Source organism: Eubalaena glacialis, chromosome 1 (assembly GCF_028564815.1).
Source record: "Eubalaena glacialis isolate mEubGla1 chromosome 1, mEubGla1.1.hap2.+ XY, whole genome shotgun sequence".
Taxonomy (NCBI): Eukaryota; Metazoa; Chordata; class Mammalia; order Artiodactyla; family Balaenidae; genus Eubalaena; species Eubalaena glacialis.
In genome coordinates, this window is record NC_083716.1 from 25,393,607 (window position 1) to 25,515,502 (window position 121,896).

The 121,896-nt window shown below is 42.8% G+C and overlaps 2 protein-coding genes across 8 annotated transcripts; one reads left to right on the plus strand and one right to left on the minus strand.

Moving 5' to 3' along the window:
- The first annotated feature begins 12,959 nt into the window (after positions 1-12,959).
- Positions 12,960-64,095, plus strand: COL17A1 (collagen type XVII alpha 1 chain). Of its 6 annotated transcripts, none has more exons than XM_061197632.1 (57): positions 12,960-13,002; positions 20,575-20,637; positions 22,537-22,581; positions 23,606-23,710; positions 24,692-24,826; positions 26,803-26,850; positions 27,772-27,807; positions 28,877-28,924; positions 30,301-30,444; positions 31,674-31,832; positions 32,442-32,513; positions 33,847-33,918; positions 34,744-34,812; positions 35,896-36,057; positions 36,432-36,512; positions 37,655-37,699; positions 38,727-38,939; positions 39,529-39,750; positions 40,106-40,135; positions 40,514-40,540; positions 41,894-41,920; positions 42,023-42,085; positions 42,842-42,946; positions 43,720-43,782; positions 44,442-44,477; positions 45,112-45,165; positions 45,535-45,570; positions 46,103-46,138; positions 46,787-46,849; positions 48,052-48,087; positions 48,369-48,440; positions 49,250-49,276; positions 50,239-50,274; positions 52,117-52,152; positions 52,388-52,468; positions 53,596-53,631; positions 54,262-54,339; positions 55,255-55,308; positions 55,428-55,469; positions 55,632-55,685; positions 56,150-56,209; positions 56,542-56,568; positions 56,893-56,925; positions 57,004-57,078; positions 57,390-57,440; positions 57,913-58,038; positions 58,582-58,719; positions 59,057-59,125; positions 59,434-59,574; positions 60,081-60,170; positions 60,271-60,381; positions 60,867-61,013; positions 61,297-61,611; positions 62,103-62,240; positions 62,484-62,546; positions 62,702-62,782; positions 63,143-64,095. In XM_061197632.1, exons 2-57 carry the CDS (start codon positions 20,586-20,588, stop codon positions 63,193-63,195), a joined length of 4,518 nt encoding a protein of 1,505 aa, XP_061053615.1. In that variant the 5' UTR covers positions 12,960-13,002; positions 20,575-20,585; the 3' UTR covers positions 63,196-64,095. The 6 variants fall into 6 exon arrangements, with proteins under 6 accessions (XP_061053615.1, XP_061053537.1, XP_061053762.1 ...); XM_061197554.1 differs by lacking the exon at positions 12,960-13,002 and adding an exon at positions 13,012-13,420; XM_061197779.1 differs by lacking the exon at positions 12,960-13,002 and adding an exon at positions 13,012-13,420 and having other exon boundaries at positions 24,692-24,742.
- Positions 64,096-65,164: 1,069 nt separating this feature from the next.
- Positions 65,165-120,889, minus strand: SLK (STE20 like kinase). Of its 2 annotated transcripts, XM_061198037.1 has the most exons (19): positions 120,147-120,889; positions 103,432-103,596; positions 101,420-101,468; positions 100,939-101,088; positions 94,378-94,450; positions 94,020-94,214; positions 93,394-93,475; positions 91,291-91,419; positions 89,555-90,925; positions 87,429-87,559; positions 87,078-87,201; positions 85,409-85,588; positions 82,873-82,965; positions 75,567-75,696; positions 74,818-74,942; positions 73,754-73,942; positions 73,074-73,199; positions 72,009-72,122; positions 65,165-68,812 (listed from the first exon to the last, which is right to left on the minus strand). In XM_061198037.1, the coding sequence occupies exons 1-19, from the start codon at positions 120,294-120,296 to the stop codon at positions 68,666-68,668; spliced, it is 3,723 nt and encodes a 1,240-aa protein (XP_061054020.1). In that variant the 5' UTR covers positions 120,297-120,889; the 3' UTR covers positions 65,165-68,665. The 2 variants fall into 2 exon arrangements, with proteins under 2 accessions (XP_061054020.1, XP_061054090.1); XM_061198107.1 differs by lacking the exon at positions 82,873-82,965.
- Positions 120,890-121,896: the final 1,007 nt, after the last annotated feature.

Sequence of the window (121,896 nt, forward strand, 5' to 3'; positions counted from 1 at the left end):
CTTCTGCCTCAGTTATTCTGCTATTGATTCCTTCTAGACAATTGTTAATTTCATTTATTGTGTTGTTCATCATTGTTTGTTTGCTCTTTAGTTCTTTTAGGTCCTGTTAAACGTTTCTTGTATTTTCTCCATTCTATTTCCAAGATTTTGGATCATCTTTACTATCATTACTCTGAATTCTTTTTCAGGTAGACTGCCTATTTCCTCTTCATTTGTTTGGTCTGGTGGGTTTTTACCTTGCTCCTTCATCTGCTGTGTGTTTCTCTGTCTTCTCATTTTGCTTAACTTACTGTGTTTGGGGTCTCCTTTTCTCAGGCTGCTGGTTCATAGTTCCCGTTGTTTTTGGTGTCTGCCCCCAGTGGCTAAGGTTGGTTCAGTGGGTTGTGTAGGCTTCCTGGTGGAGGGGACTAGTGCCTGTGTTCTGGTGGTTGAGGCTGGATCTTGTCTTTCTGGTGGGCAAGACCACATCTGGTGTTGTGTTTTGGGGTGTCTGTGACCTTATTATGATTTTAGGCAGCCTCTCTGCTAATGGGTGGGGTTGTGTTCCTGTCTTGCTAGTTTTTTGGCATAGGGTTTCCAACGCTGGAACTTGCTGGTCGTTGAGAGGAGCTGGGTCTTAGCGTTGAGATGGAGGTCTCTGGGAGAGCTTTTGCCACTTGATATTATGTAAAGCTGGGAGGTCTCTGGTGGACCAATGTCCTGAACTCGGCTCTCCCACCTCGGAGGCATAGGCCTGACACCTGGCCTGAGCACAAAAGACCCTGTCAGCCACGCGGCTCAGAAGAAAAGGGAGAAAAAAAGAAAGAAAGAAAAATAAAATAAAATAAATTAAAGTTATTAAAATAAAAGATAATTATTAAAAATTTTTAGAAAATGGACAGACATAACCCTAGGACAAATGGTAAAAGCAAAGCTATACCGACAAAATCACACAAAGAAGCATACACATACACACTCACAAAAAGAGAAAAAGGAAAAACATATATATATTGTTGCTCCCAAAGTCCACCGCCTCAATTTTGGGATGATTCGTTGTCTATGCAGGTATTCCACAGATGCAGGGTACATCAAGTTGATTGTGGAGATTTAATCCGCTGCTCCTGAGGCTGCTGGGAGAGATTTCCCTTTCTCTTCTTTGTTCACACAGCTCCTGGGGTTCAGCTTGGGATTTGGTCCCACCTCTGCGTGTAGGTCACCTGAGGGTGTCTGTTCCCCGCCTAGACAGGACGGGGTTGAAGGAGCGGCTGATTAGGGGGCTCTGGCTCACTCAGGCCGGGGGTGAGGGAGGGGTATGGAATGCAGGGCGAGTCTGCGGCGGGCAGAGGCCGGCGTGAAGTTGCACCAGCCTGAGGCGCGCCGTGTGTTCTCCCGGGGAAGTTGTCCCTGGATCACGGGACTCTGGCAGTGGCAGGCTGCACAGGCTCCCGGGAGTGGAGGTGTGGATAGTGACCTGTGCTTGCACACAGGCTTCTTGGTGATTCCAGCAGCAGCCTTAGCATTTCATGCCCGTCTCTGGGGTCTGCGCTGATAGCAGCGGCTCGCGCCCATCTCTGGAGCTCGTTTAGGCGGTGCTCTGAATCCCCCCTCCTCGCGCACCCCAAAACAATGGTCTCTTGTCTCTTAGGCAGGTCCAGACTTTTCCTGGACTCCCTCCCGGCTAGCTGTGGCGCACTAGCCGCCTTCAGGCTGTGTTCAAGCAGCCAACCCCAGGCCTCTCCCTGGGATCTGACCTCCGAAGCCCGAGCCTCAGCTCCCAGCCCCCGCCCACCCCGGCGGATGAGCAGACAAGCCTCTCGGGCTGGTGAGTGCTGGTCAGCACCAATCCTCTGTGGGGGAATCTCTCCGCTTTGCCCTCTGCACCCCTGTTGCTGCGCTCTCCTCCGTGGCTCTGAAGCTCCTCCTCTGCCACCACCCCCCCCACCCCACCCCACCCCCGTCTCCTCCAGTGAAGGGGCTTCCTAGTGTGTGGAAACTTTTCCTCCTTCACAGCTCCCTCCCAGTGGTGCAGGTCCCGTCCCTATTCTTTTGTTTTCTGTTTTTTCTTTTTTCTTTTGCCCTACCCAGGTACGTGGGGAGTTTCTTGCCTTTTGGGAAGTCTGAGGTCTTCTGCCAGCGTTCAGTAGGTGTTCTGTAGGAGTTGTTCCACATGTAGATGTATTTTTGATGTATTTGTGGGGAGGAAGGTGATCTCCACGTCTTACTCTTAGGCCATCTTGAAGGTCTCCTCATTCCTTTTTTGATGTTCCAGTCTTAGGGAGATCATTTGCTTGGCGGTTAGTGGCTGGAAACATGTATTTAAAGCTTTTGAGAGGATACAATGCACCAGGGAGATTTTTATAATAACTATAAGCAGATCAATTCCCAATGTTTGGAGTGCACTTGGGAGCCATGGTCCCCAAGACCGAAACCAATCGGAATCAAATAAGTCAAAAAAAGACCCCATCAAAGGAGTCATCTTCTAAAGCCAAGTGGCTTACTCAGTGATCTTATGTATCTGAGTTTCAACTTCCCCAAAAGTCTTAATCCAGGTGCAGCAGGTAGTGTTGGCCACAGCCCAGACACCTCCTTAATCAGCTAAAAGATAATCAAGGAGTATTCTATTAATAAGAACAACCTTGGCCAGAGAGTCCAAAGACTTTTGCTGGGCAGCTAATGGCTTAGCAATAGAATCTGCATTATCATCAAGGGTTAAGGAGAAGTTTCAGGAAGATGGAGGGAGGAGAGAAATAGGTGAGGGAGATTAAGAGGTACAAAATAAATGAATCACAAGTATGAAATGTACAGTGTGGGGAATATAGTCAATAACTATATAATACATTTGTATAGTGACATATTGTAATTAGACTTATCATGGTGATCATTTTGAAATGCATAGAAATATTGAATCACTGTGTTGTGCACTAGGAACTAACATCATGTTGGTCAATCATATTTCAAAGCAAACTCATAAAAAGAGATCAGATTTGTAGTTACCAGAGGCGAGGAGTGGGAGAAGTAGGAAATGAATGAAGGCAGTCAAAAGGTATAAACCTTCAGTTAAAAAATAAATAAGTACTACAGATGTAATGTACAGCAAGATAAATATAATTAACATTGCTGTATGTTACATATGAAAATTGTTAAGAGAGTAAATCCTAGGAGTTCTCATCACAAGGAAAAAATATTTTCTTCTATTTCTTTAATTTTATAGCTATATGAGATGATGGATGTTTACTAAAGTTAGTGTGGTAGTCATTTCATGATGTATGAAGGTCAAGTCATTATGCTATACATTTTTTTTTTATTGGAGTGTAATTGATTTACAATGTTGTGTTAGTTTCTGCTGTGCAGCGAAGTGAATCAGCTACATGTATACATATATCCCCTCCTTCTTGGACCTCCCTGCCCCTCCCCCCATCCCACCCATCTAGGTCTTCACAGAGCACCGAGCTGAGCTCCCTGTGCTATACAGCAGGTTCCCACTAGCTATCTATTTTACACATGGTAGTGTATTTCTGTCAAATCTGTACAGTGCTGTGTGTCAATTATATCTCAATAAGACTAAAGAAAAAAGAGTTAAGGAGAGGTTTCTGATCATAGTCTCCTTCATATCTACTCCTAATCAGGGAACTAGGGCTCTGCTAAAGGCAGTGAACCATGAATCATGAAAAAAAACTCCTGGTCAGTCCTTTCCAGAATAGTTAGGGACATGGTTAGATAACACAGGAAGCATTGTTCACCTGTGCACCAGCCATCTAGGCACTCATAGGTCCAAGGAGAATCATAACCACCACAGAAAAAGATAAATCCTGTTGGGGCACGAACTACTTCCACTAAGGTGGCACTGTTAATGGATTCATTTGTAAGAATTGTTGCATGTGCCCATTCAAGCCAGGGGTCAGTGAAATTTCTCTTAGCCTGAAATAAAAGTTGCTCTAAATTCCAGGGGTTACTCCCCTTATCAACGGCCTGGGAGATACAGATGAGGGGGTATGCCAGAGTAAAGGAAAGGTCAATGCCAGAGTAAAGGAAAGATAAGAAAGGGTTTCATGTTTAGTTAAAGTAGGTCTTGATCCATCATTTTGGGTGGAAGCAGTCTACCTCAATGGCAGCTCCTCCTCTTCCTCGTCAATTAGATTTGAAGGTCTCTAGCATTTGTACAGAACCAGAGTCAGGTGTAGCCCTTTTATCTGTGTGATGTGTATCCGAGGCTCAAGTCCTGACGTTTGGCTGCCATCTGGGTAGTGAGGAGGACCTGGTACAGTCCCTTTCAAGGAGATTGAAGGGCCATCTTTTTTCTTGTGATTTCAAAGCAGAAGGGTGGGAGAAAATGTGAAACATTTCTTGTGGCCATATATTTGAGGAAACTAGAAGAATTCAGGATTCAGTCTAGTTTACATTTATATAACAAAACCTCAAAGATAATTAACAAGACTAGAATCTAATATCTATAAAGGTACATACATAATTCTTCTCTCTACATTTTTTCCCAAACATAATCTCAGTAAAACTAATTTGTTTATATTAAATTTGGCCTGATTGTTTATATAAGTGCCGCAAGGGAAGGCTACAACCCATCCAGAAAACGTACATGCAACAACAAGAACATATTGATAACCCATACTAAATGACAATTGGACAAAGTCCAGGTACAGACAATCAAAGGGCCCAGAGGAGGAGTTCTGAGGCCTCTGGAGACAAAAAAAAAAATTTTCCTATAGTGGGTTAAGAAATTTGCAAACAAAAATAGGGTTTGCCAGAGAGCCGGGAAGAACCAAGCCACCATCTTGTTTTTCCCATAGCCCTGTCTGTTCCTTTTTATTTTTTTTCTTGAATTTTATTTTATTTATTTTTTTATACAGCAGGTTCTTATTAGTTATCCATTTTATACATATTAGTGTATATATGTCAACCCCAGTCTCTCAATTCATCACACCACCGCCCTCCCCAACCACTTTACCCCCTTGGTGTCCATACGTTTGTTGTCTACATCTGTGCCTCTATTTCTGCCCTGCAAACCGGTTCATCTGTACCATTTTTCTAGGTTCCACATATATGCGTTAATATACGATATTTGTTTTTCTCTTTCTGACGTACTTCACTCTGTATGACAGTCTCTAGATCCATCCACATCTCTACAAATGACCCAATTTCGTTCCTTTTTATGGCTGAGTAATATTCCATTGTATATATGTACCACATCTTCTTTATCCATTCGTCTGTCAATGGGCATTTAGGTTGCTTCCATGACCTGGCTATTGTAAATAGTGCTGCAATGAACACGGGGGTGCATGTGTCTTTTTGAATTATGGTTTTCTCAGGGTATATGCCCAGTAGTGGGATTGCTGGGTCATATGGTAATTCTGTTTTTAGTTTTTTAAGGAACCTCCATACTGTTCTCCATATTGGCTGTATCAATTTACATTCCCACCAACAGTGCAAGAGCGTTCCCTTTTCTCCACACCCTCTCCAGCACTTGTTGTTTGTAGATTTTCTGATGATGCCCATTCCAACTGGTGTGAGGTGATACCTCATTGTAGTTTTGATTTGCATTTCTCTAATGATTAGTGATGTTGACCAGCTTTTCATATGCCTCTTGGCCATCTGTATGTCTTCTTTGGAGAAATGTCTATTTAGGTCTTATGCCCATTTTTGGATTGGGTTGTTTGTTTTTTTAATATTGAGCTGCATGAGCTGTTTATATATTTTGGAGATTAATTTACAGCCATTGTTTACCCATCTTAATGTCTCTGATTCAGGAGCAGATTGTTGCCATGTTACAAGGACATCAGAATGTCAAAAGTCGGGCGATGAAGGGTCATTTTTTGCAGAAGCAAAATGGGCTTCATCCACATGTGCCACAATCTTTATAGACCCTATTGCTCCTGCTCTTGCATGAAAGGCAGCCAGGGCATTTCCCTGATACTCATGTTCAGTCCTTTTAGTGTGAGCCTCAATTTTGATAACAGACAACATTTTATAGCAGGACACATCAGACTTCCAGGAATTTTACGTAATTTCTGGAACACGTATAACATCTATCTATGCAGACAGAACATGAAGAAGGCTTAATGTTACTTCCTATTTAGCAATACTTCCCATGTAATTTAATGTATCAAGTAAGCCTAATTAGTTTAACAAATATTTTGGAATGTTCCAGGGGCCCTCTGGAAAAATCCCAGAGTTTTTTCCTGGTCAAAAAGACTTCATTTTTGGAACTTGATTTTGGAAGGTTTTTCGAAGATATCAAAAGGTTTGGACACTTGACTAAATAGGATCACAGATAAGTATGAAAAAATACTTAATTATCTAGTTAGCAGATGAAAGCAAATTAAGTTCTAGTTTTACATAAATACACTATGATGTCAAATCTTAATTTTTAAAACCCTTATAATAACAATGGGATTTTAGTCAGCTTGATTACACAAGGTAAAATTCTTTTTTTTCCTCTTTCTTTCTGTATACATTTAGTCTGTCCTTCATTTTCTTCCCTTCCATTCTGAAATAAGCAGAAATTCTAGTTTAGACAAAATTACTCTCATTTCCCTTAACAAAAATGCATCTTCAGTCTTCATACTTTTCTTAGCCAAAAACGCACAACCTACTTTCTTTGCATATGGAAATGTTTCATTTTTTGTTTTCAGTAGCTTTAATTACATTAGTATTCTAAACCTTTAGAAACTTTAATTTCTAGTGAAAATTTAAGAAGTAAACAATCGTAGACTGTCTCTTATACCAGTGTTCTTTAGTTTGACAAATTCGTGAATACATTTCATTATTTCTAGAAACATGTGCTTCTTCACAGTACAATCTTTCAATGTGACAAAAGACATATTTTCTAAGAGAACCAAATTTATCTTTGGTGTCTCTAAAAAGAAGCCCAAAATAGATAAACCTATGTTCAATAATTAACGTTTCAGTTTTTTTTTAATTTGGACTCTAGCTGTTCAATGAATTCCCATTATTTACCTTAATTTAGCAAAACTCTAAGGTTTCAAATTACCAAAAACATTTTAGTCGCTAGTTTTAAGTACATATACTATAAAATATAATTGTTGTTAAAAAGTTTATCTATAAACTCTTATCCAATTACACCTATCTAAATCATATGCTCCTAAAAGTGGTTTAAATTATCTACAAAAACTTCATCATACCTATTTTTCTTGCTGACAAATTTGTAAATCAAGGTAGAATAAAAGTGTTATATTTAATGCTGGTAACTCTAAAGACATGTCTGTTTTAATTAAACCAACAAACAAACTAGATTTTATTTATGAAAGATTAACCTTAGATCACGTGAACTTAAAAAAAAAATTGGGTTAGTCTCTATATTCTGAGAGTTGTGGAATACCCAACCCTTAATTTATATAAGCACTTGACTTTTAACCCAATTAAATACAGCTCTTTTACAAATTAATTTTAGCAACACCAGCCAGAGGTAAAAAATATCACACATGTACAACATACATATATAGATACACATAGACAGATGCAAATAGAAATCTTATAGCTACTAATATTTGTGGTGAAGACACTTAATTTTTTTTTTTAATCTGTCCAATTTCCAAATATTTCTTCCTCCTTTTTTTCTGATGAGAAACATAGGCATTTCAAAGAATGGCTCTTAGGTCCTAGAGAAAATGAGGGTAGAAAAGGCACAGAGAAGGTATCCAGGTTTTCTCCAAGATGGAGTTTGGGGAGTGTATTTACACGACAATTCTGTTTCTAATATCCCAATATTTACAACTATTTTGAGATGAATAGAGGAGGTTTGGGGATTGACAAAAAAGAACTGATGCACCCATCCACCTATTGTTGGAATGTCTCCTTCCCTCTGGATACATTTAGCTAAGGGGAGAACCCTAAAAAAAAACTCCTAGCAGGCCCTGAATAACAGCTTCCAATTTGGCTACATTTCTGATCATAAAGTTATTAAATCCTTTCAAATATCTTGTCAGGCTTCAGTTGGAACAAACTGAATATTTCTGGCAGTACTGAACAACCCAATAAATTTTAACTTTAGTTTCCCCTTGGCTGTTTAAGGGAATAATGTAGTAGTTTACCAGAAAAGCCCTCAGAATTTTGTCAACTTCATTCATTTCCTACTTCTCCCACTCCTCGCCTCTGGTAACTACAAATCTGATCTCTTTTTATGAGTTTGCTTTGAAATATGATTGACCAACATGATGTTAGTTCCTAGTTCCTATAGGCCCCCGAGGGACCTATATCGGGGCACTTAAGTTGATGTTGAAGAATTTGCGTAGGGCCTTTGAGGAGAATCTTTTTTCCAGTGTTTCTTTCAGTTGATTACAATTGAGGCATCAATTTCTGGGCCAGTGTTTTGATGACCGCCTAGAAGGGTGTAATGGGGGACACCTAGGTGTTGTTTTAAATACCTTTAGTGTCTTTAATTTTTCATTAGCCTTTACAACCAATCTTTTTTTTTTTTTTTTAGTTCATTTAATACATGCGCCATGGCTAAAGTGTGTGTGTGTGTGTGCATGTGCATGTGTGTTTCTCATGGGAGATGAGGCTGTTAGAGACAGTATTAGCACATTACTTTGAACACATTACTTTGTACAAAAATGATCCCATCTGTGGGAGATTCTGACAGAGAAGTGACTTAGAGGGAAAGTAACAACATGGTAGCGGCAAAAAAATGCAAAAGATGGTAGCACAGGGACTTATGTTCCTGATGAGATATTCATTGAAGAATCAAGAAGCATAGTAATGAGGCAGGGTGATGTCATGAGGAGGCAACAGAACATTCTGCAGGCCAAGGCTGGCATCCCAGATCAGACACTTTACAGTTGACTGAAGTCAGAACCAATTGCCAAATGTATCTGAGCCCGTTTCCTTATGTGTAAACTGAAGGTGATATCACGAAAGTAAAGCATTGCTGCAAAAATGACAGAGACTGCACTTTCTACGTACTTAATAAATACTGTTTGATGATGATGATTAGTAATTCTCAGTTTCCTCTGATTGACTGTAAGTTCCATGAATGGAAGAAATGCATTGATTTCCCTGCTGTATTGAGAGCATCTAGCACAGGGCAGGGCGCATATTAAGAATCTCGTAGCTATTTGATATATAATGCATGAGTGAACGAATAATTGGGACTGAAGTAGACAACAGCAAAAACTAATGGGGTTAGGGAAGAGATGCTGTGGCAGCATCTCCAGGTGAATAAGAACATGGGCTTTGGAAAGAGAACTGGGTTTGAATATCAGCAATGCCTCTTAACAGGCTACAGGCTTTCATGAGGATCATAATCCCTCCCTAATGGGTTGTGGTGATGAAATGAAGAGCTATATGTAAAGGGCCCTGCACTGGGCATGCACAGAGTGCACACGCAAGCACTGACTGTACAACCAATCTTTTAATGCAACAATTTTGAAATTTCAAAAACTTTTGGAGGCTTCATCATGCTAATTAAAATAGGTATTCAATTCTGTTTGATTTAGGAGCTCTTGCTTTTTTTTTTTTTTTTTTAATTATTTTATTTATTTATTTTTGGCTACGTTGGGTCTTCATTGCTGCGCGCGGGCTTTCTCTAGTTGTGGGGACTAGTCTTCCTTGCGGTGCGCGGGCTTCTCATTGCGGTGGCTTCTCTTGTTGCGGAGCACGGGCTCTAGGCGCACAGGCTTCAATTGTTGTGGCACGAGGGCTCAGTAGTTGTGGCTCGCGGGCTCTAGAGCGCAGACTCAGTAGTTGTGGTGCACGGGCTTAGTTGCCCTGCGGCATGTGGGATCTTCCTGGACCAGGGATCGAACCCGTGTCCCCTGCATTGGCAGGCGGATTCTTAACCAATGCGCCACCAGGGGAGTCCCAGCTCTTGCTTTTAGGTGCACTTTTTTTTTTTTTTTTAACTTTGGGTTTATTTATTTATTTATGGCTGTGTTGGGTCTTCGTTTCTGTGCGAGGGCTTTCTCTAGTTTCGGCAAGCGGGGGCCACTCTTCATCGCGGTGTGCAGGCCTCTCACTATCGCGGCCTCTCTTGTTGCGGAGCAGAGGCTCCAGACGCGCAGGCTCAGTAATTGTGGCTCACGGGTCTAGTTGCTCCGCGGCATGTGGGATCTTCCCAGACCAGGGCTCGAACCCGTGTCCCCTGCATTGGCAGGCAGAGTCTCAACCACTGCGCCACCAGGGAAGCCCCCAGGACTATAGTTTTTAAACACAAAGTAAGCAAGTATGCCAGAAGTTGACACACACAACTCTTTGGATATAAAGAATCCCATTTCTTTAGCTAGGCCTTTGGGTTTCTTAGAGCCATACTAATAATCTGGGGAGTGGAGAAAGAACTGAACCTGCAGGTCCCAAAAAATGGGGACTGCAGAATGATTCCAAATAAATGGGGAACTAGAGCTGCCACCAACAGTTCCCAACATGGAATCTGGGGATCTGGGGACAAACCCCACAGGGGTTTCTTTTGGTTTTCCAGGTACCCACTTAGCAATAGCCTTTAGCTGCACAAAACAAGACAAACACCTTAATGTATTAGCAGTAAGTAAGAGATGTTACTGTGTCCTGGCCAGAAGATGGCCCTGTGCACACCCCACCAATTCCCATGGAACCTTGGATTGGGGAAAGGATTGGACCAGCAAACCCCAAAGAGTGGGAACTGTAGTCTAATTCCACACCTATGGAGAGCTCCAGCTGCCCGCACAGCTCCCAACATGAAACCTGGGGAAGGATTCCAAACAAACAGAGAACTGCAGACCAAACTATCAGCAGTGTCCAATGTGGAATCCAGGGACAGAGCTAAGGGCTGGGTTTTCCACCTGGGGAATTGTGGTCTGAAAAGTTAGGGGCTGGGCTGTAGGCAGAAGCATCCGCCAGCTCAGTTGGGCTCTGGGTAGAATCATCTACAAGCACAAGCTGACCTGTCTTGTAGAGGAAAGTCAATTAGATTGGGAGCTTGAATGCAAAAAAAGCAGAGCTAAGCACAGAGGAACTCGCCAACCTCCCTCAGAAACAGTGAGAAAGACAATGAACTCAAAATGGTTCACGGGGTACCATGCCTGAATGTACTGAAAGCCATCGGAAGTTCACTTTGGATCCCACTACTGCCACCAATCTGTAAAAAAACAAAATTTGACCAAGTAAATTTGAAGGTCTAATTGGCTTTGTTCAAGGATTCATGAATCAGTCAGTACCCTGTCCAATAAATAGAAGGGCTCTCCAAGGGGTTGTACAAAATGGCAGGTTTTCAGGCAGAAGGAGGGTTGGGCAAGGATGTTATTAGCAAAAGACAAGAAAGAGTTGTTTCAGGCCAGGTCATCATTTTGTGGGGGAAGGGAACAGCAGGGGTCTTATTACGCAGATTACCTCACTACGTGCTGATCAGGAAATTTCGGATTGTCTACTTAAAGGTTCCATTCCTGGGAGAGGTTGGAATTGCAATTAAGTCTTGCTTTGCTCTTGTGGGGGCAAATGACTCCATTTGGACTTGTTATTTCTGGCTTTTAACAAAACCAGTAGTATTTTGTTACAGCAGCCCTAGCAGACTAATACATTTAAGGCCTATCTTCCTCCACTAGACTTTGAACTCCATAAGGACTGAGAATATGTCTATATTTCACCACCAAATTCTCAGTTCAATGTCTGGCTCCAAGCAGGAGGCAATAAGCCAATATATCTTTGTTTAATTCATGAGTTAATGAATAAGTGAATAAATGAGGCAGGGTTATGTTCATTTCATGCTGAAAGCTCTCCCTCTTCCAGATCCTTCAATGCTCTTCTGTGAGATTAACAGCAGACATGTTGAGTAAATACTTATTTAGGGAAGGCAGGAATATCCCAGAAAACAAGAACCCAATAAGTATCACATTCTAGACCATTGAAAGGGGTCTGAAATGAGTGACTTCAATGCAGAAATATTGGGAGCTTAGGAGTGAGAATCCCACAAGGGGTGCTTAGTGGTCTGCTACCCTCCCATGCAGTGTGAGTACCCACAGTAGCACGGTGTAGACATGCATGGGCACTATGCTACAGGAATCCCTCAGCTCCCCTCCAGGATCTTGGAATAATGCCTCAGAACAGGGAATCCAAACCTGGCATTGGGTCCCAAGAAGATGCTATGGTTCCAAAGAACCACCTGCGTGAGTTCTAGGGTCAGACTTCCCATATTCCCAACACCAAGAGTCTCAAATTAGTCTTTTTTTGGTGGGGCTGTGGAGGGATGTGGACCATATTTAAAGTCTTTATTGAATTTGTTACAATATTGCTTCTGTTTTATGTTTTGTTCTTTTGGCCCAGAGGCATGTGGAATCTTAGCTCCCCAACCAGGGATCGAGCCTGCACCCCCTGCATTGGAAGGTGAAGTCTTAACCACTGGACTGCCAGGGAAGTCCCTCAAGTTAGTGTTCAGGGGTCCCAGAAACCCAGATGCTATCCAGGTGCTCATGAGAACTTTCTAGATTGGCGCAAATTGGCCCTCTTAGAAAAGTCTAATGGCCCCATGAAATGTACCTGGAGTTACAGGGCCTCTGGGAGTCCGCACATGTCTTTGCATGTGTAGAGACCATGTGGGTGCTGAATTGAGGGGCAAGAACGTCCTTCACCCTCCCCAACAGTATCTCTCTCCATTACTAGGTGGCTAAATGCCTAAAATCCTGTCACTCACATCACTCCTTAGACTCAGCATTACTATACCTGGTTACTTTTAAAACATGAACCCTATGCCACCAATTGCTCTATATTTTCAGTCATTAACATCTTACTCTGAATTAGTTCGCCCACTGTTTCCTCCAGGTGAGATTGACCTGGGTTGGGTCAGAATGGGGGAAAGAGGGAAAAGCTATATATGGGGGAAAGAGGGAAAAGGTTTATATAGGGGAAACAGGTCTTGAATATAAATCCTGTCAACTTCACAGTTTTTCTAGGGCTCAGGCTCAGACCTTGACCACAGGCCCCTACATGCCTGGCTACACCATGAGTCATGCACATGGGGATTTTGACTATTCCCATGGCAGCGAGCGAGGGGAATACCGGGTTGTGGCAGCTCTCTGGCTGTAGAAGGTAAGGAGGAGCAATAAAATGTCGATTCCTTTATTCGGAACAGTTGCTCCCTTTTCCCCATGGCCCATAAATGACTGATCCACCTAAACTGGAGAAGGTTTCTGCCTCCTGTAAAGTTTGATCCTGGAGGCGGATATTTTTTAATCCGGCAAGTGTCAGATAATTGGAAGGGTGGAGTCACACTGTAAACCCTGACACACCTTTGTCAGGACTTGTTTGGAAGCAAAGAACTGAAAGAAACAAGGGCAAGAGAAGAAGTGAACATTTTTGAAAGATCACTCAGCTCTAACACACCTTGGCTGGGTCTGGATAAAAAAAAGTGGGAACAGCAAACGTCTAGAAGAAAACGTCAGGGGAAGAAGGAGAGAGGGGGCATTTACTCAAAGTTGTTTCTGATTCCTTCAACACCTCAAACTAGGTAAGTAATAGGAATTTGACCGTTTTCTCTTCTTGTGAGATTTTAATTTGAGGTTTGCCACTGAGAACTTCAATGTTTGTCAGAGAATCTGAGATGACATTATTTAGTTTCCAGTGTTCTGGTTGAAGTGATTAATTAATCATAAATGATTACTTTGGCTTATGTGTTCTATTTTTAGGGTAGGTCTTTTAAAGGAACAACAAGAAAGTTTTGTCAGTGGGAAAGAGAAGAAAAAGGCCAGTTAAGATAAAGTGAGCTCCAGTGGCCAGATTTCTTTGGTATTGTTTTCAGTATTGTAAAAAGACTTGTGTTAAATTGTTTTATTTAGAATATGATGAGTTTATAACTCCTTCTCTCTCAATCAGTTTCTCTCTCCCCACCCTCCTCTACTTCCCCTCTCTCCCCTTGACAGCAGAGGGCAGCTCAGAGGTGAAGTTAAAGTGTAGGTGAGTTGGGGCTTCTAGAAGCAGCCCCTGAGAACTAAGAACCAAAGTCCTGCCTGGGTGTCTGTGCTGGCAGGTTCTGATAAAGCTCAAGGGGCTGGGTGGACACTGCTGTATATCACGCTTGACAATTACTGCCCCGAATCTAAAGTAAAGTGGATTATCTGAAATGATATAATTAATCCAGGAACTTCCTGGGGGCAAACTTGGAACAAGAAAAAAAAAAAATCTGTCTTACTTTTATTGGCCAATTTGGGCCAAAAGAAATTCATTTTGGGGTGAGAATTACCAGTTTAGGTATCTCACTGGACCACATTAACTGGTAACTGACAAATTACCACTTTACTTTTTGAAGTGTAGGCAAAGCCTCTGGCACCTCACTTCTTTTGAGAAGCAGTCAATTAGTAGCCTTAAGAGTTGGATTTGTTCTGTTCATAAAATGTAGTGAGTGAGATTTTTTAAAGAAATTTATTTGGAAAGGAGAATTGTTTCTTCTTACACCCACATGCTTTCTCTTAGAGCTAAGGCACAGATCAAAGTCGGAACTAAACTAAAGCACATGTCCAGCCCCCCATGGAGCCCTTCCAAGAATCAGAGGGGGCTTGCTTTACTCTCAGCCCCTTCAAAACACTCACACAAATCTGATCAGAGTTTACATGGGGGCAGTTAAAGCAAGGAGTCCTGCTTCAAGCTTGGATAGAAACCCAGATTGGTGAAACCCATTTGACCTAAGGACTAACCACATTCTTAAATTATGCCTGACCAAAAGAAGTTTGCATCTGTCTGGTTTGTCTTATTTGCCATTGTTAGCGGAGGCAGGATTTAACCAAACATGGCTCGAAACAAGCGGCATGATCACAAAGCCAGGGCCCAAGCCCGCTCACCCCTGGGTTATGAAAATGGAGGATGCCAAATGCAGCAACCTGGAGACCCGTTGCTGGGGAGGCATGGGGGTAGGGTGGCGTGGAGACAGAAGCCTCTGAAACAGTTAACTCTATGGCATGGGTATTCATACCCCCTGCAAACTGCTTGCCCCTCCTCTGTTAACAGAGCAATAGCTAGTGGGTGGTTTCCCCACACTTTGGTTATTTCATTGTTTTGTTTTACAATGTAAAGTATGCAGAGATTGGAAAGTAGAAAAACACTTAGCTTCTCTATTCCCTTCTTTGTGTCAAAGACCAAGTGTTTCATGCGTTGTTATAATAAGAAGGTCAGTGAGATGGTTTTCTGTTGGTATCAGCGGTTTGTGCCTAGGTTACACCCCATCCTCAATGGAATAGTTTTAGGTGGATGTGACATCATTTAAATGAAGGGGAAAGGAAAAAACCTCATAAAAGTAGAAAAATGATTTTGAATTGTGTTTTCTTACATAAGAAAATGACACAGGATCATTTTTACATCTTCAAAAGAACATTAAGTATGAAATAGCCACAAAGCAGCCCCTTAGAACTACGGATGGAAATTAACATAATTTTGGAATTAAGAACTTGAATGACCTGCTTATCCTCGGTTCTAGTTAAGTGGCTCAAACATCCAAGAAGTTTAAAATTATGCTACTTGACTGTGCTTGCATTAAGTAGTGCTTTTGGAGGAAGGTGTACGGATGAGCACTGCTGGGAGAGGCAGGCTCAGACACGTGCCTGGGCATGTAACTTTCCTTTCCCTTAAGTTACACTTTTTAAAACTATCGGCACTTAAAATATTTGAAAAGGAAGTCCTGTGGGAAAACTATAGGCCCCATGGGATGATCCCTGTCCAGATTTGTGCCTCAACCCATCATTTTCCTTTGATAACTCACAGAAAGCTTCCTCCTACCTTTGGTTTAAAGGAATCCACCTCCCAAAACATCTCTGCCATTTCAGACTATCAATCTGGGAAAGAGCTTTGGCAAAGTCAGCAGAGCTCCGTCCTGTGTATTTCAGGCCCAAGAAATCATTGTGTTAAGGCCATGGGATGCAGCCATTTAGGGGCTGCAGGCTGAGAGAGAGGCAAGAACCAATCTACCTGCACCCACCTAGGGGGCCTTCTATCCCAGAGCACCAGTCAGTGAAGAGCCCCCAGGCCCTGGAGGGGGGCATCTGATTTCTTAGCAGGCTGTCTCCTCACGCCTTCTGGAAGTTAGGGAACTCTTGGCTTTTTGCTGCAGATCTTAAGGCTTCATCATTGGGACCTAAGAAAAAGATGGGGGATACCTAGAAATGTCTGTTATATCTCTGGGTACAGAAAGAGCAAGAAAACACTTGCCAGTTTTGCTGCCTAGACGCTGAGACTCTTAACAAATGGAGTGGAGCTATCTGCCTTGATGGCTACAAGTGGAAACAACCCAGCCAAACCCAAATTTATAGCTGCCGGCAGCAACTTTCATTAAAGGATCATAGTAAGCAATAACTTGTGGGAAGTTAGTTTCCATGGATTGTTATAAACAGTTCCTTTCAGGATAATATTGCATATCAATTCAGGTGCCATCCTAGGTGGCTCCCCACCAGCAGCCAGGGGCATTTGAACGTTTGATCTCCAAAATACCTCCTTCTTCACAGCTAATGACCAATTGGGGGGGGGGGGAAGGAGAGGGATTTCAGAGGTACCAAAGGCAATTAATGCTTAAACAAAGGATTTCAGAGAGCATGTCAGGTTGTAGGTAGGTTGGTGTGACATAAGTCATACAGGTAATAGCTGGAATGCAGACACAGGCTAGGTTTGGCCCTCTAATGAGGCTGGACTCCATTGTTAAATTGCTTATGGAGCCCTGCTCTTTGGCTCTGGGAAACATACCTGCAAAGAACTGTGTCTTCTCAGATGCAGCCAGGAGTTTTTCCATGATGCCTCATTCCTTGCTGCATTTAAAAAACTCTGATGAGCAAAAAGTTCGCACATTCAATCAGGCCCTGACGCTAAGTGTGTGGATCTTGGTGAATTTCCCTGGGTAGTTGACCAGTTGGTCTTGTGCGGTCTTGATTTTCAGTGGGAAAGTCACCCAGGGCTGCACTAGGACTTCTGTCGGCCCTAGATAATTTTGCCTTTGTGGATGTCCTGCCTCCAGGAAAAAAACAAGCAACGACAACAACAACAACAAAAAAACAAAAAAACCTGCATTGAAAGAATATAATCCAGGTTGGATTGTGTTCATTTTTCCTTTTGATTATAAAAAGAAGTTCAAACATTTTTGTGGGTCCCTGAAAGTATGACGGGGCTAGGCACTGTGCCCATTGCACCTAATGGATAAGTAGACCCTAAGGTCACCAGGCAGGAGAAAAAGACTAAAAGCGTTCAAGAAAGTGTTGTCCTGGGCAGAAGTAGCTTGCTCCAGAATTCTAGAATCCAATTTGAACTGCATCCAAAAAATAAACTAGGAGGAAGGGAAGGTTGGGGGGCTGGGAGGAGAGAACCACAGGGAAAGCCAGATTTCAAGTCCCTGCAGAGCCTGAGACTGGGAACTACAGCCAAACGCACCCAGTTGGTCAGGGATCCTTGCCATGGTCTCCTGTGTGTTCAAGCCTGAATCACGCTCCTCCCCCACCCCCCAGCCTGGCCCCACCCCTTAAGTCAGCCTTGCCTCATCTCATCCAGGCTTCAGGACACAGCAGACAAGATCTCAGTGATTTTTCTACCCAGAACACAGAGTAAGAGTGAAGGGAGAACATAGATGACATGTACAAATATTTTCCTATGTATTTCAATAGATTTTACACTGATTTTCTTCATGTTTTCACTACTTATGTCTGTAAATAAGCATAGTAGGGCTGGTGTGTTACAAAGAGGAAGTTTCATGTTGTAAGAAGTGTAAAGTTCCACACAAGTATGACCATTATGATTTTTATCCTGATTTGAATCCATCAAACATCATTCTCACATCTGAACTCTAAATAATGAAGCATGAATGTCTTGTATTCGTAGAGCTCCATATAGAACACTGAACATTATGGGATACATCAAAATGAATTAGTTGAAAGCACCATGTACTTTGACAGATATCCTTCAGCTATGTGTTACTTGGGCAAAAAGCGGAAGTTTTATAGTCAGGGCACCAGATCTTCTATGTAAGACCTTTAACATTCAGCAGGGGGCAGCCTGCTCAATTAGACCTTTAAAAAAAAACAGATCCCAATACAAAGGAATAGAATCCAAGGTGGAACTATTAAATTACTCTCTCACTGATACAAGAAGTGGGAATTACTCGTTAAAAAATATACACACGAAAGAATTATGCTTCGAATTCTAGGAATCAAGTTTTGAATTCAAGTTTGAATTCTAGGAATCAAATCACTATTATTCAACATAGTTTTGGAAGTCCTAGCCATGGCAATCAGAGAAGAAAAAGAAATAAAAGGAATCCAAATCGGAAAAGAGGAAGTAAAGCTGTCACTGTTTGCAGATGACATGATACTATACATAGAGAATCCTAAAGATGCCACCAGAAAACTACTAGAGCTAATCAATGAATTTGGTAAAGTTGCAGGGTACAAAATTAATGCACAGAAATCTCTTGCATTCCTATACACTAATGATGAAAAATCGAAAGAGAAATTAAGGAAACACTCCCATTTACCACTGCAACAAAAAAAATAAAATACCTAGGAGTAAACCTACCTAGGGAGACAAAAGACCTGTATGCAGAAAACTATAAGACACTGATGAAAGAAATTAAAGATGACAGAAACAGATGGAGAGATGTACCATGTTCTTGGATTGGAAGAATCAACATTGTGAAAATGACTATACTACCCAAAGCAATCTACAGATTCAATGCAATCCTTATCAAATTACCAATGGCATTTTTTACGGAACTAGACCAAAAAATCTTAAAATTTGTATGGAGACACAAAAGACCCCGAATAGCCAAAGCAGTCTTGAGGGAAAAAAATGGAGTTGGAGGAATCAGACTCCCTGACTTCAGACTATACTACAAAGCTACAATAATCAAGACAATATGGTACTGGCACAAAAACAGAAATATAGATCAATGGAACAGGATAGAAAGCCCAGAGATAAACCCACGCACCTATGGTCAACTAATCGATGACAAAGGAGGCAAGGATATACAATGGAGAAAAGACAGTCTCTTCAATAAGTGGTGCTGGGAAAACTGGACAGCTACATGTAAAAGAATGAAATTAGAACACTCCCTAACACCATACACAAAAATAAACTCAAAATGGATTCGAGACCTAAATGTAAGACTGGGCACTATAGAACTCTTAGAGGAAAACATAGGAAGAACACTCTTTGACATAAATCACAGCAAGATATTTTTTGATCCATCTCCTACAGTAATGGAAATAAAAACAAAAATAAACAAATGGGACCTAATGAAACTTAAAAGCTTTTGCACAGCAAAGGAAACTACAAAGGAGACGAAAAGACAGCCCGCAGAATGGGAGAAAATATTTGCAAACGAAGCAACTGACAAAGGATTAATCTCCAAAATATATAAACAGTTCATGCAGCTCAATATTAAAAAAACAAACAACCCAAACCAAAAATGGGCAGAAGACCTAAATAGACATTTCTCCAAAGAGGATATACAGATGGCCAAGAAGCACATGAAAAGCTGCTCAACATCACTAATTATTAGAGAAATGCAAATCAAAACTACAATGAGGTATCACCTCACACCAGTTAGAATGGGCATCATCAGAAAATCTACAAACAACAAATGCTGGAGAGGGTGTGGAGAAAAGGGAACGCTCTTGCACTGTTGGTGGGAATGTAAATTGATACAGCCACTATGGAGAACAGTATGGAGGTTCCTTAAAAAACTAAAAATAGAATTACCATATGACCCAGCAATCCCACTACTGGGCATATACCCAGAGAAAACCATAATTCAAAAAGACACATGCACCCCAATGTTCATTGCAGCAGTATTTACAATAGCCAGGTCATGGAAGGAACCTAAATGCCCATCAACAGACGAATGGATAAAGAAGATGTGGTACATATATACAATGGAATATTACTCAGCCATAAACAGCAATGAAATTAGGTCATTTGTAGAGACGTGGATGGATCTAGAGACTGTCATACAGAGTGAAGTAAGACAGAAAGAGAAAAACAAATATCGTATATTAATGTGTATATGTGGAACCTAGAAAGTGGTACAGATGAACCAGTTTGCAGAGCAGAAATTGAGACACAGAAGTAGAGAAAAAATGTATGGACACCAAGGGGGGAAAGCGGCAGGGGTGGGGGGTGGTGGTGGGATGAATTGGGCGATTGGGATTGACATGTATACACTGATGTGCATAAAATGGATGACTAATAAGGACCTGCTGTATAAATAAATTATTTAAATTAAAAAAAAACAGGTTATGAATTTTTTATTGTTGTGGCTGGATCATGGGAACAGGGATATTCATTGTCCTATTCTCCCTGTTTGTATATATTTTCCATTATAAAAAGTTAAATAAAGTTGAAAGCAACTTAAATCTTTATCAGTGGGGAATGAGATAAATTATGGTGTCTCCATTCAATTAAAAAAAAAAAAAAAGATCGCAATACAAAGGAGTAGAATCCAAGGTGGAACTATTAAATTACTCTCTCACTGATACAGGAAGTGGGAATGACTCTTGTTAAAAAATATACACATGAAAGAATTATGCTTTGAATTCTAGGAATCAAGTTTTGGTTCTCAGCTTGAATAGTAGGGACCTATACTTATGAAAAGTGATGGTCATAGACATGGTTATTCATGGTTTCTGGCTTTTTCCGTAGGTGGCGATGGTATGGATGTAACCAAGAAGAACAAACGAGATGGCACTGAAGTCACTGAAAGAAGTAAGAGCATGATACGTGTCATTATAAAAGTAAAAAAATTTTTGGAAAGAGTAAATAATTTATTCCTAATTCTACCACAACTACTGTATCTTTTTTTCTATTTCTTATGTTTCTGTTTTTAGTTTTTTTCTTAGCTTTCTCTTTTTGCTTTTTTTTCCCACTGTATCATTTTAAATGTTTTCCTAAATAGACTATTTCTTCCTATAAGAAGCCTTTTGTTGATTTTTTTAACACACTTGTAATCAAAATGTGTTCTGCTTTTTCTTCAAAGATGAAAACCACCATTTCTATGTTACCGTTTTTATGACCAGCATTTTTAATGGTTTCATAATAGCCTGTTGAATGAATTTGCAACAGCTTATTTAACCGTGTTCTTTTTTAGGGATACAGGGCAACAGAAATCCAAAAGAATAATATCCCCATTATTGCAGGGACAAAGTTGGAATCACACTGGTGTCACAGTTGCAGTCTACACTGAAAACTGAAAACAGACACATTTCTTTTGTGAAACTGCCCAACTAATAAACTCAGAGACATTTAAAATATCCCCTTAGCAGCTCTAACTCTTTCATTTATCCTGTGACTTTCATATATTGCCAATAAAAAATTCTGGCTCCACAGACTTGGAACTTTAGCTTAAGAAAGAATTTATTTTTATGTGTGATAGAATCCCAAAGGTCCACACAATGAGAGGTTTAGTGAAAGCTCAAGGACTATTATTCAAATCAAGCTGCCATTTTAGTCTGAAAAACCATTTCCTTTTATGCATGGAATGCTGCTTCCGCTCCATTCATAACCCCATGTTGCTGCTAAGACAACCAAACTAATAGGAACACGCAGGGTGAAGAAGGAAAGGGTGAGGGGTGGGCGCAGTAAGACCAGTGTGGGATGCAGCAGTTGCCAGCAGCACAAAGTGATGCCCCACCATCTTCTTCATCCTTTTCTCCTTTCACCAACCATACGTGCATACACAACACGCATATGAATATGCTTGGGCGTGTGCACGAGAAGGGTGCTTTTAGAAACCAGCGACCTTAGCTAGATAGGTGCTCCTTGATGTCCAACCCAGAGGGCGGTAGTGGTTGGTGATGGTCACAGTTAGAGCACAGAATTGGCCCAGTTATGGTTTCGGAAATCTACTCACCTCCCCATGCTGCTGTAGAGGAGAGAGTGATTCAGGAAGGCAAGAGGTCTTTCTTCTAATTGGTGTTTTTAAAAAACACCAGAAGCTTTTGTGACCTCTGTAGACTCACCATCACTTGGAGTCTTCTCAATTTCGGGAGGCAAAGGGACTGGTTCTTCAGGTCTGTCTTGGATGTTCATCTGTCCAAGCATCAAATGTGACTTACCGACCCCCTTCCTTCCTATACCTCCTCACACTCAGGGGTGGCCCTGAAGATTTTAGAATGAATTATGATGTCCTAGAGACACCCCCAAATTCATAAAGAGGTTCAAGGTAATTATTCGCATAACAGTGTTATCAGCCAGGATGATATGCTGGCCTCAGCTGGACTGGGTGACCGTTTAGAAGGGACAGTGCAGAGAAAGAGAGTGACTTGAGGGCCTGACCCTCCTTCAAAGGCAAATCCAGGCCTGGACTAGATCTAATTGTTATATGAGAGACATTAATGCAAGACAACTCATTGTTCAAATCAGTGGGTAACTACTTTTGGTACCAAAGGGATATAAACCTATTTTCCAGGTACATTAAGCCCTATTGTTATTGCACCTGTTTGCTTTTACAGTGGGTCAGATCAAATACCTTAAAGCACAAGTGTATAAAAGTCTATATTGAACCTAATTTAATGTGCCGAACCTATGAACGATGTGAGACCTTGCCAAAGTACAGAGATTTCAGTACATTACTTAAGATCTCATCTTTTCTTTGTCTTTTTCTAGTTATCACGGAAATGATAACTACAAGACTTACGTCCTTACCACCAAGTAAGTGACCATCTTGAGAGCTTTCTTCTCAGTAAGGCCTGTGTGAAGGGCTCCACATGTAACCTTTTCCATGGGTACTCACTCTCCCGTTGAGCAAGTCCAAAATATCTGAAATCTTTGTTTTTAAACAGATGTATTGAAATTACCTTATATCCCACAAAATCCACCAGTTCAAAGTGTATAGTTCAATGGCTGTTAGTGTATTTACAGAGTCATGCAGCCCCTTTGCAACAATCTAATTTTAGAACATTTCCATCACTCAGAAAAAACCTCCATGGCCATTAGCAGTCACTCCCATTCCCATTCCCTTCTCCCCAGCCCCTGAAAACCACAAATCTACTTTCTGTCTCTATACGTTTGCCTGATCTAGACACTAAAATTTCAGAAATCTTATCCAGCCTGGACCTGGGGTGGGAGGAGGGAACCACAGCCAGGCTTCTGTCTGAATCCACTTTTTTCTCGGGAGGTTGTTAGGGTTAGCGGATTCTATAATGGAGATCTGAGCCCTCAAACTAGCCCTGTACCTCTCGGGAAGCCTGGCTCAGTGTGGGGAGTGGGGAGATCCTTCCATCCACACACGAGGTTGGAGCATGATGGGCTGCCAGGTGAAACACCAGCAACCCAGAGCTCTCACTCATCCCTCCAACACTTCCTGTGGCTGCCATGTCCAGGGTACCGACCAGGCATTCCAAAAAAGCAAGCCCAACCCAGGCCTTGGCCTCAAGGAGTCTTCATCACTTGCTGACTTTTCAAATATTTATATTTTCCTAATCAGCAACCTGCTATGCTCCACCCAGGGAACTTTCTTTGTAAATTGGGTAGAATATTTGCTCTTGACATTTGTATCAAAAACAAACAAACCGAGAGCATGGCAGCATGTATCGTGCAGTGCAGGTGGGAAAGGGGCCCCAAACCAAGAGCCTCGTGGGTGAGAAGCCAGGGAAGGCTTCCGAGGGGCAGGGAACGAGGAAACCCTCTGCCCTGACTCCAGTTGTAAATTGTCACCTGCTCCTCCTTTCTGCAGAAGGGGGCACCAGCAACGGCTATGCTAAAACAGGCTCTCTTGGTGGAGGGAGCCGGCAGGAGAAACAGAGCCTGATGCATGGCAGCAGCGGCTACATAAACTCAAGTAAGTGCCTGCTGGTGTGAGGGCTGGGGGAAGGGCAGATGGACAGGGAGAGAGAGAGTCCTGCATGGAGGGAGACCATTACCACTGTTTGTCACCCATTCCAAATACCCCAAAGAGCTGTGTAAAGGACACACATCCCACCAAAGGTGAGACTTTTGAATTATCCACATTTGAAGCCTACTTAAAATGGAATCAGTTATCATTCTGTCCCCCAGTAAAAATAACAATAATTAATTAAGAAGGCTTCCTGGGGAGTTGACTCCTTTCCCACTGAATTACTCTCTTTAAGCCATCTCTTTTAGAAAAGGGTGTGCATGTCTGAGGGTTTACAATTTGAATTAACAACAACAAAAGAAACTTAACGATTGGGTTACTGTGCTAAGGAAATCTGGTGACATATGAACCCACACTTTGTGCATTTCCACTGGGCAATCATCCAACACAGGCCCAGTTGTTCCCAAAGAAACATTCTTTCATGGTAGCTTTCAAACTGAAACAAAACAAAGCAGGGAAAACACACACACACACACACACACACACACACAACCGCTGAAGCCATTTTTAAAATCTTGGAATGACACTAAAGAAAAGACCCAAGACAGGCAAACAGCTGGGCTGACCAAGTGCAGCGCCTGCCCTTACCTCTCGAGGAATACTTCCACGTGGGGTTGTATTCTGGTCTACCCAGCAGTGCTCTACGATTACAGGCCAGGTCCCCAAGAAACATCCCGCTTCTCCATTTCCATGCACTTTGGCCACAGACATAAAGGACCTCCCTACCTTCCAGTAGCAATAATTCCATCTCCCATTTCTGAGCAGCCGCGGGAATACTGAGGTGGATCCTTTCGGACGTGCTCTCCTGAAGTCCTCTGGCCCCTCCATAGGGCCCTCCTTTATTAGGAGCAGTCTGCGTGCACTTAGTGTAACCGTATGTCAATCTGTGAAGTGCTCTGAGGGTCTGTGCTTTTTCCCCTCTTGTAGGTGGGAGCACACGAGGCAATGCCTCTACCTCCAGTTACAGGAGGGCCCCTGGTGAGTTGGCCTCCACTCTGCCCAACTCACCAGGCTCGACCTTTGAGAGAAAAACTCATGTCACCCGCCATGGAACATACGAAGGTACCGGTCCCACAGACTTTGAGAGAGAACTACTCTCTTCCCTCAGTAACTTCTCTCATCCTTTGAAGACTGAAGCCTCAGCCACCTGTCTTCACCTGGGCCTTCCCACCTTTCTTTCCACTCTTGTTTCGGTTCTTTTATGGACTCAGGTTAGCTGGGGATTTTGTTGATTTATCCACCCCTCATTTATTCATTTATCCATTTATCCATTTAGTCACTTTTTCAACTGGTATTTTATCAGTTATCTACCAGGCGTTTAATGCCGTGCAGAATGCCCTGATGGATGCTTAAATGAATCAGACCTGGATCTTGTCTTCAAAGGGCCTAGAATCTAATAGACAAGTTAAGATGACAGATAAAAAAAACTATAATGTAAAGTAGAAGGGGATTATCATTTCCAGATGGGTCTTCAGGGAAGATGCTACGTGGGAGGTGGCGTCTGAGCTGGGCCTTCATGATGTGTAAGACTTTTACCCGATGGAGAGCTTTTACCTGAGCAGCAGCACAGCGAAGGCAGGAGCCCAGGGCTCAGGTAGCAAGCAGCAGTGGTACTTGTGTGAAGAGAGAGGGAAAGACTCCGATTCGGTGCTAGGCCAAGATGTTTGGGCTTTATTCTGCACACAATGAGGAGCCACAGAGATTTCTGAGCAAAAGCGTCCATCATATCTGTGGTCCCGGACTGGAACTCTGGTTACCATGCTCAGGACGAATAGGGCGGGAAGAGGCTGAACACGGTGACAAGTTAGGAGGTGATCAGCAATCCGGGGAGGGGAACCTTGGCCGGGACTGCGGTGGTAGCAATGGGAGCAGACAGGAGGACCTGGAGTGAAAGGTGTTGCAGAGCTGGAATTGGCAGGTTTGTCAATTATTCAATTTTGGGGGGAAGGGAGAAAAAGGAGTTAGTGATTCCACTGAGATTTCAGACACAGGTGGTTGGGTTCATTGTGGTGCCAACGACTGAAGCAGGGAAGCCAGGTGGAGGCCTCCCGGTGGATGAGTTCAGTTATTTTGTCCGAAAGTAGAGCTGCTGGCACAGCTTTCTGGTGGGGGTACCAAGCAGGCAGTGGGACGCATAGGACTTGAACTAAGGGAAGAAGTCAAGGCAGGACACCCGGTTTGGGGTTATTCACAAAGAGTTGTTAGTAGAGGTTGGAAAACTGAAGGAGTTGGCCAAGGAAAGAGTTTAAAAGCAGAAGGGAGCATAGAAAGATAAAGTTGGGGGAAGATGGAGAAAGAAGAGCCCGATCACAGAAAGGAGGAGGAGTCAATGGCGATGCCATTGAAGTCACAGAGAGAGAGAGAGAGAGAGAGAGGAAGCTCATGACCAAGAAGGAGAAGGCGAGAGGAAGACATCTGGGTCCTGCTCCTAAGGTTACTGGAGTTCCTGGTGATCTGCAGAAGCAGTTTTAGTGGGAAATAGACAAGCCAGGCGGCAAATGGGTCTAAGAGTGAATGGATATGGGTACCAATGATGGAGAAGCAGGATTAAGGATGGGTACCCCAGTAAATGATTTTGACCCACGGCTGCCAGGGGTAGGGAGAGCCCCAAATCTAGGCCAGGTGGATGGGGTCACCACAGTGCTTCCTGCTGCTCTTACGGCACGTGGGCTTGTCTCTTCATTTAACAAGGCCCACATCTGGAACGAGCTGCATGGAGTCAGAGAACCCCTGGTGCTGACAGCACGTTCATTTGATCAGAGCCGGGTCGCTGGCGTCAGCACTGCATAGGGCAAATGCAGTCGAGGACGTGAAAACAAAAAGGAAACGAAAACTTCCTGCTCTCCTTTGCTCAAACCTTGCCCCACCAAAGTAGATCAGTGACCAGAAGGAAGTGCCACAAGCACATCCATGGGGCGAATCATGTTTAAATCTGGCGCTGAACACCCAGGCTGCAGAGGTTCAGAAAGGACCCACTCTCTTGGAAGCTGTTTGGGCTTAAGGGGCCATTTGTACTAAGTGTTTCATCCTCTCTCCAGGGAGCTCCAGCGGCAACTCTTCCCCTGAGTACCCTCGAAAGGAATTCGGTATGTCCTATCCTTATTTTCTGAAGAAATGGTCAAACATGCCTGGCGGGGATGGAGGGGGAACATCATGAGTTAACATCATGAGTTAAGTGGATTCTTCTAGAGGAGTTTGACCTCTGCTGACCTCTTTTCCCTGCTCTTTATCCTGAAACATCTCAAGGGGACTGTCAGCCACACTAGTTTGCTGTCATAAGTCTTTGCTCGTGAAATGGCAAGTTATTCATACAAGGCTCAGGCTTGGACAGATAAGCCCTCAGGCCAGGCAACAGTCATAGGATTTTTCCTTCCACAGGACCCACAGAGACCTCCCTGCACAGGGGAGCGGGGCTTAGAATGAGCGAATGTCAAAATCCCAGCACCTCCTCCAAAGCAGTCTCAAAGGGACACATTTTAACCAAATGAAACCCTAGGCTGTATCTTCACATGACCTTAAATCTGTAGTCCACATTCTTGGGTTCTCACTGTGCATATGAATTTATGATATGATCATTGATTTTACAGTGATTATAATTTCATTTATTTATTTGCATACAGTGGGAAAATGAAGGCAGCCTCTAACAAAAGACCTGGAAAGGGAAAGACCTGGCAGTCTTTTGATACATTTGATCAGTGTGGTCAGCCAGTCCAAATGGATCATGCTCCCAAACAATTTCCTTAGTTAACACTAAGTGTAAGCCAACTTCACATTCATTTGCCAACTTAACACCCTAAATGCACTGAGGCTTACAAAACTTTCTCTGCCCTTTGGCTATGTGGGCGTCGTTTATTAAGCATCCACCATACATTAAGGCTTCTATCTGGATATAAATGCACTATGAAAACAACTTCCTCCTCCCACCCAGATAGGTCTTCCTCCACGTCACAGATATTTAGCATGCCACCTCTTATATATGTCTAATATTACTTTCTTTTGTTTCTCAGCGTCTTCTTCAACCAGAGGACGGAGCCAAACACGAGGTGAGCTCTGTTGCTAGATTCAGTTCAGTTCATTCAACCAGTATTTTCTGAGCTGCTAACGTGTGTCCAGCTGTGAGCCAGGAAATGTGAGGTGTAAAGAATGAACAAGCCATGGCTTCTACCCTCAAGGAGCCTGCAGCATCTGGGCATCTTCCGCTGGCTCCAAGAGGGTGGGAAGGGTAGATTTTGACAGCGACCTAGCAAGTACATGGAGTGGTTTGCATTGCTGTGGATTGTCTGAAGGTGCTGGCGTCACATCTGGTTTCGCACCTAGTCACCTGGGTGACTTTAACAAGATGTGCTGTAATTGCCTTTATGCAGCAAAAAATGAGCACAAGCCCTTCTTTTTCATTGTTCCAGGGGACAAAGGGCTCCATGAGAGTTTTGCACTCTCCACAACTGCCTGTAGATAAGGCCCTAGGAGGGAATGTGTCCTGGAGAAAGCTGCCCTTGATATATCCGGTGAGGGTGGCAAGGAGCGTGTGAGGGCTGTATTGAAGGCAGAATTCTTCACAGGCCCTGGGAGTTCTCAATGACCAGTCTAAACTTCCCAGGGGCCTGGTTGTATCGGTAACTGGAAAGTTAGGCACATACCGACCACCTACAACTTTAGGCTGATAGTCCGATAGATGCCCATACTCCACCTGAAGCTAATAATGTTAAATCACCCACTTTCTGCCCTAAAGAGGCCAGAATGGCTAAGGAAACACTACAGGCTTTAGAATTGTCTTGCTATTGCTTGAGAAACGCTGGAGGCAGGAGAGCGGCTTGGTTCTGGCAATGCGGAGTGGGCCCTGTGAAAGGGGCTGGTCATTGCCGATTGTGATGGAGTCTCGGGGCTCAGCCTGGCGTTTCTGCTCCAGGCGCCTGGGAGGTTAGCTGTGGGCAGGCTGGGGGGTGGGGAGAAGACACCTCTTTCTAAGCACTCTTTCTGGGCACACGTAGCTTTTCTGTTCCCAGGACACAGATTGCAGAGCAGCCCAAAGATAATCTGCCGCTCAGAGCTCAGTGTCAGGCACTGTGAGCCAAGCTCCTTCATTCACAGCTTCTCCATCTGTCCCCTGTACAGAGAGCGAGATCCGAGTTCGACTGCAGAGTGCCTCCCCGTCTACCCGATGTAAGTGCTCAGGTCTTGGGAAGGATCCCAGGAATCCAGGGCTACTGCTGTGTGTGTGCGCACGTGCGCGTGTGTGTGTGCAGTCACTCCATCATAAGTGACATGTCTAAGGCCTTCTGTGACGGGGACTCCAGGCTGGGTGCAGGGGGTGAGGAGCTGAGTCAGTCACGGTCCCTGATGCTTCACAGTTCACAGCCTAAGGGGAGACAATAAACCTACCAACCGTGACAGCTCAGGGAGCTGAGGGAGTGGGGGCCAGAGGAGTCTTCCCAGGTTAGTCAGTCACTTGAAGGGAGACTGAAGGGTGGGTCAGGTAGACTCAGCGAGATGAGAGGGCAGAGACACGGGAGGAAGGTTCGGTGCAGCTGAAGGAGAAGGAGCAGGAGGGGATGCAGTGGAGCTGGTGAAGCTTAGAGAAGGCTCAGAAGTAGAGTGTGAGAGTTTGAACTTGATCTCGAATGTCAAGGATTTCCCAGTCTCTGTCTGTTGACTGTGTTGGACTCCTGTTGTTTGCCATTTTGAAATGAGCCCAAATGGGCAAGAGCCAAGTACGAAGACTAGGAGGAGAAAGATCTGGGTCGAGTGGCTCAGCAGTCAGACACTGGGACTTGCCCAAAGAGCTCAGGGCCTGGGCTTGACTCCAGGCCTGATGCTCTCACCTGAGTCCTTCCAGGCTCGGGGTGCTGAGCACAAAGGATGGAGCTCTCGGGAGAGGGGCTGCCTGGGCAGTCCTCCAGCCATGTTGTCTGAAGATGTCCTGTGCGTTGCCCTTGCACGACGCCTCCCTCCTCTCTGTTTGCCACCTCAGGAGGCACGGGGTGCTCACTCCACTGAATCACCTCGCTACGGATTATATCAGCCAGAGCGTCTTGAAATTAACCCACAGGAAAGCAGTGTAATATTTAAGAGTTACGGGCCACAAATTCCTTTTGACACGACAGAGCATACAAGGTCAGGGGCCCAACACCTGAGGCATCCTGTACCTGGGATGAGACCGCTGTTGAAGCATTTGTTTCAAGGGGTCTAGTGCTCCAGCTGTCCTGGGTGTAAACGTTCCAGGATCACAGTGTCTTCCAGCCACGGAATCTTCCCTGTGGTGTCTGATGATGTCTAATTAGGAAATATGTACTGAGAGCTTTGACCTCCTTGTAGAGGCACTGTATTTATGCGGCCACTAATATTACAAAACGCCAGGTTAATCAGTGCTATAAATTGACAAAAGGCAAAAATTATAAGGCTAACCAAAAATGTCCCGGCGGGTGAAGTGGATGCTTCGTCCTCCCTAGTATTCAGAGTGCCGCGAATGTTCCTCCCACTGCAGTTGGACTCAGGAAGGAATCCTGGGCCTGATGAAAAAGTGGAGGATTCCTTTACAGGGACGGAATTGGATGACGTCAAGCGTTTGCTCAAGGGAAGCCGATCAGCAAGCGTGAGCCCCACACGGAATTCCTCTAACACACTCCCCATCCCCAAGAAAGGCACCGTGGAGACCAAAGTGGTGACAGCGAGCTCCCAGTCAGGTAAGCCCCACAGCCCCGAGTTGCTGTGGAAGGAAGGGAACAAGGTGGCAGATGTGTCCGGGCAGGCCTTTCAGGCTGTGGCAGAGACTTCACAAAACCCTGAGCATTGCTCTTCCTGCAGCGTGAAAATGTGGGCTGCGCCCTTCTCACCCCCGTCTGGTCAACCATTCTATGTGCTGGCTGTAGTCCGGCTCTAGATCCTAGAGACTCTCTCCCAGGAGATTCTTGACATGTCCTGGGAATGTGGTGGCCAGATTCCCTGAATGAAGACTATTGGGGAAAGTTGTAGTGTTTTCTATCATTCACTCATTCATCCAATGAACATTTATTATATGCCAAGCACCGGGCACTGAGGAAAGACGATGAGTAAGATAGACACGGCCTCTGCCCTCATGGATGTGAGGGCCTCTGGGGGAAGTCAAGCAGGATGAGTGTAGTTCAGCATTCATATATCACGTGCCTACCAAGGGCAAGGTCTCTGGGGGGAGATGAGGAAAGAAGCCAGTTCTGCTATGAGGTGAAGCTTTCCTCTCATTCACTACTGGAGAAAAACCATCTTGAGATAGTGATCTTGTGTTTTTCAATATAAAACCAAAACCTCAGGGTACTTTGTGACCTGAGTGGCTAACTCCCTCTCAGATAAGAAATAGGCAGAATTGACTTCAGACTTGAAGAAGCACCCATAGCCCCTCTTGGGGGCAGAGTGCCCCTTGGGTCTGGTTGGCACATGGGAATGTTTAAGGAGGGTTCAACCGGAGAAGGCTGCCACCCGTGCAGCATGGCCTTGGGACTGAGGGCTTCCCTACCTGTGCTGCTGTCTGCCTGGAATTCTACTGTAAGGGAGTCACGGGTCCACGGCATCTTTGAAGGTGGAGTCAGCAACAGAGGGAGAGAGAGACCGTTGGTGGGGACAATGCACCAGGAGGTGGCGAAGGGGGCTTAGCAGGAGAAATGGGTAGACGGCAGAGCAAAATTTACCTACCTCAGATTTCACCAAGAGCCAACGAGAATTTCTAACCCAAGAGATCAGGTTTTCACCAGCTCTGAGATTTCAAACAGAAGTGAGATGACCAACTGCCCCAGTTCACCCCAGACTGAGGGGGTTGCCAGGGCATGGGATCTTCAGGGCTAAAACCAGGAAAGTCCTGGCAAACCAAGCCCACTGGTTCCCCCCAGTACAGAGGGGGTTTGTCTCTCATTGGGGTGTGGTCGGGCATGTCTGTTTCCAGTGTCCGGCACCTATGATACAACCATCCTGGACGCCAACCTTCCCTCCCACATGTGGTCCTCCACACTGCCGGCAGGGTCCTCCATGGGCACCTATCACAACAACGTCACAGCCCAGAGCTCATCCCTCCTCAACACCAACGCCTATTCTGCAGGATCAGGTACGTGGCTTGCAGTGCACATGCCCTCCCAGTCCTAAACCCTCCACACCTTACGATGGAGCTCAATGACCCCTCCAGCATTTGCCATCCCCAAGGCTTCTTAGAGGGGCTTTCTGTGGCCAAGCATCCCAAGATTTTTCCACTGGAACTTCAATTCAATTCAACTTCTGTGGCATTTCCTCCGGTGGGTCCCCTATGGAAAGGACTACATGGTATAGTGTATCCAAAAAAAAAAAAAAAGTAATGGGAAAGAACATGAAAACAAATGTAAGGAACCTAGTTTCACTCCATGTGGATTAACTGTGTGACCTTAAGAGGTCATTTAACTTCTCTGGGCTTAAAGTGCCTTCTCTGTAAAATGGTCACTAACAAGAGGGTCTTGGCTGGAATTGATGTCCACTCAAACCCCACCAACCTGTGACCGCCCATTGGCTGTTATGACCCAAGGCACACCACAGACTAATGGTTGGTTCCGTGCTGCAAAGCAAGAGCCCAGGTTTTTCCTAAAAACAGAAATGTAACACAATGCAATGCTGGCATTTCTTCCGATGCTTCTTTGCCCCTGTTCTGTGTGGACGTCCTCTCACCAGCCTTCCTCTTCCCCCGCAGTCTTTGGAGTTCCAAATAACATGGCCTCCTGCTCCCCAACTCTGCAGCCTGGAACCAGCACCAGCTCCTCAGGTCAGTGCTTGCCAGCTTGAAAAAAATAGGGATGCTCTTGCCTAGTGAGGAAAATGGAGTGGTTTGTAGGGAGGATGTTCTTCCTGACCAAGAGCACGAGGACTTCCTCCACGCCCATGGCAACGTGGAATCAGCAGCCAAGGAGCTGCGTTAGAAGGCACAGAGCCTGCCCTCCATAGGAGACACGGCTCAGTCCCTGAGGGAAAGGGCTAAGGGGGAGGGCGCCGGAGACCACACTTACGTGCTTATTCTGCTCTGGTCCCCTTACTTAATGGGAGAGGTGGAGAGATGGAAATAAAGGGACCAAGTGAGGCAGAGCTCAGGACATTTTCAGGTGGAAAGCATTGTTAATTTAGAAAGAGCTTAACTTCACATCTTTTTATAAATATCGCAGTTCCTTGGGGGCTCAATAATGTTACTGCTTAACGTCCAAGGCAAACATATGATCATTTTAAAGAAGTATGTATTCACTCTAGTTCCACATACTTCGTAATAGCCTATATGTAAATAAGTTATCCGCCCACATCTTCTGTTAAAGCAATCTGCCTCCTCTCTGTGATATCATGACTAATGAATACGGTGATGTGGGCCTTCCTTATTTCCTTGGCTGGTATTCTTGGCTTCTGATTTTAACACCTCCAATTGACTAGAGTCCCACAAGCCCAGAAGACACCAGGTTCATGCTTTGTTCCTCCTGCCTTTGCTATTCAATCACTACTTTGCAAAGTCCTGACTGAGGAGGGCAGGCTGATGTTGGATCCATGATCTTGTGCCCCAAACTCTAGACAGGATGGAATAAGAGAAGCTGTTACCTGGGGAGGAATGAGCTTCTGCACATTGTTAAAAACAAATAACCAGCCTTTGAAATCATAATGGGGACGAGGGGAGTTTTGTGTGTTTGAGCCAAGAAAAGAAAGGAGGAAAACTAAGGTCCTGCTTAGTCAGTGCTTCTTAGCCTCCATTGTGTCTGTATCCAAAGTTCCCACACTGTACACCAAGGCACCCAAGGGTCCTGCAGGGAAGGGAACCCCTGGGATATTTTAAAATTTTGAGGCATACAGCAACAGACCCTATGCGAACTACCGCTATTAAGTTGTGTGGACCTAACTACTCAATAAATGGAGCTTAGTAACTTTTGCCTGGGGTAGGGAGGTGGGGTATTAAAAAATTGCCGTGTCAGTGAGAGTGTGGGAACTGAGAATGTCCGGGATCTCTGTCATATGCAAAGGCATTACTTGTGAAAGTGGTTTGGGGGGCTCCTGGGACTGGCTGCCTTAACCTGGGGGGCCTCATCTATGCACCTGCACTCACCTGTCCTCTATTCCTCTCACAGTGTTTGGCATGCAGAACAATCTGGCCCCCAGTTCACCCGCCCTGTCCCATGGCATGGCCACCACCTCCACAGGTCCGTAACTGGGGTTTGGAGCCTAGGGACTGGGAAATAACGCCTCTTTGCAGCTATAACTCACAATAGCCCTTTTCAACAACGGAATTAGAGGGGCCAAAATGTCCCTAAAAATCAATCGACCTTTCCAACCAAAGAAACAACCCTCCACACCTCGACCCAGAGATGCCAACCTCAATCATGTGCTGGCTCAGACATGAGTGGGAGCCTGTGCTGGGGGTGTCTCCTATATATCCCCATGTCTCACTGCTGTCCTTGACAGCCCACTGTCACTGCAAATCAATCATCTGGCTGACTTTATAGTGCACCCGGGTGGGGGGGGGTGGACAGAAAAGGTGCGAGCCTCAGCCTTTGCACTCAACTTGCTTACTGTTAAGTTGGAGTAGAAAGTCTAATACACATGAAACATCTGGGGGATCCTGTTAGCATGAATCAAGCTGTGCAGAGCAGGTGTTAGCTGAAGGAATTCAGAAGGGAAGGAGATGTGGGAGGGTCTGGGAGGACTTCACGGAGGAGGTGGCCTTTGGAATGGTCCTCCAAGGATGGGGATTATATCATAGAAGTTTTCATCTAAACTCACTGCTGCCCCCAAGGCGGGAGAGAGTTGATTCCATTATTCATTATTATTCTGTTCATTATTATCGGGTTGGCCAAAAGTTCGTCTGGGATGTTACCGAAAACCCAAACGAACTTTTTGGCCAACCCAATGTCTTCCTCTCACCCGGGGAGGCTACCTGTCTGCCAGGGTGGGTCAGGCTGCTTCCACCCAGCGTGGAGCTGCCCTTCTGTGCTGGCTCTGCTCATTCATAGGTTCCTCTCTTGCAGCGTATGGTGTGAAGAAAAACATGCCCCAGAGCCCTGCCGTTGTGAGCACTGGGGTGTCCACCTCCACGGGTGAGTGCTGTCCCCAGCTGCTGGGGGCAGGCTGGCAAACAGGAAGAGTTGTTCCTGAGTGACACATGGCAGGAGGGGACATAGCCCATTGGTGGTCTGAGGTCTGCAAATGGGACTCACCCCAAGGGCCTCTTGGTTGTTTCCAGGAGTGGGCAGGTGGGTATGCCCCTTACCTTACCTCGGCCTTCCTGTCCCAGGGGACCAGGAAGCTCCACACCTGCCCAGGGTCAGGCACTCACACCCCAGCCCCCACCCTTGTTGGAAGCCCCTGGCCTGGTTACTGGTTACCCGTCACAAGGGCCAGGGCGCCCCCCAGAAGCTGCTGCACCCTCCCTACTTCCCGTGGAATCTATCAACTTAGGCTGCCACGAGTCATGTGTCCATCTCTTCCGTTGCTCTGATCCTGGTGCGTTTCCCTCCATTCAACAATTCATTCATTCAAAAACTGTTTACTGAGCACCTGCTTTGTGTGAGACCGTGTTCTGAGTTCCCGGATTACACACATAGAGAAGGAGGCTAGATTCCTGCCCTCACCAGGCTGACAGTTCCAGTGGAGGAGGCAGATAACAAGCAAGTGGAAAAAGTATACAAGATAATTACAGGAAATGACACATAATTGAAGGGCCGACATAATGAGGTGGTAGAGACAGGCGTGTGTGTGCGCTGGACGGAGTGGTCAGGAAAAGTGCCCCCAGGCTGCAAACACTTGAGACCTGCAGTTAGAAATGAACCCACCCAGTTAACTAAAGAAAGGCCTGCCTGACACAGCAACTTTTGACCATTCACTGAAGACCCTGTAATGTTCAGGTGGGGGGCAGCCCCTCAGGCCAGCCCCCAGCACTTCTGACATTGACCCGACCTCCTGATGGCCAGGCTCAGCTAGGCAGGGGAGGGTGTCTCTGGTCCCCAAGATGCTTCTTAGTAACCGCGGCGAGCAAGAGCAGGAGACCCTCCGACACACCCACTAACCCTTTCTTTTCCTCCACCCTCCTTCTCTTCCTCTTCTCCTTCTTCTGGTCATTTCTTCCCTCTTCCTCTCCCTCCACATTTTCCGTCCCCCTCACCCACTTCTTTCCTCTCCAGCCAGCACCACAAGTGTCCAGAACGATGACCTCTTGCACAAGGACTGTAAATTCCTGATCCTGGAGAAAGACAACACACCTGCCAAGAAGGAGATGGAGCTGCTGATCATGACCAAGGACAGCGGGAAGGTCTTCACCGCCTCCCCCGCCAGTGTCACTGCAAGTACGTGGGAGCCCACGAGACTTGGGTTTTGGAAGAAAGACAAACAACGTAGACAAATGTCCTAGCAAGATGGTTTGAGACATTTGAATGATGAAACCACAGTCATCCCATTCAAATGGAAAATGTCTGCCAAATAGGGTGTCTCAGGGTCTGCCTTGAATGCAGACAAGTCAGGGAAATTCCAACAAAGAGCTCCCAGAGGGTCTTTGGGCAATAATAAGTCTCCTAACCACAGGCCCAGAGTGGGGGGATTAACCCCGGGAAAGCAGGCCCTCTTCCTACCAGGCTAACTTCTACCTCCACAAGTGGGAAAGGATGTGGGATGGCAGGAGTGGGGAGAGAATATCCGGGATCATCATGGGTTGTGTGCACAGCTTCTTTTTCAGAGGACACCCTAAAAAAGGAAAAGCAAGCTGCATACACCACTGACACCTACCTAATGTCAGAAGCTAATGGTAAGAGCAAATCTGATTGCTGTCCACGTTGACTTCGGCCAATCCATCTGCCATTGATTTGTCTCCCAAGACCTCAGTACTCTGAGTGTGGTCCTGGACCAGCAGCATCTGTGAGACCTGGGAGCGCATTAGAAATGCAGAGTCCTGGGCCCTAGCCCAGACCTGCTGTGTCGGAGGCTGCATTTTAACAAGCTCCCCTGTTGATTCACGTGTGCTGATTATAGAAGCAAAGTCTTCTCATGGTACATCTAAAGTCCACAGTGGTATTGTTTTCTCACCTTACTTGTCCTCCATAATTTTCAGAACTAATAGAAAAAGGCTTTTCAAAGCACTTGCTGGCTTTATTTTTTTTCTTCCCAAATACCTGGATTCTGTCTTGGATAACCACATTTCTTCACTGCTCTGGTTCCTATGAATCTCTCCAAATCACTGATTTTAAGGAGGTCAGTAAAGGAAGAGAAAAGTTAAGTCACAGAACATTTTTTTTTAAATGCAAATGACATCAGCTATAATCCTCTCAAGGTTGGAAGCCAAGTCTTCTAAGTTAGCAGTTCCTTACATTTTAGGGGTGGAGGTGGGGTTTAGAGCCAAAAGATCCTTTTCAGAATCTGGTGAAAGCTATAAACAGTTTTCCCAGAAAATTCCACACATGCCCACAAACTCAATGGTCAAATAGCATCCAGGACTCATGATCAGCCCTCCTCCAAGCCCATCTTTGCCTTTCTGTTCCCTCCATCCCAGGTTAGGAACCTGTGTGCAGTCTTGTAACCAAGAAATCAAGAGTCATTTCTCACAGGCACATTTATTATTTGAATGCCATGGTCATTCCTAACACGGTCCTCCAAAATATGTCTCGGGCTTTAGAGGTTGAAGGTCACAAAAAGGTTATGACGCTGTGCTTTTTCCCACTGTGACTTGTTTGCCAAGCCATGTGTTCAACCAGGTGATTATTGCAAATATGAGATCTGTGAGGACTTAGGTAATGGATGTTCCTGCACCTGCCTGTGGCTGTTCCACAAGGTCCCTGGGGGCACATCTACGTCAAGCCCTGTCCCAAGTCCACGCACAGGCTGGACTGGACTGTGGGCTCCTGCAGTTGAAAGGCTCAGTCAAAACATGTGTTCTCGGTGTTTGTATTTCAGGAGACGTGAAGACCGTGTCCGCAAAGGGCAAGGCTGCCTCTGCAGGTGAGTAAGACCTGGGTCCTGCAGTGACTGGAGCGGAAAGGGCTGGTTATGATGAATGGAATAGATAACGGCCCCCTAGCCTGGAGCCAGGGCATGCATGAGCCACCCAACTCTACAGATCTTCCCCAAAAGCCTTCAATGGGAGCGGGGTGGAGGGCGGGAGAGGGGCTGGCTGGGGGCTGGAGCAGGGCTGCAGAAGGAGCTTAGCTCAGGAGATGTGCTCACGGGCCACACTGCCCCTGCTGGGTGCCCATGGTCTGCCCTTAGCTGCAGAGTCTGCCAACATGGCAGGAGCAGCACAGCAGGGCTACTGTTGTGTCTTACAAACCACTCCCCTCCCCCCGCCCACACGGGCTGCAAGGTGACCCTAAGACCACTCACTTCTCCAGTCCTTTACACTTTCCTCACTTGCTCCCATAATCTTGTGAGAGAAGCCGATCAAGGGGTATCAGCCCATTTTAGATACTAAAAACTAAAAACACTGTCACCGAAAATAATAAATAAATAAAAATAAAAAGCTTCCTGACCACCCCTTACGAGCTGAGTGTAGTTCTAGGCACTGTGGGGATTACAAAGAAAGAGCCGCATGAACTGAGACATGAAGATGGGAATTATTCAGCTTTGGGCATAATAAAATGCAGGAGGTTGTAGCAGATCCACATTCATAACCAAGAATTTTAAGCCTGGTCGTATCTGCTACATCCTCTGCTAATTACTCTATATGCCTTATCTCATTTCATTCAACATCCATCTCATGAAGAAAGGTCAGCTTTGAACTCTGTTTTATAAAAAGTGAAACAGAGAGGTTAAGTGACTTTCTCTGGGTCACACAGCTCAAGGCCGGGATCGTCAGACCTCCGCTCTTCGCCAGCCACAGCCCTGTGTTTTTTCCAGGAGCCACACAGGAACCTGAAAGCCCCACTCACATTCACTCAGGCCCACAGGAAGGCACCAAAAGTTTGAGAATTTGGAGGGAAGAGGGCAAGAGCTGCCTGCATTCACCTTACCCTTGCCCTCTCTTCCACAGACTTCTACGGCTACAACCGCCACCGTGGGGGCGGCAGTAGCAGCGGCAGGGGCGCTGGCAGCGGGGTCTCCGGTGGAGGCGGCAAGGGCGCGTGGGGGGCGGCGCCAGCCTGGTGCCCCTGCGGCTCCTGCTGCAGCTGGTGGAAGTGGCTGCTGGGGCTGCTCCTCACCTGGCTGCTGCTCCTCGGGCTGCTCTTTGGCCTCATCGCTCTGGGTATGTGGTAACGGCAGCCCCGCTGCCTCTTCCGAAGGGCAAGAATCGGCGAGTGTCCCGAGTGTCAGGGGCCAAGGGTCCCGAGATCATGGGTGCAGACCCCATGTTACTGCAGATGAGAAAACTGGGCCTCCAGGAGGCATCTGGCCAAGGTCCCAGGGCTGCTCCGTGGCTGAGCGGGGACTCTAAGGCAGCTCCTTGGTCCTGGCCCCAGGCCCCAGGCCCCAACCCTGTGGCATCCTGCTCTAAGCATCTGGCTGCCCTTAATAATCAGGCCAGACCTTTCATAGCCTCTTTACTTTCCACGTTCTTTTGGCTCTCACACCAGCTCCCTGGGAGAGAGAGGGCCAGCTCTGTGACCATCTCAGATGATGGCCAGGCGTCTTCAAGGCTTGGTTCCGAATTCGAGTAGCTCATCCTGCTGGTAGCCACGACAGACTGTCTCCCCCAAAATATTCCAGCAAAATGTCCCCATAGCATGAAGAAGCCGCCACGGACTCCAGAGCCCCCTTTTCAGGCTCCCTGGAAGCTTGGAAGGCACTGGCTCGGGGGCCCCTGTGCTGACACTGCCTCCGTGTGTCCGTTTCAGCCGAGGAGGTGAGGAACCTGAAAGCACGTGTAGATGAGCTGGAGAAGGTCAGGGGCAGCGTGCTGCTTTACAACGAGAAGATGGAGAGGAGCAGCCAGGACTCTGTGCCAGGGGTTGCACCGAGGCTGGAGGAAGGTGTCGGGAAATCTGGGCTTGATGGCTACAGTCAAGAAGACCTCTGGCAATTCATGAGGGGCAAGCTGATGGCAGAACAGGAAAACGGTGAGCACATCGCAAGGCAAAGGGCCAGTGGCTCCCAGTCCCGGCTCCTGTATGTGGAGTGGTACCCATTTAGGGCACTCTCAAGCTCCCCTCATTCAGCCCTCTTGACAGCCCTGGGAGGCGGGGAGGACCCGTATTGCTATCCTATTTTACAGCTAGTAAAACTCAGACCTGGGGAGACTTGCCCATGATCAAGATCACACAACCTGCACACTGTAGAATCAGATTGCTAGCCCTAGCCTCTGTGTCTTCCTGCTGTACCACGGGGATCCCCTTCAAATGTGTGTGCGCGTGTGTGTATGTGTGTGTGACACAGAAGATGTGCAGCTAACTCAGGCTTTGCTGTCTCTTGTAGGAAATCTCCGAGGAAGCCCTGGCCCTAAAGGTATCACAGTGGATGGAGCCCTTTCCCTGCTCTCATTTCCTGCACTTGGAGCTGGGTTTTCTGGGAGGACTGGAAAACTTCTCTTTTTTCCAAATTGAAGGATGAGCAGTGGAAAGATCTTACAGAATCTGTTGGGAGGGTTGAGAATTGGCTCTTCAGTCAGAATATCTTAGAATGAGAAGGGAACTAAGGCATCATCTAAGAGAGGCCGAGTGAAGTGCCCAAGAAACGCAGACGGAGACCGCGAGGAAGCTACACCACAGGCCAGCTCACCTTGAAATGCCATTTACATGCTGTCAGCTGGCCTTAAGATACTAGGAGAGAATGGCCCTTGGGTTCTCACCCCATCTCACAGTTTTCATTTCTTTCTGATTTTAGGTGACATGGGAAGTCAAGGCCCTAAAGGTAAACAAAACCTGGAAAACTTTACCTTAAATATTAGTGAGGGTTGACAGTTTGAAGCAATCAGCAAGTGTCAGAAAATGCACCTCCCACTCCCCTGGCCATCTCCCCTTGCGGTAGGACCGTGAATTGCAGAGCAGCCTGCACACCCTCGGGCTTTTGGGACCCGGGGGCTTGATGACAGAGCAAGGCCACATCTCTGGGGCAGCACTGTCGTTGGCCCCTTCTCAGGGATTCCCACGCCAGGGACCCTGAGGAGGCCTGCGTCCAGGGCCTGCATCTCCCCCAGCTGCAAAGGGCAGCCTGAGGGCCTGCTACTGCGCAACCCCCGGGGAGATTTCGAGAAATACAGATTCCTGGGCCCTGCCAGGAATCAGATGCTCTGGGGATGGACCCCCTCCCCCCAGGTTAATTCTGATGAACCAGGTCAGGAATCACCGATCCAGGTGAGCAGCCTGCTCTCAGGGGTTTTAGCCCAGGGAGGCTGGGAATAAAAGCCACCAGTCAGGAATGGAGCTCCTGGGGGTGGGAATACAGTAGGAGCACCACCACCTGCCTCCAGGGGAAGTGGGGCATCTGGCAGGGAGACAGGACATAGTCACAGGAAAAGGTGCCCCTCAGTGTTGGTTAGCTGGGGGACAGTCACCTGCTAACTTGGGTGGCACAGTGTCGCTGTAGGAAACTGATATATGTCCTCAGAAAAGTGGTCTGACAGTCACTGGGACAGGCCTAGGGGTGGGAGGAAGAGCTTTCCAATCCCAGTGACCACAGAAGTGCCCCTTGATCTAGCTGAGTGGGATTCTCAAGATTCGGGGTATGTGGGAATTGCCGGAAGATTCTGGGCCCTACTGCCAGGGCCTCTGATGAGCAGGTGTGGGTGGGGCCGTGAGCCTGTGGCCTGGATCAGCCCGGGTGGTTCTGAGGCCAGGGGTGCACAGACCATTCTGAGAATCACCATTGGGGATGACAGGGTCGCCCCTCTCTCCTTCCCAGGAGATCCCGGTGCAGGAATTGGGGTTCCTCCACTTGGTGGCCCTCAACTTCAGGATTCCCTGCCCCGACACACACACCCTGGGTCACCGCCTCAGCCCCCCTTCCTCAAGGCTCCAGCTTGCAGGTCCCACACCCCTCCTGACCGTAATATAGGATGCCCAGTCAAATGTGAATTACATATAAACACTAAATCTCTTGTCACTATAAGTAAAAGTTTATTCAATGTTTATCTGCAATTCAAACTTAACTGAGAGTCCCATATTTTCACTTGCTAAATTTGGCGATCCTACCTGAATTCCACTGGTGGCTCCTTTAGGTGATCGGCCTGAGTCCTCTGGCTGACTTTTCTCTCTGTTCCCACAGGAGATCGAGGGTTCCCTGGGACTCCAGGTGCGTAGCCTCTGATGGTTCTGCTGGGGTTGCAGGCTGCCCAGTCCCTGCTCCTGGGGTTTGGGAGGAAAACAGGGCTGAGCTATTCTTGTGTGTCCACAGGTATCCCTGGGCCCTTGGGCCACCAAGGTCCAGAGGGACCAAAGGGACAAAAAGGCAGCGTGGGTAAGAACCGCTTTTCTGTTCACTTATTCCCTCATTCCCTCATTCCCTCATTCATTCATTCATTCATTCATTCAGTAAATGTTCGTTAAGTGCCTGCTGTGTGCCAGACCCTGTTTTAGGTGCTGGGGAGATGTGGTGAACAAAACAAAACCCCTGCCTGCTTTTGGGTGGAGATAAACAATAGACATGATAAATAAGTGAAGTACATAGAGGGAGGAGGTGGCTCGTGAAATGGGAACACGGAGCCCAGTGGAGCCTTGGGAGGGCTGAGGGGTAATTGAAAATAGGGCCGGCAGGGAAGGCCTTGCTGAGAAGGTGCCATTTGAGCAAAGATGTGAAGGCGGGGAGAGAGCCAGGCCTGAGGAGATCTGGGGGAAGCTTCTAGGCAGAGGGAGCAGCTACACGCCCTGGGGCCAGCGTGTGCCCATGGGTCTAGGAGCTTGGGGAGGAGCAGGAGGAATGGGGGCGGGCGCTGGAGCCCACTAAGAAGGCAGAGTCGAGAGGGAGGGGCCCTGGAGGCCTTGTGAGGGTTCAGCCTTTACTCCCAGTGAGTAGAGAAGCCATTTGCAGGTTGGGGCAGAAATGGGACACGATCCACTTGCATTTTCAAACTCTCTGGCTTCTGCTTTGAGTCTGGGCTACAGGGGAGAGAGAGAGGTAGGGAGTTGGGTGTGGACGCTCCAGGCAGGTGTCCCGCCAGCGAGGTGCTGCCTGTGGCATCCTTCGCGGCCCTGAGATGGACATTCCTGTCTTTAGGAGAGCCTGGCATGGAGGGACCCATGGGCCAGAGAGGGCGAGAAGGCCCCATGGGACCTCGCGGTGAACCAGGGCCTCCTGGGTTTGGAGAGAAAGGAGACAGAGGTAAGAGGTGATTCCTTCACCAGGAGGGTCAGCTGCGTCCACACTTCCTTCTTACATCGTTCTCCCTCCCTCTGTCTTTTACTAGCATTAGCTGAGCACCTGCCTTGAGCCAGGGGCTGTGCTGGGCCCTGCGGAGACTGTGGTCTAATGAGGGGGCGTGGGCTGGGCTGTGCGTTCAAGCCTGGGGCTAAGACCCCTGCAGTCTGAGTCCACAGAACGTGGTCACAGGGAGAAATGATCTTCCCGAGAGGGAGTGGGGACGAGTCAGGGCTGAGGTGGAGAGCTCAGGGCAGGGCCTGACGGAAGGCAGAGTGGGGTGCCTGCCCTGGAGCCTCTCGTGGCTGGAAGGAGGCGGGGAAAGCTTCAGACACAAGCCCAGCCCTGGAGGGAGCTGGGAAGATGTTGCATTAGATACTTAACCGTGAGCCTGCTTTCATCAGGGGAAATGAAGCACAGACACCAGAAATCCTCTCAAGGCCAAAAGATCGTGAGCAAGAAGCTTTATTTTTAGCTTCACTCTCTCTCAAAAATATTGCTCAGCCAGGCAACAAATATTTATTGAGCACCTACTGAGTGCCAGACTTCATGGAATATAAAGACTCTGGAGGTAGAAACTGAAGGTGTTTTGCTGATTCTTGGCCTCATGGAGGCCCCAGTGGATCAGGGACCACCGGCAGGTTGGGAAGTGTTCCCTCCACCCTGCAAATGACACCACTGGGCTGGGTGGGCAACCAAACTGGGGGTACCCTCTCAAAGTGCTTATTTCTCCCCAGGGGATGCTGGTCAACCGGGCATTCAAGGCCCACCTGGTGTCCCAGGTTCTGTGGGTCCCAAAGGTAAGTCAGGTACCCAGACGGTACCCAAGTTTGCCACATCCAGGATGGATCTCAGAGGTCCAGGCGCTGGGATCCCAGATGGTCCTAACCCACGGTCCCAGGCCTGTGCGGGGTCGACGGGCCCACAGAGGGTCCCCCCACAAAGAAGTCCCTGGGCATCAGGATTGGGGCTGTATTTTTGGCTCTGTGGTGGATTTGGGAGTCACGTTTCCATCTCTCTTTGATGGCCCTGTCATGTGGCCCCTAAGTGGGGGGATGGATCTGGAAATCAGAAGTCAGACAATTTCTTTGCTGGCTAGGGCCCAGATGCAAACATTTGAGAGCAATATGTCTGGACAAGCCAGGCAAATGGGGCCTTCTCACAGTGCGATGCCCATCTGGTCCACTCTCCTCCCTGCCCCTGCCCCTACCCCAGCTCAAATGTTTGACTGGGAAGGAGCAAAGGGTCTCTTGATCCCAGCAGCTACAGCTTCCTCCCTAAGGAGGACTTTGCACTGGGATCACTCCTGAACCCACTGGCTCTGGGGTCCTGGTGCGCACACGCAGCCCTCACCTGGGGGTGCGTGCCCCACCCCTTCCACCTGCCACTCACCATGGGGTCAGTGTCCCTGGCCTGTACCCGACCCATCTGATCATCGTTGTCGTGTTGTCCTCCTCAGGTTCTAGCGGTTTTCCTGGCCCACAGGGTCCCCCAGGTCAGTAGCCTTCTTCTCATAAATAGACGCTATTTCTGGGGCAAAGAGAGGGATATTAAATGGAGAAACAAACATTTTTAAAGCAAAAGAAGCAATTATAAAGAGAGCCTCTAAGAGACACAAAACTCACATCTGCACGTGTGTCCCCTGCGGCTGAGGCTGGTACCGATGGGTCCCATGAGCTCTGTTCTGACCTGACTTGGGGCACGAGGCCCTCCAGCAGCTTCAGCAGCAGGCAGCTCCCAGCCTGCCTTGATGTGAGCAAAGCGCCCGCCTCACCTGATCCCCTGTGGGCCAGAGCGTGTCCTGCTGTCCTGGGAGTCTAGAGCTGCAGCCCACTCTGTGATGCAGGCCAGCGTCTCTGCCAGGGTCCCGTGAGGGGTCCTCATCCCCGGGCCTGGTAATCGCAGGGACAAGGAACCTGGACCAGGACAATGTAGCAGGGACATGGGGAGGAGTCTGTGAACAGCGGCCCTTGACTTTTACTCCAGGGAGTGTGTGTGCCTATGTGTGTGTGTACATTTGTGTGCCAAGTAGGTGTGTGTACGTGTTGTGTGTGTGTGTGCCGTGTGCATGTCCCTCCCTTCCAAAGTTGGGGACCCTCATCCACCCATGTGGTTTCCTCTGTGTGCAGGCTCTGTAGGTCGCCAAGGGCTCCGAGGTGAAGTGGGACTCCCTGGCATCAAAGGTAAGCTGGGGGAAGGGGTTAGAGGGAGGGGACATCACCTTGTAGATGCCACTCACTTAAGAAGGAGGTCTGGGGGACTTCCCTGGTGGTCCAGTGGTTAAGACTCCGTGCTTCCAATGCAGGGGGCACGGGTCAAACCCTGGTCAGGGAACTAAGATCCCACGTGCTGCGTGGTATGGCCAAAAAAAAGGAGGAGGTCTGGGGGGACAGGGTCTGGTGGACATGCCAACAGCCTGTGCAGGCCGACAGGTGCATGAGGGGAAGGGGCAGTCAGGACCGCGGAGGAGCCTGTCTTCAGACACAGACTCTGCCCCTTGTTGGTCGTCCCTACCAAGGCTCTTTACACTAAGGTGTCCATTTCCTTTTCAGGTGACAAAGGACCTATGGGACCACCAGGACCCAAAGGTATGCTTCTCCTGCTGCTGCTCGGACAACACCACAGCCTGCAGACTCCTGGGAACCCAGATGTGACCCCTGCCCCAGTGTCCAAAAACCCATATGACTTGGCTCCTGGACCCTGGGGCTGGGAGGGATCTGAGATTCTAGTCGAACCTCTCAGGGAAACTGAGGCACAAAGAGGAGAAACAGCACCAGTGTCACAATGCTGTGGTTGGGTGGTCCTCGGGGTGGCATGGATGCAGCACTGAGGCTTCTTCCCTGTAGTCTGGTCCCCCTCTTGCCCACAGCACCCACTGGTGTGACAGCAGGGCCTGGGTCAGTTTGTGGGTGGGCCCTGACCCGGAAAAGATCTATCTAGTGTGCCTTTTGGGCTTTGTTAATGCTGAGTTCTTGCCAACATTCAGCTGACAGAAGCTTACAGGTACAGTGGGAACCGTTCTGCAGCCCAGGGTCCCTCTTCCTGGGTGAGATTCTTTTCCTTGCTCCTGACTGATGCTTGCTTCCTCCACCCCCCACCCCTGCCCCATTTTTATTTTAGGTGACCAGGGTGAGAAAGGACCCCGAGGCCTCACAGGTCAGTCCCACATAGGAATCTACTGTGATCCACTAAAGACTTTTTGTAAATCCATTGGGTACTGGAGATGGGGGAAAAAAATACAAAAGTAGGAGACAGAATCTCTGTCTTAAACCTTCAGGGGACTTGCAATCTAGAAAAAAGCAGGACAACATAAAATAAAGCACTGAATGGAGTATAAGCCAACATCAACATGTATGGTCCAGACAGTAAATGGTTGGGGCAGAAAAGGGAGTTTATGATTATCTCTGATTCTTTTGAAGAATTGAGTTGGGAAAATTAAGTTCTTCCCTAAGTGGCAGAAAATTTGCACTACTTGTATCCACTTACCTCCTGCCAACTTGCATGATTAAAAAGGAAATTAACACTACTAGTGCTTTGGCTACAAGGGGCAGCTTTTTGTTGCCAAGGAAATAAGACTCATATACAGGCCCCTTCAGACCAGGCGTGGCCTCTGGGCCAGTCCGTGCCTGCTGCTGGGGGTGGGAGGCCTGACTTTAGAATCAAAGCTGACACTGTGTCCCCAACCTCTGGTTGGCACACCAAGCTCCTCTGGTTGGGGAGGTGGCAGCCTTGGAGGTGGCCGGGAGGGTAGAGTGTTCTACCACTGTCAAGCTCCTCCAAACACCTACTTCATTTCCTTTGCAGGCGAGCCTGGCTTGAAAGGTTTACCTGGTGCTGTGGGCGAGCCCGGGCCTAAAGGAGCAATGGGTGAGTGTCTCACAGCAGCAAACACCATGGATCTGCCCCGCCGCAGTCATCATCATGGCCCTAGAGTTGAGATCCTCCTAGAGCTGCATCTCCCATTCTCTAATCTACCCACCCCTGGTAGAGGCTCCATTTACAGGCTGTTCCTGGATCTGGGCATCCCTCTTGGGGCTCAGAGAGCTGCCGCTTTCTCTAACAGTTTCTTACTGCTCTGGAGGGGCTTGGCAGGACATGGTCCATCTGCCCCGGTTCCTGCCTCTAAGATCCTCAGGCCCTTGGGGAGGACAAACAAGGGCTGAGGTTCTTTGGAACCCGCAGAATTCCAGGCATAGCCCTGATACTCCAGGGTTCAGCCCTTTGGCTGACCCTTACTGAGGGACCTGTCAGCCAGGACAAGGAAGCTGGCTAAAGACCCCCCACGGTGCCAGGCATTTGACACCACGTCCCAGAAGGGTCTAAGCCCCACCAATGGAGATGTGGTGCATTCATGATCTCATTCATTAACAAAGTGTTAGGAAGCACTGATGGTGTGCAGGATGCTGTGCTGGGCGAGTAAGATGCTTTACCTCCCTCGAGGGGAGATAAAGCTTGTGTGAGATGACAAGGGCCATGAAAGGTACAGGGTGCTATGCGGAAACAGTAGAGAGAGAAGTTTCTTCCAACCAGAAGGATGAAGGAGGTGGCTTTTCAGATGGTTCTAAAAAGTAAAGATTTTAATCACATCAATTTAGAAAATGCCACGCAGAGACATGAGTGAGGAAAGACAAAGAGGTGGGAAAAAGCAGGTGGGAAGAGCTGGTCCCAGAAGGACATCACTTTGGACGGAGGTTAGGATAATGCCTACAGCAGAGGAGACAAGATCTTGGAGAATCTTGACCTCCAGGACCTGGACCAAATGAGGTCGACGTGTATTGAGCATCTGGTGTGTGTGAGTCCTGTGCCATCAATGCGGGAGAGGCAGTGGGGGCCATGGAACAGTTCTCGGCAGGAGAAGAGGCATTACTGGTTTAGGAGGAGAGGGCAGGGGGAAAGCTGCACCCTGCAGGTGTGACAACGACAGGGCTTCTTCCACGTCTGATGGCTGCAGGAGGGGATGCAGGGGCGCCCCACCTAGGAGACAGCTTGTGAGGCTGTAAGGCAGTGGAGGGAAGGGAGTCCCAGAGTAGCTCCCAGAGTCACTGATGAGCTTGCATCTGCTTTCCTAGGACAAGCTGGCCCCGACGGACACCAAGGCCCAAGAGGTTGGTCACTGAGCTGCTCTCCTCACTCCCCCGGCCCGCCACTCCCCACCCCACCCCCACCCCTCGCCTACGTCCCAGCGCGCAACCCCCAGCCCCCCGATCACAAGGCCAGAGGGCGTACATCACAGGGAGGTGTGCAAGGTCCCGGTCTCATCCCCCTCCTCCCTTCCACCTGCCAGCAAGTTACTCAGTAAAACCCCAAGAGACCATTGGTTCCGATACATTGGCTGGTCAGCTTGCCTAAAAGGAAAACGTTTCCACGTTGGTCATGCTTTCTCTAGGGGAACAAGGTCTTCCAGGGATGCCCGGAACCCGGGGCTTACCAGGACCTTCTGGAGACCCAGGAAAGCCAGGTAACAGAGTAGGAAGCGGGAGCTGGCCATGCTGTGTGTGTGTGTATTTATGTACCTTCCTTAATCCATTTTCCTCTAGCAGCTCATTAGGAAAATGCCACAACTGCTGGCTTGAGCCGGGCACAGCGGCTGTGAGTCCTGACACCTGAGTCACCAAGTCTGGCAACTTGGAGAAGAGAGATCAACACTGAAAGCAAGGGGTTTTAGAAAGGGGCAAGGAGTCTCTTAAAAATGGCAGTTTATCGCTACCTCAGTGTCTGGGTCCTCTGAGACCTTCCCCTGTGGACCCCCTTGGGCTGTACCTGGACCCTCGCCAATAGCCACCAGTCTGGGGAGATAAGCCGTTGTTAGGGTCTCCACCAAAGGCCCAGCAGGAGCAAGATGCTCAGGGCTGCAGGAGGAACAAATCAAAACAAGCCAAGAAAGCCGGGAGGACAAGGTGGCAATCCTCAGGGGCCGATGAGGAACAGGGGGCCTCCGGGCTCCTTTGGTGGGTGCACAGATGGGGAGAGCACCCAGGAGGGAGCCTGGGGGCAGCCTTAGGGGTCAGTGAGTGTATGAACTTTCTGGGTTTGTAGCTCTCAGACCCCAAAGGGTCTGTGACCCCAAATGGGCTAAGAACCATCCCCTGATGGAGCAGTGAGTCAGAAAACTGCTCTCATCCAGGGCTGTGAGGACCCTGGAGTCCGGCTGCCCCAGACACGGGGTTCGTCCTCCTGCGCCCACCAACCCCTTCCGCCTGCTCCTGCTGCTGAGGGGTCGGCTCCTCCGCCCTTCAACTCTCCTCTCATGTCTTCTACTCTCCATAGGTCTCACAGGACCCCAAGGACCTCAGGGTGAGTCATCGGGTCACTGCCACTTCAAATGCCACCGCCAAGCCTCCCACTCCCAGCATTCGGCAGATGCTTCTCCAGTCACCTTAGTGTCTCCTCTCCTTCCCTCACTCCCCCAGCAAAAATGGGTTCAGGTCATTTTAATGTGGGTCTTGAGAAACACCTTAGGAAGGAAAAATATGCACAGAACCATCTAGAAAGCCATTCTAGGAGAGATGAGGTTAGATCACGTGTGAATTCTGTCTGCCTGAGCCTGGTCCCCTTTGGTGCAGGGACCCCCAAGAGGAGGCTCCAGGCCCAGGAGTCCCATTAGCCCCGCAGAGGCCCACATCCCCTGTGGCACGGTAGGGAGTGGGCGCTCATCTCATGCAGAAGGGCCCAGCCTCCCTGGGACAGCCCCAGTGTCAAAGCCTGTCCGATAGTTGGACAGTGTGCACCCACTTGGATTTGAGAAGCTGTCACCACACCAGCCCCAAGTCCTAAAGGAAATTAGGCAAAGATGTAAAATAAAATCAAACAGCATCTCCCTCCAACAGTTGAGCGCCCAGGGATATCTTTCAAATGCTCCCTGGTGGAGTTGTGGACAAAAGCAAGAGGGGGTGTTGCATCAGATACAGGAAGCCCAGCCCCTACTCCCCCAGGCTGCAGGGCCGGTGGGTTACAATGGCCGCTTTGCAGGCTGCAGGGGGCTCATCACCCAGAGGGACTGGGACCCCCCAAATCTGGGCCTGTGAGCCTCTGCCTCCAGCCCAGCTGTTGCTCCATTTCCTAGAGAGGGAGAAGGGCTCAGAGCAAGAAGCTCCCTCAAGGGGGCTGGGCTAAGGCAGAAGGTTGAGCCAGGTGGGTCTGCAGGTTTCAATCAGCAATTGTGGCCTTGCCAGTGACAGAGCGCTAGGTACTACCACAGGGGGTCTGGAATTGCTGGCCCTTAATCATCCTGACTGACTTGTTTTCAATCACACCAGGACTTCCTGGTACCCCCGGCCGACCAGGGGCTAAAGGTAAGTGATTTTCCAAATTAGACAGTCACTGGTCATTTTTGCAGGAGGGGAGGCATTGGCAGGAGGGAGGTCCCTCTGTGGCCATAGCCTGGATCATTAGTGGCATCTAGTGGCTTCAGTGGAAGGCTGTGAGGCTGGGGAGCCAGGGATTCTTCTGATCAATTAAGCCCTGAATCCTCAAGCCCCACCCTTCCCCCCACAATCCAGAGCCTCGCTTTGGTGCCTGGATGTCTCCAAGCCCTCGATGGAGGAGGATCTGCAAGGGTGCTGTCCCCACCGCTGACTCTGTAATGCCCCCCATGAGTGCTCTGTCCCCTCACCTAGGCGTGGTCCCCCCATGATGTGCCTCTTCCCTGGGACAGGTTTTGTGGTCCACACAGGCCTCAGTGTAACGGGGACACTGCCACCCCCTTTCTGAGAGGGGGCTTTGATGCCGGCAGTGAGGAGCCTCTCATATGTTACTAAGAGGGCAATGTCAGAGTTCTCAGAGGGGCATCCTCAGGACTTTGACCCTTACATGTAGGGCGACACTCGCATCCGGTCTGGGCCATCAGACCCCAACCCTGAGCCAGTCCAGGAAAGGGGCTGCTCAGGGACGGTCCTTCTCCTTCTGTCCCTGTGACCCCACGTTCCTGAACCCTGACGTTCGGTGGAGCTGCCGTCTGTCACTGTCACCTTGGGAGGGACCTGCTTTCCAGAAACTATGGCTAACCACGGGTTGGGCCAAGGAGTTCTTTCAAGTACAGCCCAAGCAGACATGTCTCTGGGTCCACAGATCTGCTCATGGATTGATGGCATCTTTAGTAAGAGATCAGAGGCTTGGGGATTCTCGAGGAGAGACACCCTGCCCTTCTCCAGGGCCTGTGACTTTCTGTCCAGTGTGCACAAGAGGTGGACATTTTACCTGATACTGGATTGTGTTCCAACAAAAATAAACTCAAGTGCTTTCTCTTGGCCTTGACCCCAAGGGGCTGGCAGATTGCAAGCAGAGCCCATCCCTCTACTTCCCCAAAGGGGGAAATCGATATCACCCCTCAGTGTGTGGATGACTGAATTGCCCACAGGCCTTGGGAAATGACAAAAAAGTCCCAGAAGAATCTCCAGTCAAGGGTTTTTCCATCCTCTACTTCACTCACTTGGTTCTTCAGAATGTGGATTTCCAATCAGTGGAGATTCCTCATCGCGACAGCCTTGGGAAAGTGTGAATCTGACATTCCCTTCTTGGAAGTACTCCATGCACATTTGCATTTTCAACCCTCTAAGACACAAGGCACAGAAGAGATCTGTTAACCTTTACGTAACTCGGAGTTTCCCAGACCACAGAAGCCCCTGTGGACTCTGTGCAGACCCTACTACTGTCCCAGGGAATTAGCCCCTGAGGAGCCCTGGGAACCGGGCTCTGCCCCGCAGGCTCACCGCCTCTGCTCTTTGACCTCTCAGTGCTTTTCCCACCTAAAGCGATTCCTTAGTAAGAGCCTGCAATGCCCAGTGTGGGAGAAGATAGAGTGTGGGAGGGGGAATGACTCCCGAGTCGGCTCATTCTGGCCTCACCAAAAGGCAAACTCTCCAACATCCGCAAATGAAGCCCCTTCGCAGAGTCCCAGCTTCTTCCAAAAGCTAATGTGGGCCAAGAAGATTGATGCTCGAGCCTCCAGGGTCTCCAGCGCAGAGATTGGTGCTTAATGCATCCTGTATGCTCCCCTTCAGTTCATTAAAATGCCTTTAGCCTGAGGGTTAGAAGCCCAGGAGTGGGTCTCAAATGCAATCAGAAGCCTTGAAAATGATTTATTGAGCCACTAATTGATCCTGGGAATAACCACTCTCCTTTTCCTCCCCTCCCAGGTGAACCGGGAGCTCCAGGCAGGATCGTGACTTCAGGTAGGCAGGACCTGTACTGTGTACTGGGTGTCTGCCCTGGCTCTGCCTCCACACCCTCCAGGTCCGCGGGCGCGGTGCTTTGGGCAAGGTGCAGTGCTGAGCTCTCCCAGTCAGAAGTGAGGAGGGTGGGGGGATTTCAGACGTAATACTGGCCTGACCTGGCCCACAGCCTGGCCTGGGTCCCCTCTGAGCGAGGAGAGTGGGGCTCAGCGTTCAGCGTGCCTTCTGTTTTCAGAGGGATCATCGACTCTCACTGTCCCAGGTCCCCCGGGACCTCCTGGAGCCATGGGACCTCCAGGACCTCCAGGTGCCTCAGGTCAGTCTGTTTTCTTGCTTTGCCCCAGATCAGCATCAGGCCTTGGTTGCATTTGACTGTAGCAGTATTCGCTCAAATCCTGAAACCCGGGCCAGAACCCAGGGAAGAGTAGGAAGGGGCTGAGAAAGCCCCTCCCGGACAGCCTGGTGAGCCCTGATCACTCCCCAGCAAGTATCCCAAGCCCTGCACGGCATTGCTTCACTAGGTCCCCGCAGCACCATTGGAGGCTCAAGCAGGTAGATGACACGCCTAAGGTCACACGGATAAGAAATAGCAGAGTCAGGGTTTGACCCAGGTCCTTCTGCCTCCAGAACCAGTATTTGACTTGTCAGAGTCAGTCCTCAAATTGTTTCCTCTTGGAAAACAACTTGATAATATGCATCAAGAGCAACAAAAGTGCTAGGAATCTATTTGAAGCAAATATCCCCAAATTGTCCAACAATAACGAGATGGCTACAAAAATATGAAGACTTAAAGTTGTTAGCAGATAACAGTGTTATTTAAAAGGGCAGATAACACAACGTTGTAAATCAGCTATGCTCCGATAAAAAAATTTTTAAAAAATAAAAGAGCAGAATACTCGATAATGTGTGCTCTGTAGTTGCAACTATATTTTTATAAGACAAAAAAATGCTGGAAGGAAATACAACAAAATGCCTGTAAGTTAAAGAATTGTGGGTGATACTTTTTCTATTTATCCAAAATGCCTGTTTTTTTATATCTATTTTTTAATTATTTAAAATGTTTGTGTGTAAATGAAATACATTATTTAACATGACCAATGCAAGTATGGATCGGCCTTCCCTCCTGATAAACTCCAGTGAGAGTGGGGACACTGGGGGTGTTTAGAAGTCCCTAACCATCGGAGGACAGTGTCAGAGAGGGCAGTCCTGCCCATCCCAGGGGCCCCAGTGCCTGGCAGAGGAATTCTCACTGGAATGGACCACAGGGCTACTCTCAAACTGCTTATTGCTTTCAAATAAGCAAGGTGACCTCTTTGGGCCACTGTTCCATGCCTTGTGAGGAAGCTACTTATGTACGCAGGCACCTGCCTTTTCTTCAGTTCTTTCTAGAACTTTGCCCCTAGAGGTGTGATAAAACCTTTTCTTCCCCAACCCCATTTCCAGGCCCCGTTGGCCCAGCTGGTCTCCCAGGACAGCAAGGTATGTCACACCCTGAAAGAACGCATGACTGTAGGCTGTGGGGAGAGCTTCCTTCCTGGGGTGGCCCTGCGCCCCATCTTTAAGTGAGAGATGTGCATGTTGGGAAGGGAGGTGACGGGCCACCGGGCTCTTCTCCAAGGCCTCGGCAAGGCCTCAGCAGCCAGAGGAGACACCTCCTCCCACCTTCTTCCATGTTTCTGAGACGGTAGGGGTCCTCCCGAAAGGGAGAATGAGGCTCTTGGGTCAGGAGCAAGCTCAGCTATTTTCACAGGCCTCAGGCCTCTGGGGACCAGATCCTGAGAATCGTGTCACTGTCCAGCAACTTATCCAAATACCAAAAAACGGCTCCAGTTCCTCCTGGGGTGTGTCTCGCTCCCAGCCAACACTCTGGCCCCGCCCACAGTCAGCTCAGCCTGCCCACAGTCAGCTCAGCCCCCCCACAGTCAGCTCAGCGCCCCCACAGTCAGCTCAGCCCCACCCACAGTCAGCTCAGCCCCACCCACAGTCAGCTCAGCCCCGCCCACAGTCAGCTTCGCTTGGCCCTGCCCCACCCCGAGCACTTGGGCAGCTCCAGAGGGAAAGCACTGACAGCTGCAGGCGGTGTCCCCCAACTCTGTGTCCTCCCCACAGGCCCGCGAGGGGAGCCAGGACTTCCTGGTGAATCGTTCATGGGCAGCAGCAGCTCCATCTCTGAGGTCCTCTCCGCCCGTGAGTGCCACCATGTTCTCCGGGACAGGTGACACAGGGGTGGGAGTGGGAGAGGTGGCCATGCACTGGGGCCTGCGGCAGCTGCACCAGTGAGTCATCGTGAGCCCCAATGTAAGGATGGCCAGTTCCTCTGAAACGCAGTGCTCGCTGAGAACAGCAGGGGTTTTATCGGCTGTGGAGGATGAGTCACAGAGGATGGCACAGCTGTCGGAGAGGCTCTCCGGATTCCAGGAGGACCAGGGTCACATGGGGCCTCTGAACCCAGCCCTGTGAATGTGACTGGAGGAGTCCTGAATCCCCCACACCATGAATAACGACAAGGGTCCCTGGGTTCTCAGCCACAGGCCCGGCCTAGGAGCGCTGACTCCTGGGTCCTCTGGTTCCCAGAGTCCTTTAAAGAGCCCAGGCAGAGAAGCCGCTGGGCCTCCCACCTGGGCACCTGGACACGTGAACACCTGAAGAGCAAAGACAACGCCAGCCCTGGTCTAACAGTCACCATGCGCCAGGCGCTGTGCCTTGACGTCTCACTGAGTCTGCACAAGGCCCTTGTGATGTAGATCTTGGGCCTCTGGTTTACAGCGGAGGAAGCTGAGGCTGAAAGGTCAAGAACTTGCCCACAAGTTGGCAGTGATGAGGCAGGATTTGAACTCAGGCCGTCTGACACCAAAGCCATGCTCTTAATCATCACTGCACACCCCCATCAGCCACCAGGGAGCTCGACTCAGCCCCGCCCTGCCTCTGAGCAAAAGGCACCTCTAGCAGAGGGGGTCTTGGAGGGTCCTGTGCCACGACCCATGACGCATGGCCTGGTGTGTGGGTGTGAGCACAGGCACCGAGGATCCTGGTGAGGGGTGAGGCTGGCAGAGAGCAGCCTCATGACAGCTTTTGCTCATTTCTGGTTTCTTCTTTCCACAGAGGGTCTTGATTTACGAGGTCCCCCAGGCCCACCTGGACCACCTGGGCCACCAGGTGAGCACCTCAGGGATCTTTGGAAGGTGGGGAATCTTGGGGGCAGGGGGCTCAAGGCACTTAGTGAGGAAGCCAAGATCCTGGGTTCAGCATTGCCTCTTCCTCACCCTCTTCTACAGGACCATCCATTCCAGGACCCCCAGGACCCCGAGGCCCAGCAGGTGAGAGCTGAGCAGTGGGAGGTGAGAGACAGTGGGACCCAGAGCCTAGGCTTCTTCCGGGCCAGCTCTTAGGAAAGAGCTTCTCTGTCACTTCTGCTCCTGGGCAGAGTGTTCCTGGCCCACCTCTTGGCATTAATAGGTCTTGGGTGCTCTCTTATCTAGGGGAAGGCTTGCCAGGCCCACCAGGCCCACCAGGATCTCTCCTGACCAGCTCAGGTAATGCTGGGGAGTCAAGTCGCTCCTGTTCTCTACCTCAGTCCCAGCCCCAGCACATGCCATGGTCATGGGCACGCAGCCTTTCTGACCTACTCACCATGCTTCCTCCTTCTGACTTTCCACCGTGAGTGTGTTTGCATAAACTCCATGCTACCTGCTGCGTGGAGAGAAGGTACTGATGCCAACCCAGCCACCCTGAGAATCCCTGGTTGCCTAGCCTGGGGGAGATCTGCCTTTGGGGAGCTTCTGGGCCAACTGGGGAGACCCAGTTCCTGTCCTCAGGGAGCCCAGGTCTGATAAAGTAGGTAGGACACATGCTCATGAAATGACATAAATGCTGACAGTATAACATAGAAACATATGGAAATAACTTTAGAACGTACTTTAGCCCAGAACTTGTCCCTAGTGGAAAATTCATCCATCCATCCATCGTCCACACTCAAAACTATTTCTCTCCTCTACAGAGACCTTCTTCTCCGGCCCTCCAGGCCCACCTGGCCCCCCAGGCCCCAAGGGAGAGCAAGGTGAGCATGGTGTCTTAGGGGGCGCAGGAGCCTGTATGTACCCCTGCTTACCCAGCTGGTGGCCGGGAGAGTTCGGATGAGGCTGGATGAGCGGGTCTTCATCCTCCTGCCCTATCCCATTAGGAGCTCAGCAGCCTGCAGCAGGGGGTGGGGGGTGGTCAGAAGCTCTGCAAAGAATATCCACCTCTGCCTTGTCCTGATGGGAGGAGAGGCACGAGGAGCCCTAAGCCCCAAGTCTGCCCTGGCCCTGGAGCCCCGACCCCTTCCCCATGGGCCCCTTGAAGTCACAGCATCTGGGTGGGACATGTCTCATGACTGTCTGTCTTCTCCAGGTGCCCCAGGCCCCCGAGGACACCAAGGTACAGTAGAACTGGCATCAAACAAACCTGGGGTAGGGGTGGGAGTGGCAAAGGCTGACCTTCCAAGATCCCTGAGCTTCTTGAGTTTGGTCCAGATGAGTGAGGGTAGATCAGAGTGTGTCTCTGATGGTTGAGAACTTACGTGCGTGCGTGCGTGTGTGTGCATGTGTCTGTGTGGCAGCTCTAGATACTACCCGAGGGCCGGTGCTGCCCCAGCCATCATGAATCTTGGGGAGCCTCGGGAGGGAGGTGGTGTCTTGGGCTGGGGCACAGGGAGAGGGAGGCCGGCACAGCTGACTGTCCCCTCTCTGCTGTGTCCCTCAGGCGAGCGAGGCCTCCCAGGGTTCTCAGCCTCAGGTAAGTGCTGAGCCCCCTGCTGCCGGCTCTGCCAGAGCCTCCCCACCTGGCTGACTGCACTGTGTTGTTGGCCTCCAGGCTCCAGTTCTCTCGGACTCAACCTACAAGGACCGCCAGGCCCACCCGGCCCTCAGGGACCCAAGGGTGACAGAGGTCAGTGAAGGCGGGGAGGAGTGGGAGCAAGGCTGGCTCCCAGAGCCCGAATAGAGGGCTGCGAGTACTTGCTGATGCTACAGCCTTGGGAGGAAGAGGAGGCTGAAGAGAGGAGAGCCTGGAGGGAGAAAGGGACCGGGGTGTGGGGAGACAGTCTCTGCCCAAGGAAGCTGTGACACCATTGCAGAAATGAGGCTGAGAAACATGGGACAGTTGTTGAGCCACAGCTGACAGTGTGGTTGAACTTGAGGAACCAGGGGAGGCTTCCTGGAGGAGGTGATGCAAACAGAGCTGCTTGTTTTGGATTCCAGGTGATCCCGGAGTCCCAGGGTCTCCCGGCATTCCCAGTGGGCCCTCTCGAGGTAAGAACCAAAGGTGCCCAAAGTTCTTCTCTCCTTCTTCAAGCGAGGCTGATCATGCCAATGAGGATGTTAATTAACTAATTCATTCACTTATCCATGATTCAGTGTTGATGAGATACTTTCTCCACGTGCTGGGATCTCTGAACTGCCTTTAAGGAGGTTACAAGTTAGCAGGGGTGGGAGGGAAGGATGCCTGCACGATAAAGATGACTAGCAACGCCGATGATGAATGATGGCGAGAACAGAGCCTGGGAGCTAGGGGTTCAGGGGCGAGGGAGGCCATGTGGGCAGTGAGCAGGTTGCCGAAGGAAAGGAAGGGCTCGGCCTGGGAGAGCTCCTAGGAGCTCTTTGCCACTGTCTTAGTTCTCCTACTGAGAAAGACTCTCCCTCCTCAGACTGTAAAAGCATTGCCTGGGCTCCCTTGTTGGACCCCAGGGTGGAGAGACCAACTCAGAGGCTTTCTCTCCTGCAGGGGGATCATCATCGAGCACCATGTTCATGCAGGGCCCGCCAGGCCCACCAGGGCCCCCCGGGCCTCCAGGCTCCATCAGCAGCTCCGGCCTAGAGATTCAGCAGTACGTCTCTGACTACATGCAGAGTGAGTGCCCGGCGTCTGAGTGTGGGGCAGCATGTGTGTGTGTGTGTGCATGTGCGCACACCAGCACTGCAGGTCTGTGAGCTCCCAGACACCCGCCTTCTCACAGCTGCCCACGTATTGATACATAGACTAGTCCTCACCCCAGCAGAGGCTCGTACATCCACATGCTCATCCACATGCACGTGCGCACACACACACACACACTTTCACACTGGTGTGCGCTCCCCCGACCTCATCCGTGTGCTCTCTGTGGAGGTGAGGGTGTGATTTCCACACATGTGGGCACCAGAGCTTCGTCAAATGGGTGGCTGACTGGAGTCTTGTTGGTCCACAGCCATGGAGAGCCACCTGGCCTGGCACAGAGTCTGCCTCAGTTTCTCCATCTATAGCAAGGGGAGTCTAGGCTCCCTGCTGGCCCTGCCTTGGCCCCTGTGCGGGATGGGATGGGTGGGTGCATTTCATCAAGTACTTCAGGTCACCTCTGTGGGGAGGACACGCCCTCTTGGGGACAAGCCTGACTTTGCTTTATTTCTTTGTTGGCAGGTGACAGTATCAGGTCTTATCTATCTGGAGTTCAGGGTCCCCCAGGCCCACCTGGTCCCCCTGGGCCTGTCACCACCATCACGGGTGAGACTTTCAACTACTCAGAGCTGGCCAGCCTCGTCGTGAGCTACTTACAGAGTAAGCCTTTCCCCACCCCTGTAATGACACCTTCCTCCCAGGGTCCACGGTTATTCCTGGAGCCTCGTCTCTTAATTTGCTGTTTGCTTTGCCCTTTTTCTGAATGTGATGTTCAGTGCTGAATTCACAGTAATCAGGCCGCCGAATCTAGCTTCAAAAAAGGTTTGTTCAGATTAAGAAATATAGAAATAAGAAATTATAAATAGCCTGCTAACACCCCCATGCATTCATTTCCCCCAAACGGAAACAGCTGGTTGACCGGGTCTTTGTGATTCTGGAGTAATGAGTGCGTTGCTTCAGTACCAGCTAAGCGGGTAACCGGTTTCCTTCCCCACAGCTTCGGGGTACAGCATCAGCACGTCCTCCACCTCCATTTCTTCTGAAGACATCCTGGCTGTGCTCCAGCGTGAGTCGGCTGTGGTGGGCTAGAGGGTGGGGTGCCTTCCCTCTCTCCTGCCCGCACTTGTCAGGCACACTTGGCGGTCCCTTGGGACAAGGAGCCACTCCCTCCTCGCTCCCAGCAGCCAGCTGGAAAGGGGGCATCAGCTCTCCCCTCTAAGGCCAGGCAACCGGGCAGGAGCCCCTTCAGCTACCGGAAGCTTGTTGATGCCCCGCTGGGGGTCTGAGAACCCCCAGCTCACACATCACTCGGGCCAGTCTGTGGGGAGGTTAGGCTGGACGTGTGGTCCATACTGGCGCCGCCTCTCCTTTCAGGGGATGACGTGCGTCAGTATCTCCGGCAGTACCTGATGGGCCCTCGGGGTCCCCCAGGGCCACCAGGAGCCAGTGGAGGTTGGTCCCTCCAGTCTTTGGACTACGCAGAGCTGAGCAGCCGCATCCTCAGCTACATGTCCAGTGAGTGTCCGCCTCCGTGGCAGGGCGGGTGCTGGACATCCCGGAAGTGGCCCCCTGGCCCTCTCCCGCCAGGCTGCACCCAACCCAGAGGGAGGGGGGGCACTTCAGAGATGTTCAAACCTGTGGCTCCAGAGCAGGTCACGGAGCTTGGCGAGGGAAGCCAGAATGAGTGTCCCGGGCACCGTCCTACACACGACTCACACGCACACTTCTCTATACACACATGCACACACGCACACTCCCACACACCCAGCAGGAGGAGGGCTTTGGGCACTTCTGACCTGCACTCTTCCCCGGCCCTGGGGCCTCTCCTTCGTGGTGCCATTACCCAGGGTCTCGTGTCTGCGTTACTCTCTGCCGGTCTCTTCCCACTGCCCCTCTCGCCCCTATCCCAGCCTCCACTTCTGTTCAGGTTGCTTCTGTCTGGCTTCCTCTCTGACACGGTGTCTCCATCTGCCCTTCCCTGTCTGATCTGCATCCATCGCAACTTGGGATTTGTTCCTTAGGCTCTGGAGTCCGCATTGGGCTTCCTGGCCCCCCAGGGCCCCCAGGCTTGCCGGGACCATCCTATGAGGAGCTCCTCTCCTTGCTCCAAGGTAGGGTCGAGCAGGGCCATCTGATCGAGTGCTTCGGGGTGGAGGGCAGAGCTCCTTGGCCCAGGCTGTGACCGATCCTTGCTCTTCCTTGGTGTCTCAGGGTCTGAATTCAGAGGCATTGTTGGGCCCCCAGGTCCCCCTGGGCCACCAGGGCTCCCAGGCAGCGCGTGGTCCAGCATCAGCATGGAGGATCTCTCGTCCTACCTGCAGAGTAAGGAGTGAGGCCAGCGAGGGCTGCAGCCTGACCTCCAGGGCTCCCGCGGGTCTGAGCCAGGGCAGCCATGGAGGGCTCAGCCCAGGCACCAGTCCTCCTAGAGCGGGTACAGGGCCGGGCTCTGGGATCCTGGAGGGGGACGCACTTGACGTTGAGGTGCTTTCAGCCCTGGCAGGGGGAGAAGTGGGGGGACACCATGCGTCCAAGTCACGAGAGAACTCAGGGGCCAGCGGGTGACCAGGTGCCCAGCCGGGAGCTCCAACTCCCAGCGGCAGAAGGGCTGAGGGGAAGGGATATGATTTGGGTTGAATGAGGCCCGGGACTGGGGGTGGAGGGCAGCGGGGAGCAGTCACTCCAGGGGAGGACGGGACACGCATGTGGAGGCCTCCCTCACCGCCTCCTTCCAGACGGGCCCAGGCTGGGAATTCCGCGGTCCTGGCAGGGGATCCCTGATCTTTCTCTTTCTCTTGCCCCCTGCTCAGCTGCTGGCTTGTCATCCATCCCAGGCCCTCCTGGTCCCCCTGGCCCCCCAGGCCCTCGAGGGCCCCCGGGTGTCTCAGGAGCTCTGGCGACATACGCAGCTGAAAACAGCGACAACTTCCGGAGTGAGCTGATCAGCTACCTCACAAGTGGGTGTCCCTGACGTCACTCGCCCTCCTCCATCCCCTCCCAGACCACGCTTCTCCCTGTGAGAGGGGCAGCCAGCCGGGGCTTGAAGGGAACTGGAGGCCGAACACATAAGCCACCCCGGTCGGTCGAGGAAGCCCGGCTTCCTCCCAGCCCACATGCTCCCGCTCGGTGCGAGTTCACATCCTGCTCAGGGGTGTTGAGGCCCTGGGAGAGACACCCCCAAGTCCCACTTCTCTCTCTCCCCCAGACCTGGCTCCCACTAATGCCGCTTCTTCCCCACAGGTCCTGACGTGCGCAGCTTCATCGTCGGCCCACCAGGTCCTCCCGGGCCCCAGGGTCCCCCTGGGGACAGCCGCCTGGTGTCCACGGACAGCTCCTACAGCCGGGGCGGCAGCTCCTCTTCTCTCAGTCGGGCCTCTTCCTACAGCTCCTCCACGGGCGAAGGGGGAGCCTTTGGCCTGGACACGGGCCTGGGCCGAGGCTACGGGGCAGCGGCAGAAGGCGGCATGTACGGCGGTGACGGTGGATTCGGGGCCAGCTTTGCTGGAGGTCCGGATTACAACGAGCTGGCCGTTCGGGTGTCTGAGAGCTTGCAGCGTAAGTGGGGACACGTAGGCTTCAGCGCTGCGGGGTTACGGGAGCATGTGAGCATCTCCACACCCAGGAGGACAGCAGTTCTGGAATCAGGCGGGCAGGGACTGAAGACAAGCTTAGCTCAAGGGGCCCAGTCGGGACCGGAACCTATGCTGCAGGGAACAGAGATGCTGGGGTCTTTGTCCTTTGTTTTCCCAGAAGAGCCTATGACTATGAAGGTTTTCTGGTGGGGCTGAGGGAAGGTTGTTGACTAAGAAGCCCTTTCCCGGGCGGCTCACCAGCACAGCTATGCAGTAAAAGGCCTGTGAAACAAGCCCACGGAGGCGGAGACGTGCCTGTCAACAGGGGAGACTGAGGAGGCTCTTCCCTTGCTGCCGCATAGAAGAGTTTGGCTGGGATGGGAGTCAGACAGTCAGAGGGCACCGTGCTCCCGCCGTGAAGAGGGTGCCGGGTGACCCCTGCTCCCTGTGCCCACCACACTCTGGTATTTACAGGTCAGGGCCTGCTCCAAGGGATGGCCTACACTGTGCAGGGCCCACCAGGCCAGCCTGGGCCCCAGGGGCCCCCTGGCATCAGCAAGGTCTTCTCTGCCTACAGCAACGTGACCGAGGACCTCATGGACTTTTTCAGAAGTAAGGGCATCCCCCGATTACTTTCCCAACACTTCACTTGCCGTGTAGTCTGCTCCACAGAAACCAGTCTCCCCAAAAACCTTGTTAACACTTGAGATGCTGAAAATCAGATAAATTCTAAACTGTTCTCTTCTTACAAGTCCAAACTCTACCACTACCTGCCTGTGTTAGTCTGAACAAATCACTTTACTTCCCAAGCTCCAGGATGAGCTCTAGTCTAAGGCCAGTTTTTCCCCCTTGCAGCTTATGGAGCCATCCCAGGACCCCCTGGGCAGAAGGGAGAGATGGGCATCCCTGGACCCAAAGGTAAGTGGTGGCAGGAAACAGCCACCAGGATCCCGTGTTAACGACTGCCTCTTGTGGGAAGCAGCTCCCTTGCCAGCGCTGTGCTGGGAACGTGTGCGGCTCCTTCAGGCCCTGCACTGTGCCTCGCTTAGCCGTGCCCCCTTCTGTCCTCCTAGGTGAGAGGGGCCCTGCTGGGCCACCAGGTCAGCCTGGGCCACCCAGCCCTCGAGGACACAAGGGAGAAAAAGGAGACAAAGGTAAGCCTCACTTGCCACAGTTTCTGGAGTACTGGGAAGCAGGCCACATGTTCCACAGCAAGCCTGAAAATTTTAGGCAGATGCCAGTTACGAAAGGCAGGTACTGGCAACAGCATACTTCGTGTAATGATCAAATGAACAGCCAGGGAGAAAGGAAGAAAAGTGTCAATGCAGGGAGGAAAAGGAGAACCAAGCTGGTAATGAAATAGGGTAATCAATTTAAATCAATTGACAGTCTTACAAAAGAGTTCATCTTTCAAGCCGGTTTTGTAGTAGTCACAGTTACTGGAATTACCCAAGCGAAAGTCCCCACAGACCACAGGATATTTTCTAACTTACCATTCATCTTCCAACTTCTAGGTGACCAAGTCTATGCTGGCCGGAGAAGGAGAAGCATCGCCGTCAAGCCATGAGCGACCCTTGTCGAAACAGCCACCTGGACCAGTTCTTGCAGTGGCTTATGGCGCTTATGTCAAGACCTCTCCAGAGGGTAAAAGCTGGAATCTCACTGTCCTACTGAGGCAGCACAGCAAATAGTCAACTAGAACCCTTATCTTAGTCTGGAGCAAAATATATGTACGTAGAATTCAGTCCAAGGTACACAGTCTGAAACAGCTTCACAGGGTAGACTCAACAGTGGCCGCATGCAGTGTGGTAGGATGAAGCTGGCCTCCCTGCTGTCCAGGCCTGAGCTCCTCGGCTTCTTTACCACTGAGTTCAAGCCCCAGCCTAGGAAAGTCAGGTACATAAAAGTTGTTTCAGGAGCCCTTGAGCTTCACCTTAAAAATGAGCCCAGAAAATGGAAGATGGGATGGGGGTGCCTTCCTGGGAGCCACTCGATGGGACTGTTCTGGTCAACGCTGCAAGGCTGTGCCCTCAGCTCCTTTCTCCCCTCTTCACTCTGCATTCTCTAGTCATAGAAAAAAACTCTCGCAACTGAAAAAATTAAGAAATCCGCTTCCCCTGAAGGTGGTGACAGGGTTTCTACTAGTTATTTCTCACTATGTATCACATTCCCACTTAGGAAGTTTGTTTGATTGCAGCTATGATCTGTCTCCATAGGTCCACGCTAGAGTTGATAGTATGTTACACTGAACTAGGTTGCAGCCGATAGGAAGAGAAAGGCAGGGGGCAAGGAGGAAAGAAGGGGAGGGGAAGGAGAGCAGACTGCCTGACACCGGAAGCCGGCACCCCTGCTCTGCACTTAGGAAACGCATGGGGGACTGGGTGCAGTTGGTTTTATTGCACTTTTCAATGTCTACAAACATTCATGTGGTCTATTAGATGAGTCATTTCAATTGCAAAATTTCCAATTAAAGGGTTTTTTTCTTTTTTAATATGTTTAATGTGATCCATCTAACCAAAAAAAAAAAAACAAGAAGAAGGGAGGGAAGTAGGGAAGAAGGAAGGAAGAAAGGAAAGGAGGAAAAGAAAGAGGGAAAGAAAGAAAATATTTTCGGTTAATTAAGTTTGACATTTTACTGTCTAATGAAAACTTACTATGTATAATGAATGACTGCATTGTGCCTTTCTCATATTTTAGTTTTACCTAAAGGCTGACTCAATTTGTTTTTGTAATAGTAGCTTTAGAAGCTCAAGTATTATATCCCCTTTAATGAGTCTTATCTTGATTAACCAGACTTTTGAGTTTTGTCCTAGTTATGAGATTTGCCTATCCAAGCTATCCAAAAGTCTTCATAGAATCCTATGCCCAAGCGAAATAGGGTAAAAGCCCAAACTTGCTAGCTTCTCTGGACAGAACCCAGATATGAGATATGTCCTCAGCTGGATGGCGGTGGATCTTAGCCTCTTTTGTTTCATTAAAAAAAAAAAGTCAAGCATGAGCTCCACAGTATGCAATGCTCCTGGATTAGAAAATGACATGCTGTGCCTCCCTCCGTCCAAGCTGACCACTTGCCAAATGGTCAGCCTAGTATGTCTACTGAATCTTGCATGAATGTATGAATGATGAAAAGAGGTTATTTTTAGCAGAAGTGACGTCACAGTTTGTGAAATGTTTGGTGAGAAAAATAATCCATTCCAAGGGGAAAAAAGGACATAAAAAAAGGTATATATACATATGTCGATGGAAATATTTTAAGCACCACCCAAAGGCGGGGTTTGGGCAATGAAAGACACTCCCAAGTTACCAGTAAAAAGGACCCTCTTGTGTGTGATGACTACAGATGGTCTGGAATACTAGTAAATAAGTCTGAAGGGTCAGAAGATCTGGAGGACTGTGAGTTTTAAAATATAATTAGGATTTTAAAAAATGCTACAAAATGTTCTCATGCAGGACAATCTAGTTTCAAATATTCTCAATAAAAGACTGCTTCCCAAAGTAGATTAAGAAATAACTTTATTTTTCATTTGCCAACCCCATGATTGAAAAGACATGTTGCTCCCAAATAGACAAGAGGCATTTTCTGAAACAAAGTTCTTTCTGAAAATTTAGCTTGTGAAGTTATTACACTGCAAATCAGAGAAGGATTACAAAAAGCTACAGCCAACATTGAAAACTGGTATCACATTCTACCCCAAGCTTAGTAACAGAAGTTTTAAAGCTGTATCAAAACCATGTCAGCCACAGGATAGCAACAATAGTGGCATTAATTGTTGTGCCTTCAACTTAAGAAAAGCATTTAAAATATCCCATTTCCTATAAAAGATCATTTCCCAGAAAAGAACTGATTTATTCAATCAGAAGCCTATTAGAACTGGAACTAAAGAGCTCGCCTCCTCCACCTCACAGTTCTACATTTTCCTGTAATCAACAATATCTCTAGCTAATCATTTGACAGAATTTGGCTTCTCAGAAGAGTCTTTGTCATTTAAGCACAGTGTGGAATGGGGAAAAAAGTGTGTAGTTACAAGGGAACTAGGAGACTACAAAAGACAATTGCTTCTGAAACTCACAGATGCTCAAGAAATCAGAGACCCTCCATTACAGTGGGTCTCATATGCCTGAGAGCTTTGTGCTTGAGGAAACACTACTTAGAGGTAGCTCTGGTTCTGGTTTATATTTAATTACAATTTGCTGTATCCTGTCACAGGAAAGTTTCAACATTTTCAGCAAGGTATAAGCACTCCAAATTTCCTCCTTACCCACCCTATAGCTTCCCCATAGAAAACGGTAAGAAAAAGCTTAACTGTGAGTCCATATAGTATAGCGGCTAATTCAGCAATTCACACCCAACCATGGATTGACAGGACTAGGAAAGGCAACCTGGTGCAACGAGCTCCATGAGCTAGACCTGCAGAAGCGTGGTGGCCTGGTGTGTCCACAGCACGCAGGGAGAGGAGGGGAGGCTGAGTAATTAGGGGGCACACATGGAGAATTTCTTCTATGCATTTCATAGCACATTCTGCCACAGCAACAAAACCACCAACTCACGAATGCATTTGACTGTACTCTTTGATTTCAAAGATGTCTGTGTCCCTCCCCAACCCCCCACCTACACTTCATGCAAGAGAGAAGGATCACTCTTCTGTACGTGAATACAGGGCCTAGCAAGAAGTGGGCAGGGATGGGTACAAACAGCATGGTCTATACAACAAAATACATTTTGAAAAGATTTATGTAACTTTAAGTATTAACATGAAGGTTTTACCTCTACATACATATTCTGTAGTCCTGCTCCTACATGCATATGGTCTGGTCATTTTTGAAAGAGAACTCGAGCGTGAACAAGGAATCCAAAGGGCAGTTTTATGGGAGATGCAAGAGGTGCTAACAAACTTACCAGCGTTGTCAATCGTTCTACTCTGAGCCTCTTTATTCAATACTCTGAATGTCAACTTGAAAGGAAGAAAAAGAACCAAATATTCAGACCAAATTATGTGCCATAAACTATTCAGCACACAGGATACCCTTTAAACGATACTGAAAAAATGACCACTGCCTGAAGTATTAATTTTTAAAAAGCCAATAAGCTGAAAATTTCAAAGGAGAAAGTGGTATGAGAACCTTCTTCCTCTCTCCCTCTTCAAATAAATCATTAAATACACTGGGTAACATTATACTGTCATTTCTATCATAACAATATAAACAATTTCCATCATCATCCTGAACATTACTTTATAAAGATATATATTTTAAAAGGCTCTCAAAACATTTTTCAACCCAGCATTTGAGAATAAAGCATTAAAAGAGTTTTGTATACAGTAACACATTCATGTGATAAGTGTATGAATTTACAACCATACGTAATATATATATATATGTATATATATTTATATAAAAAACAAACTTGGCCAGAAGTTAAGGCTACCTACAAAGCTGTCCAAGTAAATTATGCTTGTCAAAACAATTACAAAATTAAAATCACATGCATTTTTAAATCATCTAAACCACTGACAAAATAAAATAAGGTTCAGCATTCAAAGTTTTCAAATTAACTGCAAGAAAGTGCTACAGATATTTACATTTTCTTAACATGAATCAGTGTTCCCACAAAGTTTCATTTGCATTTTTCACGAGCCTCAAATGTAATATAACTAAAAACTGAAATTTCTACAATTGGTACCTGGCACTCGTGACAGAACAGGCGCAAATGGCAGGCAGCAAGCTTCGTCTACAAATGTACTGTCTCACACCCCGAAATATGGTTTATAATACTGTTTCGACCTGACACATGCTTGAAATTCTAACCCTCAAAAGGGACTAGAGTGAACATTTCATTAATAATTACACGTATCAGCAACCTCATGATAAAGGTTTCAGGCTTTTCCCACTCAAATCAAAGTAAATAATTTAAACATGGAACAAAACAAAACCAAAATATAAATGACTCGATCTCAAAACAATGAAAAGTCATTTCTGATATTTGCCTAAATATTTTAAATTCTTTCTTAAAAACTATTCTGAATGCCTCTTTTAAGATTAATTTCATAAAAATATATTCATAAATATAACTCAGAGCCTGCCAGCCTCCAACAGTTTTAAACAGAATTTGCTAAGATGGGAGAAGTCATTTAACCAGCTCATGTATTATTTTAGGAAGTAAGCTGAGATAGCTAAATCTGTATTTTTTTAAATTTGGTGACTTTTACATTTCCAATTTGGACATCTAAAAGCTACCATTTATTTTTTTCATCTTTCCAACTTTGTACAACATATACTTTAGGATGAAAATTTCTATCAATTGGTAATAGGAGCAAGATTTAAAAAACAATAATGCTTAATGCTAAGGGTGTTTTGTCCCTGTTGAATCAAAAAAGGAAATGCTATTTTAGACTCAACTGAAATTTAGTGTTTTAGGCACTATTTTAATAAAACTAGCACCCTTAATTATTAGCTCATGTCTAAACAGGTAATTATTTTAGAAAAATTATTGAAATAATTTTTCTCTTTTAAAAGAGTTTGATGCTAACATTTAAAGATAATAGATTTATTTACTGAATCAATATCATATTTTGAGCAACTCATAGTTTTTTCATGAGAGCTGATTCACCAAAAAATTATTCCAACTCTCTACAGCAGTTTCAACTATAGATTTTAGGCATCATTGAGAAGTTAAGTCAGGAAAAAAGATATTTAGTAATACTTAAGTGACGTAACAGGGTTTTTTTAAATAACTTTAAACATTATATCTCTACCAGTTTTTCAGGTAACAGTATCTAAACAACACAATTTTTAAGATTATATACAAAAATCACCTTAGGGAATTACTGCAAGATGCTACTTTGCCAGCATGGCCCAGCATCTGTCTTAGTGCCTTTCCCTTTATCTTTGCTAAACAAATAAAACAAACAAAAAAACACCCAGAAGGTGAGGCAGGTGATTGTCTTCGTGAGCTCTCTGATACAGACTATGGCAGAAGATGAAGAGAACAGAATGACATACTTAAAAAGACAAACCCAACCACAGACTGCTTCCCATTGTTACGATCCAGTGGAATGCAAGCTAGGAATAGGATAGAATTTGGAAATCCGGCTCTGTGTTGATGGGTTAAGGCATTCAGACTCCCCGGTCATTTTAAAGAACACTTCCTGTTCCTGTAATTTCCTAGCAAACTCCTCTTCCAGTGTCTTAAAAAGAAAGGGAAAAAGAAATTATGCACTGGTATTAAAAACAGAATTTACGCTGACAGCCCAGATAAAATTATTTGCCCCAAAGACTTTGTCTGTTATCCTAAGGAAGAAGAGACTGCTCAACAGCTAGGACCATAGGCTGTGCAGCCCTGGGTTCAAGTCCTGGCTCAGCCACATGAATGGATAACTTGGGGGCAATTACTTAACTTCTCTATATTACAGAATCATTTCATTCTTCTGCTATGAAACAGCGATAATACCATCTACTTCACTGGATTGCTATGAGAGGATTAAATGTGATAATAATGTACTTAACACACACTAGGTACTCAACAGATGGCACCTATTATTAACTACTGATATTAACTGTCTCTTCCACATGGAACTTACCATTTTCTATTTTTTTATTTTGATTACTGATGTGCATGTCTTTTCTTTCACATTGAACTATAAACTGTTTGAAGGTAAGACCTAAACCAGATTCATCTTTACAACCCCACAATATGGAGCAAATATAATAAGTGCTTGATAAGTATCTGAGGTATCAATTACTTTGTGGAAAAGTGACTCAGGAGAAGTACTGCTGTAAAAATACAAAGTACAGGAAAAGATGGAAGGATAGGAAGGCTTCTCAGAAGAGGAAAACCATGAGCTTAGTTTCAAAGGAAAGATAAGAATTTGACAGACAGGATGGGGAAGACACGCCAGACAAAGTGAGCTGAAACAATGCACAGAGGCAGGAAACTGTGGAGTTGCTGTGAGTAACGGTGATTATACCCAGTACTGGAACATGAACTGGGAACAAAGTGGCTAGTGGGAGACGAAGCTAGAAGGGCTGATATGGGCAAAGTGTGGCACTATGAAGGCTTCAAAGTCAAAGTGAGGCGTTTATATTCAACTCTGTTGGAACTGAAGATTTATCAACACCACTATGACAGTAACAGAGATGCTCTTGAGGATAAACACTCTGGTGATGGCAGGAGGAAAGGAAAGTGAACAAGAGACCAGAAGGACCATTAGGACATTACTGAACAATTTTAAGCAAATAGTAGGAAGACAGTAAAGGGAAAGAGAAATATTATGAAATAAGAGTCAAAATTATTTGTCATCTGATTGAATGTGGGGTGTGATGGAAATGAAAGGTAATTCAGGTTTCTAGCCTAGATGTCAGTTAAGAGAACAGGAATGTTAGGAAGAACACCTGATGGTGGGTAGGACTGGAGAGAGGGGGGAAGATGAGATGGAGATGAAGGGAAAAAGATGTTGAGTTTAGTTTTATCTCCACTGAGTTTACAATCTTTAGTCAACGTTCAACAACATTCAAGAGGTATGTACTGATCATTTACAATGTGCAGGAATTGTTCCAGAAGCTGGGTATCTATCAGTGAACAATGAGATAATGTCCCCGCTTTCAAGGAGCTTACATTCTGGTGGGAGAAGACACACAATAAAGAAATGTGTCTGGTGGTGATGAATATTATGAAGAAAAACAAAGAAAGGTTGAGGGGATAGAGAGGGTTTGAGGTAGGCATTGAAGCTATATTTTATATACAGTCATCAAAAAAAGAAACCTCTGATGAGATAATGGGACAGAATGAATGAAATGAGGAGGAATGGAACATCCATATGGAAAATGAGAGCTGAGAGCATGAACCGATAATAAAAACAATAAAATAATAACAATAACAACCATTCATTGGATCCTGACCACATCTCAAGTACTGGGACAAGTACTGTACACACATCACTTCCGTTAACTGTCTTAACAACCCCAATTAGGGAGGTAGTAACATCCTCATTTTACAAATGAGGAAAACTGGGCTCAGAAGTGTTAAGAGGCAAAATTAATCAGTGTCAGCACTGAGATTTGAACCCAGACCTGTATGACTTTATAATTCATGTTCTATACAAGTTTTGGAATTGTCCTTAAATATGCAACAGCTGAAGCCATGACAATCTACAAGATCATCAAGATAAAGAGTAGAGGTAAGAGTGTAAAACTGGAAAATGTCTACATTTCCAGTGACTAGATGACAAAGAAAGGTGATAAAGAGCACAGAGAAAGAAGAGAGTATGTCACAAAAGTCAGGTGAGAAGAAAATTTTAAGATTTTTAAGAAGAACAGGTAGATAATGCCACTGGTGACCACTGTCAACCAATTCAACTGGGGAGGAATTTGAGGCGAAAGCTAGACTGCAAAGGGTGAAAGGAGGAACTGGAGAAGGGACTTCTCACTTTCACCCCTCTGTGTATGTACCCTTTGAATTCAGAAACACGTGAATGAACTACCTATTCAAAAATGTAACAAAAAACAAAATTCAAGTTAAAAAGCCACACTATTAGCACATGGTAGGTGCTAAATACATATTTCCTTGATTAACCCATTGGATGAATGGAAGAAAGGAATGGTTGAAATGTATAGCAGGCAGGAAGCCCAAGAGAAAATAAAGGTTTAAGTTTGACAGTTGGCAAAGAGAGAGAATCATATAGTAACAGCAAAGACAGAGTTGAAACGGTTGACCAGTTGGACCAGGCTAGCAGGGAGTCAAGCGCAAACAAAGAAGATAGCTGGCTGGCTGGCACGGGGTAGGAAGCCATCCCTATTTTACTAAATTGTCAATTAACACAGCACATAAGGGCCATGTAATCTGGCTCCAGTCGACCCATCCAGACAAAGCTGTCATCCCTTCCCTCTCTCCCTCCCTAATGCCTACACACAGGCACACACTCCCTCTAATGCTACAATGATAGGGAGCTACTTATGATTCCTGTACACATTATTTTCACTCATTCTCTTTTCTGTACTTAAATTGTCCCATTCCACTCCAATCTGTCTGTCCTCCTAGCAAGCTCTTACTCATCTATCAAGCCGCACTTGGCTTACAAGGCATCTCCTCTCTAACCCTTCCTGACTTCCCTGAGCAGACTTAAGCACTCCTCCTCCTTTGCTGGTACACTGTGCTCCTCTGCTCTGTATCTTGTGCTTACCTCCTTCAGACAAATGCTGCTACTGATCTGCAACGGCTTGTCAGCTAGATTCTGAACCTTTCGGGGACAGGGACTTTGACTCTTCATCTCTGTGTCTCCCGTCCCTGACACTGTTCCTGACACATATTAGGTAAAGAGCCAATAGCTGGGAGGATGGAGGGATGGATGAATGCAAGCATATTTTAATTAAAGCTTTTAAAATTACCTTTTTCCTAGGTCTCAATTTCTCTCTCCATTCCTTTAATTCTTGGCTGTGCTCCTCATCTAACTCCTTTAGTTTCTGAGTCTCATGCTCAACCAGGAGGTGGCATTTTTCATTCTGAAAATAAAGTTAGGATTTAAAAAATTTCAGATCAAGTTAGCAATTTTTCACAAATACAATTATCTTCCAAAATAATAAAGTATTCATTAAACATAAAGCTATTACTGAGGTTGAAATTCTCCTCTAACAACCAAAGGCCAAGAATTATGAAAAGAGTCATAACTTCATTTTTGCAAGTTTAGAGGCTAGATCTGTTATCCATATGAAAAGAACTTGAATAGAAAGAACTAGTTTGATCCTGATTTTCCTTCTAAGAAGGTTTACTTACAAAACTGACACTTCAGAGGGCAACTTGCAAGCATTTTATCCAATGGTACCAGAACATGGGGTTAGAAACTCTTCCACTCTAGTAAATTAAGCAAATATGTAGCATATCCACAATGTATACACTACTCTGAAATAAACATTTTAGAAATTATATTACATTACATTATATATTATATTATATTATATATATTAGAGAGCTGCATACCCCAGGTAAGGTTCAAAAACAGTCCTCTCTAAAGTAATGTTTAAATTCCTTAGGAAAAGAATTCTCATATTTATCACCTTTTTCAAAACCCTTGAAGAAAACGAACTATTTCTCCCTAAATAAAAAGAAATTTTAAATTCAGAATGATAACAAAAATGCCTACATCATTTTTAAAACTTTGTTCATCTTCTTTGCAAAATACACTAAAAATTCTCAATAGTACTTTTGAAAGATGCAACTTCTTATATCATAAATTAGCTTCATGTTTATACTAATCACGGCTGTGTAAGTTCTAAACAAGTGCCTGCGATACTAAACTGATCTTCCTTTGGGTCTACAGAGGAAAGAAAACCTTTAAATCCCAGCATCTTCACAAACAATGTGCAGCTTACTCTGAGTAGCTATTATTTCCTCAGAACCAGCCACCTGTACTGTGCATCTACTACCAGCTTTGCATTCATGCTTCTGGAGCTAACCTGCAGTTGATGCAGTTCTCGGACATTGGCTTCACACTGCAACTGAAGATCCCGCATTTGATTTTCATGTTTTTGATGCTGAGCCATTCTCTCATTTTTCTGCCTCTTTTCTTCTTGAGAAGCAAACTATAAATAAGAAAAACAAAAGATAAATATGGTTAACAAGTAATGTAATTTCTGCATCTTCCAAAGGTGTAACTAAGGAATGTAACAAAGCTTAAAGTACAATAAACTAAAGCTGCAAGTAATAATACGCTGGGACTCAAAGCTGGAGTCTACATCATGGCTTTGGTGGGGTGTAGGGAGGTGGAGAGAGACTTCTGATTAAAACCTTGTTCCTCCTATCTGCTTAGTGACCTCAGTTAATTTGTGTGTGGGATCTGTGACTGTAGAAGTATAGTGAGGCCACACGTTTGACTGAAAAGCTGGCCAAGTCATCTTATTCCCAGGGCTGGTCTTAGGACCAGCCTAGCCCTGGATCTGGTGTGGGGCATAGAAGAGAGCAGCTCTCCGTGGCCAGCACCTGAGGGAGACTGAGTTGGTATATGCCATATGTGTACAGAGCCATGGTGAACATCAATGAGCCCAAGGTGGCTCCAAATGTTTACAACACAATTATGTGGTACTTCTAAAGGCCATTCAAAAATTTTAAACTTAAAGAGAGTAATTTGCTTATTTACTTGTTTAATTTTGTCACGATCCTGATCTGGTGTTGCTGTTGGGTTAATTCTCAAACTCTTCTTAAACATCGCCATGCGAGTCTTGGCTTCACTGCGCTGAATCTTAGGCAGTCTTGCTCTTTCTTGAGTCTGTCTGTTTTTCAACTCCTCAATAAGTCGTTGATTGTAACGCTGCATTTGTTCTGTTTCCTAAGAAAGTTTCAGAGTCCAGTGATGTAGATATAATTTAATACTCAGTACCCACATGTATGCTCAGACATGTCATTTTGCTGTTGCTTCCCCAAATTACTCTCTCCCTTGTTGCATACCAACCAGCAAAATATTAGGCAAAAAATAATTTATAAGAAAAATAAGCTATTAGTAATAAGAGATTTATATTGACTCTCGTATACTAAGTATAGGGAGTCCACATTAAGATACCTGAACCATAAATGGAGCCAAAATAGCTACCTCTGAAAGACAAGATGAAGATTATAATGTATAAGAGGTCTTTAAGCATTGTAGTTAGTTACCTTCCTTGGAATTTGTAGAAAAGAGTTTGCAATCATGACCAACATACAATTAATTACTCCAAATTTCAAAGAAATTTTAGGATAAAAGAAAGGAAACCTAAACTTTATTCTGTAAAAAATATAAGTTTCAAAAATAAATAGCTCTGGGCTTCCCTGGTAGTGCAGTGGTTAAGAATCTGCCTGCTAATGCAGGGGACGTGGGTTCAATCCCTGGTCCGGGGAGATCCCACATGCCATGGAGCAACTAAGCCTGTGTGCCACAACTACTGAGCCTGCGCTCTAGAGCCCATGAGCCACAACTACTGAGCCCATGTCCTGCATCTACTGAAGCCTGTGTGCTCTAGAGCCCGTGCTCCACAACAAGAGAAGCCATCGCGATGAGAAGCCCGCGCACCGCAATGCAGAGTAGCCCCCCCCACTGCCACTAGAGAAAGCCCGCGCGCAGCAACAAAGACCCAACACAGCCAAAAATAATAAATTAAAATAAATAAATAAATAGCTCTGCAAACTTTAAAATGAACAAAAAAGTGAACAAATTTTCCTTTCATTAACCTTCTCATGGCGCTTAAGCAGCTGATGTCTTTGCATAAAATACTGATCTTTAAGTTGCTGTTTGAGCAGCTGGTGTTTTTCTTGTAAGTGTCGTTCTTCAAGCTCCCAAATCGCAGCTTCTCTAGCTAGAAGAAGAAAGCAATTTCAAAATGTAACTTTGCTCTTTTTACTAATGTACTTTGGTCTTCATTTTAATATTTACATACAAGTGTTCTAATACACTAATTAATACACACGGACATTCTGAGCTATAAATGAAATATTACCAACATAAAGATAATATCCATTTACCACTTTCCGTTCTGTTCTGATGTCCTGTAAACAGAGAACGCCCTACCCACAACACCAAAATTCCATTTAATCATCTTAATGAGAAAGAAAAAAAATATAAGGTATTTGTTAGGGGAAATAAGTGCTTAAAATTCCATTCTATCACGTAGCCAATTTAAGTATACCAACATTGTAAGGCATAATGAGTACATAAAATTATTCAGGTATATTTCTACCATCATCTGGACAAAAAAGATGTTTTAAGGATTATATGTTTATGTTCACTTCTATTGCCTTAAAGGAGTTCTGTATCTTGCAGTATTTCTTAATTTTATAAAGTATTTTCCTCTTATTTACTTTAAGTTGCTTCATCTTTCCCTCTACCACTCTAGCAAAAGAAAACATTCAAATAATTTCCAAGGTATATCTCTGCAATGTTTTGAGATATATATGTACATATGCTGCATAATTTCATATACCTCTCATGAGCTGTTGTTTGTTATTCAGGCACTCTCTTTCAATATTGGCTAACTCTGCCTTCTGCTGTTGGATGATCTTTTTCAGAGAGCCATCTAATTCTTGTTGTTGCTTCTGAACAAACTCTTGTTCCTATTAGACACAGTTAACCATCAGTTAATAAGTATCTACTGAGCAAAACATCCATTTATCTATACCTCTGTATATATTAGTGATTAACAAGATTTCTGAACCAAGTCTCTAAAGTTAACTAGATTTAAAAATCACCAAAATTATATAGTATAGATATAACATAAATGTATTAGTCACCCAATTCAAGCCCAGAAAGAAAGTACTAGAATACATAATATTCTAAACTCACTATTAAGAATAACACATACAAGAGAAGTCCATAACCCACTCATAATTAAAATGCCCTACATCTTTGGGAAAAAAATAAATTTAGTTTCTAAAACTGACTGTTCATTTCACTAGAGTGTGGACAAAACAAGAATAAACAAGAAATGTCTTTCAGGAAGAGAGGCAATAAAGAGCAAACAAGTAAAACAGATACCGGGATTTTAAACTCTCTATTTTTCTATTAATAAAGAGTTAGGAAGCCATACCATGGCTACACTAACAGAGAAAGACAGTTTCTGTATCTTTAGCCTGTGCCTAAAAAGAACAATACTTTAAGGATTTAATGAGAAATAATGCATTGCTAGAGAAATGTGAACTAGAAATAGGAAAATGAGTTACATTTTATGACTCTACAAACAAAATTCCTTATAATCAGAGAATTCTACCAACATGTATGGGATTCACTCATTCATTCAACAGTATTTACTGAGTACATACTATTTTTGCCCAAATGCCAAATTTATACTTTGAAAAAAAATCCTTCAATTACTGTGTAAGGAAAGGAAAGGTTAAAGTGACTTACGGTCATTATGCTAGATTATACATTTGCAGAAGGAAAGGAACAATACTCAAACTGAAGAAATGCAAATTTTGCCAGTAAACGTTTGGCTCTCCATCCCTCTCTTGGCTGTTATAGCAGTTTGTGGTTAGCTCAAGGGTATTCTGATCAATTTGAGTATAGATTTAGAAATTTAGGGTTGAGCAGCACTTCACCCATAATCCCTCCTCTCGCACATCTAAGAGATGTAAAACCTCAAGATCCATTTTGGAACTATTTTTTAGGCCTTGGACAGAGTCTGACAGGATCTGGATCACTACCAGCCTGGTCTTCAGTGCACAAAGAGTGAGTCAGCAGTGTTCCTCAAGATGGTTGTCCTACTACTGTTTCTCTGGAGGTGAGAATCAGGTCTTACCATCCATGACATCCTGTTAATTTGTTGTCACAAATGCTGCTGCCTCATCTACATCATGATTTGTATTTTAGCATAAATACAAATATACAGTAGCAGAAAGACTAATAAACTGTCTCTATAAAATACAATTGCCAGTTGCAAGTGGAATAACATGTACTTTTGTATTTATTGAGCTATGGTCTTATGTACTGGGGACAGGAAATGTACTTATGTGTTGTTAAAAAAAAATATCACGCACATTGTCAGTTCCGTAGATATAATAAATGCTGAGCAAATTTATACAAAAAAAAATTACAATTGCCAACTTGACTACAGTCACCTACATCACTTTATCACAGCAAAGAAAAATATAAAAGAAAAAGTCAATGAATATTTAAATTCAACTGTCTAGAATAAGGCTTTTGAGTTTTATTTAAAGAGATGCAAAAATCTCCATCCTATCTTATAAGCAGTTATAACAAAATAAGTTGTCAAGCTTCTCTTTTCCTACAGTAAATATCATTTGTAATAAAAATTAAATTGATTCTCTAATTTCATTGTAAAATTTCTATATGCAAACTTGTTTAATAAACAATATAACCTGCAGATATATCAAAAGTGTTCTTTTGTTCAACATTTTTACCACTAGTTTGCATAAAGAACTTTAAAAAAAATCTGTGTGGACAGAAATAATGGGTCCAAATTATCATAAATATAAATATTACATTTACATTTATCAAAAAAATCAAGTGTTAAAGATGGGGCAAATAAATATTTATATGAAACTAAAAAAGGTAAATACAGTGGACCCTTGAACAACACAGGTTTGAACTGTGTGGGTCCACTTAAACGTGGAGTTTTCACTAAGTATGTACTGCAGTACTACACATTCTATGGTTGGCTGAATGTCCAGATGTGGAACCACGGACGCGGAAGGCCAACTGTAAAGTTATATGTGAATTTTCAATTGCGCGGAAGGTCAGCACCCCAATACCTGAGTTGTTCAAGGGTCAACTGTATAAGCCAGTGCCACTAAAAAAGTGAACGTGATTTCTCGTCAATGCAGTTTTTGGTCATATTATTATATTTATGTCTAAATTAAGCAAGATAAGAGTTCAGGTCAAAGAAAACCTTTTTTAAGCACTTAGTAAATGCTGGGGACTCTACTACTTACAGGGTTACTAAAATTAACAAAAGACAGTACTGCCTTCAAGGAATTTCCACTCTATTGTCCCAAATTGGTTTTATCTGTCAGCCCATATAAAGAGTAGTGGGTCCCTTCCCTTAGTAACATACTTTGAAAAGTTCAAAAGTAAACTACAGAGAACTCAAAGCAAGGAATAAGGGTCCAGAAATCAAGACTCAAAATGAATGACAAGGAACTACAAAAGCATGCCCTGAAGCGGCCAGTATATGAGAGGAAAAAGGAGCTAAGACTGTTATATAGAAGTGGGCAGAACTAGCACTGTGCTGCTCCAGAAGATAAATAAAGATCAACAGGTCAAGGCAGGCAACGTATGGAAGTGTTTCCTAACCATCGGAGTTTGCAAAGACACCAGCTGCCTTATGGACTTGAATAATCAAGCAGAGTGTGGATGATTACATAGTCAAGAATATTGCACATTTGATTTGTTTTTATATTAAAGCCAAAAACTACCCTTACACATTAATATATTTTATTACCACAAAAGAAATGAAAATTTAATATCACTGAGCTTTCATTAAATTTCCTAACTTCAAAAGCCAAGTATAATACATTCACAGTGGAATCTGTAATTAGAAATTACTCTTAGGATCTAAAAGAAAAGTGATTTTACATTCCAAAAAGACTGCACAAATTACACTCATTTAAAAAAATAATAACAGATCAATTTGATCACTAGGAGTAACAATTTCAAAATGGACACAGAAATTGTAAAATGAGTGCCCTTTAAATGTACAAGTTTTAATTCTGATAAGGAATTTTATCCTATTAGATAACTGTGAACGTTAAAAATACAGCTTTGGGTTCTAGAAAACTATAAGAAAGGGTTATGATATGTGGCGCTATTTGTACAGCATTTGGTCATTTTAACTTAAAAGCTAAAAATGGTAATGATCAGAAAAGTGTTCATTATTCATAATTTCACCCTCTCGTCAAAAAATAATTAACATTTTGACTACTCTTTTAGAAAACTATATAGTCCAATGGCTGACAATAATATAAATAAATAAATAAATAAATAAATAAATAAATAAATAATTTCAGGAGGGGGGAAGGAGGGGGTTGAAATCAAGCTGTATTCTATCTACTCCCGTTGTGTATATCAAACATCACAAACAAAAATTACAGTGTTAAATAAGCTAGTCATTTCCCTATAGAAACCGTGAGAAAGAATACAGCCTGGAATTCCAGACTTAATTTAAAACTGCAACATGGAGAATAGCAACCCACCATTCATTATGGACAATTTGAACAGTGAAAACTAAATGGAACTAAAATCACCACTTTTAACATGGCTTTTCTGACCATATCCATAATTAAAACATCTACATAAACATATATGCAATCAAAATGTCACTTCACACGAAGATAAAAATCTAACCACAGCATTCAATTTCTCACATGTGCAAAGTTCGTAAAATACTATTGAGAAGATATTTCTTGAAAAAGATAAAAATCTCAGATTAAAATTTGTGGTGGTGTAGACAGAAAAAAGAACACTGTAGTAGAAGTGTTCTAGTTCCAGCTCTACCACTAATCTCTTTTGTGACTTTAGGCAAATCACTTAGTCTTCTGTGCCTCGATTTCCTCATCTGTAAAACAGACACACTCCATACCTATATTAGGGGTTGGCAACGAGAATCAAATGTGAAAACTCCTCAAAGAATACTGTACTATAAAGTTCATGTCAGGTTATTACTATTGTCATCACTGACATTATCATCTATCAATCTTCTAGATTTACAACAAATGAAGCTAACAATGAAAAGGCACATGTGAGCCAAAGAAAAAGCAGGTAAAACAGAAGAAGGCACCCTCCTACAAGGCACGCGGGACTTACGTCCTGCATTTGGGCGTTGAAGACTGCACAAGATGACAACTGAAAAGACTGAATCATGACCTGAGCAACGCCCTGTGGATCAGAATACAACGCACTTCCCAGGTAAGAATAGAGCTGAATGACTTTTTGTAAATGGAAAGAATAATTATACAAACGCAGAGTTTCCTGAGGCCTGGAACAAGTCACTTAACAAAGGGGTCTCTTTCTCATCTGTAAAATGAAGGATTTGAACTAGATCAGTGGTTTCCAAACTCTAGTTTGCTGCCATTGTTTTTTAAACCAGTTGAACTCTCTTTTTAAAAAACTCACCAAAACAATCTCAGTTTATAAAACAGATGAAAAGTGGTCCTGCTCTGGAAGCAGGGGCCCAGAGCCCTACTGTCCTCACTTTTTGAAGGATTCTCGAGATGCTTCTTCCAAACTCAAGAGCTCCTGAGAGTACAGTTTGAAAACCACTGGACTAGATGATCAAATACATTCTAGTTCCATGACCATATGGCTATTATTCATAAAGTCTTTAAAAAGTTTAAAATATTAGACTCAAGTTATCATGTGTTAACACCTTCATCAAAAGTGGTAGCTAAATAGAAATACTTTTGAAATTTGTTAGATTACTAAATTCTTCATTAAATTTACAGATAGAAATTTACTATTTCTTTCAGCTTTAGTTGGAAAATACAGGCTAGCCCCTCAAATTATATGAAAAATCACCTACAAAGTTTTATTAAAGCATTGGATCACTTACCATTCAACACTAAATTCTCAATTTCAACTCTGGAGTCTGACATTTTACCTTCTGGAATTAAAAACTTTACATTCCTTTACAAGGCAAAAACCAAATTGTTATCTTCTGGTTTGAAATCCAAATTACCCAAAAATCGATGTGTGGCCAGCAAGGATTTCCTCTTCACCTATTAATAAGACATGGCCAACAACCACTGGACCAAGCCAATAAGAGTTTAGATTAGGCACAGAAAGGGTAGCTTGAATAAAGAAGCAGTATGATGCAGTGGCTCAGTGTATGAAACATGGAGCCAAACTTGCCTAGATGAGAATTCTGGCTCTACCACTAACCAAATGTGTGAACGTGGGAGAGTCATTCAACCTCCTGTGCTTTAGTTCCCTCACCTGTAGAATGGCGGTAATATGAGTAACTACCTCCTGTGTTGTGAGGTTAAATGAGTTCATATAGGTAAAGCATTTAGAACAGTATGTGCCATATAGTAAATGCTGTGTTTGCTATTATCACCTTAACTACAGGCATACCTTGGAGATACTGTAGGTTCGGCTCTAGACCACCGCAATAAAGCAAGTCACACGAATTTTTTGGTTTCCCAAATATATAAGCTATGTTTATGCTATAGTCTATTAAAGTGTGCAATAGCATTATGTCTAAAAAAACAACATACATACCTTAATTAAAAAGTAGTTTATTGCTAAAAAAATGCTAACCATCACCTGAGCCTTCAGCAAGTCGTAGTAGTAACATCAAAGATCACAGATCATCATAACAAATATAATAATGAAAAAGTTTGAAATATTGTGAGTATTACCAAAATGTGACACAGAGGCACGAAGTGAGCAAAGCTGCTGGAAAAATGGTGCTGACAGATTTGCCCAATGCAGGGCTGCATGAACCTTCAATTTGTAAAAAACACAGTACTGCAAAAGCGCAATAAAGTGAAGAGCAATAAAACGAGGTGTGCTTGTAGTAATTCCCATACCAGGCCAAGACAAAATTTTTCATTGGCTCACAGGAAGAAAAAAAAACAACTAAATTTATTCAAATAGGCTAGTTTTATTAAAATTTTAAATTCTGAGATAGTTTCCTTATTTTTCATGGTGTTAAAATAATCTCTCTTTTGAAATGATGGTGACAAATAAATGGCAGTTTCAAATAACCTTCCTTGACAAAAACAAAAAAATTTTTAATGGCAACCCATTTGTCATGCCCCCCCAAAGGTTTTTGTTGCTTCTATGTTTCTTTTCATGAATCTATAAAATTCAAAAGTCTGGGAACCACTTTTTACATTACATAAAACCCACATTAAAAAGATAATTTAAAGCAACAAATAAATAATCCATGTCTCTTCTTCCTTTCATTAACATCTGTAACTACAAACTGAGCTCACTTCTCTCTTTGCCTCCCAGCTGAGTGCAAGCTTAATTAAAAGAAAGGTGATCCCAAGTATAAAAACCTCATACTCATGTGAGATACTTCTAGAAAAATCTGTTGAAAATACCAACTTATCTATTTTGTAGAGAATTCACCCATCAATTGGCTCAGCCTTATCATAACCTAGAATCAGGTTTATATAGGTAAAAACTGTTTATTTTTGTAACTGCTGGATTCTGAATCAAAAAGAAAAACAACATACTTAATATTTAAAATCTGGTTTTAAGTTGCTTATATTGTTGAGTTTAACAGTAATAAGTGTTTGATCTACCATTTAACATTACCATTTACCAGGCTTGCAGGATCTCAGTTCCCCCGACCAGGGAAGGAACCCAAGCCACAGCAGTGAAAGCCCGGAATCCTAACCACCAGGCCATAAGGGGACTCCCGAATTAATGGCCTTTTAAATATGCATTCCTTTTGTATGCACAAAGCTTATATACTCACCCTCTATATTTTTCTGCCCTAAAAATCTTCTATCAACCATTGACATTACCACTTAAATATAAGCTTCCATCATGATTAAAATAAGAATAGAGTGGATTATACATTAACATACATGTTTATTTCATCTGGAGTCAGCTTTCCAAACATTTCACTTAATTTCATGTTAGCAACTTAAATGTCACCATTAGTGTGAATTTAGTACTACATAAAGAATGCCCTGGGAACCTTTGTATGAGGAGACGTCAACAGCATATAATAAGTACAGAATTTACCCTCTCAACCATGGTTTACTGAGCTGTGAGAATACTGCCACTTTCTGTTTTTAGTAGCGTTAAGCTGCTGCTGTTACCTGAGCATGCTGGCTTTGTGCAAGCTCCTCTTTCCTGCGTTTCATGAGCTCTTTTCTCAGCTCTTTGGGTGCTTTCTCCACTTCATTTATAACCTACAGTGTATAAGCATGCAGGAGGTGGGGAAAAACACTTTCTCCACAGCAAGCATTTACGTGAGCAGACAAGCTACAAGTCAAATAAAGCTGTTAAAAAGCTCCTTTCAACATGCATTAGCATAGGTGTTAGTTTGGTGAAAAAGAATGAAAGGATAGAACATGCTTAATCTCAGCGCAGAAAGGGACATTACACCATATAAGGAAAATTAGTTGCTTAATTATCCCTACATATCATTCTCTCTTTAGATCCAAAGACAATCAGTAAAGAATTACTTGCAACGCTAACGCTGAACTAAAGGTGATAAACTCAACTGACCTTGAAAGATCATAAAATTATAAACGTATCTACTGACATTGTTTGAAATATTGGATATAAGGAAAACAAATGCCACTCATTTATAAAACTGCAAAATTTCGTAATTGGCTTGATAAAACCAATGAAATAATTCTAAATGAAATCCACTTAATGAGATCAAAAGAAAAACAAAAGGGAAAGTAAGCATTAGAATTCACAAAGGAGAGACAAAAGGACACTAAGTTTTCTTTTTTCATAATAAACTATTTTATATATGGTGCGATAAAAATGAACACATCTGATGATTTTGGGATTAGATTAGAAAAACATTCTCCTTTGCTGATAATTTAAGCCAAAATCAATTGTCAGCTTTAAAATCAGTAATATAACCCCTCATAAAATAAGTTTATATGCTATGATTTATTATACCAAATAAAGTATATTATAAAATGAAGTGTATTTTAGAGCTCCTTCTTTCAATCGTTTCAAAACCCTAGATAGGTATTCCACCTAACAATAGATCTGTAATCCAACTATGAAAAACGATCATGTGTTTATAAGTAGAAGCACCAAAAGCAACCAGATTCCAAATCACCACACGCCATTGATGGTCTGTGAAAGAGACTGATTTTGATTTAACATAGTGTATTTAAAATTTCCCATCAGTAATCTCTCATGAAACCAAATCACCATGAAAAAGAAGAGGCTCCCCAAATGCAAGAAGTTTAGCGATAAGGAAAAAAATATAGAATAGAATTATTTAAAATATGCATATCACTATCTCAAACATGTTCTCTGGCTAAACCTCTCCTAGTCCAAAACAGTAACAATAACTAGAAACTTTTAGATATCTATAATTAAATCATATACTTACCTACAAAAATTTTAAAATTTAACCTGATATTAAAAAATAACCTCTTAAAACTACTCACGGTTTCAAGAAAATTAACATTTAGTTAATACAGTAAAGTCATACATCATGGTATATAGAGCAATTCTATATAAAATATAATAAACAGTAATAAAACAGTAATTTTTAGAAATGGTAGCCACATCAAAAGGCTATATACCATTTCATTCATCTTTACCTAAAGAAATCATAGAATGCACTGTATTTATTAACATTTGATTCTATCCTTTTTAAAGCAGATCCTCAAGTTCAGCAAAATGATGTTCCATTATCTGCATAATTTCATTGTTAAAATCAATGAATCTGAGTACTTGGGACATGCAACAAAAGTGAAAATGTATTCACTAGTTTGGTTGATATTAGTGTGTTCCAAAACTAATAAAACTGATCATAATATTGTCCCGGGGTCTTTCATATCATGAAAAGATAAATTCTCCTCTTATACTAAAGGAACAGAATAAATTATAAAATTATCTCTCAAAACTGATAATATGTAAAAGCTCTCTTAGTGTTAGTTTAATTGGGGAAGAAAAACACACACTAATACAATATGTTAATCCTCTTTCTGAAACAATGACAATCTTTCATAGTAAATAATACCACAAATAGATTCTATGACAATATGGAACAATTTCAGGAAAAATGAAAAAATTCATTATAATCAAATGACTTTACAGATATTTTCTACCTGTGATTGTTCAAAGTATCTCACAATTTGATAAACTTAAAGATATTATTTCAAATTTCAGGTTACTCAGCTTTTGTTTTGACACAAAGTCCAAGAAAGGTAATCAAGCTAATCAAGAGAAAAAAAAATTTTTAAGCATGAATTAAATATTGCAAATAAATATTAAGATGAATTATTATTGCCACCTGTAAACAGAACATAGTATGTTTTCTTGAAAAAGAACATTACTATGTCAGGCCTTAAATGTTGCATTAAAAAAGGAGGAGTGATAGGTTCAAAGGAAAATGGATTAGACTCAATTTGAAGACTTGGTTCAAGGGTTAGCTGGACATTTAGTAATAGTTTGTGAACTTGAACAGGCCATTAAAACCTCTTCTACTCCAGTTTTCTTGGCAGTAAAATGAGAGAACATCTGACCTTACTACTGCCCTACCTAACTGCTGGGAAGACCGAAAAAAAAAATGAATGAGTGCCATTTAACTACCAAGTATTATCTTAATTCCTTAGACAGTCTTAAGTGTACATTAAAAACAGTAGTTACACTTACCTCCTTCTTTCGGTTCTTTAACATATTCTGAAATTTGGACAACTCTTTCTCTTGTTCACCTTTAATGCGTTTGGCTTCATCTCGTAAGCGATTTGTGTGTTCTTGTTCTAGACGTTCAATAGTCTGTTTCTGCTGTTTTTCTAGATTCTCAATCTCTTGGTCATATTGTCGTTTCTTGCTCTGTAAAATGATGTAGCTCAAGATCATTTAACTTTAACATTAACGCTCATATTAATTCATTATACTGAAGACGTTTACTAAGAGCACATAACTGGCATTTAAATTGAGTGACGTAATACGTACCCTTCGCAATACTGAACAAGTTCAAATGCACTAAAATATGTTTTAAAAATTTTTCAAAAAGATGTGCATTTCATTTTTTTCTAATATGGAAAACACTTTTTTCTATTGTACAAGTGTAGAATGTTCAAAAATTTTAGACAATCTAGAAGAATATCCAGTTGCTACAAAGTACTAAAGTAAGAAAATTTTCAGTATTTATCCTATAAAATTTTTGATAAATCAAAGGTCTCATTTGAAGTCTATTTTAAAAACGTACCATTACTTGTCATTTACAAATTTACCCTTCCTCATTAAGATTCTTAAACATCATATTTCATTGAAATAAACCTTTTAGAATTATAAATCTACTCTCTCAACAAAAGATTTCTGCTTATATAATACTTGAGTAACATTGCAATTTTAGACACAGGTAGAGTTAAGTATTTGTAAAGGGTGTTTTCTTTTTAAAAAAATTAAAAAGCAAAATATTTTGGAAAATATGGGGGGGAGAAACAGTTTTTATAAGGTTCTGAAAAAATAGAATATAAGTACTGTAAAAATACTCAAAGAGAACAAAAGTTCATTATTTTCTTAGGAATTCTCAGTTATGATACAACATATGTAATCAGCGATGCCAAGCACAAAACAATCCTTACCACTTAAAATTATAAAAACGTAAGTACTATAATCAACTATGAATCCTGTAACATTTCAAACAATCTTTTTTCTAACCTACATTAAGCTACATGTTCAACATAAGTTACTGAAATTTTATATCACATTAATAATTCCTTTTCCAACTTTGGACACAAAGTAAAAATTTAAAGACTCGGTGACAATTACCCTTTACAAGTCAGCACTAACTTCTCTAGCAGCTGTGAAAAGGGATGTGGAAGCTTAACTGTAGTAGCTAGAGAAGTAAGTGTATTTTGAAAAATTCCCCAGGAAGTTCTAATACTCAGGCAAGTTTGAAGACAACTGCTCTAGACTGGTTTAAATCTTGGATTCTAATTCTGAGAGGTCAAATTGTAACAATAAAAAGTTATACAGCAATAGGCACACCTAAGAACTTTGCAAACCATCTACTAGCTTCATGATTCCAGGTTTTCATGACAGATTTAATCAGAGAAAAATGAAAACATCCACCACACTGTAAGTCAGGCAAAAGGAGAAGAGAAGAGAAGAGAAGAGAAGAGAAGAGAAGAGAAGAGAAGAGAAGAAAAAAGAAAGCATCTAAAACACCAAAGAGATAAAGGCGAGAAATACATCACAAAGCCAGAGAAATCTAGTAATCAGAGAACAAGTTCTAAAACCTGCCAGTGGTGGGGTTTTTTCTAAGCCTTAAATTTCTTTATTAAGAAAAGGGTACAAAATTCCAAGACTTTACCATCATCTCCTGCTCAAAACGCCGGAAAATTTGCTCTCGCTGTTGTTGCAGTTTGCCATTGAGCTGTTGTTGGGCTCTTTGCTCTTCTTTTTGAAGAAATCTTAATTCCCGAAGTTCCTGACGTCTGATAAAATTTAATGGCAATGATAGAGGAAGACAGCAAAAGTTACACCTTTGAAGTAATGCTTTAAAAGAAAAAAACTTTAAAAGTTAACATCTATTGTCAAATGGAAAAGTAATACAAGAATCCAAAATTAGCCAAGACTTTACTCTTGTTTCTCTATTCTTCAGACTCTGCAGAGACTTGAGAAGTCACAAAACCAGTTTAAATCATGTTGTTTCTCTACTCACCTAAGAAACCTCAATTCTTCAGTTTTGGAATCACTATCTGTAACTATCTTTGATGTTGTTACACTCACTTCGACACCATCAACAACAAATTTGCGTGTTTTCTTCAATGTTTTCTTTTGTCTTCTTGTTTCCTGAGTGAGATTTTATTTTAGTTAGGCTTTATATGGGGAATACTAGAGAGAGAAAACATTTTCTTCTTAAAAAAACAAGAACAAGAAACTGAACAGCTACGAAGACTATGAAGACTACACATATAAAGTATGAATAGAAAGCAGTAAGACTCAACTTTGAAACCAATTATATCATCTCACACCTCATCTGACTTTCACATGATTTTACAGATAAAATCAAATTTTTTTCAAGTGAAATTATGCATTTTGACGATGTGCATGTAGAATTTTTATGATACCACATCATAATTAGGCACCAGTGGTAACAAGCAATTCACAAAAAAGAGTAATTAGTACAACTTTCACATGTTAACCATTCTGTCCTCTTTTTATCTTGTAGGTTCTCAGATACCTCTGCTTTTCTGTTTTAGAAACACTTACAAAGCAATTAAAAATGAATTCCTGGGGCTCATCCCTTAGAAAATCTAAATCAACAGGTCTGAGGGTGGCTGAGAATTTCATTTTGAAAGGCTCCCAGATAACTTTTAAACACTGCTAGGACTGGGATTCAAAATCCATTTCATCAACAATAGTATCACCAGCCCTCTTCCATCTCAGGGCCAGAGATGGATGAGTGATTTTAGAGTTACTAGAAAGACAGCACCTCTACTGCACTCCCAAAATACCAGATCTCCCTGTTAGCTATTGCCCAAAATTCTTTATCAAGACCAAACTCTTCATTCCTCAGTTGGTTATCCAAATGCTTTTTAAAAGCAAAGGGAAATAACAGAAGTATAACACTGCTACAAATACATCTTGGTAAACATGTAAGTATTCAGAACAGATAATTACTTAGTTTTGATAGGTGGAAAAGGTTAGAAAGCAGAGGGAGCAAAAGGGGAATGTGAAAATACTACATTCAAAGTGCATTAGAATTTTTAAGTTGATCTTTGGCACTTTCCAATCACCTTTCTTCAGCCTCTTACTGTTGTACTCTCTAGGCTTCCAGTATTCTCACACTGCTCTCCCTAAGCCCTGGACTACGGCCACCCTATCCAGACTTCCTCTAAAACCTAAAGTGGGCATGCTCCAAAAATAAATCTACCTCCCTGTAACCTCCAAATTTTCCATTTCTTCAGTTCCTACTAAAGTATCCACAACTAATATCACCTTAATTCTCACAGAAGTATCTGCATTTTTTGGAAAGGCTAACTATTAAGTCAGTGAATGGACTTCAGATTAATGGAATTTCAGGAGGGAAACAACCTGAAAACTGAAGACCATCTAGGCAATACATGTAATAATTTGGGGCAGATACGCAGGCTGATCAGTCATGCCCTGGCGTCCTATCCCTAAGGTCAATTTTCTTCAGTTCTTTCTGCTTTTCTGCCACCTGTCAATCCAGAGTCTCACCTGTATCAGAAATCCATGGGATCTTTTGCTATAAATACTGATTCTCTGGCCCCACTCCATACTTCTACACAGCTCCCCCTAGTAACTCAGATTGGAGAATTATGCTTAACAGCTCCAAGTGTTCGAGGTTTAGTGTTTGGCTTTGTTCCCACAATGATTCTCACGGCAGTAGTGACTGCTATGACTGAGGAGGTAAGAGTGGTCACCGCACGTGCCAGTGGTAACAAGGGCTGTTTACACCCTAAACATTCTTAAAAAGAGATCATTCTTTCAAGTCCTCAATTCTTTCATATACTGCTGATTCTTGCTACAATTATACCTAGGTATGTACAATATGAAAACCCAAATTCCAGTAAGCAACTGTATTATACTATTATATCAAGTTGGCAAAAATAGGTAGGTACTACCAAAAAATTTAAAGATTACATCCAGAATCTCTTTAGTGTTTTTTTTAATTGATTGCCCTCATAGGCCTTAAGAATTTTATAGGGTTAATACTACACTGATTTAGTGTTGTTTTGTTTTCAAGACGTCAGTTTCACACAAACTCTCAACTGCCAAAATAACAAAGAAAAACCCAAACAAGGACCCGTGTACACTTACTTGTAAAGATATTGATCCACTGTCTTTAGTTTTACTTAGGAAGCTAGAGATGGATAAATTCAAGTCAATGCTGCTATTATCAGCAGTGGAACCAGTGCCTGAATCAGTATCATTTTCCTTTTGATTCTCAGATTCTGGTAACATGGTTTCAGTTTTTGATAAAGCACCTATTTCTCCTTTATTTTCTGCATCTTCAGGGTTGATATTAATACTGGGTATTAGAACAGGCTGAGGTTCACCGGGCTGTGAAGTGGCAGGAACTTGAGGTTCTGTTTTAATTGGCACTTCGCATGGAGTATCTTTCTGTTCTGTGTCCATCTGAGCAGTGGCTTCATGAGCATCCCGCGTTTCACTTCCTAAAGCCTTTTGGTCACTATCAGTCACCACCCTTCTGATCTCCATTCCTTCAGTGCTACTTGATTCAGTAATCTCAACTTCATTTGTCCCGAGCTCCTCATTGGTCTCCACTATGTTCTCTGAACTGCTGATTAATTGTTCCTCACCTTTACCTTCTACAGATTTTTGATCTATCTCATTAGTTTCAACTATTTCTTTAATAGAAACTTCCTCAGTACCACCAGCCTCAGGACCCTCTGTGGACTTGATCACTAACTTCTGGCCTACTTCACCCACTTCTTTCCCATCATTACTCTGAGCAACCTCAGCACTGTTTTCAGTTGCCTTCTGAGCAACATCTTCTGCCTCATTTGTTCCTATCACTTTGCTTGTATCACTGATCATATCTTTTTCAGTTTTGTCATCTCTTCCCAATTTCTCGAGGGTGTCTTCCTTTGTAAACTCAACTTCACTTTCAATTGCCTGAATATCTGACTCTTTTTCTCCAGTCTCTTGAGAAACTAAATCCATTGTCTGAATAGTAGTGTCTTCAATTTCTTCAGATTTTATAAACTTATTTTCAAATATCTGTTGCTTTTCTCGATCCCCTTCTTCCTCAGGTTTCAGATTCTGTTCAATATTTGTTTCTGAAGTTATCATTATGTCATTTTCTTTTCCTTCATTGACTGAATTAATGTCCACTGTTTCATGGTCTTCTGTGTCAGCTAGATTTTCAAGCTTGGGTCTCTTCTCCTCTCTCCCATTTTCCTCGATTATTGTTGCTCTATTATGAAGTTCAGCCATAGCTTCTAAATGAGTATCATTAACATGTTCATTAATGCCTACCACAGTATTTTCAGGTTCATCAGTGGCGGGTTTTTCAGTAAGAATTTTACTGTTAAATTTATCTTCAGAAGTATTACGTTCTGTTTTCTCTGAGACAGATTCCAAAATACAAGCATTTTGTGAAAGCTTATCTTCTTCAGAGCTGGCAATACTAAGGTCAGAGGAGGCACGCTTACTTGCAGGTATTGGCTAAAAAAGATTTTATACAGTTTTAGTGTTAAAACATAATTTCAAGATGGTAACCAAAACAACGTTTCATATATAAAAATGATTTAATTCATATATATAATGACTTAATATCTTTATTCAGTAAAATTTGATGAAATTATAAAAATAACTTAAAGAATTGACAAATCTTCACATAATAAATATGACAAAAATGGGTAGCAAGGAGCAAACTTGAAAACAAGGAGCAAACTTAATAAATCTTCACCTCTAAAATTAAAGGCTTTTGTAATGCTACCCATCAATTAATTCTTAGATACAGCTGCAATCATACCTCAAAACTCAACTCTAAAAATTACCTAAATGAAATTTCCTTTCTAAATACTGACCAGAGAATTTTCTGTTTCCTCATCATCATCCTCCTCTTTGCCATCTTCAACTTCTTCTGTTACTTCAGCCTTTGCCTCTGCAATCAATTCTCGAATTGGTTTGTTGGAATCAACAGTCACAAAGGGATGCTGTTTGATCATTAAAAAGAGCATACTCAGTAACAACTGAAATGCTTGTGAAGTAAATTTCAAATATATAAAACACATTGTTATGTGGTAAAAATATAAACATATAAGTAGGAAAAATACAAACAACTTCAGATGATATTACATCTGGGAAAAGAAGGAGGGGGAGGGAATTGAGCAGGAGTAGGGGCTGCCTGCAACTGTATCTGTACCTTTTTTTAAGAATCTGAAAGAAATACATCAAAAATGATAACATATTACATCTGGGTAGTAGGTATATGTACTTTTCTGTATGTCTGAAAATTTCATAACCTAAAATCTAAATTAAAATTTAAAGCAAGTTTCAAGTACATTACTAGTTTTAGAAAGTAACAATATGTTTACAATATGTTTAATTGTTAGAAAGTAACAATATGTATAAAGCCTTAATAAAAGAATTACAAAAAGCTTTAAAGTTCTGTTAAAAGTATCTACCTCCTACACTGTTGGTGGGACTGTAAATTGGTACAGCCACTAGGGAGAACAGTATGCAGTTTCCTTAAAAAACTAAAAATTGAGCTACCATATGACCCAGCAATCCCACTCCTAGGCACGTATCTGGAGAAAACCGTAATTTGAAAGGATGCATTCTCCCCGATATTCACTGCAGCACTATTTACAATAGCCAGGACATGGAAGCAACCTAAGTGTCCATTGACAGAGGAATGGATAAAGAAGATGTGGTACATATATACAATGGAATATTACTCAGCCATAAAAAGGAATGAAATAGTGCCATTTGCAGAGACATGGATGGACCTAGAGATTGTCATACAGAGTGAAGTAAGTCAGAAAAACAAATATCGTATAATATCACTTATATGTGGAATCTAGAAAAATGGTACAGATGAACAAAGTCACAGATGTAGAGAACAAACTTATGGTTACCGAGGGGGAGAAGGGGGGGTAGGACGAATTGGGAGACTGGGATTGACATATATACACTACTATGCATAAAATATATAACTAATGAGAACCTACTGTTTAGCACGGGAACTCTACTCAATGATCTGTGGTGACCTAAATGGGAAGGAAATCTAAAAAAGAGTGGATATATGTATACGTATAACTGATTCACTTGTTGTACAGCAGAAACTAATACAACATTGTAAAGAACTATACTCCAATAAAAATTAATAAAAAGTGTCTATAAACATCTGTTTTTTGACATAGTTCTAATATTCTTAAGAGTAAGAAGATATTTTATTCACCTCTGTACACTCAGCACTTGGTGTTTGTCACAGATTAAGGCCTTCAAATGGGGGGGGTAGTGAAATAATACGAAAAGGTGTGTTCCAAGGATATACTTGTTGTACAGAGAAAGGCAATTTTTCCCGCTTCTCCCCCCAGATAAATAGATCAATCTAAAAAACTCTAATGGAGGAGTTGTACTCAACCTAACAGTAACTGCCTCAAGACTTGTCACTCTATTTCTCTACCTATACTATTATTTGACAAAATTTTATTTCAAATATTACAAACAAGTCCTGCTATAAAACAAAATTATCCAATCACTTTAACACCATTTTTTAAAAGTTAGTAATATTTACTGAACATTTACCCTCACTGTAAGGGACATTAAAAAAAAATTAATTAGCTCACGGCCCCTGTGCCACCAAGGTGCTTGTTTTCTACTAACTGGAGAGACAAAGTGTAAGTAACTGACAAAGTGGAAATAACTAAACAAAATGAAAAAAACACAATTAAACTTAATCAAAAAAGCATACGAGAAATTTAAAAGCTAAATAAATGCCCTTTAGTAACAGCAGCAAATGTTTGTAAAGCAAATGTTAACAACTACAATGAATCTTGAGTGAGTGTGCACAGGGAAACTCAAGTGGAAAGAGGGCACACTGAAGGAATGTGAAACTGTATTCTTCTTAAAGAGATGTTACAACAATTATGTGGTTTGCCATTGTCATACTACTCTTATCTTACCTGCAGTAGCTGAGATGTAGTCCACCTGGAATCCACATTCTTTTCCAAGCATTTCTTTAGAAAGTCCTTAAAATTTGAAGACCTTCAAAATAAAATTTTAATAATGACATTCCATTTTTCTTATTAAAATCAAAACTCTAAGAAATTATGGTTAAGTTCCATTATGTATGTAATAGTATTAATTCAACATAAGAAAACTAGTTATGAGAATATTAATATTTCATAAGTCATTTATCTATAAATACAAGTTACATGTATGTAAATAGGTTCATAGTTTAAGTCATTAAGATACAGCCATATATCCATAAGTATGCTAAAAATCACAAAAATTCTTCCATTATATTAAACTCCACAAATACAGATCAATCACATATATGCCTCACTTTCTCATAGTACAGAAAATATCTCTTTCATGTAGAACTCAAATCACTGGTATTTTTTAATTTATGGGGAAAGTTAGTTACAGGAATTTATATGGTCCTTAAGTCTTGAAAATACACCAAAAATCAGTTTTCTACTTCATACAATCTTTGTACCATGTACATAAATTTAAATACCCTTGGAAAGCTGGAAGAATAAAGCATCAAGTTTTGCTTCTTAAAAAATATTGTTTATGAATACTTTACCATTTTGATGGCTGTGCTAATGCAGGGGGCTCAGATTTTGCTATTTTTAGCAGCACTCGCATTGGATTTAATTCATGATGAGGTGGTTCTATCTCAGCCATTTCTATTAAAGTGATACCCAGGGACCAAACATCAGCTTTGTAGTCATAGGGTCTGTCCTTAGATGTTTCACACATGACTACCTCAGGAGCCATCCTATGAAGACAGAGAACTGAAAATTAAGATGTTTAACTTAAGAGCAGTGATCACAAACCACATGAAAGATAGACAGTATAACTGATTATGTGGACAAAATTAATGAGTAATTATAACTGTTGACATAACTAACGCTGCAAATCCATAAAAACTGAATACATACCAATAGGGTGTGCCGATAAAGGAATCCCTCCTTTGAATTGTCCTTGTATTTTTAGCTGATACTCCAAAATCCGCTTGAAATAATCATACAAAAGTATTAATGATAGTTTTTAAGCAAAGAACGCTATACTATTCAACATAAGGGAAAAGCATATCAAGTCTTTAATAAGGCCACTGTTATTAAAGGGTAAGCAAAATAGAAAGAGAAATAACTCTCTATCATCCTAATTTTGACCACCCTCTTTCTACCATACCCCCACCCCCCCAAAAAGAAACTGCCAAAGAAAAGATTCCATCATTAATACACTTGATACCACCATCCTTACACATCTTCAGATCACAAATTCTCCAGAATTGAAAAAAAAAAATAGTAACTTTAAAATAGATCAGTCTATCCACTTCACCAAAATAAATGCCAACTAGTGCTATATGTTACAATTAAATTAAGGGACATTTTTTCTATAGTGTGAAAAACAGAAATTATACCAAAGCAGCCTTTATGACAGCATATGTCTTGCTAACTTCCTCATAAAATTATATCACAAAGAAAAAAATTAGGAACGATGCTTTCTAATTTAAATTATAGGGCACAGCAACATTATAGCTTTATCAGTTGTTAACTGCTTTTCAGCTTACAGCTCAATCATTAATAGCAACATAAAATTGCTACTGCTGCATAAATTACCTCATGCCATATATATTTAACTTTTAAAGTTTCATTTGACATGCCACGATTCTCAAAACTGAATAAATACCAAAAATCCCGTATTTAGTACTCATGCCCCAAGGCCTGGCACAGAATATACACACAATAAATGTCAGCTACTGTTATTAATCATATGTGTAATTTTAACCTTCGTGATACTCTGGCAGTAGAACTCTTAAAACTCATGAAATCCTGCCCTATATTCTAATTATTTATGTCTGTTATATAATTCTTTCTTTTCTTTTTTTGACCATGTAGTTCTCCTGCTTAAAACATCTTGGCAGCTACCTACTGCCTGTAGAATGATGTTTAAGCTTCTTAATATGGTGTATGAAGTCTTTTGTTATACTAGATATGTCATTAATGTTTTATAATTAAATTAATAAATGAATTTGCCAATAGAACATACTATACTTGGAAGATATATCTGCAGAAAATACAACATAAATAGATGTATTCAGGACTCTCCATCCCTATTACCCCCCTACTTCCTCAACTTATAACTTGCCATGTTTCCGCAGGACGGGATTGAGATCACAATATGAAATTCCTGCCAGAAGAGGTTTTCTACTCAGGTAGAGTCAGTTCAGTACGTATTCCAGTGTGTTCCTAGAACCTACTAATGGTCTATTCTTTTTAACTTTTTTCCCCTCAGAACATGACTGGGAAAGGAGGTCGAGAAACAGGCCTAAACCACAAAGGTCCACTGTCAACATTCGTACCTCTCGAAGCACTCTTATGAGCAGGAGGTAAACTAAGGAGGGACAAGAAGCCATCTTCATTTCTGTGCAAAGGGGAAAACTAAGGTCATTATGTGCTTTACAGTTCTACTTATAATGATATGGCATATATATGCTGGTCTGTTAAAATAGCATTTTACATACTTATTTCCATTTGTAACAATGTGATCTGACAAGATCATAAAAATTTGATTATTGTAATGTATATATGGTTCTTGAGGATAGTATGGTTCTATATGCATCTGTGTACACTTAATACGATGTCACAGAATTGGAAGGTTCTCTGTATTTATGAATTAATGAAACAAAGTGCAACTATTTTAAATGTCAACCAACTCAAAACTATTTTGGCATTCCTAAATCTTCAAAAATATACTTATTTTTAATGGCATGCATTATTTTACACAAAAGTATATTCCTGTATTCAAATAAGATTTTAGTACACTTACAGAAAAACATGCACTAAAAAAGATCAAAATTATATTTCAAAACGAGCTACAAGACTAAAAAATGATGACATAAAAGAGTAACAGAAGTCAGAATTTTAAAACTCATAAATGAGGTGACAGAACTCAAGGGAAAATTAGAAATAAAAAACAATTTTAGAAACAAAGGCTAAAGTAGGAGGAATGCAAAAGCAAATAAACACAACAAATTCATACCCATTACCACTTCACACCCATTAGGATAGTTATCATCAAAAATACAGAAAATAACAAATGCTGGCAAGGAGGTGGAGAAATTGGAACTCTTGTGCATTGCTGTGGAAACGTAAATTGGTGCAACCACTGTGGACAATGGCATGGTGGTTCCTCAAAAAATTAAACAGAGAATTACCATATGATCCAGCAATTCCACTTCTGGGTATATACGCAAAAGAACTGAAAGCAGGGACTCAAATGGATATCGTACACCCATGTTCATAGCAGCATTATTCACAAAAGCCAAAAGGTGGAAGCAACCAAAGCGTCCATCAATGGATGAATGGATAAATAAAATGTGGTGTATACATATAACAGAACATCATTCAGCCTTAAAAAGGAAGAAAATTAACACATGCTACACCATGGATGAACCTTAAAGACATTATGCTAAGTAAAATAAGCCAGTCACAAAAGGACAAGTATTGCAGGATTCCACTTATATGGGGTACGCAGAGTAGTCAAATTCACAGAGACAGAAAGTAGAATGGTTGCCAGGGGCTGGGGGAAGGAGGAAATGGGGACTTAAGCATTTTAATGTGTACAGAGTTTCAGTTGAGGAAGATGGAAAGGTTCTGGAGAGGGGTGGTGGTGTTGGTTGCACGACAATGTGAATGCACTGTATGCTACGGAACTGTACACTTAAAAATGGTTAGGACAGTAAATTTTAAGTATATTTCACCACAATGAAAGATAAAAAGAACCTGACAGAAAGTTATAAATACTGATGATTGTCAAGCCCAACAAAAAGATAATAAAAGTCTCTAAAGGAGAAAGTCAGTGCAAGGGAACAGAATAAATACTCATATCTATAATTACAGAAAACCTTCCTGGGGGGTGGGGGGTGAGCGGGAAACAAAAAAACAACACTTAGAAAAGTTTAGTCAAAGTTTAGTCCTTAAAAAAACAGTCTTTGGCATCTAGGCAAAAAGAGCACATGACTTATACGAGAAAGAAAATGAGATTCTCATCAGACTTTTCAATAACACTTTATGACAGAAGAAAACAGAGGAACACATTTTAGATATTCAAGGAAAGAAATGTGAACCAAGGATTTTCTATCCAGCAAAACTGACCTTCAAAGTATAAAGGGTAGAAGTGTTACCATTATATAAGAACTCAGAGAGCCCTTTCAGAGAAATCTACCAGACAATGAACTTCAGACAACCAACATAACCAAAGAGACATGAACAAGAGCGGTGGTGAGCGCTGAATATAGAAATGAAGGTTAAAATGAGTAATTACAGAATACTCCAAATCTATCATCAATGTTCTTGAGAAGCAAGATTCTCAGGACAGAAGAAAAGCGATACAGATGTAATACAGAAGGGGCTAAGAGAAGAAAAAAAAAAAATGCTTTATCCTGAACTTGAATAGGACATATGTAGGAACTCATGAGGGCCTAGCTCTGTCCTTTGGAAAGGCCTAGAATGAAGGCGAATCCAGAAACTATAAGCATGTCTAACACTCAGATTGTGGTCTTGAAATACCATGTCCTACTAAAACTTCTTCAGGGCTTCCTGAAGAAATGGCTAATTACAGGTCTGAGGCAGGAAATGTAAAAGATGAGCCTGAAACATCTCAACCTAACAGACAGCAAGAAATCTACCAAAGATTAGTAGAGTCATGTCAAAAAGATTAACAAGCCAGCTTGAAGAAGCTCCCACTGACCAAGATGGTACAACGTGAGCTTTAATAAGGATAAAAATTGTAATAGATTTGAAACCTATAAAATAAAATTCATGAATTAATAATGCCATTTAAAAAAATACTGGCCACCAACTAAGGATGAGAGAGAACCAATTCATTGTCTTTAAAGCTAAATAAATAAAAGGAAAGAATCAAGCATTTTTTCTGTCCTGTCTATATGAACTATACTCCTGAATAACCAAACAGTTGAAGGTAAGTGTCTTTTTATATAAGTATTCCTAATTTTATAATGATGATAAATGAAAATAATCAAATAACTGATGAATAATTACACCAAAATTATTATCAAAAATAATAAACGAAAACAAAATGATGGAATTCATTTTGCCACTCCAATCAAAGAACGGATCCAGGCATTAAACATCAACAGCTGCTAACATCAAAAAAAAGATCAAAAAGCCGGTATTACATGCCTCCCAATGAAAGAACACAAAACCACCTATAGTCTTGCCAAAAAAGTCAAACTTGAGACTGATGAGGCTTTTGGATTCATCTGCAAATTGAGGGAAATACAGAGAGGAACTTACTACAGTCATCAGGAGTACACAGTCAGCAAAATGCAAGATGAGAGAAACTCTACAGGTCCAACAGCCTAGGTCCTATACATCAGTGTTTCTCAACCTTTTTTTCATCTCTCTCCTTAGGAGCCTTTTTAGACATTTTTTCTGAATCCTCCCTCCCCGCCATGAAATTTTAATGCCACAGATATACTGTATATCTGTTTGTGTGTATCTATGGGCCTTTGGAGGGTCACAACCATGGTAACACTAAAATTTTTTTGTCCCCAAAGAACCAACTTTCTTTGAGAAAGCATGCCATGAGAATGCATGCCATAGATAAAATGTAAAGAGAAAAAAGGAATGGCAGGGCGGTGGGGGGGCAACCTATAAATTAAAAGAGACTTAAAAGAAAAAGCAGGTTTTAAATATGGGTAAGTCTGAACTCTAAAGTCTAGACATGAACACTGGGTGATAGAGCCATAAAGAAACACAAGGCAGTGATTACTACAAAAGTCAGGATATAGATTACCTGTGGAGAAGGGAGGGACAGTGTGATTGAGAGCGGGCACATGAAACAGCTGCTAGGGTGCCTGACATAGTTCTAGTTCTTTTTTTTTCGTTGAGGCATGTGGGATCTTTCGCTGCGGCGTGCGGCCTCTTTGTTGAGGCTCACAGGCTTCTCTCTAGTTGTGGCGTGCGGGTTTTTCTCTCTAGTTGTGACTCTCAGGCTCCAGAGAGTGTGGACTCTGTAGTTTGCGGCACTTGGGCTTAGCTGCCCCGCGGCACGTGGGATCTTAGTTCTCCGACCAGGGGGGACTGAACCCTCGTACCCTGCATTGGAAGGCGGATTCTTTACCACTGGACCACCAGGGAAGTCCCATTCTATTTCTTTATCTAGGTGGTGGTTACAAAACTATTGTGTACAAAGCTACAAGTCAATAAGCTACGCAACTGTTAGTGTGGTTTTCTGTATCTATATCCATTTCTTAATAAAAAGGTTAAAATTTAGTAGTATATCAAATTATACCTGTTTAGATGTCATGACAAAGTGAAGGGAAATGACTATGATCACTGGTATCAGCATGGCCTTTGAATATATTTTGTTTTTAATATCCTTCCAAAATACCCAAATTTAGACTTCATCACCAGATTTTTTTTTAATACATATCTTGGGGATACTTACTTCTATTTGTATGCGTATATATGAAATTCATTAATTTCCCATCTAAAATCTACATCTATTTCTCCTTATGAAATTATCATTTATTCCCTCAGTGTAAAAAACAAAATTAAAAATTCTAGTCCTTACACTTATTTTAGGCAACTTTTTCAGACTTAAGGTTAGTTACTTTGTTAGTTTAGCCAAGATACCATATCTACAAAATAGAATATAAAACTAAACATGGAAAAAGAAAACCACTAGATATGAGTTTTGGAAATGAAGATAAAACTAAGTTAGTGGTTTTACATACTATAGCATTTTCTAAATGTATTATATTTACAAGTATTAAGTCTACATACAAAAATTTAAGGGAAAAATAATTAGCCAGTCTTTTAAAAGTGTGCCATTTTAAAAATAAAAATCCATCCTTTCTTACTTTTTAAAGAGTCTTTATATGAGGTGCCTATACTTAGGAATTCTGGGAGTTAATGAATAATTATGTATCCAAGGAAGTTTTGTTTTGTTTTTTTGTCTGCACTGCATGGTGTATGGGATCTTAGTTCCCTGACCAGGGATTGAACCCGGGCCCTCAGCAGTGAAAGCGCCTAGTCCTCACCACTGGACCGCCAGGGAATTCCCTCCAAGGAAGTATCTTAAAAATTAACACCGAGGAGATACGGGGATATATGTCTATGTATAGCTGATTCACTTTGTTATAAAGCAGAAACTAACACACCATTGTAAAGCAATTATACTCCAATAAAGATGCTAAAAATAAATAAATAAATAAATAAAAGCATACAGGAATTGAAGGACCGGTACTCTGAAAACTATACAACACTGTTGAAAGATATTAAAGAAGACCTAAATAAATGGGGGAAAAAAAAAATTAACACCGAGTAATTCTCCATGTTTCACATATTTGAATATAATTCTCCATGTTCCACATATTTGACACGTAACAAAACAATATTAAGTTACAGACATACGGGGGAAATCTCAAAGCACAAATTCAAATGTTTTATATAAAGAAATAAACTTACCCAACTTAATATCTCCATCTAAAGTAAAAAGAATGTTTCCAGCCTTTAGATCTCTGTGGATGATTTTATTATCATGTAAGTAGTTCAATGCCTCTAAAGTCTGCTTACAAACTACTTGTATTTGGGACTCAGTTAATGGTCTCTCAAGCTCTACAAGGAAAAAAGTAAACAAATCTGCATTTTTGTACAGTGAAAGCATATCAGCAGGCTATATAACTTTACCATCACTGTCAAAGATCATACACAATGAATTGATTTTTAAAAAACTATACACAAAACTTTCTTCACATATTATACTCAATGTTTAATTTTAGAATTTTATTACAATTATCCAAGAATATAAAAATAATTAGGCTGATTTCTTAACTTACTGAATGTCTCTAAACAATAAGATAAATATATATGTATAAATGTTTGAAATCACTTGACTTTTTTAAAGTATAATTTAAGATATAAACATGAAGAACAAAAAACCATTTACCAAGCATCACAGCATCCACTGCTCCACCTGCACAAAATTCAATGAGGATCTGCAGGCAAATAAAAAAGCATGTGTCTAACACGACATTGATTTTGAGTATTTTTTCTTCAATTTAGCATAAAAGATAAAGAAATAGCTATAAAATAACCTAGGTTACAGAAACAATAGTATGCTAACAACCATAAAGATTTTCTTTGTAAAGAGTTACAAGTCTTAATGATATACAACTAAGAAAGCACAAAGAGAACACATTGTGGAAATACGTGCATTTTTGTTAATCATTTTTAGTGTCCCTGCTTCTGTAAAATTACCAGGTATAGAATTTTTATTCAGGACAGTATTATATATCCATTTCATCACCACTGAAAGATTTTATACTCTCCTTTTTAAGGTAACTATTGTGAAGTAAGTGATCAAGTATATTTTTTAACTTTATTTCTAGGAATAAACCCTGAAAAGAGAAACTTTTAGTTTTTCTAAAAAACAGGAAAAAAAACATATACAAAAGCTTCAGATCCTAGCTCAATTATCACTTCTTGATGGATGCCTTCCCAGACCTCCCTGGTACATACCACCATGCACCTTTCTTTCTTAACCCTTATCACAGTTTTAATTTTATATTTATTATGATTCTTTGATTAATTAATGTCTATCTCTCCCACTAAACTGTCCCTCACAGTTGTCCAGCTTTTTATTTTGTAATAGTCTCAAGTAAAGATCTTATCTATTTATTAAGTTGTCTAGGAATTCATTTTCATTACTATCTCTGGAAACATTCTGCTAGAACTCTGAACAGCTATATTAGAAGGCACCACACTAATAATAACTATAGATTTTAATTACATACCTTAACAAATTGTGTAGCTTCACACTTTTTTCTCCTCTGTATAACAACACTTTATTTTTTACAGGAGCTTGCCAATAAATTGTTTTGAAATTCATTATATCATATGAAAAATAATTTGAGACACAGATCATTACTCATCCTAGAGATGAGTAAACAAGTCATAAAGGTTAATTGACTTATTCAAGCTCCTGCCTAGCATCACCAAAATCAAAAAATAAAGGCCTTTTGATTCCCAATCAGGTACAGCTTGTACAATCTACTCTTCTTTCATAACACTTTGTTTCTTCCTTCAAGGAGAAAAAACTAAAACTCCAATTCAAAAAGTCCTCTTGATTAAATTAGTATCGGTGCAGAGCAAGTGACTGACTGGTTATTATACTAAATATTAACATTTTACTTATATATTTATGCCTAATATTTCCTTAAAATGAATAAAATTTTTACATACAGACTTGGCCACTACATCATGCACTAAAGTTGGGCTTGATAATATATAAGATAAATGTTGGGTTGGCCAAAAAGTTTCCATAAGGAAAAACGTGAATGAACTTTTTGGCAAACCCAATATTTAACATTTCTAGTAAGCATTTTATAATTTATTACATGATTTATCAAAAGTTTAGTATAAGAAATTATAAACAATTGCAAAGAAAACGAAAGAAACTTTAAAACATTTTAAGTAAATGCTTAAATTTAAATCAAGACACTTAAATTTAAACAAGACACTTCCAACTAACACAACATTGTAAATCAACTATACTTCAATTAAAAAAGAAAAAATAAAATTTAAAAGTGCTGGAAAAAAAAAAGACTTTAAAGAAAGAAAGAAGTTCCAACTGGGAAAAAAAATTAATTAAAAACAAGAAAGGCATCTAATTTCATTATTTAGGAAATTTAATATTCTTAACCAAGTTTCTACATTTGAGTCCAATGTCAAACAATCATGAAATACAGTACAATCTGAAACACACATCAAAACATCTGTTGAAGCTAAGGATAATTATGTTGTTAATGACCCTCTCATCAGCAGTTCAATTCTCATTCAAGTAGCATAAGTGACTAAAAAGAAGAGGTAGTACATAAAATAGGCCTACACAACTTATAAACCTCTTTAGGACAATTAACTCATTTTGGTTATTCCTATAGATTAACAGAAAATACTTACCCAAAGATTGTTCTCATAATAGAAGGCATCTAGAAGCTTGACTATATTAGGGTGATCACAAGATGCTAATATATCAATTTCAACCATGTAATCTTCAAGTTCTTCTTCAGATTTGGTGTCAATCACCTTTGCAGCAGCTAAAACATTGGTCTCTTTATTCTGGGCCTAAAAACAAAAGTATCAGAAGTTCACACTTACAACGCATACCTGCTTTTTAAATATTATTTTTTTTAATAAACTTTATTTTTTAGAGTAGTTTTAGGCTTACAGCAAATCTGAGCAGAAAGTACACAGAGTTCCCATGTACTCTCCTCCCTACAAGTGCACAGCCGCCCCTCCCCCACTATCAACATTCTGCACCACAGTGGTACATTTGTTACAACTGATGAACCTATATTGACACATCATTATTACCAAAAGTCCACTGTTTACATTAGGATTAACTCCTGGTATGTGCTCTACGGGTCTGGACAAATGTATAATATGTATCCACCATTATAATATCATACAGAATAGTTTCACTGCCCTAAAAATCTCTATGCGCTGCCTATTCATCCTGCCCTTCTTCCTAACCCCTCCACTGATCTTTTTACTGTCTCCATAGTTTTGTTTTTCATACAGTATGTAGCCTTTTCAGATTGGCTTCTTTCACTTAGTAACAAGCATTTAAGATTCCTCCATGTCTTCTCATGGTTTGATACCTAATTTTGTTTTAGCGCTGAATAATAGTCAATTTTGTTTATTTATCCATTCACCTACTGAAGACATCTTGGTTGTTTCCAAGTTTTATCAATCATGAATAAGGCTGCTATAAACATCTGTGTGCAGGTTTTTGTGTGGACATTAAGTTTTCAACCCCTCTGAGTAAGTACCAAGGAGCAGAATTACTGGATCATATGGTAAGAGTATGTGTAGTTTTGCAAGATACTGCCAAACTGTCCTCTAAAGTGGCTATACTATTTTGCATTCCCAACAGCAATGAATGAGAGTTCCTGTTGCTCCACACCCCTGCCAACATTTGGTGTTGTTGGTATAGATTTTTGTCATTCTAACAAGTGTATAGTGGCATCTCCTTGTTTTAATTTGCAACTCCCTAATGACATATGATATTGAGCTTCTTTTCATATGCTTATTGGCCATCTAAATATCTTCTTCAGTGAGGTGTCCAAATCTTTTGGCCACTTTTTAATCAGACTGTAGGTTTTCTAATTGTTGAGTTTTAAGAATTCTTAATATATTTTGAATAACGGTCTTTTATCGGATATATCTTTTGCCAACATTTTCTCCAAGTGGCTTGTCTTCTCATTCTCTTGACATACTTATTTTGTAAAGATAGCCTAAACATAAATATTAACTGATGCATGCTATTCACTGTGCTAAGTGCTTTATATACACATACGATAGAATTTCAAATTGCAGGCTCTACTGGGTCAGACTGGTAGGGTTCAAATTCTGATTCTGCCACTTGTTAACTATGTTGCTTGGGCAACTTACAAACTCCCTTTTTTAGTTTTAGCTTCCTCATCAATAAAACATACTTATATCTCACGAGTTTGTGAGAATTAAGATAATAAATATTTGCCAAGTGAAAAAAATACATATAAACATTTAATACAATGCCTGCCATACATAGTAAAAAAGATTCAAACATGTTATCTGGAATTATTACTATTATTATTTAATCCTCAAAATGACCCCATGATATATTAGCATCCCTACTTTTAAGGAGGATGAATAAATTTAGAGACGTTAAAAGGCTTCCCCGAGGTCATGTAGAGCTAGTAAGAGGCTGAATCAGGATTCAAATCCAGGTTGTTTCCAAAGCCCTTTCTTTATTTTAATCATTACCCTTTCCAGTTTCCCTATACTTCCATCAGTTTAATTATTTTTCATTGTTTTAGTACTTTAACTTTTCCATTTTCTTTCTTTAATTGAATAACTTCTCACCTCCATTTATTAGAAATGAAAGGTTTCCAAATATGCAGAAGTCAAGATCATTTTTTTAAAGTTAGGAATCAAATCTTAAAATACTAATGAGGTTTTTAAAAGACATTTCAATATTATATATGTTACCATCACTTCAGTAAATCTATCACCTTAAAAGAAAATATAGCAAACTTTCAAAAGCTAGTAATAAGTGTTTTAATAAACAAATGTCCAAATCCCATTTTTAATAATTTATAAGTAGATAATTTTACAAAAAAAAAAAATGCATGCACAAAATATTCATCAAAGCACTGTTTACAATAAAGAAAACTTAATCAGCCTAAATGTCCATTAACGGGAACCTACTTAAATCATTCAGTATGCTTCTACAATGGAAATTATGCAACCATTAAAATTATTTGACTAATCAATTAATATTTCTTAAGATGGGACAAAAGCCACAACATATCACTGAATGGAAAAAAAGTAACTTACTAAACACAAAAGGTATGCAGTTTTACAAAAACTACACATCCATTTTCACACAGGGATATCTACATAAGAAATATCTGGAAAGACATCATCAGTGGGGATGGCAGAGTTTCATGTGCTTTTGACTTTTCCTATATTTTTCATATTGTTTACATTTTTAAATGGACATGTATTATTTTTACAGAGGCAATAAGATACAAAAAAATCAGTCTATGGGATATTTCTTAGGGTTCTATAATCTAACCTTTGAGATGATGATGAAAGAATAAACAAACCAGGTATCAGCCTATATATGGGAATTCTCCTAAGTAGATTTTGCTACATTTTATTTCCTTAGGTAGAAAGAATAAACAAACCAGGTATCAGCCTATATATGGGAATCCTCCTAAGTAGATTTTGCTACATTTTACTTCCTTAGGTAGAGGTAAAAATTAATACTAATTACTAACAAAGTAACCTTAATGTTTAGGGTTCAGAGAATATGTATGGATAAAAAAATAACTTTATCAGTCATAACTACCACTCTAGAATAATATGCTAATCTACTATATTTTATCAAATCTATGAAGCCTTTTAAGATGTGCCATTATCTTATGTTCCACTAAGGAAGAAAAACTGCCAGGCACTTTATCATTTAGAATTTTCACATTGTTCTTTTTTAAGAGCTCTTCTGGATAAATATAGACAAAAACTGTTAGCGTATATTATCCTTGTGCATACATGAAAAATTAAACACTTCTTCACATTTAACTCCTGAGTCACTTTTTCACTCAGAATTATCTAATGTCTGTGTTTTTCCACACAATATCATTCTCTAGCCATGAAAAGCTTTGGTGATGCAGCGTTTCTTTAAAAAGTGCTCCTCTACTACTGTCTCCAAAATTTTCTTTGAAGCCACTGTCTCCCATTTTGCAATTACAATGCTGATACTTTCTTGATCTTACCACAGGTGCTAAATGAAGCTTTTAGATGACAACCAGGACTCACATTCTTTCTTCAAAACGTTCTTAAATGGTTTATTGATCAAAACATCAAGGGGTTGCAACTGTATGACACCAGAGATACAACTACGTTCACAAAGCATAGGCAACGACAGATACATCACAACTGCCATCTGGCGAACAACAATACTAAGGCGTCAATCAATAAATTGGGACATATCCCAATTTGAGAGATGTTTAAAAGCTAAAAGTCTATCATAACTGGTGAAATATGGCATTAAGTTTATCTCTCTAAGAAAGACACTACAGTTGAAAAAATAATAAATAGAACTCGCCCTCCCCCAAGTCAGGAAATAAGCCAGTGAGAAATAAGCCCTTCTCTCACCATTTTAACGTAACACTTTGGGAAGAAAGAGCACAGAGGAACTGTCCTTAAAGAGGAACACTATAAAATACAAGCCCTGGTAAGAGACCAAGGATATTGTGAGCAGAGTTAAAAGTCATCCTGCTTCTGCATGCCTCTACCAATGTCCTGGAAGATTTTAAAGATGTGTATTTTACTTCCGAATAGAATGGCATGAAAGGGGAAAAATAATTAATACTAGATAATCTCTAAAGTTCTTTGTAGTAACAAATTTCATTATTCCATTGCCCTGGGTATACTGATTAAACCAACAATAGTACCATTTGGTTTAATATAAATAATAAATAAAATTTACATTAGAAAATATAGTGCTTCTTACATTATTGTTTGAAAATAACTTGATTACTCATCAGGATCTGATTCCAGAGAACTCTATAAATAAAAACTGAAATAAACGTTGTTAAGTGTGTAAAACTATCAACAAACATAATGCAAATAAAGTGTTAAAAAGAAACAGTCTCGGGCTTCCCTGGTGGCGCAGTGGTTGAGAATCCGCCTGCCAATGCAGGGGACACGGGTTCGAGCCCTGGTCTGGGAAGATCCCACATGCCGCGGAGCAACTAAGCCCGTGCGCCACAACTACTGAGCCTGCGCGTCTGGAGCCTGTGCTCCGCAGCGGGAGAGGCCGCGATAGTGAGAGGCCCGCGCACCGCGATGAAGAGTGGCCCCTGCTTGCCGCAACTAGAGGAAGCCCTCGCACAGAAACGAAGACCCAACACAGCCAATGAATAAATAAATAAATAAATAAAATTAAAAAAAAAAAAAAAAAAGAAACAGTCTCGGGACTTCCCTGGTGGTGCAGTGGTTAAGAATCCGCCTGCCAATGCAGGGGACACGGGTTCGGGCCCTGGTCCGGGAAGATCCCACATGCCGCGGAGCAACTAAGCCCGTGCACCACAACTACCGAGCCTGCGCTCTAGAGCCCGGAGCCACAACTACTGAGCCCATGAGCCACAACTACTGAAGACCAGCGCCTAGAGCCCGTGTTCCGCAACGAGAAGCCACAGCAATGAGACGCCCACGCACCGCAACGAAGAGTAGCCCCCGCTCGCTGCAACTAGAGAGAGCCTGCACGCAACAACAAAGACCCAACGCAGCCAAAAATAAAATAAGTAATAAAATAAATAAAATTTTTTAAAAGATCTATGCATTTAAAAATAAAGAAATAAAATAGGTAACCAACAAGGACCTACTGTATAGCACAGAGAACTCTGCTCAATGTTATGTAGCAGCCTGGATGGGAGGGGAGTTTGGGGGAGAATAGATGCATGTATATGTATAGCTGAGTCCCTTTGCTGTGCACCTGAAACTATCAGCACATTGTTAATTAGCTATACTCCAACATAAAATAAAAAGTTAAAAAAATTAAAAATAAATATTTGGTTAATAAACATTCAAAGTTCCAAAGAGCAGTTAAGTGAGGAAAAATAAAAAAGAATAGCACTAAAGAAAGCAGATAGTTTTAGATTGTTTAGCTATTGTTGTTACCTATTTTACATAATATGCTAATTCTGGTGATCTTCTCAGAGCCCTGATAAGATTTTGCTAGGAATGAGTGTGAATATCAAATAAGAATAAAATTACTCAACATCACTTGGCAAAGATATACAGTTGCTTTCCATTATTTGTGCTAGTTATGTTCTATATAGATCACTACAAACCCTGAATTAGTGAATACTGAACCACTGCTCCTAAAAGAAATACACACACACCCCCCTCCTCACATAGATTATAATCTTCAATCTCAAAAACAACTCATCCTGGTAGATTCTATTTTCTTTGTTTTACAAAAGAGAAAATGAGGTTCAGAAATGTTAAGTGGCTTATTTAAGGCTGCCCCAATAACAGGTGCCAGAGCTGGGATTCAAACCCCATCCAACTGGTCCCAAAGCAGGAGCTTCTTGCACTTCACTACATTGCTCTCTACTGTCTCCATCCTTTGGAAACCTCTGTATGAGAGCTGAGACAAGAAGACATAGCATCACCTAGTTCGATCTCAGCATGTAATGTGTGGGTCTAGGGACTCACATTTTACATAGCTTTGCACATGTACACAAATGACTGTGAAAGCAATGCATGTATAGATTTGGGGACTACAAATAGATTTTAGCAAGTAGACAAATTCACAAATACAGAATCCTCAAATGAGGATCAACTATACATACTCTTCCCATAACCTCTGGAAAATATTACAGAAATCCTTTTTAAAAAAGCATTTTTTGGGTAATTTCCTGGCAGTCCAGTGGTTAGGACTCTGCGCTTCCACTGCAGGGGCCATGGGTTCATCCCTGGCCGGGGAGCTAAGATCCCACGTGCCGCTTGGCATGGCCAAATAAATAAATAAATAAATTTTTTTAAAAAGAAAGAATTTTCATGTCATTTCCTGAATTCTGCAAAAGAGAAAGGAATATACTTTATATTCTCTTTATATTCCCAAACACTATTTTATTTATATTGTTCTGGTTATTTATTGAAAACTGAGTTACTGTCGGTCAAGATACCAACAGCAAAATGTCAGTAATAAGTTAATGTTGGCTAAATCTGCAGTTTCCAAAATGTTTTACCAATTCTCAGATCACACAGTTTTCCTACTTATTTCAAGGACCTGCTGACTCGGAGCAGCCTGAATAAACTGAAACATTATTGACAATTGCGTGATAGATAAGCTGTGGAAATTTGCATAGGCTGCATAGTTGAAAAGATGAAAAACTGAGAAAACGAAAAGACAATTTCAAAAAAATATTTAAAAATATGACAAAGATGTATTACTTCTGGACATTAATTCAAGAAAAATAAAGTCTTTTAAATGGTAAGGAAGGTCATTGCCACACAAACATTCTCAACGTTCAATTATAAAAGGGCCAAAACATGTTGCTGTCAAGGTAAGGAATTCAACACAAATACTAAGATTTTTACAAAGAAGGAAAAAAGAAGAGCCAGCACATTAAAGCTATTTTTGCAATCCAAAGTTTCAGTTACCTCTTTTAAAACATAAATGTATACATGCTAGGAATTTGGACTTCATGTGGTATTGAGTACAAAACATAATGCGGTATTTAATAAACGCCAAATAACTTTAGTAATAGTATAGAAGTAGTTGCCTACTCTGAAAGGAGACTTTCTTTCTCCTTTCATAGAAAAAGAGAAAGAGAAAAATGATGACTATATAGAGGGAGGAAAAAAATGTGAAAAGGAGAACTGTTAAGTGAAATAAAGCAATGTGCAGAAGAGTATTTTAAAATATGACCCCTTACTTTTTTATTTTGAAAAATTCAAACCTACAGAGAAGTTGAGTGAACAGTGAACACCCATACACCCCTCACCCAGTCACCAATTAACCTTTTGTTATATTTGCTTTTCTCACTCTCACATACACACACGCAAGATCCACACACATATATTTTACATATATATGTAAAAGATATGTATGTGTAGAGATATGTATATACCAACACACACATATACGCATTTCTTTTTTACTATGCCACTTGCAAAGTAAGCTGCACTTCACACATAACCGCAATATAATTAACATACCCAAAGAATTTAACATTGATACAATATCTAATATATACTCCATATTCAAATTTCTCAAATATCTAAAAAAAAAACTCCTTTATTGCTTACATTTTTAAAAGTTCAAACCGTGGATTTGTCTGATTGTTTCCTCATTATCAGATTCAAGTTAAATATCTTTAACAAAAATACTACATTAGGTGATTATACAGTTCCCACTGAATTACATCAGAAAATACAGTTCCTCCTGTTACTGTTGATTAACCCCAGGTTTGATCACTTGATTAAGATGGTATCCATCAGCTCTCTCTACCATAAAGGTACATTTACAGGGTGATACTTACGATACTTACGGGGTGAAACCATGTTCCTCCACAGCCTTCCACACAATGATTTTTTTAGCATCCATCAATAATTTTTGCCTGAATTATTATAGTGCCATTGCAAAATAGTGGTTTTTCTAATTTTATCAATCTTTATATATTAACTAACTAGCATTCCTCTATTAGGCTACTATTTTGTTGATATTTTTGTTGCTCAAAACTAACCGGTATTCTTTGGGCACGTCCCCATTAATTTTTGAGCATATCTTTGCTTTCTGGTCCAAGATATCCAGGCTCCTTTGGGAAAACACGAGTAATGGGGAGGCTTTTACTTTTCAATTTTATCACTTCTGTACTTCTCTAGCCCAGACCTGGATCAGACTTTTCAACGAGCCCTGGTTCCTTTTAGCGGGGAATGGTATTTAGAAACCAAGAGCTAGGAGTACTAGTTACCATTATTTCTAGGCCTTCTCAGTGGAAAACAGGAATATGTATATATGTATTGTGTGTGTGTGTGTGTGTGTGTGTGTGTGTGTGTTGGAGGCATGAGTGCATGTGTTATCACGAGTTCAAACTAAAACCTCCAGTTCAAAAATCAACGTCACAGGGTTCTTCCTTACATTTCAAGCTTAAACCCCTTTCTCCGAGTTACAACCCTAGTTCCTAAAACAGCACTATATTAACTAATTTGCTCTATCCTATAGTACATATAAAGTATTTTCAGAATTATAACATTAGTATCACTACTAGTAACAAACCTATTTAATAAAGTTCAAGCATTCTTTGCTGTTCTTTTTATCCTTTAAATATATCCCACTAGTCACAGTACTCTATTCAAAAATCATTTGGGACTTCCCTGGTGGCACAGTGGTTAAGAATCCGCCTGCCAATGCAGGGCATACGGGTTCGATCCCTGGTCCGGGAAGATCCCACATGCCACAGAGCAACTAAGCCCATGCGCCACAACTACTGAGCCTGCGCTCTAGAGCCCACGAGCCACAACTATTGAGCCTGTGTGCCACAACTACTGAAGCCCGTGCACCTAGAGCCCGTGCTCCGCAACAAGATAAGCCACCACAATGAGAAGCCCACGTACTGCAACGAAGACCCAACGCAGCCAAAAATTAATTAATTAAAAACATCATTTGAAGCACTTTTCCAGTATGATTATGCTACCAATTTGATAGGCAGTTAAGTTCACCTGTATATACTAACGTGCATGTGTCGACATATTTTCAGTTTTACAAACAAGCATTTGTATATATGCTCATACAGGCATAAAATTTTACCTGAAAAGATACACAGATGTTATTATAGTGGTTAAATACAGGAAAAAAGACTGGCAGGGAAAGCTTTCATTTTTCAATTTTATCATTTTTTGTACTGTTCAAGTTTCTAACCACATGAGTATACCCTTGAGTTTTTTTAAATTAACAGGTTATCTAAAAGGTAGAATTATTTTTATATATTCTTCTTTATACTTTGCTATATTTTCAAAATAATAGTATTTAAATTTCTAGAAATAGATAAAATATATTTTTGGGTTTTTTTAGGGTGGAATAGAGCGTCATGTCAATCTACAGAAAAAAAATTATACTCCAGATGAATTAAAATTAAAATTCTTCATAACTGAACTATTAAAAAATTTAGAAGAAAATACAGATAAATATTTACCTAATTTCTGGGTAGGGAAGGCTTTTCTAAGCATGAAAGTGAAGGAATAAAAAGCAAAGTAACACATTGACAGATTTTGTAGAATAAAGAACATTATATGTCTTTATATCAAAAAAGCAGCATAAACTAAAGTAACTAAAATAACTGCACCATTATTATAAAGTGCTCATTTTCATAGTACATAAAAAGTACTTTCAAATCAACAAGAAAACAACTCTATTAGAATATGAATAATTCAATTAATTTTTAAATGGCAATCTCTTTAAAAATGAGAGAAATGGAAAATGAAATAAACAGATACTCTTTTTGTCTACTGAAAAAGCAAATACTTTTTTAAAAGGATAAAAACTAACATTGGAAAAGGTCAAGGAACAAAGGCACAGAAATAGAACATTGTTGGGTTGTTTAAATAGGTATAACCCATGTATATATACATAAGTACACAGAAAAATATCTAGAAACATATACATGAAACTGATGATGGGGAGTTCCCTGGTGGTCCAGTGGACAGGATTCAGCGTTTTCACTGCCATGGCCTGGGTTCAATTCCTGGTCAGAGAACTGAGATCCCGCAAGCCGCGCAGCGCGGCCAAAAAAAACCCCAAAAAACAAAACAGAAAAAGAAACCGATGATAATAGTTACATTTATGGAGAGAAGAGAAGGAACGATAATTAGAGTAATGGTCAAAGAAACTAACTTTAATCTCTAATAAGTTAATTTTCCCAATAAATAGAACTTCTTTAATTATTTGTATTGGATTGGCCAAAAAGTTCGTTCAGGTTTTTCCATAACATCTTACAATATAATTAAAAATTAATTTAAAAATAAATTTATATTTTTTTCTTTTTTTTTCCCACACACACACACACACATTGTATTTTATTTTTACAAGAGATAAATAGACTGACACCAAGCATTGTACATGGATGACCACAACAAAAGCAACAATGATTGCAATTACCAAACATGAAACACACTCATACTATGTCATAATATTAACATTCAGTCCAGTAATCCTCCACTGTAACAGCTCCTTTACTTTGCAGTGAAAATTCATTTGTATATTCTTTGCCTCTGAGTCCTTGTGGGATTTTTTTTTTTTTAATTCAAACAGAAAGTCACAAAAATTATACTCATCTTCATCAGTTCACTCAGTCCCATGTAATTTTTTTTTCATCTTGATCTTTTGTTAGCACTTTTATGAGTTCATCAGTTTTTCATTAGAGTTCTGAAAATGCTTATTCATTCAGTTCAGCAGTACAGTCAGTTACCAGAAACCTGTACTTGTCAGTCTTTTCCATGAATTTCTTGAAGATGAAACCCTTTTATAGGAACATAATAAATTTATAAACCTTTCTAGAGTAATTTCACAGTAAACATTTATAAATGATCATGTATTTTGCCCTAACAATTCTACTTCTAGGAATTTATCCTAAAGAAATAGGAAATTCATAGAAATATACCATGTGTATACGGACATTTGACATATGATGGAGGCATTGCAAAGCAATACGGAAAGGGTGGTCTTTTCAGTAAATGGCGTTGAGACAACTGGGTATCTACATAGAAAAAATGAAACTGGACCCCTACTTCACACTATAGACAAAAACCAACATCAGTTTAATTATAGACCTAATGTATAAGCAGAAGGCAACACCATAAAACTTTAAGAACATAACATAGGAGGACATCTTCATCACCCTGGGTAAGGAAATTTTAAGACAAAAAGCACTAAGTATAAAAAGTTAATAAATTGAACTACATTAAAATTTGAAATGTCTATACAAAAGAAGGATATCATAAAGAGAAAGAAAAGACAAACTACAAAGCAAGAGAAAATAATGTGCATCATATATAACTTGAGAGGGTTAGTTTCCGGAACATATAGACTCCCATAAATCAATGAGAAAAAGAAAAAGAACCCAAAAGACTTTAACAAGCACTTCAGAGAAGAAGAAATCCAAATGGCCAGTAAGTATATAAAAAGGAACTCAACCTCATTAGTAATCAGACAAAGAAAACCCCAGCAGGAACAGGAATTGACTGTAAATGGGCACAAGGGAACTTCAGGTGGTCAAAAGAGAATTCTAAAGCTAGATTGCAGTGATGGTTGCACAACTGTACAAAGTTATTAAAACTCATCAAGTTGTAAGCATAAAATAGGTGAATTCTGAGTTATATAAATTATACCTCAGTTCAGCTATTTTTTTAAATGGGCAAAAAACAGGAAATTTCACAAAAAAGAAAACACCCAAATATTCGATAGGCACATGATAGGCACATGACTCAATTTTTTTAGTCATCAGGAAAATGTAAATAAAACCACTTCACACTCACCAGAATGGCTAACATAAAATATTAATAACAGTATTAATAACAATAGCAAGTGTTGGTGAGGACAAAGGGCAACTGAGAAAATCCCCATCCCTCACTTATGGGGGTATAAATTCATACAACCACTTTGGAAGACTGGCCGTAAGCAAGGGATGGGGATTTTCTCAATTGTTTTTTGTCCTCACCAACGCTAGTTCAAAAATGTATTTTTGAACTAGAATTCTATGACCAAACTATACATCAAGTATGACATTATAATATAGACATATTCAGACAGGCCTGGTCTTAAAAACCGAACCTTCCATTCATCCTTTCTCAGAAGACTACTGAAGGTTGTACACAACCAAAACAAGGAAGAAATTCCAATAGGAAAAACAAAGCATTTAAGACACTCTTGAAGTAGTTTGAGCTCCTAAGACTTCTGGGGAGGAAAATTATAACCCATTATTGAGAGATATTAAAAAAAAAAGACCTAGAGATAAAACATACGCATAGGTAGGAAGACTCAGTATCATGGAGACGTTAATTTTTCCAAAGTTGATCTAAATATAAATTCAATAAAACCCCTTCAAAAAGGCACAACAGGTTTTTTTGTGGAACTCAATTAAGCTAATTCTAAAATGTACATGAAAGCACTAAAGGCCAAGAATATACTAGACATTGTTGAAGAAGAACAAGGGGAAGTCTTTCTCTAGCAGAGATTTGTTTTAATGCTTTCCTAATTAAGACAGGGGGATACTGACAAAGGAATAGACTAATAGATCAATAAAGAGACTAGAGATCGCAGAAACAGACACATGTTGCAGACAGCACTGCAGAGCAGTGGAAGAATAGTTTCCCCCAGTGATGAGTCTTGGGACAATTGTGTATCCATTGGAGAAAAAAATGAAATTGGACCCCTATATTATACCATTTGCAAAAATCTCTTCTAACATTTAGGGTTGTAGACCTAAATGTTAAAGGCAAAATCATAAAGCTCTTAGAAGATAAAATAGGGGATTATCTCCATGATCTCAGGTTAGGAAAGCCTTTCTTCTCTTTTTTTCTTTCAAAGATCTAATTAGCTTTACTAGGTGATTCATCAATCAGGCAGCATCCCATCCAACAACTGGAAGGACACTCCAAGAAAGAATTTCTCAAATACAATACAGAAAGCATTAACTGAAAAAGAAAAAACAAAGTTGGAGTATATTAAAGTCAAGAACTTCCTGTTCATAAAAAGACACCATAAAGAAAATGAAAAGACAGGCACAGAATGAAAATGTATTTGCAATAACCATAACCAGCAAATGGTTAAAATCCAGAATACACTACAAATAAACAAGAAAAAGACATCCAAGAGGAACATGAACAAGAAACTTGAACACAAAAGAAGAAATTCAAATTACTAATAAACCTATGAAAAGAATCACTTATCAGCAGTCAGGGAAAGATGTATTAAAACCACAAGGAAAACTATAACATCAGATTGTCAAAACTTAAAAATTCTGACAATATCAAATGTTGGAGAGAAAGCAGAGCAAGGAAATTATCATACGCTGCTGGTGGGAGTGTAAACTGGTATAGTATGGCATCATCCAGTAAAATTAAAGATACACTACCCTATAACCCAGCAATTCTACTCCTGAGTTAAGTCTTAGTGAAACTCATACATATATGCACCAGTACTGTGTATAAAAGCCAAAAACTGGAAACACCTGATATATCCATTAACAGTACAATGGTAAATAATTGGTGATGTAACCATATATTGGAATTCTATGCAACAATTAACTACATACCACTCTAGTGATAACAAAGACAAACCTCACAAACAATGCTGATTTCAAAAGAGGCAAGACACAAAATACACTCAATACATACAAAACTAAAGTTATCATGTTTAGTTACACACTCCTAGATAGTAAACTATGAAGAAAGGAAAGAAATGAATAACTTACAGATAGAATAGTGGTTTCCTTTAGGGGGAGAGAGGAAGCAATTCAGAAAGGAGGTGGGAAGGATTCTGGGGTACAGGCAGAATTCTTTTACTCTGATGGTTGTTAATATGAGTTCACTTTACTATTGTTTGCTAAACGTACATATATGTTTTGTACTTTTCAATACAAAGATTATATATTTCACTACTTTTTTTAAAAAAGGTGCATGCCCACCAGGGACATAAAAAGAATCACTTTCATCCAGCACACAGTCAATAGCTCAGCTTCAATTCAATAGATCATTTCATGTCATTCTTTTTTTTTTTCTGTTAAAAGCAACAGAAATACAAACATAAAAAATTGTGAGGGATACTACATATCTTCATTTATGTGTCAAATAATACTATTAAAAAGAGAAAATAAATTTAAAATTGGGAAGATCTTTCAGGCAAGAAAGTAACTGTTACAGAGTTGTATAGTGCAGGACTGAGTGGAAAGCATACAACAATATGATGGAAAAATGATTGCCTATTTAGAATTTAACCTTTGTAACAGTTACTAATTTCCATAAGCAAATGACAGTTGGAATCAACTTTAGAAATAGTTTTCTATTGCATACTAATACATACAATTGTAAGCTTTGATAGCTTTTTTCTCTTACACAGAAGTTTATAAATTTAAAATTTCTAGAGAATCTTGTACAGTAAAAAAGGTTACAAAAAAGGCAGAACAGGTCAGATAAGTTTAAATTTAAAATTTTCTTTTTAAAAAAACTCAGAGCTTACTCCTTGGAAGCATAAAATAGAAAGATGAAAAGAAAAGATGCAAAGAGATCACACTCTTCAAATATCACACTAAGATAGATATCAAGCCCACAAAAATTATCCTTGACACAATCTTATAGTGTTCAACTACATGGAGTAGGTCTCTTGTTTTTCAAAATATTTTCAATTGGTGTCCCACTATAGGAAGATACATTCACTTTGCAGAGTCATTAAAGAATTAAATCACACAGCATTAGATGTCCACACAATCTGCCTGTGCCAGAAAATGGTTTACTATCTTCGTAGGTCCCTTTTCCTGTCCCATCCCATATTTTGTTTCCGAGCTGTAAATGTAACAACAGTAATTTTCTGCCATTTTCTGAGCCCTTTTTTGTGTCTTACATTTTTTATCTCCTTTAATTCTCACACACTGAGGAGTAGGTCTTACTGATGAGAAAAATGAGACACGGAACGATTAAGTAACTTATCCAAGGTCACAGGCTGCTATTGAGGGAGCCAAGATATAGTCCAACTCTGGAGCCAGTGTCTTAATATTACACTGTTTCTGTTCAATAAAACATTTAAACCATGAAAACTGCCCATAATCACCTACTGCCTTCTACCTACCAGATCCCAGATGCCTTGAGGATTTATTTTTGCCTTTCCTAGATAACTCACAGAACATTAATGGGTAAAAGAATCTAAACATTTAGGGAAATCTATGATTTTCCACCTCAGAAAAAAGGAGGTCCAAAGACATTAAACGTTCTGTCCAAGATCTCGAAGCTGGTTTGTGACAACCAGCAATAAAACACAATTCTTAACTCCCAGGAGTGATCTTCCCACTGCACTAAAAGCCCTGCCTATCATACATTCTATACTGTAAGCTCTTGTTGAAATCCATAGTCTACCCTCCACATTAGGCACTGAAGTTTACTTTGTCAACTTTCACAGCACACAGTAGCTTCAATAGCACTCACAAGCAGGTAACACACATTCTTTCATTTCCACAAATATAAAGAGAAATGCACTATGTGCTAAGGCAATAGAATTAACCCAAATGTATATAATTTTGGCCCCTAGTCTTATCATAAAAACATAAATACATTAACATATGACAAGTGCCATAGTAAGCAAGGTGAACAACGTGTTTTGAAAGCACACAGAAAAGAGTAGATATTTCAGACTAAGAATGAGGGGCTTTGAGATGCATTAGAGGCAGGGCAAAGGCAGACAGTGTGATGATGCTTAGAAAAAAGGAAAAATGCTATCACTTCTACCAATAGACATTAAAGTAAAAAAAAAAAAGTAACAGTAAATATGGGGTCAGAAGACTTGAGATCAAATCTAGGCTGTGACTAGTGTGAATGTCAACAATTTCTGAGTCTCAGTGTCCTCATCTATGAAATGTAGATACCACTGACCTGCATATCTCGCAGAACTCTCATGGGGGCCAAATTATGTGAAAGTACTTTAAAAACTGCAGAGTCCTGTATAAACTTAAGTTATTTATATTTTCACTTCTAGGCAACCCTGTGGGTCCTTCCCCTTAAACTGTCTCATAAAATCCTCACCCTTCAGGATGAAAATATTCCGATGACATCATTCATATACTCCTTACAAGACAGTAAACAGTTAACACATGCCTTCCTATTGAAACGGCAAACCTCTTTCTACTGAAATGAATATCTGTATACAAAAATATGTGTGTGTATATATGTGGGTGCATGTTTTTTTAAATTTCTTAAGCCCTGAAATTGACTTCTAGTCAATGCTTATTATAATTATATTTAGAAACTAACACCAGATGCAGGTTTTCTTCCGAAAATTTTCTATCAGAAATTCCACTCCATTTTACAGTATGCTGTCAAGCAACCAACTCAAGAATAGTCTGCAAGTAGCGATCACTTTGCTCTCATCCCCAAGAGACTGGTTATGTATGAGCAATAGATACAACCAAATATATACTCTGGACCCCAAAAGGGAACTGCTTTAGTGTAAGTATACATACGAATGCAAACAGCTAGTACACAAACAGAAATCCACTGAAAAGTATAATGAGTTTCTGATTTGAAAATGCTTGAGGGGCACAACCAGACCCCTCCTTTAAATTAAAGAACACCCTCATTTCCTTTAACGTTTAACAGAGCAGACGGTAAACCTTGCCTCCGTTTGGCAACCACTCTTTAAACTACATCCAGGCCCCATTTTGTTCAACCTTAAACCCTACCTCTTAGCTACTCCTTGGATGATAACCTAAATAAAGTTCCAACGTACGTTTACGAAGTCAGAAGAAGGTCCAAGAGACAGGAACAGGACGCGGGAGGGAGAAATCCTCGTGCCACTCCGGGCCACGGGCTGTTTGATCTCACAAGTGCAACTTCCCGTTTCTCCCTCTTACCTTGTACACTTTCCCAAAGGCTCCGTCGCCCAATTCGCCTATAATTTCCCAAAACTCCTCGGGATTTAGGTCCCTCTTCACATGTTCGTACTGCTTCTTCTTCTTCTCGCTCCCCAACTTGAAGATCTTACGGAAATTGAAGAAGGACATTTTTCCTCCCAACAGAGTTCCTTACACTTAAGGAGTAAAAACAACAATAAGAGGCAAAGTTTCTCCTCCCTCCTCTCCCGCGCGAGCCCGGCGGGCGACGGCGGGCGCTGGCTGTCCGGGCTCCCGCCGGAGGCTCCGGGCCGGCCGTCTCCGGGGGAGGCGGGGCGCGACTCCCGCTCCGGCCCACGGGGTGGGGACGCTGCGCGGGCGGCCCCTCCGCCGAGCCCGGCCCGCGGGCCGCGCGGCTAAGCGCCTGGCCCCCGGCCGGCCCTCAGGGGGCGGCACCTGCCCGCACGCTCGTCCCCCACCGGCCCGGCCCGACGGGCCCGAGTGGTCCGGACGCCCGCGGCCACCGCGGTTAGGCCCGTGTCACGGCGAGTCTCCAGGGGCGTCGGCCACTCCGGGATAGGGACGCGGCCGGCGGCCTCTGAGGCGGGCAGTCGTCTGGCCGAGCTCTCCCGCCCCGGGCCGGGAGCCCGGGGTCTCCTCCGCAGCCGTCTGCACCCGCGGCGCGAGGTCCGCGCGTCCCCCTGGGCTCTGGGGCGCAGCCGCCGCCGCTGCCGCAGCCGCTGCCACCGCCGCCGCCGCCGCCGCCGCCTAGCTCCCTCCCCAGCCCACGCAGCCTCGGCCTAGAGCGCGCGCCAACGCCGACGCCGCAGCGCGCCCGCGCGCTCCCCCGGCCGCGCGCCAGGCTCTCCGCGCACTCGCGCGGAGGTGGCCCCTCTGGCCCCGCGCACGCGCGTTGAGCCCCGCAAGCTGGCGGCCCTAGGAGGCTCGCTGGCGCCCGGCGCGGGTTGCGCTGTGGGTGCTTGAGATGGTAGCTGGTTGACGGTTGCTCCGGGTTTGCTCTCCAAGCCCCAAACTCTTGTCAGCCAACGGCTTTGATGGAGTTGCCCCTTTGCGCACGACCCTGTTGGTTGTGCTAGCGGATGTTTCCTCCATTCTGGATCTGGGAAAATGCGTAGCGAGTGAAAGCTGAGCTGTCCCGATCTGGACCTTTTCGTTCTCAAACGGGCCCCAGAGTGAGAGGGAAATATCTGTGGTGGCTGTTTGCTTTGGATCCAGAGCTTACGAGCTCTGTGACCTTGGGCGACTAACCTCTCCGAGCCTCAGTTTCTTCATTGTGAAATGAAGATCCTTAAAGTCCCGACCTGGGGGTTGTGGCGAGGAGTAAATGAGGCAATGGATGTAAGCCCTTTGCAAGGTGCCTGCACCGGCAAACGCTCAATTTCAGTTCCTGCTGTTGTTACAAGTGTGCACGTAAGACAGCCATAAACATATAAAAATTGTTTAAGCCCGCTTCTTGAGTGATGACCACGACACTCCCTTGAGGGTAATCTACCTTCTTCTGGCCTCTTCCATAGCCGTAATCCTGGTGTCACCCTTCGTGACTCCATCTGAACCACTTACTAAGGCCTTCACTTCCTGATCTGCCTCCAGCCCCCTTGGACAGCACTAGTGGAAGACGACCTAATGTGGGTGTTGGCTGCAATCTGTCAGATGGTGCCGCGCCTTCCCCTCCACTAGGAGGGAGCACTTTCAGGGCGGTGGCTGGTTACTCATCATGATATCCAGGTACCTACCAACATTCCTGGCATGT

Excerpts from the sequence above, each read along its gene's own strand:
- COL17A1 (XM_061197632.1), top strand. The coding sequence starts at position 20,586 with ATGGATGTAACCAAGAAGAACAAACGAGATGGCACTGAAGTCACTGAA. Across the intron at positions 48,441-49,249 it reads TGGAGACCCAGGAAAGCCAG|GTCTCACAGGACCCCAAGGA; the intron begins GTAACAGAGTAG and ends TACTCTCCATAG. Across the intron at positions 56,926-57,003 it reads CCCAGGGTTCTCAGCCTCAG|GCTCCAGTTCTCTCGGACTC; the intron begins GTAAGTGCTGAG and ends GTTGGCCTCCAG.
- SLK (XM_061198037.1), bottom strand. The coding sequence starts at position 120,296 with ATGTCCTTCTTCAATTTCCGTAAGATCTTCAAGTTGGGGAGCGAGAAG. Across the intron at positions 87,560-89,554 it reads GTGGATCAATATCTTTACAA|GAAACAAGAAGACAAAAGAA; the intron begins GTAAGTGTACAC and ends AATCTCACTCAG. Across the intron at positions 73,200-73,753 it reads ATCGTGACAAAATTAAACAA|TTTGCTTCTCAAGAAGAAAA; the intron begins GTAAATAAGCAA and ends TCTTATTTATAG.